Genomic DNA, 121896 nt, shown 5'->3' on the forward strand with positions numbered 1-121896 from the left:
GTGCTGAGTTACATCAGTGAAGTTGTACGAGATGAACCCTAACAGCAGATATGAATATTTTCTAATAAGAATGTAAGGTGCTGCCTTTTTATTCCTCTCCACCCCTGTTGTCTTTCAGCTGCCTTAGTCTCAAACAGCTGATACATAAGGTAGTTTTGACATAAAGAAGAAAAAAAAAGAAAATAACCCAAAAACAACAGATTTGGAGAGACAGCGAAACAGTTTGGGGGAAGTGAACTTCCCCAGCTGACACTCTTGTTCCACGGTGAGAATCCCCCAGTCGGTAGCCTCAGACATCTGGTTTCAGTTAGCTCTGAGCGCTTTGACGCGTTTCCTGTGCTGCTGCTCCACGCAGCCCCGGCCACGATGTGGCCCTCCCAATGCCACGACAGCCAAATTATGGAGATAATATACTGCAACTTACACACACACACTCACTCACACACACACACACACACACACACAATCAACCACATGTATACTGACTGTTGACACAGCTCAGAGGAAGAACTATAATGTAGTTTAGCGCTGCTAAAAGCTTTCAAGGTCTCAGATGGAGCTTAAAGATGAACATGTGGTGGGACAGTGACATCATAACCAGTTACACTAATAATCTTTGAAACATTTCCTCATAATTATCTGTTTCATACCAATTAATATAACATACATGTGGGTACAATGTCATTCATTCTGAGTAGAGAAGCAACCTTTTATAAATACTGTGGCAAACAGGAAGTGACATGTTTAATTCCAGCAGCTCCAACAGGTTTGGGTCTGGAACAAGAGGATGAGGTGCTGGAAGGAAAGTAGCTGCTATGACTGAAAATAACAAGGACGTAGTAGAGCCTCCTGGAGCATAGAGGAGCACAGAGAACAGACAAATCACAGGAGGGTGAGTGCGCAAAGAACATGAAACACAAGAAGAAGTAGAATGACGGAATAAAAGCTAGTCAAAGATAAAATTAGAGACATTGATTTTGATCAGTTATTAATCAACAAGGACGGTTAAACTGAATTAATAAAAACATGAAAGCTCAGTTCCGTTCATTGCCCCAGTGATCCACATGAGAGCCAACATCGTAGTACCAGAACTGGGTCGACTCAATGAAATGCCATCATTATCTAGGTTTTTAATGACATCTGTGTCCTGCTATGACAAAATATTAAATAAGCTGTTTAACAACTATTTGGGGTCAGTGCCAAAACTGAAATTCAGCTTTTTAGATGGACAACTGATGCGGTTTGTAGCTGTCCCGCTGACCTGATGCAGCGTCTTTAACAGATATGCAGGGCCAACATCAAACATTTTTGGAGTGTTTTACATCTTCAGGTATGTTAAAATGTTAGTCTGCTATTATCTTCACCTGCGTCTATTCGTCCTATATGTTATTGTGCATTTATAACTTCTGCACTGCTTTAGAAGAGGTTTTTTTTACATAACCCGAAACTAAATTAGTTGTTGCTTTGATAAGACCCATGACAACACACTTACCGCTGGTTATATTAAAATAGTTTGGTAACAAGTTTCTTCAGTGATGCTGTTTCTTTGATCATGTGCCTCTTATCTTTCTATCTCTATCCGTCAGATTAAGATTCCACAGGAAATGTGTTTATTTGTAGGGACATCCCTTTTTTCATGGAAAACAAGTGTTGCATGGACTCTACCATGTATTTTAGCAATAAATAGACTCATTATTTATCACTTTTGTTGAAACATTATCATCTTACATAAACTAAAGAGAGGGCAAGTTTTAAGTTTGAGCTTTTCTGAAAAATTGATACAGTAAAAATAAGATCAAAGTAATAAATCAAAAGGGGTTGTCATTATTCATTTAGTCATGAATACAGTGTATAGAAATTCGATAAGATACAATCTACTGCAAGTATCAGTTGTCTACAGCTGCTTCATACCCAAGCTAAACAGAAACCAAATCTGGGTAACAAGACTGGTGTGGATATAAAAGATCTTATTATTTTGAACAAATCTTTTAGTGTCCAAAACATACCAGGTCAATCTTTTGAATGTGGTTACATGAATCAGACGGTCCCATTCTACACAAAACTGCACATGCCCACTCGGCATTGATGTCAACCGTTGGTAGCAGAGGTAGGCAGGATGAATGAACTCTCCTTCCAAACTGAGATCTCAAAATCCTATCACTGCATCTGTAATATCATATTGAGATTTTATATATAACCTAAATATGATGTAGAATCATATTTATAGTGCCCTATTTAGATAAAGTAAAAAAAACTCAAAAGGCTGCAAAAGATTTGATAAATTAAACGTGTCGATTTGCAGGCACCAATACTGTGAGAAGAGTCACTCCGCCCACCATGAAAAGAAGTAAATGACCCGTGATACTCCGTAATCAGGATGCTCTAGCTGGCAGTTACTGAATTTTGGCCGGTAAGTTTTGGGAACCAACAGAACACCATATCCTGTCACTAAGACTGTAACATTTCAGTGCAACCACCCACCAACTCAACCACAACGCTTTTCAATGAGGCGATTCCCTGTGTGGGGGAGTGGAAAAGGGTGACCCCAGAATGGAGATTTGAGTGGTAAAAGAAAAATATGATATATCATGAGCCCACACAGACCTGCTGAGCAGCCTTTGAGGAGCACAGCAACCTCAAAGGCCACACTGGGGATGATGAGTAGTGAAAGCGATAATGAGGGGGTGAAAGGAGAAACACAAAAGTGCAATGAAGAGGAGGTAAAGTGACAGGAAGAAGCTGTTTAAAGGCTTTCCTGCGTTGGAGGGACTCCCTCTCTAGAAACACACAACAAAGAGTATTTTCTGAAATCATAGTGTGACTGGAAATTTACAAAATTCATATTCATCGATGCTGACAAATGCTCACTCACCTTCATATTTTCTTGGGATATGCTAAAGCCCTGGCAGACAAGTCAGTCTCTTCTTATTGTTTCATAACAGTTTTTAAGCATATTTTGTTTTCAGTCTTGAAAAGCCCCACTTCGATTTTCCCCAATCAAGACAGCCGAGCATGAGCAAACACTAACAAATGACAGTTTAAGGAGGCATTATTGATTTGTGGGGAGGTCAGGGGTAGGTCATCCTTATCAGTGCATCAACAAACAGCTGCCAGCACCCTCGGCAGCTAAGCCAATCACCCTATGACCTGGAGCACCGTTACCATGGCAAATGACCCTGAACCACACAGACCATACACTTGGCTCCTTGCTGAGTGCAAGCAGCAAAGTGGAGCTCCGCAAAGATGGTGGTGCTACAACAAAAGCTAAACTTTGTCCTTTTATATTCATCTGCTATGATATTTAATGTAACTCCTTTGAATTGTCATTGCAGTTGTATAACAACAATAACAGTTTATTCAATTATTCTATTCTAAATGTGATTTAATTATCCATTTTATGATATACTGTATAGATCTATCATTAGTAGAAAAGAATTCCTATGATGATACTGATTTCACTTGTATCAACTCAATCACTCTCATGACATGGATGATTAGGCCTCCCAGCCATTTTGCAGGAACAAATCTCAGAGTCTTCTCTTCACCCACTCCTTCCATCATCGCTACTCGCCCCTTCATCCCTTGCTCCCTCTCATCCCCCTCCCTCCCTCCGAGGCAGGCAGGCGGTGGTGGTAATCAAGCCTCTGGCAGTGTGTTCCTATCCTGCAGGAGCCCTCAGGTTCCAACCTGTCAATATCCCGAGAAGAGTCTTGGCTCTGCTGTGGCTCAGTTAACCTCCTCACCCACTGCCACCACACAAGGGGCTCCTGTCCCTCTGCCAACCCAGAGGCAAGTATGACCCCCCTCTGCCTCACTCATCTTCAACCCCCCAAAACTGCTCCAAAATTGCACACAATGCGCCCACATCCGTAAAGGGCAGCATCCTGGCAGCAACAGCAAGCAATATGGCAGCTGACGGCAGTTTTTCTGCTCACTGATGTCTTAGATGTTTTGGATGACGGTCACGTTGGAAGCTCGCGGAGGGTAAAGAGGGCGAAGATGTTAAAGAAAAGTTTAAAGCCTGAAGGAGAGAAAAGCTGGTGACACGGTGACAAAGGTTCTGTCATCTTGTCATCAGTATCAATTTCAGGGAGAGGACGAAACGTTAGAATGATTTAGCTGTGTGTGTGTGTGTGTGTGTGTGTGTGTGTGTGTGTGTGTGTGAAGTTGTGAGAAAGAGTCACAGCAAGGCCTTACCATTAGTGTATTTGTGTGCTTGTACGTACACACACGCCTGATCCTAAGTGTGGTAACAAGCATGTGGCTGCATGTCAACCGTCCTGTCTCACTCACACTCACAGCGCACACACAAACACACACTTCTCCCGGCTTCAATGTGAGGCACCGCGGCCGTCTACTGGGAGCTCAGGTTACTGCCAACCGGCGGGACAGACTTCATGGAAGCCTGTCTCCCACACCCACTCTACCCGTCCACAGGGCTCCGGAGGAGGTATCAAGTTGCCGGTTCAGCGCCGGCCAGGCTTTGCACTGGCGGCAGTTTGTGATCGTGTGTGTGTGTGTGTGTGTGTGTGTGTGTGTGTGTGTGTGTGTGTGTGTGTGTGTGTGCACGTTATCTCCCACTCTTTGAGGGTATTGACACACAATGCTGCTGTCTCCTCCAGGTATGTAGGCGTGATTTACTGTGTAGACGCAACACGCACACTCACAAACTCTGACCTCTTCCTCCGCTCAAAAGCAAGAATATTCTCTGCAGCACATCCCATGTGTAATAAAAACTGATGAGGAGCTTGAAACCCAAATAAGAAGAGTTTTCTCACTTACCTCAAGGTGCGTGCAGCCATGCAGATAGTTTGTTTGTATTTCCATTGTGGAGTCTTTGACATTTCTGCAGCCTTTCCAATAAGAAGCAAGAATAATTTTACTGCATTTGTGGACCATTGCCAGACTTTGCCAACAACAGTTGTTCGAGGAAATACTTTCCACGAAAGACAAAGTCCCCACAAATATCAAATAAGCAGTCCTATGTATCAGTTTGAAGCTTCGACTGCAGTTACAGGTTGCCGTGGTAACAATAACTGCTTAGTTTATACTGAATTAGCCATGTCATTTAACTTTGGAGGGTCATGGATACAGACACATAAATATTTTTGCTTAGATCATAGTGCCAATTTTCTAGTAAATATGTATGTTTGAAGAGTGAAAGTTTTTGAGCTAGTTTGTCTGAGTCATTTCACTGGTTCTCCCACTATAACTTCTAAACAGGCAGTCCATTAAATGTCTAATCCTCCAATGTTCCAAAAGGGAAACTAAAATAGTGTATGTACCCACCAAGTTATGTGAAATCGGCCTGGTAGTTTTTGTGCAACCCTGCTAATTGATAAACTGCACTGAAAACATAATCTCCTTTGTAACCATCTGCATGACTACTGCATATACCACAACAATTAACTGAAAAAAGTCCGTCTTTGGTGAACTCTTAAAAAGAAGTGTATCCCCACAGACAAAAAAGGGTGTCGTTTCACTTTAATAAGAATGGGTGATGTGCAAGAGAATTTTATAAAAGGTCAAAATTGATGCAAGAACAACCAACACATCTCGACTGCGGTCTAAAGTAACGCTACTTCTTTTCAAATTGACAGACCTCCTACAGATCCACAGAAGACGCAACACATTTTACAAACCATAACATTTCCTGTGACTAATATACAAAACCTGTTTCATGAATATCACAGTTGAAGCCAATAAGCAGAAGACCATCACCGCCTTTTGGTGAGATTATGTTGTCTGTCTGCTTCAGAGAGACATGAAATACTCCATCTCTGTAAAGCATGCTGTGGCCCATTTGCTGAAAGGAGTTGCAAGGAAGGTGCACTCACAGGTCAACATAGAAGAGACCCTCTATATGCAAGGGCCTTGTGACGGTTCTGCCGCTGGCTCACTTGCTAGCCCGGCATGGAACGGCACTCATGAATAATGCACAGGGACATCTGCCACCCTTGAATTATAGATTTGTGGAGTCCGAGCATATGGGAACAGCCCAGCAAGTGCTAATGGCCAACTCCTCATGACAAAATATGGGTTAGAGACACGTGAATGATAGTCGGGTCATGCAACCTTTCAGTCATGCGAGTGTGAGGTGGATTGTAAATGTGATTATTTACATGTCTGCCTACGTGTGTATGGGAATGTGTGCCTGCATTGACCTAAGCCAGTCTGATTCAAATGAACAAACAAGCACAGACACAACAAGTGATGGCTGCCGTCTTTTAACCTTTTATGCAAGCTTCTTCCTGCTGCGGTGCAGCCTGCTTGAATATTCTATACTCTCTGGTTATGTCCTGAGCTTTATAGAAGCAGCAACCGGAGAGGGGGTTGGAGTGCATTTTGTTTCGGCCCAGTCAAGCAGGAGGCCCGGTCTACCAGGGACCACTTCGATCTCTGCCTTTCTCTCTAGGATTATCCTCTTATCAGTGCTGCAAAAGCCAGGCTTAGAAGCGGCAGTAATTAGCCTATCTTTAATTAACGAGCACCTCGCTCCAAAGCCACCCACGGTCCATGTAGGCTCCCACTTGGAAGGCAGTCAGCGCTGCGTAAAGATGAGCAAACTTAATCTTGTTTTTGTCTGACTAAGAGAGTGTGAACGTGTAGCAAAGGGCAAAGTTCATCCTCAAGTGGTTGGGGGCGTCGCATCATGCAGAACGTCCCTCATGCGTGCACGCTCACAAACAAGCTTTTTTACACCGCAAGTTTCAAAGGGAATCCTACCACCCACCAATGTTCCACTTTGCTGTGTATGTGTGTTAGTACTGTGTGTATCTTTGTTTGAGTGTAATACTCCAGTGCGTGGATGGATTACACCACGCAAATTATGCTACTCTTCACCATCACTCATTCACTCACTTAAAATTCCAGGCTCATTGAAGCCTCCCTTAAAATCTACAATAGACACACATGTTGAAGATGATGAAGGTCAGAGTTCACCTCCATAAACCTCAATCAAGCTCAGATGGTTTAGAAAGATCACAACCCACCGTTACCTTGGCACCTTCTGGAAAAGTCAGGTATACAGAGACATACATTTGAATATTTGCAATGAAGGGATGTGATAAATACAAACATACTTTAGCATCTGTGGTCCGCTAATTGTCATGCTAATAGAATCAGAAAGGACTGGGTCATCTGAAGGGGAATAAGAGCAACGTGACAGCTCCAGATGAAAAGAGAAAAGGGGAGACAGGGAGCAAGAACACCAAAGGTGCCCCAGCCTGGCCTGGCCCTGGCACAGCCAAGTGCGCGGGGCGGAGGCAGCCCCAGCATGCATACATTAGCAGTGCTTAGGCGCACTAATTGCTTCTCACTTAGACAAATCTCCTGCAAATCACGGCTGCGCCGCCAGCACTGCCCAGGCCCCCCGGGAAGGAGAGACGGCAGGCAGGCGGACGGAGCGAGAGGCAGAGGGGGGGTGGCGAGTGGAGTGTGTGTTGCAGAGGCGCCTCCAAGCAGGATGGAGGAGGAAGGAGAGAAGAAGGAGGAGGAGGAGGAGGATGGGGGCGCTCCCTTGAGAGCAGAGAGAAACGAAGAGAGAGAGGAAAAAGCTCCAACACTTCCAAGAGTGCGTCTCTCTCTCTCTCTCTCTCTCTCTCTCTGTGCTCATCCATAGTCCAGGCTGAGCCCCCCCCAACCTCAACACCCCTACCCTCAGATGCCCCACCGCTGCTCCACTCCTCCATCTCTTCACCCCCAAACCCCTACCAGCTCTCAGATCTCTGCCCCTTGCTCGCCCCTCTTTTCTCTCTCATACTCACTCTCTCTCTCCATCGCTCTACAGAAAAGTGGAGGAAAGATGAAACTCTACAGAGAGGGAAAAAAAAATCAATAACACAGATGGATAGCTGGATAACAGGGTCCGGCATGCTTCGGCAGTGAGGCAATCCAGAGGGTGCCCACACAACTTCCACACAGGCGGAGAGACAGGCAAAAACAAGACACTGGGAAAAGCATGGTGATTAGCCTTAGGAAGCCAACATCACCCACAACACACTTGTTCACAAACACTACAACGTATGGCTGCATGCGTACAATGGCATGAAAGCAGCCGAATAATACAAAAAAAGCTCTCGTTAGCTAAAACACCCACACATAGAAGCTTCAGCCCCATGTGGTTAATTGGGGAAACACTACAAAACAATAACAGTGATCAGGTAACCTGAGGTGAGAGAAAGTAGTAACAATAACATAGATATAAAAAAAGATCAATATTATTGCATCGGGTCTGCGTTATTCCTCAAGAGTCATTTGAGATATTGGGTGGCTAAAGGCAATATTTCTCCTGATATCAGTGGTTTAAGTTACTTGGAGACCCCTCCAGAGAATTCTATACAATAAGTTACAAAACCAACTGTTCCGGCATTTTAGCATCCATTGTAAAGATAGTTAAATTCACTATGGCATGTTTTAATTTGGGTTTTTTTGCATTTTAAATCACAAGTTTGAGCAGTTCTTCCTTCCTGTCTTTCTGAACTTTTGCGTTTTTCTCAAAGAAAGCACATGGCTATGACATCACTGATGGCTGGTCGGTCACTCACAGTAAAGGAGATCACCACTTCTACCCTGTCCCGATCTCAGAGGTTAGAGGGTACAAAAGTGCACACAGACACAGCAGGCCATTGACATTCTTCAAAACAACAAATATGCTCAGGAAAGACACTGGTCACCACCAGAAAGAAGAAACTCAAACTGAAAATTGAGACGCAATTTCCAGGAATTTTTACACTGACACCAAATTACTGCCTCAAGTTCTCCAAAGCTTTAGTTCCCAAAGCTAACTCCAGTCAATCCAGATGGATTAAAGAACACACAGGCCCTTTTTGAAACCCTCTCCCTTTCCAGTGCCACTGGGTTTGTGGGTCCGCCTCATTAATACCATCCCAAACCGATTAACAGGCACTGGAAATGGGTTGTAAAACCCTCCAACAGCAAATTTACATCAATGCTGACTTATTAAAAAACTGCAAGATTGTATATAGGATCATTTTCTAGTCTTGAAAAACACAACTGTGTTCATTCAATTGATAACTAATATATTTACCAAGACTAAAATAAAATGTTCACAACACACTGAATGACACCAAATAACCATGGCATAAAACCATGGTTACGAAAAGTGACCACAAACTAGAATCAGTGGGAGTGGGGAGGGTTTTTGAGCAGGTCCTCACACCTGACGGCACAGGCCTGGCTCAGGCAAGCTGCTCAACCCCCTACTGAGAAATGCAGGTGTGGTTTTTTCTGGTAACCGTCCTCAAACTAGTCAGGATATGAGGCATCAAGTTTTGACTGGTAAATATTTTTGCAACACAAAGCCCCATTACACGTCCTAACTGAACGAATCCCCTAGCGGTTGTATCATAAATCTATGTAAGGATTTATATGTGATTTATGTTTTTTTGTGTGTGTAATGAAGTATTGGTCTAATTTTGTGCAATCTTGCCTTTATTGGCACTCATGCGCTCATAACAAGCAATGAGAAAGGCCAAGCAAAGGGAAAAATAAAGATACAGTAGAGGGGAAATGAGTTGCTGCTCTGGAGTCATAAATGTTCTACATGTCTATAACCAACAATGAGCTATCACACCCAGGTTAATGAAGACTGGCAGCAGCATCATTGCAGCCTCATATCAGCAAATTAACAGGCCAGCTGACAATAAAGTCGGTTATCAAGTTCTCCTAGTGACACAAATATATTATATGATATGCTACATGGGGGACGAATGCACCACAAGTCTGATATATATAATCAGACTAATGTGACTAAGTATAAATTATTAATAGCAATTGTAAACACCTCCCACCACCACACACACCAAAAAAAAAAAACCCAAAAAAACATAAAATATAGAGAAGGCATACCTCATGAGAGTCATCTACATTGTGAAGCTTGTCTGGGGATTCAGGTCAAATGTGACGGTCTTTCCTCCCACTGGAACCAGCACATGTTGACTGTGCTGCTTATATCAACTGTGGGAGAGGTGATACAGCGAGGACTTCATTATAAATAATTACCAATGACACCCCCCTTCTCCCACTTCACATATAGAAACATGTAAAACACACTCACACAGTCCAGCCTAATCTCATGAACCCCCTACATGTTTGAGGAAATTACTATAATCCTCTGGTAATGATGGTGACCTGAGGTGGTGGGCATGTTGAAATTCACCTCTAAATGCCAGTTAACTTTTGCATGAGACAAATATAAGATTCATTTTCCTGTGTGGAGAAATAATTTCTTCACTTTCACAAATTATATGGTTTGATCTTTGAGCTTAAATTCATTAAAATCACTTTTAATGTGGGTGTAGCTGCTATAACTAACTGCTTTCAATACACTTAAAACTCTCAACAAGCTTGATTTTGTCTAGTTTACCTATCAAGGTAGGTCCGATAAATCATGGTGTCAGATGGAGGTGATAATATAAATATTTTAAGTGAAAAACAGGAAACCCTCAAGTAGATTTCAACTAGAATCAAGACTTGTTTTGTTTATTCATAACTAAAACTTCTACTCATGCAGTTACTAGTTTTTATTGGAAACTGACAAATCACTAGCACCACCTAGTGGCTGCAATATTCCTGCCTTCAGTGTCTCCTGGTTTTTTAATACAGACTGCCACAAACCTCAGCTCAACTTCGACAAAAACATTTGATTACAGCTCCATCTAGTGAGGAGACAGAGACATCTCATTTCCCCTCAAAATACAAGAAGTTCCCTCTTCTATTCTTTAAGAGTAACTGTCACTAATTCCTTTTTAGGGAACTTTGATATTATTAGAAGACACAGACTAGAGCACTTCTTTAAATCATAGATTAATTAGGGGTATTGGCCTACAAAAGAAATAAAACAAACCTACAATCTGGTAAATTTACTCTTTACTTTGGTTTTTATGTATTCTATTTCTCACCTTAAATCAAAACAAGCTGAGCAACATCGTAATTTCCTTTGTTTTATAAACTGGAACCTACAAGTTGTTTTTTTTTTTTTAACACTGATGTGTTAAATCGTGCAGAAAATAAGAAACCAAGAAACCACAGTGATAATTGACCTCTGACCGCTCCAATCTAACCAGTTCATCAGTCGCCACCAACTGGGTCCCTCCACAAGTTACCACTTTTTCATGGTTGTATCACTTAGCATTCCATCCATGAGTTTCAATGACATCCTGCTAACAAACACAGGCCCAGAGGCTGAGTTCCAATTAACGGAATCACACAGCAAAGCTAATGCTAGTATGCTAATAGTGCTACGCTAACCCAGCTAAAGCTAGCACTCCATAGCCTGGCTCGTTGTTAGTAGTGTTTGAAAAAAACATTCCAATAGAGGCTTAAGAACAAAAACAGCAGGCTGGCGTCACTGCAGCCAGATTTTACGGTGGCACGGGTGAAGAGAGAGGACCTGACTCCTCGGTACCTTGGTGGCCTCTGCCGGCGACACTCGCTGGCGCCGCTTCCTGATAGCACGCCCCGCCCCAGGCCACGGTCACGAGCTCAGCAGTTAATGGACGAAGTACACGGCTCCTTTGCGCAAGATAAACTAGTGCTAAAAACAATTAAGTAATATGCTGTTTGAGTGAGTTTACTACTGCTAACACTGAATTCCACTGTTTGGGCGTGTTCAGGAATAGAACCACTGACCTGCAAATGTTGGCAACTGTGAAACTTATCTTAATCAGGTTTTGCCACCTTTTCGAAGCAAGGGGGGGGGGGGGGAATTAAATTCCATCAAAGTAACTGATGGTGTTTTAGTGGAGTCAATGCGTAAAGTCCCCTAAAATGCAAATATTCAATTAAAGTACAGATGCCTCAACATTCCACATAGGTTCAGTACTTGAGTAAAAATAAATCAACAAAAACGTCCATCACACTAATTAAGCAGCGGGAAATCAGAAACCGTTGTCTTCCTCTTAACAGAGACCAGGCCAAAGGATGTTTATGTGTTCCAAGCAACAGACCACCAGTTAAACGGGGGATTGTTTCACTTACACTTGGAACTTACTCAAAATAGACGGGAAATATTTACCAGATGTCGAGTTTTTAATGTTAAGATGCCGACCGTATCGTTTCACCAGAGAACGCACTCGTGTGTTGCGGTTTACAATCCCCTGGATGCTAAGCAGGAAGAAAAAAAAGTACTACAGGAATTGGATGATGTCATCAGAAGTCACATGACTTCTGCAACCAGATGGTATTCATGTTGTAGCTGGTGATTTTAGTCAAACTCGAGAGCTGTTTACCTAAATTTCACCATAATCCACATCCCTGCCAGGGGAGGACCATCCCCCCCCCCCCCCTTTGATCAGAGGACATTTCCCGGTTTTTCTCACCAACTTACTTCCTGTGGAGTTTTAATCACGAGTTGAAAATGTTGATGTGCGGACAGATGAGGCTTCAGTGGCTCTACAGGACTGTTCAGAGAGCTGTTCAAAAAATGCCACCACCCGGCAGGAACCACATCAACCTTGAGGAATATGAGTCAACGATGACATCATACATCGGCGAATGCGTAATGATGAGGCGGTGATCACAAAGTCGATAAAATCATTGCCCTCCCAGCATGCCTGGATGAATAGAGCGGTTCAAAACCTGTGGCGCCCTATCACGTACGAGGCCATGTGGCCTGGTGAGCTCATTTTATGTTCACTTTGATCTCCTCCACAGAGAGTCAGCTGTATAAAGCCTCCTTTACCAGTTCCAGAGGGCCGGCGACTGGAACATCCACAAAAATCCTGCCAGGGGTGAATGAGTCAAGCTCCTGGGCCTGATAACATCTCTACTGGTGTGTTAAAATCAGCTTGTTGATGATGTTCGAGGCATTTTTTTTTTTTTTTTATGTGGCCACCATTGTCCCTTGCTGCACCCTGTCTGACGTAAATGACCACGCTGATACCGGACCCAGAGTTTAGGATGTCCCTTGGTCCCCACACACCTTGAAAGTAGCACCTGCTGTTTCAGTTCAGCATTTAACAAACCCCATGAAACCAAATACAAACTTGGGCATAGATAACCTGTATCGGCTTGACACCATACAGGCGTTATTACGGCCTCCAGGACCAACAGCTCCCCCGCGACCTGCACTCACACTGATATCATTTTTACCTAACTTGAAAAAACTGTATGAAATTAAAAGCCAGACGCAGCCAAAATGTTGCAAAATGCGGTGTCCGCCTGGTCCTATCTCTTGGCAGGAGCTGCCTAGAAAATATGTGCTTTGTAATATTTCAATCAGAGTCGATCCAATAAGTAGATTCAGAGGTGTCTCTGTGGACAGGATCATCGCCATCGTGCTGCCATCAAATGCCTAATCGAGAAAAGGCTGAAAAATGAGCTTCTATCTTTGGCTTCATCACAAATGACTCAGACACGGTAACAGCGTCAGTGACACTGGGAGTTGACTCCCCGAGGTCTTTCCCAGGCCTCTGTTGTTACATAGATTTAGATCTCAAGGAGACTTGACTAGGTAAATAAATGAGTGCGTACTGGAGCCTGTACCGCCAACAAATGTTTTCTCCGTGCCAAACAAATTCCCTCAGAATACGTGCAGATGTTGCAGGGAGTCGCCAAAGCAAGACCCAAATAACAAACTGGCAAGAAAGAGCTGAATGTTGCTCAACGTCCGAGTCGACGTGAGTGTTCTTAGTTTGCTGCGCTGACGGAGCGGAGCTGCTCAGAGCTTCCAGCAGACACGGGATGGAGGTTATTGATGAGTCCTTAATTAAGATGGGAGCTTGAAAAGAAAACTTTCTGTGTGTATTAAACACTGAATTTTATCTTCCCACCAATTTGCCTGATGATGTTTTGGCTATGGCTCCTCCTGCTGGGTAATTCTTTCTCACAACAGGCAACATCTTAGAACTTCTGTAACGTCTTTATTTATTATTTGCAGATTGAAGTGATCTAAATGTCTGCTGCAAATACAGCTTGAACAATACATCTTAAATATCTGCGTTACATGAATGGACTCAAAAAGAGGCGTGATATTATAAAACTCAAACTAAGAAAAAAAATTCAACGCTAAAAAAGTAGTGTTTGGTTGTAAAACCTTTGTGCAATTGCAACAACACTTTGACCATGTTGACAAGAGAATGTGCTGAACTTTAAAATCGTGTCTTTGCAGACTCAATTTAAGCGTTAACATAGTTTCCTGTCTGTTTGTCTTTAGCAGCATGAACTTCAAGCCGTTTTTCATTAAACTTGGCGGAGGGGTGGAGTCCAGGCCAAGCAGGAATCCAGCAAATCTTGGAGCAGATCGGAATCATGGGGCGGATACACAAATTAGTCCCGACTCTCTCTGTCACTGGGAGATAAGGCATTGAACCGATGTTCTGTTTAAATCAAGGCAACAGTTTTCAATTTTTTTAAACTTTTTTTTTTTTTTGCTGGAATGTAAATAAATATGTCGTCTTTCAATAAAAAAATTCGGAGCCAAAAGCATGCATTTTTTTCTCCACAACCCTCCAAGTTGACAAGAGTGGCCTTTACCCGCTCCACAGACACCAGTCAAGAGGATCGTTAAACTCAGGGGATGTTAATCAGCTCATTAGACCCCTTCTAATTGGTGTTCACCAAACCCGTGATCAATGCTTCTGTCAGTCAAGCTTTTTTTAAAAAAAAAATAAAATAAAAATGTGTTGCTGTTAAAACACACCCTTCTCTAAATATGTTCTTGAACACAGAAGGATTTATTCAGCCCTGAAATTTCATCCCACAAAGAAGAAGAAAAGCCTGATTTCTGTCAGACTTCTTCTGCAGTGCACCTCATAGTCAGGAGCAGGGATTCACCAATACCTGCCAATATTTGCTTCCTGCCTGTAGGACAAAGTGAAGGGCTAAATTATCCCTCAGTATACAAGAGCCCATCTGAGCATGAGACCATTTTATGAATGGAGCCTGATGACGAGATGAGTTGACTCTGTGTGTATGTGCACAGGACTGCTGCAGATGTGTCAGTCGGTGTGCAGGTCATGAGAATTTCATTGTCATTTGAAGAATATCAAACATGCCGTGGCTCTTGTTTCTGGATATTTTCATAAATTTCTCAGGAAATGTGACATACACAAGTGGCAGTCCGCACTATCCCTCTTACCACCTCCAGACACACACACACACACACACACACACACACACACACGCACACGCACACGCAGAAAATGATGATACTCCAACAGCTTCTCTACTAAGTGGCTCATTTGTGGGTTTGATTATGTGTTAAACGGCGCTGCAGCAGGTGATCATCCTGCAAGACAGATCTTGCAAGCTATTTCTCTTCAGCTTGCAGTTCATGTTGCTACACAGTGAAGGAAGTGAGGTGCACACGGAGGCCGCTGCGCTGGTTGGTCTGTGCGGGGGCGAGAGGTTTACAGGCAAACAGAGTGTGACGGCTCTGCTCAGCCAAGCCGGGACAGAGGGTCACGCTTCTAGCGGAGCTGCAGACAAGGTCAGGCATGATGAGAATGACAAGCAACTCTGGTGAGAGAGATTACACATGATAGGCCTTCGTTCACCCAGAACCTCCCACTTGCTCTCATTTCCACTTCCTCTTCTTGCACAAGTCTGCCTGCTCATGTGTCTCCTTCACAGTGTCAAGTGGTGACCATTTTATTTTGCCACATGAAAAGCAAATTTGGTTTGTTTAAACATTCTTGAGCCGAGCAAAGACAGTTTGTCCTTTAACGAAGGCAAGCAGGCAATGCAGGAGTCAGCTTCTTTTAATCATACACACCCACCCACCCCCCCCCCCCACACACACACACACACACAGAGCAGCTTCTTTCATTTAGAGCCTTTTTACTGTACTGTTACAAGCACAGACAGTCAGCAAACCTGCCACACTTCACTCCCACACAGTCACCGAGCTGTTTCTGTCAACAGTGAGTGGGAGAACATGGCACCAGTGAGTGTTTGCTAACAGTTAGGAAACCCAGAAAAACACACACATGCACACACAATGCGCAAACCTTATCAATGTTTACACACACTCTCTGCTGAAGCTCATATATGCACAGGGCAACTGTGCAAACGGCAATAAAATGTTCATCAGCCTCTGTGTGTGTGTGTGTGTGTGTGTCCGTGGTAAGGTAGGACCTGAGCTGTATGGAAAAGCTCTATATGCAGGTGAACTTCGGTTAGAAGAACAGGAAGTAGCGTAGGAAGAACAACAACCTCACTTCCTCTTGGTGCAACAAAGCAACTGTGATTAGGTCTCATATTTACGTCAGTGAATTAGGATGCAGTTAAAGTGACGCTTCACACTAAAAGTGTGTCAGCCTTTTAAGTACTCACTAATCGGAAACATTTGTCCCTCCTGCATCACTTCTTCATGATTGCAGAGTGCAGGAAAGGCCAGCCATGTGTATTTAGTTTGTTGCTAATGGTGATGGAAAGCTAACAACCGTAAATCAGTTCTTAAAAATCTGTTAACAAACGATCACACACATAATCCAGTATTATCCACGTTTTCTTCGTCCAGCCCTTTGCTCAGTAATCCATGAATGCTTAGAAGTAAGCAACAACAAACTCCATCGGTGGTTGGACCAGCAACCAGTTAGAGCACTCTCTCTCATGCTAGTCACCAAATCCGAAAGGTTATAGTTTGTTTTCAGCTCAAATCAAAGTGTTTGTAGATTCCTGAGCATCCAGCTGGATAAAGAAGACATGGATTAGAATGGATGAGATGCCTGAGAGTTTATAAATGGATGTGTTTGGACAGTTTTGCTGTTGTTAGCCAACAGTATCCATTAGCTTCAAGCTTAATATTCATGGCTGGTTCAGCCTGTATTCTGGAGACACAAAGAAGACATGCAGGAGAGAAAAACATCTTTGTGAGCACAAGACCAATATTTGAAAGTTAAAATGCACATTTAGGGTTTGGGGTCACTTTATTAGTGTTTGCAGGTGCCAGTGGAGCGCCAGCCATCCATTTTCTTCCACTTATCCTGGTAAGGGTCATGGGGGGCTGGAGCCTATCCCCACAGCTTTCGGGCATGAGGTGGGGTTCACCAGTCCATCGCAGGGCCAACACGTATAGACAGACAAACATTCACACTCACTTCCATTAACCTCATCCTCTCTTGATGTCTTTGGACTGTGGGAGGAAGCTGGAGTACTGGAGAGAACCCACGCAGGAACAGGGAGAACATGGAGACTCACACAGAAAGATCCTGTGCTCAAACCGAGGCTCGAACCCCTTCTTGCTGTGAGGCGACAGTGCTGACCACTGCACCACCGTGCCGCCCAAAGTGGAGCTCTAAGCAAATAAAAACGCTCCTGGAGGAAAATGTGAAATAGTTCATTCAGGATATACAGCTCTCTCTTGTTTAAAACCTTAAATTTGTCCATGTCAAATGTCAGTCAAGGCCTGTGTTTCTGTGTCTAAGTGTTATATAGAATTTAAAAATGAACAACCTCAGTCCAATAAATTTCTGTCCATCTCAACTATTTCCACTAGAGGACTCCCAGCACCGCTCTCCAGCCAAACAGCATCAGGCAGCACATTGAAAGCAGATGTGTTGGAGAGGTTACAGCTCTCCCTGAAGAGGGCGGCCTTGACAACCGCCTTGAAAGAACCTTTGAAATACACCATCCTCTGCTCTCATCTTATGAATTACACTCTAACCTTGCACAGTAACCAGCAAAGACATGCAAGCCTGCTGCAGCCATTTGCATAAAATGTTCTTGTGAGACTTTTGTAAACCAGAATGAGTAAACCAAAAAGATCAAAATAGCACGCAAAACCCAAACCAGCTCACGGACAAAAAAAAAAAAAAAATCAAATAAAGTGAATGAACACAAATTGTTTAAGAGTTTAATGGCGGATTGCAGCCTTTGTGGCAGCGCTGCATTCTGCTCAGGCTGTTGCAGTTTGTGCGGCATGTTCACTGCTCTTTGTTCTAACCAGAGCATATGCCACAAGCCCTCACTGCTTTTCCTCAACAGCTGCTAAACCCATTAAATCTGCAGCCAGCCACCGGAGTGGAGGGCTTACAGGGAGGAGGAGGAAGAGGAGGAAGAGGAGGGGGAGGAGGGCTCGACTAAACCATACACTGTTCCACCATAACCCCAGGGGCGGCTCCAGAGAAATGTTCAACATGAACATAGATAATCAGGATCAGCCTTCCTTGCTCTCTTTGCAGTGTCACTATCGATAGACTTAGAAATTATTCATATGATACAATTCAAAACCGAAATTTACACACAAGATGATTTTTCTGGACGATCCAGTGATGTTCCAGTGGTTCTACAGGGGGCCTCTAAAGGAGAATTTATGAGCAGCGTGGTTATTATCCAGTATCCATTCTGCATCATTAGTGAACTAAAACTCGACTGTTTGCTCGGCAGTCCTGCACCTCAGGCTTCGGCCTGAGTGGCTCCCAGTGCCTCTATTTATTGTGCCGCAGGATATCACAACACTATTCATTTCCAGGCTTCACCTCACCTCATTAAACAGACCCGTCCCTCAGCACTGTATTTATGGGGACTTTCCTCCCTTTAAAAATGTATACAGTATGCATCTACTTCATCTGTGTTTGGCTCATTTTGAGGCTCAGTGGTTTGCTTCACACCTCAACCTCGAGGGGGCTTCAGCTCGTCCATAACCTCGCTGCTCTCAGCTGGTGGAAAGCTCCGCAGCCGGGGGATTAACCGCTGCCTCTGATTAGCAGCCCACTGCCGCATCCGAAGGAGGGATTTGTACTCAAATCACAAACGCTGCCTCCAAACCTCTGGATCACAAAGCTCACAGGATGCAATTTGTAATATTACATATCGAATGCCCCCAGACGTAACATCAATTAATTATGAATATCTGTGTGGTGGTCCTGCGTGTGTTATCAATTCAGATATTAAGATCTGAATCTTTCATGTTCTCAATAAAGTACTGTAGTATTCCAAAATAAACAAACAAATAACTGCCCTAGAACAGAAATGATGATCAATATTTCCTGTATTTTTGTTTTTATTTGCGAAAAAATGCTTTTGTGTAGCGATTTGGTAATCTAGTTTCAAGGTTTTAGAAAGCTGGACTACCACTTTTTAAATATATGATTCAATGCTTTCGTTCCTTTATTTGGCCATAAAAAGCAGCATTAAGGGTCTTAACTGTGCAGCCTTTGTTGAATCAATCTTTATCCATGTAACGTGTCCAATTTGCAGGTCTCATTCAGTTATATTCAGTCAGGATATATAAAAAAAAAAAAAAAAACAGCAGTGCAGATATGTTAATATGCTTTAAGCTATTTTGGCTTCCAGCCTTATTATCTTGAGAAATGGAGCAGAAAACATGGCGCTTGGCGGTGTAAAATATGTGATAGCAGTGGCGACGGAGAGGTCTGTTTCTCCGGAGCAGGGATAAGTATTGTGCTCTACGTGTCTTCTTTTGATAACCAGGCTGAGCGAGGGAGAAGCAGCATGCATTTAAACATCTTCTTTTGCCATCTCGGAGGTGGTGCTTGTCCTCAGGGCTTTGAAAGCGGCCTCTATCCGCCCGCTGGTGAGTTTATCGGCCGGCAGCCCACAGCCGCACAACACTCTCTTCCATGGACTCACACTGAAGATTAATTACACAGTGGAGGTGAGAGGAAAAAACAATGGCCAATCCATCTGCGTCAGGGCAAGTGGACAACCCCACGGTGCAGCCAGTAAATGCTTTGGCAACGCCATCTATCACAGGGACGGCCATTACACAAACACAAGGTCAGGGGGGCTTTGTGTGTCTGCTGGCCCCCAAACCGCAGCCCAGCGGCCCCCAGTTGCACCTCTAAACCCTTGGCTGGCCCTCAGACCACCTTCCTCTCTGCTGTCCTCGACTAGAAGAACAGAAGGTGAGGTTACAGCGTCACCACTCTGCAGAGAAAGCCAATAGTGGGTTGCTTCAAAGTAGCGGGCGACTGGCAGCAAGCTATCAGCCCCCAGATGGATGATAGCTGGGGAGAAGCTAAGGAGGAGAAGCCATTTACAGGCTGTGATTGATCTGGCTTCGCTGTGGTTGTTACCGTGTGACAGGCTTGATGAAGCTACCACAGCAGGTATGACGGGTTGGTCTTGAACCTGGTTATCTCCATGATGGGGGACAGCGACACTGATGACCTCCAGCCAAAAGTTCAGTCAGATAATTGACGTCCAATCACATCTGTGGTGCTCATCAGTGAGACGAGGCTATCAGAGTGTGTGACGTTTAGGAAAAGAGATCGTTCAGGCATCAGTAGCAGTGAAATGAATCAACATTGGCTTCATGGTAAACTAGTAACATAGCAATTGAGCCTCAGACATTTTCAGTTTGTCAGTGCTGAAATGTGTTTTGTGGAGTGCTTTGGGTTTTTAATCAGAGGATGTAGAATTGCTTTTGTCTGGGGCTTAGTCCTGAAATATACACTCCATTTATTCAACAGTTTTGTTTCTCAGTTTGAGAAAACTGAAGTCATCTATTGAGAAAAGATTTGCTTGTGCATTCGTTGGCAAAGATTTGCAGCTTTGCTCTCACCGGAAGCTGAAGATCCACCGAGGAGACGTAGACACAGGGGACTAGCCAGCCAGCTGCCTCAGACCAGAGTGAGTCCAGAGACACCCTCCTCATTCGCAGCAGCAGGTCACGCACCATATCGTGAAGTACCTGTTCAGAGCTTGTGTGGGTATATTTGGGGCTATGACGTCCCTACCAACACACACACACAATGAAACAAGAGATCTGAGTCACTTTGATAAGAGCTAGCTTGGTTTGTAGTCTTGTGATTTGATGCCCCTCAACGCATCACAAGGGGCTTTGACCCTTGCATCTTTCCGTATGTATGCTCCACTTTTTCTTTCCTTATCAGACCACCTTCAGGTAACTCTGGTTGCGATAAAGCAGGTCATTAATTACAGCATACTGGGTATTTCAGAGGGGCAGGGGCAGGAGCCTGTTTCTGTTGGGGGGGGGGGGGTGGCTGGAGTCTTGGCCTGTCCAGCTGTAACTCAGGTTTTGTTTTTTTACCATGAATGCATGCTCATACACCACCAAAATGAAAATATGAAATGGGATGGGGCTAAAATGGCCTCTTTAAACATGATAGGGGAAGAATCCATTTTTGGAGAAGAAGTGGGCCTTTTTATTTTGTGCCAACAGATTTTATGTGTCATCATGAAACTCCCAACTGCATGTGACAATTGTGTGCCTGGAACAAGCCATGTTTAGGGTTTTTTTCCTGAAAGGAAAAAAAAAAATTAAAAATCTTGTTTTCCACAATAAAACAACATACTTTCTTCCTCTTGACATCAGAGTTTGTATGCTAACGTTCCCGTTTCATCACGGTATAAAAGCATGTGCTACCACGCTCATGCAACGCAACCTGGGGACCAAACTAGCAGCCAGACACTGAGATGCTGCAGATAGTTTGGCAAAGCCACATTTGGTTAAGCGAGGTTATTTTCTACAAAGTCAATGCATGAATTTGAAAAATGTAAATACGGAGGGCTGCGTCTGCTGTGGTAGCAGGAAGCAAACAACGCAAATAAACCTGACAGAAATTCTGACCCATCTTAGTGTTTCTGAAAATGACATTTACCTTTGTTCCAGATTAAATTGTGCTGTAAGGGCAAATAAACTATCTTCCATTTCCTTTTTTTTTTTTTTTTTTTTTCTCAACCTATCTTGGGTGCAGCTTTAGTAGAAAAGTTGTAATATATTAAAATGATACCTGCAGAGGAGAAATACCAGATGAAACACAGCCCATAATGACCACTTGGTGGGTGATGAGGACAAACGGTTTGAATCATTTCTTGCTAAACTGCATTGGGGAAAAAAAAAAAAAGTGCAGAAGAATTGACGGAGTGAATCGCGGCGGTTGAACACTGAGTAATGATCAGTGGTGGTGACATTAGAGTCAGGCGTCGCTACAAGGAGCAGTAACTGAGGATTCAGGCACAGCTGAGCTAACCGGAGAAGGTCAACATGGTCACCAGTCACATGGAACATAGGGGAGCTCTGTTGTGGAGCTGCTGCGGTGATATGACAGTACTGCATAATGAAGCTCATTATATATAACTGACTCCTGGATTGTAGTATCACCTCCTTGTATGAGCAGGTTTACAATTTCTTTCATGGGTTGCGGGTTACTCACATTTCAGTGTGTAATGTGTTTCTTAAATTAATTCTGTCTCTTCTCTTTAAAGGTGATATGTGTAATTACATTCACAGGCCTGCTCCACGCTGCACATTATCATTTTTATCATCGTTCCACCTCTGAGTCTTTACGATCGTCTACATAGCCGACTAGCTAACGGAAGAGCAAAAATCTGCAAACCCCTATCAACTCGAGCTGCTCACGATATCATGCAGCTTCCCCGTGTTCTTTGTATTATTATTACTATTAGCTTACCATTTAACAAGAGCACAGTAGCTATAAAAAACCACATACTGATGCCATTTGAAATGTATTTCAGTAAAAATTGTGTTGTTAAGGTGTCCACGCTACTTCAGTTAGTTGTCAGACATTTACATCCTCTCCTGTTGAACTGCGGTCAGGCTCAGCTAGCAGGTTAGCATGCTAACGTCACTATCACTGCAACACACAATGTCAAAAGTCTTCAACTACTTGGAAAGGGTGAAACCTAATACCCTGCATCATGATGAAACATGGCGTCAAGGCTACAGTGAAAAGTGAGGCCGACATCATGGCATCAGTTGCTTTTTTTTCTGCTTTTTTTTTTTCTTTTTTCGAAACAACTTGCCATGTTGAGGCTGGATGCTTTGATTATTGCGGATGAGCAGCATGGAGGCATTTTATGGTTTTAGTTGCTGGTTTTTATTCTTTGACATTTGAAAATTGGCTGCCATTATTTTTATACTTTTCCTGTTAAACTCCCAGCAGTGTTTTGTGGGCTGAAAAACTTGACCTGAACTTCCATTGGCACGAGTAGATAATGACTGAAGTTTCATGTTTTTGGGTTAACTATCCCTTGAATTCTTCTTCTTCTTTTTAGAAAATGGAGAGGCTCATTCCAGGGAGTGTACGACCAGAAGCACCAACATCATCCCAAGTCCTGGTGCTTCGCGATGACAGGGTAGGACATTTTTACAGACTGCAGCAGTCTATCTACTGTTCATATTTTCCACTGGCTTACTGGAGAATTGAAGTGCTGTGCTGGGAAGGAGCTGAAATGTCAGGTCTGTGTGGCGGTGACAGTGCGCAGACGCTGCAATAAGAACCATGGACGGGGACAGCTGGAAGGGCAATACCCAGGGCTGCAGCAGCACGCAGCCCCGCTGAACGTTACATCTCTGCCAGCTGCATGTTTTATGACAACGCATTAAAGAGGAGCCTGGAAGTCTAGCGAGTGAGCCTTGCATTGTCTGTCCTCTGCCAGCAAGGAACCGAACCTGGCATGGTTTACTGAACAAAGAGTTCCTGCGACTCCGGCTACAGGCCCTTCCCTTGAAATTCAACTCAAGACAATAGAAGCAGACGGGACAGGGAGTGTGGGAGAGTGTATGAGGTTTGCAGTAGGCGTCAGCCTGAGGCCTCCTGAGGGCATGTGTGTGTGTGTGTGTGTGTGTGTGTGTGTGTGTGTGTGTGTGTGTGTGTGTGTTAGGAGAGGGTGAGGAATGCATGGGCCGGGCCAGTGGTCGCATTGAGTTGATCTACTGGTGCAGACAAGGGGGAATCCAGATCAGCTACGACAGGAATGTGGGAGCAGGATATCATTAGAGAGCTGCAGCCGAGGCTCCAAACACACAGCAGGAAACAACGCAAACACATACACTGAGATTAACAGACACACACACACACACACACGCAGGAATTAAACCTACAGTAATGGTGGGTCCAAATGGCAGCCAACTCCTGGACATACGGCTTGAAATATTTGCAATTTCCTCCTCCTTTATTTCATAAGTCATGATAAGATACTCAATCCGGAAGGGATCAATGTACTGCAAAACAACACAAACACATTACGATATCTCTGTGACTGAGGAACAACAACAAAAAAACCTTACAAAGGCAAGAACAGTTATTCTGTATCCATGCACATCATTGTGATGTCAGCTCACAGAACTGGAAAATGAGATGAAACCAGAAGGGTCCCAGTGACCTCAGCGACTGGGTCAGAGGGCGGACATGGTCGGTCTTGTACCGGGCGATTTGTTGTGACCGCATGCGCTTGTTGGTTTTACACGAGCAGCAACCGTGTGAGTAGTAATGAACCAAAATGGACGCCAGCTTATTTCTTTTTTTTGTTCCTATAATCGTTGAGTGCTTTTCCTGAAATAAAGTCAGCGAAATCATGAAAGGTCCTGCAAATGTTGGAGCGTAAATATACATCACACAGAATGGCAGGTCTGCATGTTTATTGTTATTATAGAAAAATAAAATATCGTGGGTGTAATAAAATGGGTCGGCTAGAGGCAGCGGTGGGAGGAATACTCAGGTCATTAAACAACGTAGTAGCAACTTCAGTGCAAAAATAGCGTAGCGACAAAATCCATTGATAGCATCACGACTAAAACTACAATGCTTGTCACGTAGACTCATGAGTGTCATGGATTAATGTGAAAACTTAAACGTGCACCTGCTTCGCCCACTTTAGAGCCTTTCAGATGTCGTCTTCCTATCAAACACAAAAAACTGGAGACAAAACACCGTAAGGAGTCGATTTAGGCCAAACTAAAAAGGCTTAGGGAATTATTTTAAGGTGACATTTAAAATGTAACATATTTATTTATATTTGTAAAATGCAGCAGTAAAAAAAAAAAGAAAGAGTACAACTGAAGTAATTTAGAGCCGCACAGAATTGCTGCACTTGATTAAATGGACTTCCTGCACTGACAAATAGAATAAACTGTGTATTCTCTCACATAAATCAGTGCATATTTAAGGACATAATTGCAAAAAAAGACCATCACAAAGTCAAATGAAGTTAGGCTGTGACTAATCCAGCAGCTGAAGTGTTCCCACTAAATTAATCTTTTCATCTCGTGTGAAAGCTCAAGAAGCATTTCAGAAGTGACCGTCTAGAATTTCCTGCTTCGTCCAGAGCCAAGAAAACCCCGTTTCCTGGTTTTAAAATGTTCCAAGAGGAGATGTTGGAACTTCCAGACTTGTAAGGTACCTCTCGCCGCCCCGACTCGAGTCCGGGCCGTGAGCTGTTCGTGGGAGAGATGTGATTAGAGGAGCACGAGAGGGTCGATTATCTGGAGAACTGAAGGATGTTTGTCTTTCATGAGGCAGCAGGTTCACTGGTGACAGATGCAGAAACGATCTTCCCCAGGATCTCAACTGGCGAAGTCCCCAATAGTCGACGATCTAAGTATTCTACCATCCCGCAAGTTCACCCTCCCAGGTGGAGCAGACAGGAAACCTTGGCTCCAACCTTCCCTTGGAAAGATGAAGACCTGTACTAATATAAACGTTGCTGAGATGCAGAGCCTAACCTTGTTTTAGAGAAAATGCAGGTCTGCGTACTTGAAAACGTTCAATTTGCATTTTTAGACGCGTTTAATTACCTTTATTTGCATGTATCAAACTCCTCCAGCTGCACTCATTTACTGAGAAGTTCCTTTGCTTCCCAGATCTGAGGGAGATTTCAGAGAGAAAACACAAGGCTGGTGATTTATCATCTTTCCCAGGCAAATCTACAGAGTCTGGAAGCAACCCAGACATGTTAAATATCTCCTATCATGTGTCTTGTATATCTAATTCAGCGGACGAGGGATGGATTTGCTCCTCTGAGTCTACACAGCTCATTTCTAGATAAACAAGGACCAGGCTCAGGCTGCAGAGCTAGCCGCCGAAAGAACACAGCGACCTTCCGACTGAACGCACTAATGGCGTGTAGCTCCGCCGCCACTGAGCCTCAGACTCTGCAGCAGGCAGGCCCAGTGGAGCGAGAGGAGAGAGACAGGAGGATGAAGGAGATGAGGAGGCTCCGTGTCTGAGACCTGCTGCAACAGACACAAAAACACAGTGAGAACAGCACAAATCATATTGCTATTCAGACAGAGGAAGCAGGGTTTTTTGAGCCTGTGTGGCTGCCTGAGGGGTACACACAGCATTATGAGAAGAATTTGAGTTGACACAAGTCACAGTCGCTCCATCGCTGGTGAGGAGGAAGAGGAGGGGGAGGAGGGGGGGGGATGAATTATTCAACCAGCTCGGCTCTGACGTCTTGTTGGGAGGTGAGGGGAGTCGGCAACAACAAGCAGCAGCACCTCCTCACAAGGCAGCCGTCACATGACAGCAGCCCCGGGATAGAGCATCCAAGGAACCGAGATTTTCCCGAGGACAGGGCATCATTTCAGAGAGCAGCAGTAGAATAATAGCTCCCTCTCAAAATGACAGCCGTCGCTGCGGCACAGCATCACAGATTGCTGGTCTATCACTCCCCACACACAGGATGAAATGACAGCCCTGCCCCGCTGATAGCGAGGCGGCGCAGCCTGAGTAGGTGTTCTTCTGGCTTAGCCTGGCTTTCATGTCATTACACACCAGCGCTGTAATATTCACCGACTGCGGCTGGGGCCTGTTCTTAAAGCTCAGGGTTTGGGGAGCAAGAAATAAAATAAAATAATAATAAAAAAAAACAAGACACAGGAACGTTTGATCAATTCTGTATACCCCCCCCCCCCCGTCAAGCAGGAAAAAAAAATCTATTATTCAAGAGCAAATGTAGGACATGAATATTATCGAAAGAGGCCCAGTGATGGTCTCAGCCGGAGAATCCCATCCCTCAAATGTAACGAGTGTTTCTGATCTTCAGTGAGCGAGCCAGCCACTGATCTAAATAGTTTACCCTTAAAACAGGATTATTGTGTCTCAAAGCTGCTGGGATCAGCAGCTGCGCGGCCGCCGGCCCGGAGACGACGTATCAGGAGACGCAGGACACATGTTGTGGTGTAACTTAGTCGTTTATTTTAATTCCACAAATTTTTCAAAAAAATTACAAAATACTCAAATGGAGAGAACACAGGACTCACAATTTTTCTTATTATTTCTACTTTTTGTTTACATTGTGTCATCCCATGGCGACTACTCATATATACAATAAGCTTCAAGATACCAGTATATATATAAATCTTAGCAGTCAGAATTTACATTCTGCTATTGCCGCTTTGAAACAAGAAGCTAAACCATTGACAACACTTAACATCAAAGGTTTGGAGACACAAAAAAGAGAGGGAGTAAAAGGCAAGGGAATCGTCAGGAAACGAGGATGATGATGATGATGATGAAGATGAGGAGGAGGAGGCGGAGACGGTGAGACGCCATGATGGATTCTTGTACGAAAGACATTAAAAAAAAAAGGAAAAAAAAAAGAAAGACGGGGCATGAATTTGATGTTTGCAAGCATAAAAAAAAAAAAAAAATAGTGCTCCGTAAAGACCACATGGTCACTTTTAGATGCGAGTACAGTTTCTTCATTTGGTTAAAAGAAAACAAAAGTAGCCACAGTTTTGAAACCTCTCCATGATAGCTGACAGTCTTGAACATCGAAAACGTGTGTGTGTGTGTGTGTGTGTGTCGTGGCTTGAAGAAGAAGAAGATTTGAGCTCATGTGCACTGATGTGACAGGTCAACACTACTTGTAACAGTCAGTGGCGCGCACACACAAACACATACATACATACAAACACACACTTCTAGGAGCCCAGGAGTGTGTGTGTCCCCTAAGGAACTGAGGCACACAAAAACATTGAGGAAAAACACACACACACACACACACTTCCCACACTACTTCCTGGTTGGTCAGGTGACGGCAGACCTCTCCCCTCTAGTGTCACAGTGAACATCATTACAGCTGGAGGGTGACTGAGCCCCGCCCACAAACATGGCTGACCGGACCAGGAGAGCGAGGGGCACCACGACACAACCGCTGACACAGTAAAACACAGTCTGGAGTCCTGGCGGCTCCTGCTGGGTGGTAAAAATCAGGTCCGGCATTTCACAGAATCCAGAGCTAAAAATCTTCCTGGTGTCCAAATTTCTTTAAAATCATTCCCTTTAGAAAACAACCTAAGAAAGTAACGTGGCATTACTTTCTTTGGTTGACTTAAATACTGAAGGATAAAACCAATTCTGTGGAGCTCAGGGATTCTCTTTCAGTGCAAACTTGTAAAAAACAACAACCAAACCCCCCCCCCCCCCAAAAAAAAACAAAAAACAAAACTTCTTTTAAAATTTTTTTTTAAAATCCATGGCTTCACTCCACGAAAGCCTCGGTGAGGAGAGCGCCGCCTTCTTCAAGTGTTTCAAATCATTAAACTCGACATGGTGAGTTGACACATTTGGACCAAAGGTGTGTGATGAAGGGACGCGCGCGCACGCGTGTGCGTGTGTGTAAAACGTGGTGAACGTGGGACTAAATCTAACACAGTGATGATGTCAGAGCAACGTCACAAGTGAACTGCAACTCTCTCAGAAACTGCTCAGATAATAATGCCATGGTGCTCCCCTAGAAACCAGGGATAACGCTTCAAAACAATTATATTGGAGGCTGAAACGACTTGGTTTGTCCACACCTAGTAATAATAATTATAATAATAATTATATGTTTATATATACTATTTACAGATTCAAAAATGCCATGCGGTAGCTTTTCTTAAAATTATGAAAAACCTCCAACAATGTATTAAAATAAACGTTGAATTTAAGATAGCACTTGTTATTTTTCCATAAATGGCCTGACCGGTCTCGTCTTTTTTTCGTTTTTGTTTTTTTGTTTTTTTTTTTTGATAAGCACAGTGTCTTTTTTTTCTAGCACCTACAAAAAAAAATGTCAGGGAAGCTTGTCATGCAGGAGTCTTCAGGATGTTGTCACTACTGGCTATATACCAAAGAAAGTCAATGTCTGGAAAAATAATGATAATAAAAAAACAGTCCTTGACTGGAAAAAAAACAAAAAAACAAAACAAAACAAAGATGAGAAGAAATCTCAGACGATCCACTTGGCCTTTTCCGTTCTTTAAAACTGAGTGTGTTCAGAGGACCCCGAGAGCCTCTGCAAGACCGTTCTGTAACAACTTCCTGCATCCTGCACCTGCTGGTCGCAGCTTCCCTCGGCTGGTTACAGCTGCTTGTCACTCTCTTTCTTCAGCCGGCTGCAAAACAAACAACAAGCGTTGGTATTTGATCAGAAACCAGATCCTGCAGTGGTGCTGGTGATGCTCTGCTGCTCGTCGGACCTGTAGTAGTCCTCCTGGCCCGGCAGCGGCCCTCCGTGCATGTGATGGTGTCCGTGGAGCCACTGCTGCTCCATGGCCAGCCGCTGCAGCTCCGCTGACTGGGCGTGCATGGCCTGCAGCTGGTGGGCCGCGGACATGGGTGGTGGCAGACCTCCCGGGAGGTCCCGCGGGTATGGAGTACCTGGAGCAGACACAAACCAAAGATTTGATCAGGCCGTCTGGCGGGGCTGCGATTGATAAATTGGATGTGATTTTGCTGTTAATCAGAGATGATGCTGGCGGGGAGCCTACCGAAGACTGGGTGGCGCAGCATCTCGTGTTCGTGCGGCGGCTGGCCAAGGAGAGGGTTAGGGATGGCGCCGGGCGGGTAAGGGAAGCGGGCCAGGTGAGGTCCAGCTGCCAGGGGATCTACTGCCAGTGGATGGGCTCCCGAACCTGGAGGACACACAAGACATTCACCACCACCTTCTGGGCGTCAGAGTCTTAGGTTCAGGGTACAGACAAGGCAAGTTACACACATTCAAAACACACAGTCTAATATCATGTTCCTGCTGGCAGAGCGCTGCAGCATCAGCTGGCTCACGCACAAACTCGCCTAATGAGGACATAATAGGCTCTGTTTAACCTCGTAAGTCCCCGCGCAGACGTCGACAGAGACGACACGACACATGTGAAAGAGTTTCAACGTTCCTACAGAAGAATTTTCATTTTGAAAATCTGGAAGCCATTAATTCCACGTCCAAATGTCAGTTGCTGTAAGATATTAGCCTGGATTATGCTGCCCCTATTAAAGATGCTCAAAACAAATTACGCCACTTTAAGACTGTTTTTTCTTTTTTCTTTTGAGGGTTCTTCAAAGGAAATTCTCCATATAAAACTCGGAACCTCCGAGCTCAGAACTGGAGTTGAGGGGGAGGTTCAGCCTCAATGTTCTCACCCCAACTTTGTAAGTCTTCAGTTTTTAATTGATTGAGCTCTTTCAAGACGTTACTGACGATCGTTGCGCTGATGATGCAGATCTCTTTCAATCTCAGGTTTTATCATTAAGTCACATTTCATAAAACATCCATAAAAAAGTTAAAATATACATGCAGGCAGATTTACAGTTACTGATGTACAATCTTCAACAGTGTGTCAGCAAAAGTTGTATAAAATATACTGTATGTTCCCAGGTAGATTTAACGTTCATCCTGGGTGAAGAGCCTATGACAGGAAAATGGCTGACGCATGAATTTAAATTTCAGTCGCACATCAAATACTGGGAATATTTTTAAAAACACCAACATGATATTCCAATGAGATCAGACATGTGATTACGTTTATTCATTTTCAAATGTGTTGACGTGGTGAATTTAACAGGCTCTGTATTTGTGAGTGTGTGTGTGTGTGTGTGCGCAGGGCTTTCGTTTACCTTGGTGTAGGGGGTCTTGCTGGTGGAGGTGGAGATGCGAGTGAATATGCGAATGCTGGTGGTGGTGTGGCGTAACGTTGAACATCTGTAGACGGGCGATGGGGTCGTTGGCGACAGTGGCCATCCTCTCGGCGTGGAGTCTTTCTGCCGCTAACCTCTCTGGGTAGCTCATATCTGGCCGCAGCTGAGGCCCAGCGAGGGCCAGCCGCTCACGCTCTAACGGGTTCAAACCCGGGTGGAAAGAGGCGAAGGGGTGAGGACCGGCCATGGGGGGCAACGTGATGGCGCCGTGGCGGGCAAAGTGCTCCATTGGGTTTGTGGAAGGGTGGAGTGTGTCCATTTCCGGAGGCTTCACCTCGAAACCAGGCTTCATCCTTTCCCTAAGCTCCCGCTCACGAATCTCCCTCTCACGCATCTCACGCTCTCGCAGTTCCCGCTCCCGCATGGCGGGGTCGGCGTTGTACAGGCTGGGCATGTGATACGCCAACAGTGGGTCCGCAGGGTTGAGGGACACAAAGAAGGGGTGGTTTCTGTTGGTGGGGGACATGACGTGGGGGCGGGCATATTCGCTGAGAGTGCGCAGCGCAGGGGTGTCGGGGCCGATGTACGGAGGCACAGCTGCAATAGTGGTGGGGGGGCCATCGAAGGGCGGACGCATGTGGGCGGGGCCAGCCATCTGAGGTTCGCTCATCCTGCCCTCATGAGAGGAACTGGAGGCTTTCTGTGAGGGGACAGACGCCATATGTTTAGTACCATTGGAAGAGAATATTTATCAAGTCCTAAACAAAAGTAAACAAATCAACGACTCACCGCGGCTCGCTCCGCTTCCTTTTCTCGTTCCCGCTCTCGCTCCCGCTCTTTTTCCCTCTCCCTCTCTCTCTCCTTCTCTTCCCTGGCTTTCTGCTCTGCTTCTCTCTTGGCTTTCTCCAGAGCTTCCTCTCGTTTCTTGGCCAGTTTGGACGAGGCGAGAGGCGTGAAGTAGAAATCCGTCCTAGCACACGAGTTGTAACCGCGGTCCAGGTGCTTGTAGAACCTGAGGACAAGAAACATTTCATACATTTAAGACTTTTTAAAAAATGAATGAAACCGTGTCACAAATAGAGAGATGAGGCACGATAACCCCGCTTCATATTTCATGTTGAATGGCACGCTAATGTAAGTGACAGAGGCTTGCATTAGCATTAGCATAAAGCCGTTCATTATTCAGAAGGAAACAAAGTCCCTCGGTGTTCAGTCTTGCTGCTACGTTGCTCCTCACTGGCAGCCTGAGAGCTACTTAAGCACCAGGCAACTTCACGATGCTTCACTTCTCTCACTGTAATTAATCTCTCTGCTCTTCATGATAATTTCTCGCCATCAGGCAGCCAGAGCTCAAGGCTAATTGGATGCCTGTTTTGCTGAGGACATTCAATTTGTTGCGAACACCAAAGTCTCAGAACCTGAAGGCAGAGACGCTTTGTTGTCCGATGTGTTTGAGGTCCTCAGCTTCACAGCTAAATGATGCGTTTTTCTCTACTACGCGTGTAAATAGCCGGTAAAGCTCGTACCGCGCTGATTGGCTGGCATGGCTTGGTGTGTTGACGACCGTAGGTTCGGGGGACGGGCTTCTCTGTGGAGGTGGGGGGCTCTCTGGCTCTTCGGTCTCGTCCAGCGGCTCCTCTTTGATGTGTACAGGCGGGAGCGCCGGACCCAAGCCAGCACAGGTGACAGAGGCAGGGAGCGGCATGGAGATAGAAGATGGTGGAGCGGCGGAAGATGGAGGCTGTAATCCCGGCATAGAGTTTGATGAAGACGGGGGCGGTCCGGTCGGAGGTAGAACTGTATTGAAAGGATGAGATGAGAACGGCTGCTGCGGTGGGCCGCTGGGGTGCGAGGCTGCTGCCGAGGGCGGCAAAGGAGGAGCTGGTGGAGGCTGGTGACTGGCTGATGGAGGAAGGCTCTGTGACTGTGTGAGAACCGGAGGTTGAGCTGGGGGGGGCTGGAGCTGCTGCCCCTGGGGCATGAGCTGGAGGGGGGGCGGGTGCGCTGACGGAGGGTGGTGGGTGGATAAAGAGCTGAGGGGTTTGAGGGCAGGAGGTGGTGGCAGGTTTGAAGGCATCTGAGGGAATGGCGGCGCTGACACGTGGGGTGGGTGTTTGTGGGACTGTGGGTTGGGTATCTGAGGGATGGGTGTGGTTGGCGGGGGCTTGATGTGAGGCATGGACATGGGTGCAGGGGGGAGGGGCTGCTCTCTGGGAGGCTGGCATCCACCCTGAGAGGATGACTGGGAAGGAGGTGTGTGTGGCCTCTGTTGTGACTGGCCCGATATTGGCGGTGGTGGGACCTGAGACTGACCCACAGGGAAGCCCTGGGGGGGCATGGGGTGAGGGTGAGGCATGTGTGAGGTGCCGGGCTGCAGCGGATGTGGCATGGGGGGCATGGGCCCGTGATGTGGACTGGGTAATATCTGAGGTGGAACTGGAGCACCTGGAGGTGGAGCCTGAGTCATGGGTGAGTGTGGAGAGGGAAGCCTTTGAGGGTGGAGGGACGCTCCTGACTGAATCAGAGCCATGGGGCTGGACTGGGGTAGAGGCTGTGGCGGTAGAGAGGTGGAGGCTGCTGAAGGGGAGACTTGTGGGGGCAGCGAGGCTGCTGAGGTTGTAGGCGGAGGAGGTGCCGAGGATGCGGCCGAGGTGCCTGGCTGACACTGGATGACGGGAGGATGCTGGCTCTGAAGGAGTTGCTGCTGCTGAGCAGAGGAGTCCGAGTCGCTCTCATTGTCGCGGGGGCTGGGGATGCTGGGGGAGGAGCTCCGGTTGTCCTGGTCAATGTCCTTAGGATCACTACTGAGCTCCTCATTGATGCTGCGCCCGTCTGAGCTCTCGCCCTCACCCTCGCACTCTGAGGGTGAGTCTGGCCGACTCAGCTCCTGAGGAGAACACACACACACACACAACCATGAGCATCATAACACCACGTCTATGACTGACACACACGGACCACAGACTCACTTGTGTCTTGGACTTTTTGGCACTGGCCCTCTCAGGCTCCTCTGTGTCTGATGCTCCCTTCTCTCGCTGCCGCTTGGCGCTCTTCATCGGCGAAGGAGCCTCCTCTTTAATCTTCTGTGGAGCCGCAGCAGCAGAGTCATTATAGAACTCTCTTTTATTTTTATTATTTTACCCAGAGGAAGATAAATGGTGGAGGGGCGACTGCTGTGTTTACCTTGCTGGGCTTCTTCATGGAGTCCGTCTTGCTGTCGGTGCTGTCGGTACTCGCTGCACTGGGTGAAGTTCGTCCGCTGGAGCGCAAATCCTCATTGGTGGGCGAGGCTCGGCCATCAGGACTGGCTGTCTGCTTCTTACGACCACTACGTAGCGTCGACATCTAGTAACAACAAACAGAACTTCATCAGATCAATTCCAAAACTATATATCTTTTCAAAAAAATAGAGGTAATAATAACGATGCTTGTTTATGGAGCAACAATTTGCTTTAGTTATCTCTGTGTTACTCGAGGGAAAAACGATTCCTGAAGGTGAAAATGAAGCGATAGCTGGCAAGCGGGTGCGCGCGTGCTCACCGAGCCTCGGTTCCGTCTGGTCCTCATGCTATGCTTCCCGCTGAGTCCATCCTCTTCCTCTTTGACAGGTTTGAACATAAATGGCGGCGGGTCCACAGGCTTCTCGATGGGGGGCAGCTCACCGTACTTCTTGAAGTGAATGCGGCAGTCTGTGCACAGCAAGATGTTCTCCCTGCCCCCGTGGTGCCAGTCTTTGGAGGCTGAGGAAAGCCATTTACAGTAGTGAAAAAACAGGTGACAGCAAGCACAGACAATGGAAATTATCTCACGACGACCACAATATTGACAAACACAGAGAATAGCCTCAACTCATAATCTCCATAGATTAATGACATCTTCTAACACGGCGCTCGGCTTTATCATATTCTCCGTAATGAGAAGACGTGCGAGGGTAAACACTTGAGTCGGAGTTATTAGGCACCCTGGTTGTGATGGTGGTAATCTAAGAGCGATCAAATGGGAGCCCGGCATTGGCAGCCAGCTGTGTGGGACAAGGGGAAGGATAATGAGGGGGGGAGAGAACGAGCAGTGGGCTCATGTCTGATTTGATCAAATTAGTCCTGACATCATCTGATGCCCATCTGTCACAGAGCGCTGTGTTGAGAAGGCTCACACTGATCCCCATCAGGCTGGGAAGAGCCGAGCAAGACTGAAATAACCGGCGCAAGCGTCTAGAAATGAAACTGCGCGTCTTACTGGTGGTGAAACAGTGGCGGCAGGCGTAGCCCTTCAGCTCCTGCTCGCTGTCTTCACTGTCAAAGTCATCTTCACTGGCTGAGCTGAGGTCCACTGGAAGACAGTGAGAGAGAAACGGTCAGACATCACGCACACATCAGGTCACGGGCCGCCTTCACGAGGGCCAAGAGAACACGTACAGAATTCACTGGAGGGGGGGCGTGAGGGAGTGTTGACAGGAGTCGAAGCGGTTCTTGTCTTGATGCGGCGGAAGACAGGTTGGCGGCGGTGTCTGCGGTGGGCTCGACAACTGGCGGCCTCGGGGGTCTTCTTCCAATAGTAGTAGAAGGTAATTAGCTCCCCCTGAAATAAAACATGAAACAAGTGGTGTAAAAAAAAAAAAAAAAAGTACTTGAAACAAGGACTCGCGTTTGATGGAAACCAGGAAGCAGAGTTAGCATTTAAGTTGACTAGAACAAATGGGAAATGCACTTCAGCAGTCAGCACAGCACTGCACAGTGAGGCCACGGAGCGGGTGAGTCCGTGCCAGGATTTGGAGCTGCCCGGGCATGTTTATGCTGTGGCCCTGTCTGTCCCAGGATTAGGCGAGAAGGCTCACTGAATGCAGGGATATTAGGATCAGTGCACTGGTGGCTGCCTGGGTGGCAGGAGCTTGAATGGGAACAAAAGAACATGTCAGGCAGAGCTTTGGCGCTACAAATAGGGAGTGAAATGGCTCCTCGCCCCTTCACTGGAAGAGTCAATTGAACTTTAATCAAACATTCGCAGGGGCGCTCTCGCCAGCGAGCCAGGCGAATAAATCCTGTGTAAAAAAGGTCGCCAGGAAATCAATACGCAACTGAAACATTAACACATGCAATCATGGATCAGAAAGCACTTTGCCGAGGTGGCCTGCGCATATTAACTGCAGCTTTCCGGCCACCACACTCGTAATACGCAAGCTTTGGGAGGTGGCGACAAGACTAAGGGGCAATTATGTCGGGTCGTGTTGGTCTTGCCCCCCACCCCGTCATGAACTCTGGCTTGTTAGCGGACCTCCGGTGGATCTATAACGAATTCATGCAAGTGTGGTGGGATTGTTTGGGTGAGCAGTAAGTCACCTGTAATCTTTAAAGCCCAGAGGGCGCCCATCTACTATCTGAGGTCTGTTAAACTGCTGTTCAACAAAGCTCCCGGGCTTTAATGGCTATTGATTGTTTTCCTTCTCTGCTTCAGCTCAGAAACGTGACATAAATTGATCTGTAAAATGCATTAACAGCTTTTCAGGCACGGGATTAACATCTTCTATCATTAATACATCGACAACGATGAATTTATTGAGCTTTAGTGTAACAAGAAAGGAAAGGAAAACAACAACAACAACAACAAAAGAACAACAAATAAAAAATACTAAAAGTTGGTGTATGAATGCTGCCACTCTGTGGATTGCGTGGCTGGTTTATTAGCAACCACATGTTGTACCTGTAAGAGTGCAGGTGTTGGTCTGCAGATCGCTGCCGGTCATCACTCGTACTTGAGTACATTTTTACTTGTCTCTGTCTCACACAAAACAGGACCCTGACTCAAAGTCAAGTCCAGGCCAAACTACCACGGATTTATTTGTCCACATCATTACTTTAATTGGACGGAAAATTTCACTCACTAAATGCAACAAATAACTTAAAGTCATTTGCCGTTTTAATTTGAATTATTTTTCCCTTTGACGGCCACGTGGGCGGCATGGCTCAGGGGTAGAGTGGCCGTCTAGCAACCAAAGGGTCGCTGGTTCGATCCTCGACCCCGGTGACCATGTCAAAGTGTCCTTGAGCAAGATACTGAACCCATAATTGCTCTTGATGAGTAGGTTGGCACCTTGCATGGTAGCCTCCACCATCAGTGTGTGAATGTGTGTGTGAACGGGTGAATGAGATGACACTGTAAAGCGCTTTGAGTACCGCTAAGGTAGAAAAGCGCTATATAAAATTGAGTCCATTTACCACAACCCTTCACACAAGCGGGTCGGTTCCACCTTGACTTGGTCTCGATCCCGTCAAGTTTTGGTTTCGGTCGTCATCATCGAGGCTATTAGTTTGGTTCTCTACTACAAGCAAGAGAAGAGCTGATGGGAAAAGGCCCATATTCAGCCTGAGTGCAGGTGAACGATTTATACCGTCTGTGGGAAAAGCACCACAAAGTGCTCTCACCCTTTAACTTCTAACTCCTACGTTCTATCAAGCGTCGAACTAAAACCACATCCAACGGGACGAAGGAGCAGCTGATCCAAAAGCGCAACACCACGGGCTCATCGGACCACCAGACGGTCTGAAGCACCGCTGGGACACGAGTGTGTATCGGGGGCAGGATGTTGAAATAACAGTCACCAGTCTGGAAGCTGAGCCACGCTAAAATTAGCCTTCAAGCTAATAAAATACGGGCATCCGCGCCAGGTCTGAAGCAGAGATCCGTAAGAGCGGTGGTAGGACAGCAGTCTGGTGTTCGTCACCATATTAAAGCACCTGTAGCTTTAAGTTCTCATGTTGTGAGATGTCAGACTACTTGAAAGCTGGTTGATTTGTTTGCTGTGAAAACACACAGGTCAAGGATTGGCCAGCGGTTTCTCCTTCACTGCCTTAAGAAGCTGTTTGAGTATTTGACATTAAGGAACAAGTTAATTCTTTCTCAATCCCTGCTTTGATTGGCAGAAACGCTCTGCTCAGTAGACTTAGACCGGTTTAATAAGATATCCCTTCATGGAGCTCTTGGGGGAAATTCCTATCTACCAATGCCTGCAGGACTTCATCTTATCGGGCCAAGCAGTGCTGGGAACACTTATTGAAAGTGCCTGAGCTCAGTGAATTCTTCTCACATTTCAGGGCAAATTAAGGTGCTGCACTTTGTTCGAGCAGAACTTCAGTGCTGTAAAACTGCCTCATCCCCGCAACGTGAGCCGTTCAGACCTCAATACCGCCGATGAGCACATCTGGGGCGGCGGGATGGATTCCATGTGTCGTGGCTCAGCAGAGACAAACCAGCGGGACTCTTTAAAATTCCAAAAACCAGTAGGGTAAAGAAGGGAAGACGTAGCTTTTACTTATAGCGCACTCACAGACCTTTAAATAACCCTGAAAACATTTTAGGTTCCTGTTCCAGGCAAGAACTGAGCTGCCAGTTGTTATTATACGTGCTAAAAGCTCTGGGCTGCTGCCATGTTCGTGTGTATCTGCGGGTAAGCGGACTTCCTCCTTGCTTCCTGCGCGCCTCCCTCTTCAGCCTGGCTGGCCAGTTGGGGAGGCAGGGCGCAGGTGCTAACTGAGGGAAGGCAGGCGTCCTGATGCGAAATCTAATTGAAATGTGCAGATCAAAAGTGTCGAGTGGTGCCGAGCGCCGGCTTTGCTATGTGCTTAATGACTGTTCTCAGCAGTGCCTTTCTGCCTCCTCGCTGCAGGCTGACAACTACGCGGCTTCAACAACAGCTTGGCAGACACGGGGCAAGGTCACCCTGCCTCTCCATCACTTACACTGTGTCAAGTACCATTGCATTAGGCGAGGGCTAATGAAAACATTAACTTGGGCTTTTGAATGGGAATTAACAGGTGCACTGATGAGCGGATGCAGCTGGAGGAGGAAAACAAAAGAAGCAGCTTGGAAAAAAATCAGAGTAAATCTGTCCAACTGACAGTTATTTCAGATAAAAGCCCAGAGAAAAACTACTCTGTGGCCTTGATTAAAAAAAAAAAGAAATACTGCCCAAAAATCAGTTGATAAAGGAATGATAGAGACGAGAATTTCAACATGCAGATGTGTGTGAGAGAGCTGAGATGAACTTGGCATTCCTGTGGCTCAGAGAGTCTTCGTGCTGTAAATTACTGACAAAGACAGATTGACAGATTAGCTCTCCAAACCCTCCTGCACATCAAATTTGGTTTGTCTGACGCCACGCGTGTCTGATCTCTCACACTGGCTCAGTACTTTCCTCCATCGGAGCCTCTCTGCCAACACTCTGACTTCCCCGACCTTCCGGGGCCTCTCCGGGAACAGCGAGCAGGTTCGCATCCAAGCTTCCAAGTCGAGAAGCCGTTTCCCCGTAACGGCATTAGAGAAACTACTTCACAATCCTGCCTCCCTAACAGTTAACTAGTCTACAGTCAAAATGCAGAAATAGAACTCTAGATTGGCCCTGGCCTCCTGCACCAATAATTCCCCCCCACCCCCCACTCCCATCTCCTAAATCAGTGTGGAGCGGTACAGAGTGTGCTGCCGCTCTGCAGAAACATGAAATAGTGACAACATAAGCTCCGTATTATGAGGCCTTTTAGAGTGCTTCCATCTGCAGGAGCTTTCTGGTCGGTGGATTATCCGACAAGGAAAGGGCTTACCCTCCTATCACGACACTCAAGGGCTTCCATTCCAGTTACTGCCACTTAAAATGGTCGTCTGCATGCGGGCGCTCAGTGAGAGTGTGAGAAATGGTCACAGAGTTCAAGACCGCAACGTTTCCGTTACACCACGTTGGAGAAACAGAGGAAGATTCTCCATCAAATCAGTGAATTATAGCGATGCGTTATTGACTGTCACTGTACTGTGACAACACATGTACACACAGCGGTCGCGTCCTTATATTGGGACTATTAATCCACCCAAATGTATTTGTTTGTAGGAGCTGGACTTGGTAAGTGTCGCTGGGAAACTGCGGTCGACTACTGTCTGGTTGGGGGAGCAGGTTGAGGCTGAGCTCGGATCCTCTGGTGGGCTCGGCGGCCCTGTGTGTGCGGGCAGGGCTGAGGGCGAGGGCTAAACTCGTGTATTTACGCCCTCATCCCCTCTCAGGCCCAGGCCTGAACAGATGGTTTCTGTTTTTCCTGGCAGATTTGTGACAGAGCCACAAAAGGCCCCTGCTTTGACATGAAGCCAAACGGTTAAGGCCGTTACTGGCAAGAGCAGAGGAAGAAAGAGAGAACAGGAGAGAGCTGAAGAGGGGGAGGGCCAAGTGTGGAGGAGAGCCGAGGAGGAGGAGGAGGACGAATAAAGAGCCAGCAGAGGATAACAATGGACAATCGGCACCGAGTCCAACCACGACTCTCACCCCCCCAAAACCCATCTCTCGACAAATAGAAATTCTGCAGAAACTTGCGGCAGTTTGGCTGCAGCAGGAGGCCGAGAGCTCATGTGATTCTGGGTTCTGCTGCTTGATCGTGAGTTGTGTAAACATCCATTAGTGCTGTGTGAACCTGAGCTGCTCCCGCTTCCTCCACAATCAGCAGGCGCACCACAGACGATTGCTTCCTGATTCATTTAAGTAAGGCAGCGGCGGTGTGTGTGTGTGTGTGTGAGTATTTGAGCCAAATCGAACCCAGGTTTAATTATGAATGTGCTTGACCCTCACACTCATACTCCACATGGGCTGAGAGCGGTTGGATGGGATCATTTCAGCACTGCTCGACATTTCTGAGCTCACTTTAACTCTTTAGTAACTTTGTCGACAGTTGAGTGGTGACACAGACATGAAGCATATTTGTGGGTAATAATGTTTTATTTGGTTTAACAGTATTTTTTTTTTTAAAAAGATCTTTATAGGTCACAGACGATCACTGGGAACTTGCTGAAGAGGCAGATAATTTAGTTGACCTCTAGAAACTGGGTTTACAGACAATTTTTTTTAATAAATTAAAATTTGCAAATATGGGGGGGGAAAAAAACGCCTTCGATGAGAAAAGCTACTGAGAATTAATGTAAAAATCATTGTTCATCATTGACAGAACAAAAATCAAACGTAGCTTTTTAATTCATCTTTTATTCTGCAGATCCTCCATTCACCTGCAACCTTTGATGAGATATAATTCAGAGGTCGAACACTGGAGGTGCCGCTCCATGTATGCAGCAGAATCTAAAATAGACCTACAGCAGCGATGCCTGGAAGCCCATCGGCAGACGACAGCAGCTGAATAGTGAAAGGACCTTGGCTGGTGGTGGAGCAGAGCGTGTGTGAAAGGCGGTTAAATAGACAGCCGTTCCCTGCTGTGCAGAGGCTTTCTGCTGGAGAATGACTGAATAAGCTCTGCTTTCACAGGTCAGGGATGCACATGCTGAAGAATCAGCACTCGTGTTTTTTCCTGCTGTAAGCGCTTTCCTTAATGAAAGCAGTTTGGATGGCAACAGTGCTTTTTTTTTTTTTTGCTGGAGGGTCGATCCTGCGTGTTCTGCTGATAAGCCGGTACCCAAAAACCACAACATGAAGCCTGGAGAAGAACTCAATTACACAGGGAGCTCCAGTTCTCTGAGCTGCATCTATTAGGCTGAAAAAAGATTTTGACTACACTCAGCCGCGCTAAATTGCCTCTGGTCTGCTAAAAGAACATCAATACATGCTGGTTGAGCCTCCATCAGCCGACAGCGATTCCACTGCCTAAACAACTTATGTCATGTACCCAACACAGAAGCTGTTCTGTCACACTTCTGACAGCTGCTTCAACTTGACCAGGCTTCTGTAGTTTGTAGCTGGTTTAATTAGCGCTTGAACCAAAGTATTTATAATCACACTCATGCCCAAGGTTCTGGCTGCTGATCTGAGGACATGGCAGCGAATTCAATTTGACGTTTGCACCGATTGTACCAGGGCAAACATCTGCTTTGAGGTTGTGTTGAGAACGCCAGTCTCCTGTTGGCCATCCTGTAAATGACAGGGCCCGGGGGGCCGGAGTGCTCTCTTTTCTCCGACAGAACCGGAATACTGCAACAGCCGCTTAGTACAACGGCTCCTGGTTGATCCGAGACGATCAGGAAACATCATAAAAAAAATAAATCAGATACACGCTTTCAATCACTTCTGCTCTGAGAACTGGGACCTGCTCAACCGTCAGAATGGCTTTGGTGTCCATCACCGCTCCATGAAACAATGACTCCAGGCTGTTTGAGCAAAACACGAGTCAGTAATGATGGTTGTATCATTTCCAAATTATTACTTCTCTTTGAATCTGAGAAAATTTGTTTGACAGGAACACAGATTTGTTGCTCCAGCTGTTTGTTTGTTTTTTTGTACCAGCGCTGCTGCGTCTTTGTCTTCTTCACCTTTGCATCAAAGTAAAAGCAGAACACAGCGACAAGACGTGTCCGCATGAATCAGTTAGTGTTTACATCTTTTTTTTTTTTTTGTGCCATTGCTAAGTTTGCACGCCTTGTGGCCAATGTTTTACCGTGCAAGTACCAGCTGCAAGCAAGAAAAATGAAAGTACCCTTACATTTTCCTCACGATCTTGACAAAATCTAATTAGTCAGCAAAGTTGCTGACCGAAACTGCTCCCAAAAATATGAAGCTTCATAATTGAAAAGCAGAGCAGTTATGAGAGTAAACAGGATGCAGAGATGGAAGCTCCAAGGAAAACACTGATTTTACAAGACAATCTGGGTGTTTTTTTTAAAAACTTTTTTCTATAAATATATAACTGTGCATGTGCATATCGAGTAAATAAATTGGGGGAATTTCCATGACAACTCCAATGCTCCTCATAAAACACAAGGACATTAATTAGAGTGCAAATAATTTCACACGTGAGTTAATTTGACTTTTGGTGCACATTCCCAGCACAAGGAAGAGGCTGTCCAGATATGTTAATGAGTACATCTTTCCACCGTCGAAATGATGCGGCACAGCATGGAAGTCAGTCAAAGCGCGAGTGCACTAATTTGCTCTAATGTTCAACTGTCAAGTTCTCTGTTGGGCCGTAGAGCAAACAGAGCTCAGGCTGATCCAGATCTCTTCAGCAAATACTGTCTGTTGATATCCCCTAAAACCACATTTTTATGAGAACCCCCTCCAATGAAAATATCAGGCACCGAGTTATCTTTGATCTGCCATTTCAGCATATTTAGTTGTTTAAACACTGGCAGCGGCGAGCTCATGTTCCATGACGTCCTCCTCTGGAGTGAAGGAAATGGTGGCAGCAAGGCCAGTTGCAGGCGGTCAGACGACACACCCACTTCCCCCTCAGGGCCTTTATGTGACTTTATATAAAGCATTCCTGAGTGTTAGTCAGGCCCGGTGTGTTTACATAGCGCTGGGTGCTTACCCTCGGCGCTGGCTGCTCGAGCCGCGCTGGCGCTTCAGGGGCAGCGCGGCTAATAGGGTCTAGCAGGAGGAACAGTGAGAGGCAGACATACTGTACCGGACCTCAGGAGCCCTGGATATCAACCCCAGGGCTTAGCGCTGGCATCTACAGCTCAGTAACAATTGTTCAAACAGTGCTTCAGGCTGAGCATGCTGCAGGAAAACATGCCTTTTTGCAAAAAAGCCCCCCCCCCCCCACAGTGTCTTAGCATGCAAGTGGAAGGATATGTTTGTGACGGTGGATAATGGGGAAAAATCTCAGACCTAGAATATCCTCAGACATTGTTGTGCTCATGTTCCACAGACAGGATTTGCCAATGAGCAGGTAGAAAATAAACAGCTTTCCCGAGGTTACTGACTGGCACTCGCTCAGATCAGTCTTACAGCACAAAGGCAAGTTCAATCATAAGCAAAGAGTTTTTTCTTTGCTGTGCGACACGCCAGGCTTTTCAGTGTCTATATTGAGTGAATGCCCCACCTTCCTAGCCTTCTCTTCCACCCCTTCGCGCGCTCAGTCATTTTCTCCTCTTTTCATATGTTTAAAGGGCAGTTTATTTTCCATTTGCAGGGGGAAAATTAATCTTTCTCTGCTCTGTGGCGGTGGCAGACCTAGATCCTGGAGGAGGTCTATTACCTCTCCTGCCAAGTCGACTCCCCCTCCAGGTTGAATTGCATTAATACCTACTTTATAGCCAATCAACTGGACCAGTCATATATTTCAAAAAAGCAGTAAAAATAATTGAAGGAACCTCTGTGAGGAAACTGTATTCACACGCTTTAATCTCTTATTCAAGAGGCTCAAATGGGTTCGGAGGACTAAAAATGCAGCACAAAGGAGGTGACACTGAAGTAAAAAACAACAAAAAAAAAACCCAACAACAAACCAAAGGTACATGAGATGTAGGTGGGTTGGAGACGGCGGGCTGACATGTCACCGGCTCGCAGCAGACGAGGAAATGAAGCAGCGGAGCTCTGACAAACACCTCTGATTTGCCTTTGATGTCTGTGTCAGCACTGTGTCGGCACACTCTCAGCAGCAGGAACAGCAAGGTCGGCACTGTTTTATGAATCCAAATGCATATCTGAGAATAATTCAACAGCCAAGTCAAAGGTGTGGGAGACTTTGACACAACACGTACAAGGTGTTCCATTTATTGCCACTTGAAGATGAGGTTCCAAAAAAAAAAAAAAAAAAAAAAAGGGAGAAGAAGAACAACAACTTGCTGAGAGATTACAGCAAAACATCTTGAAGGAGACGAAGTGAGATGAGCAGGTTTTCCTTTGATCAAACTGAATATTGTTAATCATTACTAAGCCTGGTTTTGACCCATTTGTGGCTTCGCAGTCACCCAGCGATGATTAACATGACGACTGACGTGTGCACCAGAGAAACACCTTCAGCTATAAACAGCACAACGATAATTACAATAATAATACTTGATTAAATCTTGGCAGATGTTCACTTCTTGTATCTTGCATCACTGGCTAACCATCAAGGAGCAGCAATTATAATTGTACAACCAGAGCAACTGTCGTTCATTTCACCAACTAAAAACATCACAGCGTTCCAAATGTAAGCTGAAGTACCAGTCACTGCTAAATATCGGGTTTAGGACCAGCGCCAACTTTTAAACCGGCTCAACTTGGGACAATCCACGCAAACTTATTACAAACTGCTGCTGCCGATAGTTGTTTGTCTGATTTGGTAATCTATAAAAACACTGGAGTAAAAAAATATGCCTCCATTTTAAGCCATGGTCACAACAAAAGCAATAACTGTGACGAAATCTCATAATATATGAGCAGGACTGAACCTTCAGAGCCGTTCTCTTCACTGCAGTCGTACCTCTGCCACTATTAAATATTAAATGCACTTTTATTTCCTCACAACCGCTGGAGAATCCATCAGGATTGTTCCTGCTCCGATTGCTCCGTGTCCGCTTCTCCAGCCCTGGTGGGAGCCTCCATCAACTCCTCTCACAGGTGAAAAATGACACAAACAAGTGCAACTGTTCAGGCTGCGACATAAACGCCAGATATCAGCCTACCTGCTCGTCACACCTGAGAGACGCCGTAAACACAGCGGCTGCCTTCACATCTGCCCTTCATGTTTACTACTTGCTAACAGAGGGTGCTAATTCATCTTCACTGTTTCCCTTGTAATGTTCCACTGGCTGCCTGTGAGCTGCGTTTCGTCTCTTCTCGGGTATAAAAAGTGTTGTTTCCAGTGAGCTTTAAGGAAGAGCTGATAATATCATAGCACAGTTGGTGGCAGGCCTCTGGTTCTGAAGCAGCTGCACTCAAAATATCTCACTAAACTCTTCCACTGCTCAGTTTCTGTTAGTTAACAGGGACACAAACACACGTTCAGTGAGACAAAACAAATCAAACTCGCTGTGCAGAGAGAGAAAGAAATAATCGTACCGTTTCTTTGTTGGGCAGCAGCTCTTTCCGGATCCTGAAGAAGTTTTTGCCAAACTGTCTCAACCCTTTAATGAAGCGCTTCTGCAGTTGTTGGTTTTTTTGTTGAGAGGAAGAAAGAGAGAGAGAGAGAGAGAGAGAGAGAGAGAGAGAGAGGGAGAAAAGAACAGTTAGTATCTCTGAAGTCAGCTAAACTGTGACCACATAAAGTTACTGGCTAGCACCACGACAAAAAGCTTTGTTTTCATTTCACTTGAGAGTGGTTGGCGAGGTTTGATGTGTATCTAGAAGCCTCTGTAGCCGTTTAAAGAGGAGCAAACACAGCCGTGTCAGGCTAGGACCGGAGAGGAAATGACAAGTAAAGGCGAGGAGAGACGCTGAGATTAAAATGGTCTTCTCATGTGGAGACAAAACACGCAGTCAGACAAACACAATTAAATTCAAACAAACACCTCAGACCTACGATGTGGGGGGGGGGGGGGATGTTGGTTATCACACAAGTGAAAAGTTCAAAGTCAAAACCCAAACTTGAGAGTCGAGAGGAAAAAAAAAATGCCTGACTGTGCATGACGGCAGCTTCTACATTTTTGTTGATCTGATCTGGCATTTAAAAAAAAAAAAAAAAAAAAAAAAAAGCACGTTGAATTTTAAAATCAACAGATACACGATGATGATGAGATTAACAGCTCAGTGACAGAAACGACTTCAACGCCGGATTTGACCATGACAAGAGAAACTAAGACCTCACCTCAGCGGGCAAACAAACAAAGATGAACTCCACATTCTAAACACATTTCTTCTCCTTTAAGAGGCACAGACAGCCAGCCGTAAAAAAGCGGAGGCTGAAAACATTCATAACCAGCGAAGCAGACAACCAGCAGATTTACTTTCTTGTTCCAGAGGCGAGCCCCGTTCCTCAGTGGTCTCAGCCAACCGTTTCCACCAAGTAACTCCAGCAAAAAGCAGGCAAAAGTCCTCCGGGAGCACGGCACAGATCTCTACATCCAGCCACAGGTAAAGGAGAAATTAGGGGGCAAATCCACATCGTATCCGATGGTACATTTGCTGTTTTTCTTCTTCTTTTTTTACAAGCAAGAAATAGCTTGTCACTCTCTGCTCTTCCACTACAAAGGGGAAGGCTTTACATGTGATCTTTCTGCAAGAGAGCCTCTGGTTCGCAGCAGGATGGAAAACCTGGAGTGGAGTCCCGTGCTTCATGTTTGTGGCGGTTCTGGTCTCCTCTAACACAGCGCGAGCAGGTTTCACACGGCTCTACCCCCACACAGGAAAATCAGGGCCATTATCTGTTATTAACAACTACAACAAAACTGTCTGCTTGCTCGGCGGAGAACTTGAGCCTCCATCCTGCAGCCAGTCCCGGCGCTCAGAGATGGTGTGTGAGCGCACGCACACACACACACACACACACAAGATGAAACCAGCTACCAGCCTGAGAACGGAGGCAGGCTGATACATTTTGTGTGGAGAAAGGTCTTGGACATGGCGGAAGGAAACAAGTGAGAGGGAAAACCAGACACGGAGTGTTTCCTGTGGGTGTCAGGAGTTCATTTTCCATGCCATGTACAGTATGTTATGTAACCAAAGATTGTTTACATACTCAAATTTGGTGGGAAACAGAGAACTAATCGACCCAAGTCGTACAGGCAACAACTTACAGGCAAGAGAGAAAAGCGCGTCTCGGCAGCGGCACTGATTTATATCTACAGACCCTCCAGTGTCAAGTTTAAGGCTTTAATTGTAAGTCTAACTTTAAACCAGACTTAACAAACGAGCATTAAAGCCCTGCTTAAACAGCAGATGTAAATAAGTTGTTCACTGCTGAGCCGAACAGAACGGCGTGCTGCCAGAGTGACACGGAACAGCAGTTAATTTGCATTTAACAGGCTGAAGGTGTAGCGGTTGATTAGCCAGTAGATGGAGCCGTCTCCAACTGAAGCGCTCCCCCACATGTGACACCCGTCTCCAACCACTCCAGGGGTTAAGTGCAGCTTACCATTTGGACTGTCAGTCAAACTTTGACAGGTCTACATAAAACCAGTGGAACATCACCGTGGAGATTTAGAGGCTCAACGTTTGTGAGGCTTGTTTGACAGGCGATGACAAAACACAGAGGATTCTGAAATAGAATATTAGCTCTGACACAGAGTAGAATATGCACGAATACTTGAAACATCAGGAAGAAGAGTTGGGTGCAGACACATGTTGTGTTTAATGGACCCACTATGATCAATCTGCGTCCTAATCATGTTGTCTTAATTATGTTACCAACTGTACTACTTACACAGTCTGTCCATCCGTTTCCAAAGGAGCGGAATACACACTCCCTCTCTCCTGTCCCCCTTCCCTCCTCCCTCACATTTTCTTTCTCTCCCTGCCTCCCTCCTCCCTCTCTACATGTCGGCTCCAGTTTAAGGCTCCATTTCAGCTGCCTGGGCTCACTGCTCTCCAGCCCAGCTAATAAATCATCCGCCAATCTGCTCCCTGAATCGCTATGCCCCTGCTCCTATTGCTCCAGCCCACCGTTGCTAGGCAACACAGCGGCAGAGGAGGGGTTGAAAGAGCCAGTGCAAGCAAGCAAGTGAGAGAGCGAGAGAGAGAGAGAGAGAGAGAGAGAGAGGAGGAGGAGGAGGAGGAGGAGGGGGAGGTTAGGGTGGAAGCGCTACCAAATGGCCATCCGCTGTGCAGAAACAGGCTTCTCTCTCTGAGTGAGTTCCAGAGAGCTGGCGCTTCTCACCCGCCCCGACTTTCCCCTCCGAGCCTAACAGTGCACCATTGTGAGGCTGGAGAGGACACACATAAAGGGAGGAGGAGAAAAGGGGAGGGGGGAAATGATTCAATAGCGCATTGTTGTACGTGCGCACTTCCTGTGCGAGCGCCGATTGTTGGAAGTTGTAAAACTGGTTAAGATAATGTGAACTTCTGCATCATGATGGTATCAAAATGACAAACGAAGGGCAGGCCCACACACAGCACATCGTCGCTGCTAAATGTCACTCCCAAAGAAGAACAGTGATGCAAGCGAAACCTTCAGTAAACAAAGCCACTTCACTCAATATGGAGCCATTATACTTGACTCGGTGTAAAAAGCTGACCTTTCCGAGGCGGCTGTGTACAAACCCAGAGCGCCTGAGGACAATCAGCCAGCTATCCAAAACCAAGAGGGAAAAAACCACTGCTGTCTGTAATGAAATATCAGCTAGTAATAAGATTGGCCATGGTGCGCAGAGAGGAAATCACGGAATGCTAGAGGAGAAGGGGAGACTGCACCGACTGACACCAGCCAAGCTGTATCCTCTTCACACTGACACCATCCTGAGTCTAAATCTGTAAAACACTTCGCAGCAGTTGACAGGGCCGTTTTTATATGATATTTATTTACCCGGTGATGTACACGGAGCTGTTCTGCCAGCCTCAGCCAGGCAGAGTAACATCCTGTGCTTCCTTTGGCTCGTGAGGATACAAAAGGTGACAGGAAATTCCAGCACACACTCATCCTGCCTGCTATTTAGATACCAAACACTCCTAAAAAGCATTGCTGGCACTGTAGCCTAACGGTGAGAAAACAGGCTGTCAACGCTGACGCTTCGTTGCCCCTGCAGACGAGCGCCACCGATGTAAAGCATCTCATTTAACTTTAAAATAATCTACAGCCTCCAAGTAGGGGATTCAGGGCAACATGTTGAGTTTAATCTGCCTGTGGTGCTTGTGGTTGGCCAGCGTGTCTCAGTTCTGCAGGCTTGTATTCAACCACTGGGGGGGCCACTGCCCTCCCCTCTCCCCTGCCTCCTCTGTGTTGTTGGCAGCCAGCTCCAGCCATCCATCAGCTGAAGACACAGCCGGAGATAAGCCTTGGCACGGTGCAGCTGGCTGAGGAATATAGACCTCCTGCCCCACAGCAGTCATAGATCATCGTCTCCGTCACTGACATGGCGACACGCAGCACTGCTGTGTTTCATTGTTTATATGGCACCTCCTGTTGGCCGCCGCGGTCGTAGCAACACTCCTTACCACCATGTACATCAGCCGTTTCAGGTGAGGAGACGACCAGGGTGATCCCTCGATGACCTTCAATCAGGCTGCAGACCTAATTATTAGAATTAATTTCATTTTTTTTCATAGTTTTTTTTTTTTGGAAAATAAAAATCTAATTTGTCAGTTAAACTGACAGTAATCAAAATGTAACCAAATATTTGCATAAAACAGACATTTCAGAATCCAGTAATAAAGGAAACTCATTTGGGACAGTGTCGGTATCGCTTCTAGTGTTCGTAGTCCTGTGTTGTTACCTGCCAACCTCTGTCTTTTAGGCGTGGATTTGACACTCTAAGCGTTCTATAATCTGAAAGCCACAATCTCAATGAGCATGTGTGAACATTCTGATTACAGATATGAAGCCGTTATTTTGCGGGAAGGCCAGTTTCAGTCACCCGTCATCTGTAACCTTCTGTGTTTTTCTGATCTGAAAGCAGAGGTTGCTGGCACCGCTGATCACCATATCCTGTGGGGTGGTTTTTTTTTTCTTCTGCTCAACAGAAAGAGGCCATTTAGATAAGAGAAATAATACTCTGGGCTGCAACATTATTTCTGTTTCACCACCCATCATCAGTGGAGAAACATTAAACAGCAAAGGAACGCTTTTTTTAACATGCAAGTGCTTTCTGTTCCTCCGGAGTGAGTTTATTTGTAGATGAGACGAGCGAGAAATCAAGAGAAGAGATTTCTTTGTGGGCAGTAAGTAGTGAGTTGGCATCTGATAAAACACTCAGAGAAACAGTGCTGTGGTGGGATTTCCTCTCTTAGTTACACTTTAGAAAGAGCGGAGGACTGTTGCATGTCTGACTGTCTGCGACTGTTCATCCGCCCATGATAACAGATTACATTGTGATGCAGGTGTTCCTGCTGCAATACTTATAGCTTTGTTTTGTATTTATTCCATTATCATCGAGGTTTCTCGGTGCAGTAAACGGTAGTTATTGCCGTAGTGATGCATGACACTGCTCCAGAGGCGTTCACATTGAGGAGATGGATCGCCCATCTGTGAGAGTTGCACTAATAATCTCCTGGTGAACGATCGTGGCTGCTCAGAGAACATCAGGCTGTCACATCGTCCAAGAGTGACGCCATTTTTTTTTGGTGTGTGGGACGGGACAATAAAAAGGCAACACTACTTTGCGGCGCGGTAATGAAATGGTTTTACAAATGACCGTGGTGGTGGAGTTGTCTCTCGGCAAGATGAGCGTGCGGACAGATTATAGATATTTTTTTGAGAGTTGACAGGAGGTCCAGGATTATTTGGAGCAGCTGCAGGCTGTGAGGCAGGAGAGTTGGGGCGGGGGCCAGGAGAAGTCAAAGGGGTGTGTGTGTGTGTGTGTGTGTGTGTGTGTGTGTGTGTGTGAGAGAGAGACAAGTGACCCTGCAGACAGGCCATTTCTGTCATTTCAGCGGCCCCCACTGTCTCTTTTATTCACATCTCTAAAAGAACAGAGGGCTGGTGAGAAGGAGCAGGCAGGAATAATGAAGCTGGTCCTGGCGGGGAGGAGATGGAGGAGACGCAGAGCGAACGCTGATAAATAAATGAAGAGTTTCTGGGAGCGTGTCAAGGATGAAGCTGCAGCTACACCTGTCCGTCAAGGCCGCGGGGCTGCAAAGGCACGACTGGTGGTGAGATCACCGGGAGTGCGTAAACCTATTGCTTCTCCAGGATTTAAACACTGCGGGCAGGTGCAGCACTGCTGAACGCCCGCCCACACACACGCGCACACACACACAGAACTTTCACCAGATTCTATTGTCCAAGTCCAAGCTACCCCTTTGGTATTTTTAGTTTCAACTTCGTGACAGTGATGTAGCATATAATAGTGGAACAAGGGTCAAAAAGCCCGAGGTGAGCAACAGAGGGGCTCAGTTATTTACAGCTCTGGCCGTTCAGCTCCCGCTGAGCGTCTCTGACAAGTGGTCTGTGTGTGAAATATGGCAATAAAGCCTCCCATCAACAAGCCTGTCCTCCCTCTCAGATCGGCTTCACACAGCAGTTTAACTTGGCGCCGGCAAGCGTGCAGAAACAACCCATGAATCGTCCACTAAAGGAAGCAGACTTCATTTGTTGTGATTCACTGTGGTCTCGCCGTGGGAGTGGGCGACATTCAAATGGGCCCACCATGTTCAATCACTGGTACAAATACGCTCCTTCACTTTCATTACATCTGAGCTGCTTCAACAAAAGGCTGCCAAGATTCAGAATTAACCATAATAAACAATATCAGAGTGGAAAAAGCATGATTCACCCAGGAGGAAGAAAAAGAGTGTGGCGCCTTGTTTTCCAAACATCTACACTCCCATGAGTCGGTAGCGTGATCTTTTAAAGAGAGGGAATATACAAACACAGAGTGCTGTGTGTCATAAAGCATCAACGCCAGGGCTGCAGCTGTTAGTCATTTTGACATGGCGTTATACGGCTTTCACTCCCCTCCTACTCGCTCATGTTGTGGTGTTTGATCAGGGAGAAGGGCTGCCATTTTCTGATTCCTTCCCTTCAACAGCTGCGGTGAAATTCACATCTAAATTCAAATGGAGGCCAGTGTTACCAGCCCTCAATCTCTTCCCTCTCCAGACTTCCATGCTAAAGATTTATTCTGCGGGTGATAAACAGGATGCAGCTGCTCTTAAGCCTCGGAGGAGCTGGATACTGAGTGTTTTTACTGATGTCTTGTGAGAGCGGGCCAAGAGCCTCAGTTTAATTCCCTCTCAACAGCTCCCTCTAAAGTCACAAACCTGCCTGCCACACAGACCTCTACAGCTACAGACATGCAGTATCAAGGGCTGCTCCACATGCCAACATAACCATGCCTGCTCTAAATCGTGTCTGAAGCAGAGTTATCAGGAGGAATTCTCTCTTACCACTTCATCCTCAGACCAGCACTTCTCTATCAGTTTGGGGACAGGTTTCTTCACGAGTCGCTGGAGAGCCTTGCCTGCGTCGTAGCTGCTCTCGTGAAGCTGCAGACCATCACAGACACAAAATTACGACCACAGAACAACACAACAACATTCTAACCAAGTCATCAACTTCCTACAGTAGCACAAGAGGGACATTCTGACCTGTACTGACACATTCGACTGAGCTGATAACAGATTGATGACACATTCAGGAGTGACCGGGTCTTTAATCAAATATCTCAGTCCCAGCAACTGATGGGATTCCAGGCAAAGATACAAGCACCAGAGTGATAAAGGCGGTGGCAGCGTAGCTTTAAGCCTGGTGTCACATTAAATTGTATGAAACAGGCATTGCTGGAGCTGAGAATAAACAAGCATTACTCATTGGAATTGCAAATAGAGAGGAAGGTCGAGAGACAATGACCAGCCTGCTATGTTAATTTTCCAGCGTATAGAGTTGGAATATAAATGCTCTGTTTATGACGCTTCTGAGCTCCTTCTTGTGCTCGATTCCTCGGTTTTTACTGTCAAAGCGCCGGACAAATCTCTCATTATGTCTAATATATTGTAGCGCCAAGGCTGGATTCATTACGGGAGGCTGCTCTAGTGGCTCAGGAGGCTCATCAGACCCGTCGCTGCAGAGATGCATCACAGCTTACAGCCATAAAACTCGGAATCGTTGCGTGGCTCCTTACAGTGTTAAGTGCATTTAATGTAGTGTCATCTCGAGAGGCTGCGAGACATCCGTCTTCCGTCGAGCCTCCGTCACACATCCCTGCAAAGGCAGCCATGCTCCTGTGAACACAACACAGTTACAGTCGGCATTAGCGACGATACGGAGCGACACAGCTGTTCTCATGTCGCCCGACTGCTTTGAATGTTTATAGAGGGACATTTTTCAAAGCTGTGTCAGTGTCAACCTCTATTAAAGACACCTGAGTGGGAATTAAACACACACCTGCGCTCTTCGGGTGCCGCCTGACTGAACAAACTAGAAAAACTACGTGCTGAAAGGTTGGTGGCTGCGGTGAACTGCTGCATTGGAGCTCGAGTGATGGGCAACATTCTGATGAGGGGTCGACTTACCAGAGAAACTTTGTTAATTAAACTTTAAAAGCATTTTAAAAATGACCTCCTTGATTCACACACAGGCAGTGGAGACAGAGATCAGCAGTTCTTAGTTTTCAGTTTCATTGAGTCGGAAGATTTCAGTCCCATCGATTTCTCCGTGGTGAACAAGACTGCGCCTCCTCAGGTTTTCTGAGCAGCTAATTTTTCCTTTTGTATTTTTAATTAAAAGTGTTTTCATTTTAATCCCACTTTTGTCATTTAATTATTTATAATTTTAGTCTTGTTTGAATCAGTTTGACTATTTTTGTTCCGTTTTACACTCTGAAATCTGGAAAAAAGAAAAAAAAGAGAAGTTGTTCAACAAACAGGTTTAGCAAAACCTGAACATGGAACCGGCCACCAATCGCAACCACCAGCTATTACCAACAGTGCTGCTTAGGCTGCGAAACACTATGAATTAAACACACTTCCTCCTACCTCCGAAATACCTCTGCACCAGATCTTATTACTCATAAGTGTACGCTGCAACAGGAATTGATCAATATTGTTACAGCATAGCTGCTGAAGTGAGACTTTCTTGCTGTTGTTTAAAAAGGTTCACAAGGGACATTGAACAGGCTCTTAACGTCTCAGTGGATCTTCCTGGTTGTTCAAACACGTTCCAAACTCAGAGGAGAGTTCTGGTATCAAGTCAATCCACTGGACAAGTGTTTTTTTTTTGTGTGCTTTAGGTGTTACACTGCAAGTTTAAAATGCTTCTTTAATGTCACCGATGCTGAGAATGTATCTGGGTGTGTTGCAGACTTTATTCACGCAGCTCCGCTCTGAAGGGACATCACTCCGTTGAAGGCGGGGGGGACGGTCTTAAAATAATTTGTCTCTACTTAACTGGTGTTAAACTTGATAATTCCCTCTTAAACTGGGCCGGAGGACTTCAAAGCCCCGCCGAGTGTGAATTCCTGCATTTCTCCTGGCTCACCTTGCGGCTCTGAGGTACATGAGAAGGTCACAGTCGTTGACCCCTGGCATCCAGACCAGCTCCTCATTCTCGGTCACTGCCTGCCCACCGGAAGAGGGGAAAGGCTGCAGCTCTGGGAGCTTGGCCTAATTAGGTCCAGAGAGAAGAGGAGAGCGACAGATGGTGTCACACTACAAATAGAATACAAGCTTGAAGAAAATATCAGCTTTCAAGGGTCTGTCATCGACATTTCAGCGAGGGTCTGAGTGAGTGGCGGCGGTGGCGAATGAGGACGAGTTACAGCCACCAACAGTCCTGCTGAGGACTGAGCCGCTGCACAGGGGCTGCTAACAGTCCACTGTCCAGCGAACGCTTGATGACGTCATAGTATTTTGCTTGTTCACTGCCATGTTGCCGTGACTTACTGGGACACTTGAACACTACAAAGCATCAATTTTTTATTATACGAGGGCAAGTGCTACTGTGTTTCCTCTCACTTGTAGAGTGAGTTTTGAAGCCAGATGTGGACAATTTACACCAAAAAAAAAAAAAAAAAAGGAAATGCACATTTGGTGTGTTTCAATTAAAGAGCTTCAGGTGAATAAAATAAATAAAATAAGCTACATGATACCACCAGAAGATGGTGGTGTAGGCACCCTGATGCATGGCTTCTGAAACCGAGCGGGAGAGGAAGTCTTCCAGCCGAAGACAGAGAGGTGTTGGAAAGTTTACCGTCAGCTGGACGCAGCAGCGACTACCGGACATGTTGCTGCTGTCCAGGGACCAAGACTAACAGGTTTGCTTCATCTGAGCTTCATAGCTGTTGCTTCGAAACATGCATGGAAGTATGTTGATGGAACCTGACTATAGTCACGCAAGTCATTGTGTCTACGGAGTCCTACTTAGACGCCACGCGGGTTCAGACGCTGCAGTAGAAACACAGGAAGTTGCTGTTGTCTATTTATTCGTTTACAAGTGGATATAATGCACTGCATTTTAAATGTTGTTGTATTTTGAGATAAAAATAAGCATAAAAAGACCCAATTATCTTGCTGTTTGCAGCAGCTTCCAAGTATTTGGAGATACTGCGGCGGCGGCGGTGCTTGTTTGGGATTGATTATCGGGTGAGATGCCATGAGTTAGACCGACCGGTGCTGGTGAAGTCACGCATGACTCATCCAAATTTAGCCAAACACACACAGACAGACAGAAGGATTTGGTCGGAAAGAATCTGTTTCCAAAGCAGGATAGAAACACCACGGGTGTGTTTGTCCGTGCTGGCCTGTGTGATGACTTACTTGGTGACTTGGGCCCACTCGGATTTCCCCTTGAGTGCTGTTTAATCGTCTGAGAAGAGACAAAGAGAGAGGATTCAAACACCAGATTTACTTTGTGCAGCGTTTCAGAGTTGGATGAAAGAAACACGAGAGCATTCAGGCATGTTGAGTCAGCACAACAAGTAGAAAGCTGATCCAGGACATTAAAAATTGACAAAAGGAAGAAAGAAAAAAGAAAGAAAGAAAGAAAGAAACAAACAAGTCATGCCCAGGACGAGATCATGTGACCAAGTCTGGACTTTCTACTGTGGAACTCCTCATGCACACGTCAGACACTGTGATTGATTCTGAAGAGCAAATAAAGACGAGCAGCGACTGCTCCTGCTCGGCTTCTCTCCACAGCAGCCGGGTTTGTAGGCTTGATATTGTGGATGCAGCAATAAAAGAGATACTAAAGGGGAGAAGAGGGGCTGAGGTGGGGGTGGGCTCTGAAACGGCTGCTGGTACAAATGTTGGTCACCATGGCAACTGCAATTTAATAATACTGTTCCGAATCTCCAGCTGCAGTGGATTAAAGAAAATGACAAGATGTTCCTTTTGAAAAGCCTTTCCCTCCGTTGCCTAGGTAACAGCGCTGATTTTCATAGAGCCGAGTGCAGGGCGGCCCAGAATCTGTCAGTGTGATTTGCACCCAGAGAAGCTCGCACTCCATCATGGAGACCTGGCTGAAACTTGAGAGGCCGAGGCCCTCCGGTCTCTTAACAGTCCTCCAACCACACAACCCAAACTTCTCCGTCTCAGCAGATGTCCTCCTCCTCCTCACCAGACGGGTTGGAGTGGATAGAGGGGTAGTAGTGTTGTGGTTGTTCGACAGCTCTGACTCAGGATCAGCTCAGGCCACAGACTGAGTTTCAGCTGCAGTAAACGAACCAAGACCGGTCAGGAGGACAGTGTCCTGCTCCCGCGCGTGTACTTTGTTTTATTACAAACAATTATAGCAAATCACTGAAAATGTAAAGCAGTTTGGCAGCAGAGGTGAGCAGAGTGGATAAGAATCAAATCATGAACCACCACCAGCACCTCCGGGAAGGTAAAGATACGGAACAATGATTCCCCAGCTATTCCGCTGAGATTGTTGAACTGAAACTTTTTATTTTATTTTATTGTTTTAGGTGTCGAGTTGCTGATAACGCGACTCGGAAGGAATAAACGAAGCATGAAACAAAGACAAACGTTATCCTGCCTTTCACAAACAAACCCACATCGGGCACTGGCTCGGGAAAAAAACAGACCAACAGTGACGTTTAAGAGAGCGTGAGCGAGGATCTGGTCGGTGTTACCGCGGGGCGAAACTTTTACAAACGTGTTCCTGACAGTGTGCAGTCAGCCAGGTCGGCGGTACGTTTGGCAGGAGGCCGTAAGGATGACAAATGAGAGGCTGCGCACCAGAATATGAACAGCGTCTGAGGACAAGCGTGTTTTACTGAGAGCAGACGGACGACGCTCCGATGGAATGCTGCACGGATCCCGGGAGAGAAGGTGGAATACAGATGGATGCACGAAGGCTGCAAGTCCATTTGGACAGAAACCGCCCGCTGACCCGGCACAGCGCTGAGCCATGTGATAAAATTCGGCCAATTAGTGCAGTTTTCATGCAAATTGTTTGACTAAATAATTTTCAGTTCCTTTTCCATGTCTGAGGAAGTTCTTCATGAGAGTTCCGTCACCTGAAATGTTTGTTTACACATTGGGGGGGGGGGGGGGGGGGGGTCCAGGTCAAAATTCACCAGTGTGAATCTTCAGGCTGCAACAAACAATCATTTCAGTTTCTGATTAATGTACGGATTATTTTCACAATGTACTGTTTTCCTGTGTCGCATAAAAAAATCTGAAAAAACCAAAACACACTCGCTGCAATTACCCAGCGCTGAAAAACGCTGTATTCAAAACGCTTTTTTTGTTCATGTGACAGTCCAGAACCCAAGCACTTTCATTTGCTGTCATAAACGGAAAACAACAACAACAACAAATTAATATTTAAGAATCTGGAACAAGAAGATTTTGGACAATGTTGCTTGATTCACAAAGAAGACTTGAAACAATGAATTGTCAATAAAGTTGGTGACTAATCTCTCGTATGTTTAACCAAAATGACACACAATGTGGTTTAATACATCGTGTATTCAGGTAAATATGAACAGAGATTTCTCTCCGACTATTTTATGCTCTAATATGCAGGTTTTTTTGTTTTGTTTTTTTTTTTTTTAAGGTCTGGAAGCAAATTTCTAAAACTTTCTCAAATTTCTAGATTTTATGCCGTTTTCAAAAACTTTTCCAGGCATGAAAACGGTCATTTCCACATTCCGTGTCTTTGCCCGGACTTTCCTAACCATCTAAACCAAATGATTATTAAAAATTGTGTAAAAAATCTATAAAAAAAACACTTTCTCACAGAGGTTGCATTGACTTTTTTTTTTTTTTGCCTGTAAATTAGGAATCAACGCTTTGATAAATAAAAGCATGTAGCTGAAATTATTTTGTGATGATCTGCAGCAGCAGAGGGAATATTAGTCTTGTGTCATAATTCACATTTTAATTAAAAACACACTGAAATGATGATGGGATATTTGGGGGGGGGGGCGATTCTTCATCTAGAATGATATTTATCAAATATCGCGAGAGGCCATGTTGCGATTTTGATGAGATGTTTTTTAGCCCTTTAATGTGAGATTCAGTGACTCGGGCCTTGTATCAAGTACCGTCTTAGTCCCGCTACTCAGAACTGGTCATGATATTGCAGTTTTCTCTCTTACAAGCTACACTGAGCCAATTTTCTGGCTTCGGAACCTCTGAGAAACGGCTGTTGAAGACTGGTTCAGATCTACTGCAGCATTAGCAAACCATCCAGGCTGCTAATTACCGGCTTACTCATTAAACCCAAACAACAACCATGACAGTCTGGTCAACTTTGTGTGAACGTTTGTGTGTGTGTGTGTGTGTGTGCGCGCAATCTAGCAGAGCCCCGCCCCCCCATCAATTCCAACCAATGGCATCGCGAGTCTCTGGCCCACTGACATAATTGCAGCCCAGCCATAACAGAGCCAACTTCATGGGGTTTTACCTAGCGGGACAGACGGTTGGACTTAAAAAGTGTGTGAGACGGTAAGATATATGTGTGTGTGTGTGTGTGTGTCTGCGCGTACGTGCGCGTGCAGTTAGGCTTAGCTCCTAGCGCCATGTAACCTGGAGTGTAAACAGGAGCTGCAAAATGGAGCCAGGTGTGGGTCTCCTGAGCGTCATACACCCACACTGACACTAGCCGGAGCCTTGTAAACACACACACACACAGACACACACGCGGGTTTTGCCGCTATTGTGTACGGGGTGATGCTAGGGAACGACGGAAGCACACAGCGGTGTGATCTGCATCATGCTCGGCAGCACGCTGACATCACACACACACACACACACACACACACAAAACACGAGCGTTGGACACAATGACAGCGACACGGACAGCTTGCAAACGTCACACAGGTTGGTCAGACAGCCGGAGAGAGTAAATTAAAAGAAATAGAAAATAAATAAAAATGAAAATAACAACAACAACAACAACAACAAAAATTTAAAAAAAAAAAAAAAAGGTCGCGCGCGCAGCGGCTACGAACGGGCTCCGGAGAGCAGCAGAAGAGGATCGCACACCTACCTCCGGGGACTGAACAAATCGTCCATTTCTGACATCGAGCCCTTAAGGTTGGGTGGTGACAGTGTGTGTGTAATGCTCGGTGGGATTAACTCCCTCTCCCACCTTTCTCTAGGTGCTCAAAATGGAGAAGCACGCATTCGCTCCGGAGAGGCTTTCACTGAGCTTGTGCTGTGACCTCAGCCTCGCAACGTACGTACGGCGTCGCAGGCTCGCCTCGCTCCCACACAGACGCTACTGAGCATGTGCTACGACCTCACACACACACACACACACACACACACACACACACACAGGGACGGAGCTACGCACGCACGCACGCACACACACACACGCAGGCTACAGAATTCATCTCTCCTCGTATGTCTGCGCCATGATAAACAGGAGTGAAATTGCAAGGCTGCAGACACGCCGCTCTGAATACCAAACGAGCGCAGCAGAGGAGGAGGAGGAGGAGGAAGGAGGGAGGGAGGGAGCAGAAGACTGAGCGGGGCTCCCAGCGAGGGGGTTCCCGACTGGCAACCCAGTCAGAGCCAGCAACGAGGACAGCTGTCAGAGCTGCTCCACGTGAGGGGGGACCACCAGTGGGCAACAACAACAACAACAACAACAACAACAACAACACACACACCAAAAACAAAAACAAGAGTTGGATTCAATTTAGTGGAAGAACAACTCCAAAAGCAAAGAAGATATCCAGGACGTGAGTGTGTGTGAGGATGTGTGTGTCAGCGTCGGCCATCTTTTTGTTTTGTTTCTTAACAATAAATAACACACAATGACGTGGAGGGTTCAGCCCTGCCCACGGGTGGAGGAGTTCCTGACCCAACAGTTTCAACATCGTCCCCATGATCGGTGAGGCTGGTTGTCGTCATTTGTTCAGGATGAGGAAACAACGCAGTAAATATATTCTTTACTGGATCTGAACATGTTTTGCTTTAAACGAAAATGCTACTTTATTCAAATGTTTCGATGCAACAAAAGTTCATGTAAATTACGGTGTAAATATATTGTTTAACAGAGTCGAACACCAAGAATCATTTACGCTAAAACGCTCTAATAATCATGAACCCGTCGACGTCTTTTCTGACTGTCCATCGCTCCTACTTTCACATTCTGATTTGTGAACACTTGACACTTTTGCATTTCCTCCAGTTTATTTTGTTTCTATGTTTGTGTTTCCCCACATCGATCCTGCCAATATTTATAAAGTTGTAACATTTTGTCCTGCGGGCGTACCAAGTTCTGACGCTCTACATTAACCTTCCCTTTAAGCTGTGGGACGAATAAAGGATTATTTTGGGGAAATATGAGGTATCGGCCAAATTAATGGTAGAAATACTTGCATATAAAATATCTACATTTTTATTTTTTTGTTTCTTATTTCATGAGTATTTTCCTTTCTTCTTCCCTCTGTAAATGCTTCTGAAACTATTTAAATTTCCCCTGTGTGGGATTAATAAAGTATTCTTCTTATTGAACAATCCAATATCCTGGATCCGTGCAGGCGACAACATTCTGAGGAGGAAATAAAACCAACGTGAACGGCCTGATGGGGAGAAGCTCAGTGGGTTTGGTTTCGTCACCAAACTCCCTGAATAACGAGGAAGGAAGACGACGTCCATAGAGGGCTGTGCTAAATAAAATGATGAAAATATTTAGTTATTTAAAAAAAAAAAAAAAAAAAAGATATAAGAAACAGGACAGAACCACAGCAGCTAAATGGAATTCAGCCCCACTTTATTAATGACACCTTTTTCAGTCCTGATACTGAGTTTAGACCATCAGCTGATACCAGATTCTAATCCCACGTCCATGTTTAACTCACATGCCTCACAGTGTGTGTGTGTGTGTGTGTGTGTGTGTATGGGGGGGGGGGGGAGACTGGGATCTGCCTTTAACTGGCCCGCTGGACTTAAACATACTACAACAAACTATAACAAATAACTACACACGTAGAAATGTTCTGTATTGGTAGTGTTATCTCAAGAAACCATTACAAGTGCACAGGAAAAACACATTTCCAGACTGATGCGCTCCCTCGGTGCTGTTGGAGCTCCTTCAAGCTCAAAATGCGGTTAACGGGTTTGTTTTGAAATTCGTCGTAACGGATTTCACTGACACATGACCCAGCCGCCAGGGCGACGTCACGCCTGATCAGTGGATCTCCAACAATAACACCAGAGGTGAGCTGCTTGGAGATACTCCGCCCAAATCTTAACCACCAAGACAAAATAAGTGATTTGAAATTTGACCAAAAAAAAACAAGAAACAAAAAACAACAATTGTGCAGTCGGCGGCGACGGTGCATCGGGACCGATCGCAGCATCGCCATCATTCACAGAACCGCTGAGCGAGCGACACCAAGAAAAAGAAAGAAGAAGAAAAACATTCTCCAGTGTCAATCACATTTATGCTCCTGCTGGGTGACTTCATACCAGTGTCACATTACTACCAGGCCATTTCAAGGGCACAAACAAGGGGCCATCATCATCATCATCATCATCATCATCATCAGTGTAATTGACATGAAGCTCCTCACCTGGTCTCGGGGTTGTATCCCAGGATATAGAAAAAGGAGTCAATGCGGGCTTTGAACTCCCTGGCAGCAAATATGTCGGAGAAATGGGAAATGTTGCACTTCCCCCTGTGAGGGAGGAGACGGGCGTGATTAGACAAAAGCAAGAGGTGTGTATACGACAAAGTGATTGCCTAGCAGGAGACACACACATCCTAATTAGAGGCTCTTCATCTACTGGAGGTGACAACTACAGCAGCGTACGTCTCGTGGCTGTCAGAGCCTGCTGGCTTTACCGAGGGAAAACCAGGCTCAGGGCGAGTGAACCCGTAAACACCAGCCCGACATGTCAGCCCTTTCTTGCCTGCTGCAGCGGCGGCGTGGAAGTCAGATGCTGCAGAGATCTCCATCCCCACATCATTACCCCCCCAATGAGCTGAGAAGGCAGAGGCTATGACCACATCTTGATACAATTTCCTGTTTCCAGCACCCCGGTGTCTGGCTCTATCAAAATAACAGGCATCACAGGCATATGAAGCTCGGCTGCCTCGAAGAGAAGCAGCACCCCCCCCCCCCCCCGAAAGATTAAAGGGTGCTAAGGAGGGCTGTCTTCGGAGAGCTGCAGCATTACAGCATCCCCCTGGAATTCCCTTCCATTTATCTAAAGCCTGGAGAATGAGTCAAATCAAAGGGTGCACTGTGTAGGAGAAGTTGCAGCTAATTTGCCCTAAAATCAGTGGTTTCTGGGAGACATGGCTCTGACTGCTCGCCGCTCTGCTGCTCACAGATGGTTTCGGTTAAGAGAAAGGGGAAGTGGGAGGGGTGGTCAGCCTGGAACGGATGATGAGAGGGAGGCAGGATCAGAGGGGGAACACAGAATATCTGATATCAGACCAAGAGAATGATATTGCACGTCCTCTGGTCATTAAGCCCAGAGAGAGCGAGGAGCTGTCAGGTTTTAATCTCGAGGCTCCTGTTGCGACTCGTGTGTGACTCGACGACAAGAAGACTAGAAATCTTTCACCACTGGCGGCTGGCCAATAGAGGGCGCTAGGAACACTTGAGTCTCAGCAGGACCTTAACACTTAGAACTTTGCTAAAATGAGCATTTTAAGACAAATAATACATGAAATTCTGCCTGTTTCACTGACATCCTGCATTTTGTGTTGAATTGTGTTGGGATGGTGACTGAATATGGAACAAGAGGCTCCAAGTAGTTCATCTGTCAACAGCCGTCTCTGTCTTTAACAGTATTGTGTTGACAACACAAACAAAGATAAATACAGATCAATGCTGATCCTCCGGGGCAAATAAGACACTTTGCAGACATTGGCTGTCAATCAAAACCGTGTTAGAAAACTTTCCCTACAGCATCACAACTGCAGTCCAGGCACCAGAGAGAAGTGATGATGATGTCAAAAACGTAGCAGCCTTGGGTTTGTATCTTTAGTAGCCACAGTAAGAGCAGCATGGAAGACAGCGGCAGTGTTTCTGTTGCATCTTTTGCCCCGGACTGTTTTTCAAACTCAGCCCCGACAAAACTATGTCAGAGCATCCCTGCTTGAACACTGACGGGTTGGATTTATGGCTGAGATGACATGAAGCCACAGAAGTTAGAGGCTACGAGCTTTCGTCGCCTCCATGTATAATGTACATAGTGGAACGCTGACTGCCTGATGTATGCGTCCGAGATTAGAAGCGCTGGAAACCGGCCATAAATTACTGCGTTCGCTCAGGTTTTGTGTTCCCATCAATGGCACTGAAGTCAGCAAAGTGCCATTCCAATGTTCTGAGACTGAACACTGATTAAAGGTGTTCCCACTGCAGAAAATCCTGTTTTTTTAAACAAGTTCTCTGGCCAGAAGGAAGAGGGCATCACTCTATAAATGGACTGAGTAAATAAGAACCTGCTGGAGGGATGAAAGACAGGCTGCACATTTTCTTGAAATAGATTTATAAACCTTTTTTGTTCGATAGTTGCTATGGCTCATGTCCAACCTGACAGACATTTTTCAAACCTCACGACAGGAAAAGAAGCGTCATTAAAGTGCCTGAGTGTTTCTTAGGGTCATAAAATTAAAATAAATCTTTAAAACAATGTCTACATGGAGACTGTTTTCACTGTTAACAGGGAAATGAAACAGAAAAGAAGCTGATTGCGACAAGTGTTCCTGTGCTTTACATGTGGGTTTGACATTGTGTGCTTTTATGTTTCTTGTGTGTGTGGGAGTGTGTGTCTGTGGATGTGCACGTGTTTACCTGAGAGCAGCAGCATGATAAGTGTCCACATAGTCGGAGATGAAGAGTTCTCGACTCCTGACCACAGGGTCGGTGATCACCAGCTCCCGGCCAGAGTCTGCGAGGGAAAAAATAAGTTTGATTGAATACACATCTTCATTACATTCTCTTGCTCTCTCTCTCACACACACACACACACACACACGCACTCACAGCTAAAGATCGCCTAGCTCATCCATCTATGACTACAAGAGGAACGGAGACGAAGCAGCTCAGGTATGTGAAGACTGTGGGCTCAGTTCTGCATACTCCTGAAGTGAGGAGCACAGCCGCAGAGGTCAATATAACGGCAGATAATTCCATAAAGCCATAAACCGGGTTCCCCTGAGAGGAGGACATAAAGTTCAGTCCTCCAGTTAAATGACACTCGTGTGGGCTGAGATGCATCAGCGGCACCGAGGATGAGCTGGGGCTCTTTGATGACAAATGGCCCGGGCTGTGCCATGCTGTGGCCACTGCTCTCCGGCCTTGTGACATCAATTCTAATAACGCAGAGACCCTGCTGCAAGGACAGACGGCAGAGAGCACACACGGCGTTCTGTTGATAACCTGAATGACATACCTGAACTACAGCGACACTCTGTTGTAACTATGTCTGAATATGCATGTGACCTCCAGTTAGGAGATGTTTTTACAGAGTATATATTTAGAGTGGCCTGCATTCTGTGAAGCAAACTGAGACGAGCTCAGTCATTAGGGGCGCGATAGCTTCTGAGAGCTGCCAGCTGCTAACAGGATGTGTCAACAGGTGAGAGTGTTGTGAATATGTGTACACACTGACACTTTATCCTCAAAATGGAGTTTGAATAGAAGCTTTCAAAAGGGGAAACGCTCTCAAGAATCCGGAAAAATAAAACGAAAATTAATGTGTGCTTTTAAGATAGACGAGGAGATCAAATTGTTTCAAAATATTGATTCAGTAGTCAAAACCAGGTGATCCGGGTCAAGTGTCAATGACATGCTTGTTTAATGTGCACCTTTTCCACAAGAGATGTACTCTGTGGGTTTTATGTATAAAGAAGTTGATTGAAAATTGTTTAGGAAAGAAAGACACTCAGACAAAATGTGGAGAAACAAAAAAACATGTTGATCAGCTGATCTTTGCAATTAAAGCTCAGAAATAGATCTGATGTTCCTCCATGATGGATTCAAAATTATATTGCTGAAAAATAGCGCCAGCTTTTATGCTACTGTAGATGCAAGTGTGTTAAGAGGGTGATGATTCCCTCTGGCACTGTTGGTGTGTGTGTGTGTGTGTGTGTGTGCGCGCTCAAGGGTCACATGGCATTGCAGGTTATTAACACTTGACAACACTTCTGTCTGGCCCGAAGGAGGGTTACCCGGGGAACAGCTCCGAGCTGCGGGATTGGCTCAGGTGCCTGGGACACTGTCTCCTGCTGTCTGTTTGAAATGTGCAGCTCACTCTTAAATCCCTCAAACTTCTAGAGAACAGTGGAAGGACAGTGTGTGTGTGTGTGTGTCACACAGAATCACAGTACAGTGTGTCACTTCCTGTGTAAGAGTAATAAATACAATGCAGCCTCACCGTTCTCATTGTTGCGATCCTGCACCAGGTGCTGGTAGACGGAGTCGGGCACCTCTGACTGGCGGTAGTACCATTTCACATTCATCAGCAGATGGTCCCGTTTACTCTGCAACACAGAGAGACACGGAGTGTGTGAGTGAGTGAGCGGGGAGGGGGAGAACAGATATCATTCTGCCTGATAACGACGTCACAAACTGGCCTCCTGGCAAACGGGATGCTGTGCAGATGCGTTGTTTACGACTCATGCAGGCTGAAGCCAAAAAGGCATGCTGGGAGACTAAGTCAATTAAAAAGGGATTGCAGAGCATTTAGAGCTTTAATAAAGCAAACAGTGGGACGGCCGCTTCTGCTGGAGGAGTGGAGGGAGGAACATGAGCAGGGTGCTGAGTTTTGTCTTCTGCAAATCTGTCCTCTGCCCAAGTTGCTCTTCACTTTCATACAATAATCAAATCAGCTATTAAAGGATTCTTAATCTCACTCATACAGAGAGGTACAGTGCACTCCCTTTCAGACCTCAAGACTTTACACTCCCAGTGCTGCCACCTACTGGCTTTCTCATGAAGTACAGTTGAGCAGAGGACTGTCATTCCTGAGATGGCCAGCAAGTGGAAGCACTGAGGTGAGGAGAGAGCTCTTCAAGGGCCAGTCAGTGAAAAAAAGAGAAGGTAAAAGAGGGTGGGAAATGGTTGAAAGAGAGGCCAGCGCTGAGGTGAGGGATGAAAAGGGCAAAATACTGTTTTCATTTCATGTTATAAAATATTTATTGTGCCCTCACATGAGCGCAGCTGACCGTCACAGTGGTTTGAAAGAACATTTGAGAGGCTGCTGGGCTAGGGGCTGAACTGCGACACAATCCTATTGGCCCCGGCCGACTACACTCGAGAGTACTGCACTGCAAAATTCTACACTGAGACTGGGACACCTGCACCACGGCTGACACCACCCATTAAGTAAAGAGATGAGAATATGGAAGAAATGAGAGAGAAAACAAATCTGTGGCAATCCAAGTCAGACAGTTTTACACCCTCTCTTTCCAGGATTGTGTGTGTGTGTGTGTGTGTGTACAGGAACATGAGGTCAGAGTTAAGATATTTAAAGCCTTTAGAGTACATTGTTCTGTTATGTCACAGGGGAGGAGGCTGAGCATACACACAGCCCAGCAAATCACCTCCCTAAACGCCCAAAGCCCACCGCTGGTTTTCTCATTCTCTCCATTCCTGTCCCCTCCTTCTCATTCCAAACACCACTCTCCATTTTCTTCTCTCCATTCCTCCCTTTCTCCAACCTTGAGCATGGAGGAGGAATGAGTGAGTGAGCCTGGACGTGTTAAATAGCAGCTGGCACACAGTCAGTCAGCTGCATGAACTGCTCTGGACGATTGTTGCTCGCACGCACACGCACACACACACACACACACACACACACACACACACACACACACACACACACACAGAGCTTGTGATTCAACAGAGCCACACTGATGGACTGAGACACAGACCCCCGAGCAAAGTAGTCACACTGTATTTTAAATCTGTGCAATGACGTCAAGTCCCTCCTCCTCCTCCTCCTCCTCCTCCTCCTGGCAGTCAGCCCACCCATCCCAGTCTCTTGTCTGTCCAGTGTACAGACACTGTTGCCTTCTAGACTAACAGGCAGCCTGCCACAGCAAAACAAGCAGTTATTCATAATTAATACTTTAAGGAGACTGTAAATGCTGCTAGTGTGCTACCTGAACATTTCATTTTCTGCTTGTAAAACAGAAAATCTGCGGGATTTCGGAGAGCTGGAACACAGAGAGTTTGGTGCAAACAGAAAAGCGGGTGTGTGCACGCACACACACGCACAATAAGAGTGTATTATGTTAAATCAACCAAACAGTTAGAAGAAAAGAGAAAATGTTACTTCAGCTATCATCAGCGTCCTCATCATCACTACCAAATAGCTGCTGCTCTCCCACAGCACAATGCTGCTCAGAAGCTCAGTGGTGTTAAGCCCTCTCAGGCAAAAGTGGGAGGGAGATGGAGAGGAAAGACTGAGTGCGCAACATATGGAGCGTGTAGTGGGAGTGAAGCATAGCTTTCAATTATCACAACCCTATAAACATGTGGGGTGGAAAAATGAGTAGATAAAGCGAGGAGAAAATGAAGGGTGGATGATAGACGGCGCAAGAGTCGCCATACCAACCACTAGTTGTATTGTCTGGCTTTTGCTGAGCCTGCCTCAGAAAACGACAGAGACAGGGAACCACAATGCTGAATTGATTAGAGGCATTCCTCGCTGCCTGTAGTGAACTGAGCCCAGCACAGTGTCGGCCATCTTTTTCTGTCCTGCCAGAGGCTAAACATGGCCCTGCCCTCCCTCCTCCTGAGCCCTAAACCCTGGGAATGCTGCTCACTACTGAGAAGTAAAAAGACTTACTAACCTACTACTGAGGAAAAAAAAGAAGAGAGAGTAATAAGAGGAGAGTGCGCAAAGATGCAGAGTGAAGTAGATAGAGGAGAAAATGAGGAGGGGCTGGATTAAGGTAGGAGGAGCAGGACCTTCTCATTTCCTCAGGTTCACAATGACATCTATCCTCACGCTACTGTGAGACCCCCGAGGGCACAAGGACTGCCCTTCATTCAGTGAGCAGATATAAATCAGAAACTCATGCTTCAGGCCTGAACACAGTGGTCCTCCTCTCACTGCCTGGGCTGTGGCATTCTCAGGGGCACTAACCAGACCAGAGGGCCCACCACTCAGCAGGCCCTATCAGGGTTTGGACCAGAACAAAGTTTATCTCTATTAATAAACAAAGTGAATGCATTCAGTACTCCTCTAAAAGTGGCGAAGACAAGCCCGGCATTATGCGAGTAAGTTAACTCGCCCTCTGACTAGCTTCAGGCGCCTGGCCCCTTGGATCCATTATGGCTGTGCAGTTTTCTTTGTGTGGTTGCATGTGTGTGCAGTCAGCTCTAAAGCTGGGGCCCCTGTGTACCACCACGCCACAACAAAGAAAGGAGAGAAAGAGGGAAATACAGAGGTCAGACTCTCCCTCTTTCCAAGGAAATGCTTAAAATTTTGTAAAAAGGTACACCTTGAACACCTACTGACTGTGGGATTAATTCCAAGTTTTCAAACAAGCGTGTGAAATCAATACGGTGCCAAACCACCGACAAGGCAAATACTTTGTCCTGTGTGTTATTCAGTGATTAGGAGACCCAACATTTATAATGTGCAGCCTCGGCTGTGACAAAACTAATGAAACCTTGTGACAACCTGTAACCCACAAACCTAATGCCCTACTCCTCCTCTTCCTCCTCTTCTTCCTCCTTCTCCCCTCCCTGCACTGTAACACTAGAGCTTTGCTTTAAACAAAACCAGACCCTCCTGCTCCCACACGACAGGCCCCCAGCGCACCTCGTTAACAGGAAACCTCTGTTTATTTTCTCTGCTTTTCAAACACTCTCTTCTTCCTCTGCTAACCCTGTTAGTGCCCCCCCCTTCACTGGTGACATCAGCAAGCAGGATCTATGACTTCCTTCAGGAGGTGGCAGCCAGAAGTAAAGGAAGGAAAGACAGATCCCAAACACACAGACAAAGGAGACGGCGGAGAGCGAGGGAGGGAGGGAGGGAGGGAGGAGGTCAAACAGACAGGAGCAGCAGCAACAGCGGCAGCTCAGTGTTAGCGAGGAATGTCAAGCAGTTCAGCTAGGCTAGCAGGCTGCTGCGCTAACAGCTTAGTTAGCTAACGCCCCCGGGGCAGGGGAGGCTCAGGCATAGTAGATCAGGGCTGGTATCCTTGTGACATTGACAGGCGAAGGCTCAAAATGGCACAGAGGGCCAACACGGGGGGTGGGGGTGTGTGTGAGACTGTTCACCTCTCCCACCACAAGGGGAGAGTAAGCACAACCAAAGAACAAAAGGCTGATTGTGGCATTCGGAGGCAAAGATGGGATCTGGGAGGACTAATCTTCTCCTGCGACATGATAAGATTAGAGAGGGGAGGCAGGAAGAGCTGGCTGGGAAGATCATACATACACTTGCATAAACACACACACACACACACACACACACACACGCACACTCACACACACACACAAAGATGATGGATCTGATTGGAAGGGTTTTCCACTCAGATTTCGGTCTTCATTTTCCTTCGTTCTCTCCCTTATTTTCTCTGAGACAGAGAGATCTGCCAGCACACCAACACTAAATAAGCACTTCCATCTGGACGACAGAACACACACTCAAAAACTGGATGTGTGTGTGTGTGTGTGCACGTGTGTGTGTGTGTATACACACACCAGTGAGGTAGAAGTATCTGCTGTGCTCATGGAATCTTCAACATCTCAGTGACTGACAAAGTAGATTGTTAAAAAGAAATGCCAGCATGCTGTGTGAAAACACACAAGCGAGTGCACTCTCACTCTCTCTCTCACACACACACACACACACACACACACACACACACACAAATAACAGGCTATCAGGAATAAGCATCACTATTCTTCTCCCAGAGCTTCAGTGGGCAGGCTGGGACTGTGTGTCAGAGGGAAGAGAAGGCACCTCTAAATCAGGCTGTCACAGCAGCAGCAGGACCTCACTCCCCTCCTCACATGCACACTTGGCCTCTCCGAGGAAGGAAGAATAACCTGGCCATCAAGCCTTCTTCTCTTCGGCACATATAATAACACTAAACAAATGCTGATTATACTGTTAGTGAAGAGTAAAAGCCTGCTTCCCCGCCTGGCAACAAGAACAAACGGAGAGAGTGTGTGAAGCAGAGGAGAGGAGGGGCCGAGGTGAGTCCCAGCTGTGGTGGCGGTGGCGCTAGCAGGACCTTTGTGCCGTGCCTACACAGGGGTGTCTCTCCCTCTGCCTCTCTTTGGCTTGACCTGTTTAGATATTAAATCGGCGCCCTCTGCTTTGAACACACTGGGCCCATCTGTCAGCCCGGCTCCATATTGGATTGGATGAGCATTAGTCGTTTCAAAGTGGGCAGATTTGCTCGTGTTGCTCTGTTGTGTTTGTGTGCGCCTTTGAACATGAGCACCCATGCCTGCTTTAAATTCGAAACCGCTTTTTAAGGAAACCATCAGGCATGCATGAGTGAATTTGAGACAGATTCTCAAGTTGTTTCATTTGACGAATTGACACAAAAATGTCATCTGGGCAAAAGACAGAAGGATGGTGGCAGAAGAAAGAAATGGAGGACAGGGGTTGAGTCATGTGGAGCCTACAGATGATACTAATTTAGACTTGAGGGCTCAAGGCCTCTGCTGGTGGATCATACTGCCAACCACAGGCGCGCTTTACACTCTGGAGAGTCACAAGCACCACACATGACTGCAACATTGGAGGTCGAGCTCATCACGCTGATAACAAACTTTTGTGTTAGTTCTTCTGACATTAGTGCAGCCAGTGTTCGTCTGCAGAAGTACACACAAACGTCAAACTCGGGTGGATCGTGGGTCAAAGAACAACACATTCCATTTGGGCTGGATCCATTTAACATTTTGGTGTGAGCTCCCCTGAGTGCACTTCTCTTTTCATACGAGTCCCAGTGGGAGAAGGTAAATCAATAGTAGAAGTAATAAGAAAACTGATGATTTTGACCACATTAGCCTCTCCTAAGACAGAGAGGCAGTTTAGAATCAAGCACACCAACCTTGACTGCTCGCTCCATAAAATAGCCAGCCGGTGTCCAAATTCAATATTTGTCTTTGCCTTGTACCTCACTTCTGCTGCACAGTGATTTTAGCCAAGACATTTAATATTAGTACTCATAGAGAGAGAGAGAGAGAGAGAGAGAAAGAAAGAGAATTCAAAGAGTCCGTTCACCACTAATGACAATAATCTGCAGAGTACAGAGCACCAAGGACCCAACCACTTCTGTTCACCGATTTAAACTTCACACAAACACACTACACAGGTCTGTCTTCCATCTTTTTGAGGCTACAGACAGAATTCCTCCCAGCACTAGCAGGGTATAGACTAGAATGCAGATCCAAGTGAGACTTCAAACGCAGGCTGTGCGAGGACAGATGGAGGCGGTTAGGAAGAGCTCATATCTGGGTGTTCACATCATAATACTGACTTTATTTCTCTCCCTCTCAGCCAGACATACAGTTATAGCCTGCCAGAAAACATTGTCATTTCTGCCTTCAGCCTTTCATTTGGGAGCTCCAAAGCCATCGCGCTTTGATACTAGGTTTCCTCTGCGTGTGTGTGTGTGTGTGTTCGCCAGCGAGTGTGTGCGTACAGCTCAGGATGTTCACTTGAGAGTGGAGACTTGTCTGGTCTCAAGGTAATACCCATGAGTCAGGATTCAGAGCAAGACACACACACACACACACACACACACACACACACACGAATGGAGTTGTTTTGGACGACACAGGCTCCCTTTGTGTAGTGCAAAGTGTTGAACCTGCCTGGTGTTTTGTTTGGAAGGCCATTTGCCTGTGATCCATTGTGTTAGCTTTTCCTTGTTAGCATAGCCCGGGGAGCTAATGAGACCTCTTACCAACACTGACTGGACTACTGTGACGGGGGGGGGGGGCTGCTCACAGACAGAGAGGGGCGTGTATTACGGATATGAATATCAGCCTCTTTGTATGTGTGCGGACTTGTCATATTGGATGTCTGCCTAGCTGGTTAATCCGGACCCTTTGTGTGTGTGTGTGTGTGTGGGGGGGGGGGGGGCTGTCGGCTGAGGGAAGCTTGCGTAAGTTAATGCTAATCGATCTCCCCACTGGTTTAAGCACATCCGCGCGTGCATGCATACGCATATATATATATATATATATACACACACACACACACACACACACACACACACACACACACACACACACACACACGCACGCCTGTATTCACATATACATTAAAATTTCAAGCTAAAGTGTAGGTGAATGTATTAGTGATAACTGTGCAAATTAAAGATGATTTGCTGCAGGAAATGTGTGGGAAGACTGGACACGATGCATGTGTAGTATATTATCAGCATCTCACCAGGGAGTCAGAAAGATGTTATGTACATATGAGGTGTGTGGTTCAAAGACTGACAGTATGTGTGTGTGTGTGTGTGTCTGTGTTCAGGAAGATAGAGCGTTAGTAAAAAAGGGAAAGAGTGTGTGTGCGTATGTGTGTGTGAATGCTTTGGAGGTTTTCTCCTTGTAAGAGCAGCTGTCAGGCCATCAGAGGAGTGTCTACAAGGAGTTTGTGTGTGAGTGACAGATACTGAGAAACTGTGAGGCTTCTTGGGTGTGTGTTGCTCTCTCTAGTCAGCAAATATCACCATACACAGCGAAAAGGAATATTCCTGATCCTTCTCATACACGGTGGTCAGGGTCTGAAATTAACACCTGCCAAGCACCAAATACAGGTAGATTTTCTCTTTTTGGGGAGTAAATCTTAGAAGGCTATCCCCCTCAAACAGAACGGAGGTTTGGAAATGAAACAGAGAGAAGAAAGAAGTGGAAGAGAACGAGACAGGCAGAGAGAGGGAGGTTTGGAGACAAAGGGCTGGCGGCAATATGATGCTGCCGTGATAAGTTGTTTGTTGCCAGTGTGACAGAAAAGAAGTTACCTGAACATAACTCCAGCTCGATGAGTGCTTTGCTATTGGTGGAGCCTCGCAAAGAGGGCGGCACACACACGACATGGAACTTTTTGAGCCGTTTACAGACTTGAACTGGTTAACCAGTGCTCCACATATTGAAGTCATTTTGCTTCATTAGAAAACATTAATACCTCTACAGAATGTTCAGAATGAAATGTGTTACTCAAGACGGAAATTGTTATTTTGGCCAGTAAAAAAACAAAACAAAAACTGGGTGGGTCAAAAAGTTGATTTCAGACACCGACTGCAATGCCCATTTCAGCATAAAAAGAAAAAGGAAGAACACACACGCGCACATACACACACACAAACGAGAGAGAGGTGATACAAAGCTGGAAGTGGAGGCATACAAGCCAGCAGGAGGGAAGCTCAGAAACACACAAACAGATCTTAACGCTGCGTGTAAAACCAGACAGGCAGCATTGCACGCGGCCTTGAGGAGCTCCTATCGCCACGAGCTCAAGCAGTTGTGATTGTATTGTTTTATCTGGCCACTGCTTCTGAAGATATCCATCTCAGTCCACCCCCACCACTATCTGTTTGTCTGAAGGTGACCTTGCCTGTCAGTCTCTAGTGATGACACTGGCACTATCTGTGTGTGTGTGTGTGTGTGTGTGTTAGCCAGACATGAACCCAGCAGTGGGTGGTCTGTCCAACACACTTTCTTTGTACAACATGCAAATAATCACATGCAAATTACCCACCCATGTGTGATGATGTATCAGTGCGGATGCAAATACAGTCACAGCAGATGCTTATGGTTACAAAAAAATGTACAGGTCAGTTACAGCTCACACGAAAATCAAGCAGCTACTTGCAGCAACTGTCAACTGAATAGTTGAGAAGAATGTGATCGCGTACACACACACACACACACACACACACACACACACACACACACACACACACACACAGGCCAGAAGCTGTGAGCAGCCTCCTACTGTGCTGCAACAAGAGATGTATTGTAGACAACACAGCTGCAATAACAAGGCTGGCCCAGTGCTAGAAGGAGCTGGACATGATTCTCAGTCTAGACTGACAACAACAACAGCAGCCATATTGTAACACAACTATAGTAGGAGGCGGTTTCTGAGCATCTGTTCTCTTAAATTTGATCTATTTCACATTACGAGAGGAAACTAGGGGCTGGACTTGCTGATTTCCTGAGTAATTGAGCTCAAAAGTGACCGGCCATCTTTGCTTCTAGAAGTGAAAACAAGTGAGCAGGAAAGGATGGTGTCTGGTCCTAGTTAGTAGAATACCAACCTCGCTTTAAGCAAAACAGGATATTTTCCATCTCATGGGGAATTACTACACTACCCACAATCCTAATGCGTGTCAGCAACCTCTCTGATTGGTGTTACAGTGAAAATGTTGATTGAACTGGTCACAGTAGGCCATTTTGAGTTTGAGTTGGGTTTCTTGTTAAATTTTTGTGCAGTATCAAACATCTTGCGGTCAGGTTTCATCTGCTTGCTGGCTTAGTTCCTGGTTAAAAGCTTTTATAAACAGCATTTGCTGAACTATCAATGGAGGAACTGAATGTAGGCGGTCACGGTTGAGCTCTATATATGATACTTGTTTTCAGATAAGTGAAGCTGGGGGTGTAAAACTTGTTTTAGCAAAACAAATATACTTCTATGAACTGTTGTGTGGTAAGTCAGTAATACAGAGGAACGCTTAGTAGTAGTTGCTAATAATGGAAATGACATTACATTGTTTAAAATGTGCTAATTTCACAAGTCTAACACATTAAAATTGGTTGTTAATGGAGAACAAGAAAAAAAAAGAAAGAGCGGAAGTCATGATGAGCACCCCGCGTTATCGTTCACACACAAACGCACTGAGAGAGCGCCTGCCGAGAAAGACAGTGAGACAAACAGGTTGAACAACACCCCAACATCTCTACTCTCCGCAACCGCGGCACATCAAAGCCCTCTCCGCCCATTTATCTGTGTGTGTGCCTGTAAATCAAAAGGCATAGTTTGAACATGCACACAGGCTCAGACTGCATTTGCTTTGTGCGGCAGCGTCCAGAGCTGGGAATGGGAGGTAAAGGATTTTACCATAGACAGGGGGGAATTACTCGCCTCAGCTCACTCTGTCAGGGAGGAGAGGGGGGACGACTGTTTATCCGCAGTGAGTGAAGGAGAGAAAAAGAGAGGAGGATAGAAAAGACAGAGAGGTCAGTGCTGTTGCTGAGACGGTGCTTTCTTCTCCCCAAGTCGCCAATCTCCTCACTTTCACCCCTCACTTGGCCCTGCCACCATCATTGAAAAGTGACACGTACATAACCACGTTGTGTAAAAAAAAAAAAAAAAAAAAGCTACGCCGTGTGTTCGATAAGAGGCCAGGTCAGTGTAATTAGTTGTAACAGCACACTGAGGCCAAGAGACTCTACAACAGAGGAGGAACACATGCACAAACACTTTCAGCAATCCACAGAGAGAAAAACACACACACCCCAATGATGTGTGCATCCCAGTGTGACCATATGGTTTGGCGGGGACTTCCTACCCACCACAGAGGAAGCATCCATTTACAGTGCTCAGTTCGGTTGTCCGCCATCATATCCTGTCTCCCAGGTCTAAATGGCCATGCAAAGTCTGCTCGGTTCAGCCCAGTCATGGCTTTGAAGTTAAATCAAGCAGAGAGGAGACATGGTTCACCATACCATACAATCAGCATTAGCATGAGATCTAGCAGGAAGCAGCAACCTCCGCTGACTAAACACCGGCAGCATGAAGCGAGAGCTCGATGTGTTGTGGCTTGTGTGTGACACTTGTCAGCTTATAGCCTGTTTTGATAGCAAATTCTTGCCTTTTCTGTTGCTTTATTACAGCAGCAGTGTGACTGACATCCACCTGCCCTTGGGTGAAGGCTGATTAGGTGTTCTTACAGCTGCCTCTCTGTAACAGAGTGCATGCTTGTAATGGATTGTGTGTGGAGAGAGATATGATAGGCTGATGATTGAATGATCCAGCAGACATTGACTAACAGTCTGTGGAATACAACAGGGCGGGGTTACTGATGACTCCCTCTAAACGGCAGCTATCATTGCCACAGCAGCCCATACATTATTGCGGTGCAGCAACGCCCCGTCAGCGGGCCGGACCAATGGGCAGACGGCTGCCAAGCAAACAATCAGCAGCAGTGTTGGAATGGGTGCGGGAGAGAGGAGAATGCTAAACGTGCCACTTCATCTGCTGATTGACACAAAGCGTCTTGTTTACCGGCGCTACAGAGATTTGCATCTTTTTACCGTTGCCCCTCCCTCTCCTCTCCAGTCATTTCTGTTCCTCTCATCTACGCCGCTCCCCCCTCCTTCACTCCCACAATCCTCCCTGTTTGTGGCAGCCCTGCATGAAGTGGATATTACCCCACCCTGCTGCTATGATATTGATCAACCTCCTCCCCTTCCTCCTTTCTCTGTCCTCTCTTCATAACCCACTGCATTGATTCCACCGCTCCCTCTGAGGCCGCCAGCTAGGAGTGATTACACACGCTGCTCTCACACAGGGAAGCAAGCACACACACAAACACAGTCTTTGGTAGGGATGTGGGAATGTGTAGCCTCGCTTTACTTTAAAGGCTATAAAGCTCAGTGGCTGATGCAGCAGCCCTGTGAAAACACTTTCTTTTCCTTCAAGGCAACCAATGACGGCAAGCCCAGCATGACATATTACCATAATAAATATCGTTGTTATAGCACGTTAGCATAGCACATCAACAGCCTGGCATGGAGCCAGCTGTGCTCTTGTGGTTTTTGTAAGGCTGCTGTTTAAGATGGCTGTGGTGGGGCTTGACAGGTGGGCTCCAGACACTTTGTGATTCTGTGCAGAACCACACATGGCTGATACACTCTCCTTATATGGGCCTGCGGTTCTGCACTCACCAGTAAAAGTCTTGCGCTTACCTAGCCTGCTACAGTCAAGGCAGTTAAATGGAACAACAAAGAGTGGGTGTCACAGATGCAAAGACAAAAGACTCGAACAAAGAGCCAGAATCGGCTGTGTAGAGCTGAAGGAAATGCGAGGTTGAGAGTGACAAAAAACAAAAACAAAAAACTCCTGTCCGAGCTGAAAACTGCCTGAGTGACTTTCCACACCAAAATATGACCTTGCTTCCCTGCCAAAAATTCTACCATCTTCTGTTTACCAGATAGAGACGAGTGACAGATTAAAGGACAACGCGATATCCACTATCACTGTCAGGTTTGGCACCTTTGAATAGATTCTACCAACCTCTGGAGCTCACTATTCTAACAATCACTATTCTTCCCCAAGATATTCCCTTATTTGTCGATGATGGTACAATGCAATCACTCATAAGTTTTAAACTGGGTTACGACTACCACGTATGATATCATGTCCTGAATAAAACAACCAATATTCATAATGTTAGGGCGTCGCTAACACGAGCTTGTGTGGGGAGTCTTTGCTGATGAGCAGTTGGCTGATGCAGCACGAACAACCACTTATCTCTTTGTAACCTCTCTCTGGCAGCAGAAACACTCCAGCAGAGAGTCTCCAGTAACAGGCCAGAGATCCCACATATTGTCTATACACACACACACTCGCTGCCATTTGGCATTTAAATGGCATTTTAGCAGGGCAGCAAACAGTTTGCACCTAATTATGACCTGTTGCTGCTGCGTTCAGAGTTGAGCGGGAGTCTCGTTCAGCCGTCCACACACGAGCCCGGATGGTAATTCTATTCTTGTAACGATAGCGAACGCTGAGAAAGGGGCTCAACACTGTGTTCACAGGTAAGGACAGAGCAAGCAGACACAAAGACAAGAGGGGTGGGAGCAAGGTCGATGTGAGTGTAATCAATAGCAATAATCAATACTCTCCTCCTGTACCTTTAGCTGTTGAATTAACATTTGTACAGCGCAGCATAATACTCCATTAGGCCGGCTCAAAGTGACTTTATTTTAATTGTGTGGTTGGACAAACAAAGTCTTAAATTAACCTACATGAAAGACTTAATTAAGAGCACACAAAAGCCAAAGCAGCACTTTGACAAATAAATAACAATGTCTATCATTATCATGCAATATGGGCTCATCTCAAAGCCTTTATTGATCCAGCGAAGGGTCTTTAGAGACGGGCCATAAAGTAATCTAGGAGACGGTCGGCCATCTGATAACGGCCAGCTCCATCAGCCCCCTACAGGTGCTGTCACATGCCGACAGCGAGATAAGTGCAAGTACAAGTTCCACTACTGTACGCAAACTGAGGAAATGAGGTGTGCACTTTTTGTGAATGGGTGTACCTTGACTCTGCGGGAAGGCAGGAATGAGAGGGCGCCACCTACGTAAGGGGCGGCCCCTCCCCAAAACACACAAACCCCTCTTTGATGATGGAGAGCGCCCCTCACGCTCAACCACCAACTACATTAGCCACTCCGACAGAGCTGCATATTAAATCATTCCATTTGGCCTGGAGAGGAGGGTGAAGGTAGGAGACGGAGGTGGTTTTCCCGACTCCGTCCTCTGTTACGTTTGTGTTGGCTGATTCAGAAACGCTCACGTGCTAAGCCGCCATCAGTAATGGCCCAAATCAGCCACCCCCACCCCCACCCCCATTGCCTTGAAGCAAAAGATTCATCACATAGAGTAGACAGTAAAGGAGAAGAAGATGGAGTAAATAAGTAATGTAGAATAAGGTCAGAAATGCCTTAAGATATGAAAAGTGCAAATGATGTGAACCTTCTCAAATGGAAAAACATTATGGTGATCTATAAAAGGGTTGTTTAGCTCAATAGCCCAAGGTTAGCTTGTAAAGATGCAGCAGTGAAAGGCTAACAGACTATATCAGTGCAGCCATGTAGTCGGCCCCCTTTGGATTAAAAAAAATGCATGATTACGCTGATTAATCAATAGAGAGCGAGTAAAAGCAGCAGATGAGGAAAAATAACAGCTCTATGATGACAGTGACGTCACTGGATAACAAATAAAGCACGAGGATGTGACAGCTGTACAAAAATGTCTTTCCGTTTCATTAAGATGGGCTAATTTAACAGTAGGAACAATAACACAGGCTTTGCTGCCTCTGCTCTGTACACAAGTGTTAACTGCCTGCTGGAACAAAGGCAGCTCTGTTCACAAACAACACTGCCAAACTGTTAAGTACATTCCTATAAAGAGATGAACAAAGAGCGTTTGAGCGTGGCGGGAGCAGAAATGAATACAGCTACTGAGGGGATAGCACAGTTCAGCCCTTTGATGCCAGGAAACGTCTTTACCATCGCGGATAGTGTTTATACTGCTTCATAGCATGCTGTTTAAGATCAAGGCAACAAGAAAAATCAACTGGTTGTTGGGTGTGAAATCTCGGCAGAGTGAGTGTTTTGAGAGAGAATATGAGTCATGGAACAGCAGGAAAAGTAGAGGAGACTTTACAGGTTTGGACATGGGGTGGGATTTTTAAGAAATCAACAAAGGCCTTGCTGTTAAGAATGATGATGTGTGTGCAAGGATGCGAGCTGTAAAAATAAATAAATAACAGACAAACACATATATGCTGAATACATGAAATGCGTGTTCATGTGTGGTGAAGCGTCTCCGAAGCCCTTCAGCTGTGGTTCCCTCCTACCATGTGATCCATTGGCAGTGACAGACAGGCAAATACAATTTAGACTCAGCCATAAAAGCACATGCAACATCAGTCACAACTGCTGTGGGTGGAAACGTGACGCCCTGAACGCAGAGCCTACAATCCTCCTCCTGTATCAACATTAAAACCAGACTACATTCGGTGAATCAAAAACAAGGGTCACCCCCCCGCTCCCCTCCCCCCTTTGCTCCGCTTTTATGAGCCCAAATGAACGATGGTTGTAGTTTTTACAACACACAAGCAAGGTTAAACATCTTTTTTTGTGGTGCAGAAAACGAGTGTGTGCTCACTGAGATATTGGTGCATTTTACGGTCCAAAAGTCCTCATTTGTGTATAAAACTGAGCCCTTGAAGTCTCCTCTACATTGTTCATGGAGCAGCACCAGCAACTAAATCTTGGGATGACAAGACCGATAAGACTCTTGGTTCTGTTTCTGTGTTCGGAAAGTGTTGCTCTTGTTCACATGCGCTGCCTGAAGTGAGCCTGACTTGACAAACAGCCTTTTAGAGTTCTTGAACAGAGTGTGATTCCCCCTTTCATGATCAAAGCACAAGCATATGTGGTTGCGTTAGATCAACAAGGCGTGGAGAAGCGCTGGAGCTACACTGAGCCGAGCTCGAGCACATGTACAGGATGTCGTAGGGCCTGTGTGAGAGCTGCTGGAGATGGCGGCCTGCGGTGATGTTGCTGTTGTTTTAACGGTTTGTGAGGCAGTGGGTTCTCAGGTACAAAGTGTAGACATTCCTCAGACCTCACAGCAATCCCTGAAATTTCCTCTTCTCGTGTCTGCTCCGCTCTCTGACCGATACCTTTGCCCTTCTTCTCTCTTTCCTTCCTCCCTTTGCTCTCTCTCTCTCTCTCTGCTAGCGAGTTAATTTGCACCATGTGTTCTTAAATGGAGGAAGAGAGAGAAAAAACATAAAGCCCTCGTGGAAGCGTGTGAACCTGATACCACTATAAATCTCCACTTCCACAACGTTACCCTCCCCCCTCTCTCTTGTTCTCTCATTCTTTTTTTTATTGGCATGCCACACATTGGACAAGCTGGAAATTATGCCGAGTTGAGCTGAGAACCCACGGTGAAGCACACCCACTTTGGCTAAAAAAATAAATAAATAAAAGGGGGGGGGGGTCAGGTGACTAGAGGGAAGAGGAAGTTGGAGAGGATGAGGAGGACGTGGTGTAAAATTAGCTGGCCATTTTTAGAGCAGAGGCAAATTCCAATTACAGCTTGACCAATCCACACAAATGTGTTTAGTGTCTGGTTACTACGCTCGGGACTGGGTGGCCAGGAAAAGATGAGAGATGCTCCACTCAATAAAATATTACTGCTACTAATAGATATTACCTGAGACGGTTGGAAAAAACAAAAAAACAACCAAACAGGAAGACTTATCCATAATTCTATCACAGCAACCATGAAACCCATCAAACCCCAGTGACGCTGAGAACACTGGCCTACTTTAGATGACCTTTCACCCTCTAATTGAGTGTGTAACCCTGAATGGAGGGGTCCTGCGTTTTCAGTTGTTGTTTTTGTTTTTACATGAGGACACTGAACCTGATAGCTTCGTATAAAACGACCAGGTGAGAACCGGTCTGCCTTGGTACCATCTTTGTTACATTTGTTCCCCGTCTTTCCCACCAAAGACGGTAGCGCTTCACAGATAAATTCCTTCACGTCGGAACTCACTGAATTTGCTTTCAGAGTTAGTGAAGACATCAGGAGAATCTTTTTTCTTGTGATGTGGCAGGAAAAAAAAAACCCCAACCAAAAACAAGGTGTTTGAGGCACAGCTGAATATTTAGAAGATCAGCAGTGATTTACTAGATTTATGTAAGAGTCAAATGACAACTGTCACTGGAAAATGACAAATTTGCATTCCAAGGCAGAGAAAGTAAATGCAATACAAGTCCAAGAGGGGGAGTGAGCAAGAGGCGTCTCTACTGAATAATTTAGCAGTGGTGGGTCAAAGAGGGGGCTATTGATTTAGCTTTTTAAGACCCTTATGAAAATGGCCGCTGGCAGACCAGCCACCCCCACTGCCCAGAAGCAGCACTCTCTCCATCTGGGAAGGTAATCACCACCCATAAAAAACAAACACAAAGACCCATTTTGATTTCATCCCTTCTCTACCTCCTTCCCCTCCCACCCTCTATCCTAAAGAAAGAGATAATCCCATTGGCTGAACCACTAGTTTCCATAGCAGCATTTAGCTAACGCGCGGGGTGAAGGAAAAAGTGTTATCTGTCCAAAAAGATAAAAAGAGGGGAATATGAAGGAGAGGGTTGCTAGGTTTTAGTTTCTAGCCACAAGGTAGCTGAAGACAGCCTCCTTCGCTCGCTGGGTCTGATCTGTATTGTTATCTCAAGCTTGCCATTTGTATTGCTTTATTTATTCATCACTGTGCTCATGTGGACAATCAATCTAACCTTCCTCCCCGAGGAGACTGAGCTCTGTATCTGTCTGAGAGATGTATGCCTGACTCCATCTGATCTGAGAAATGCCCCGTGTTTGAAAACCGACACCAGAGAAAGACTAGCACTTGTCAGTGTAGCAGACTGCTTGAGAACATGGCTGCGCAGAAACATCGGCTGCTGCAGCCAGGAACTCCAGCACCTCAGCCCAGTGACCTCATGGTAGAACAAAGAGCAGCATTAATGGCTTCAGTTCAATGAAATTCCAAATGTGTGAAGCCACAAACAGAGGAGAAGTTGGGGTGGGGGTGGGGGGGGTGTTTTGCGTATCTTACTGAGGAGCATTAATCAAAATGGTCATAATGTGGAAAGTCACCTGATACTGCCTAAGCAGCGGTTAAAAAAAAAAAGAAAACCCTGCGCGCTCAGGGGCTCCACTCACAGGCAACAGAGAGGGAAGGAGAAGTAGGAGGAGGAGGAGGAGGTGGGGGCTATTTGTCAAATAAAGGCATGTCATCTGAGCAGATTCATTTGTTCAACTGCGTTAACCTGCTGCAGCCCACCTCAGTGAAGAAGTGTGATGTCAGCAGCAATTTCTGCAGTTTTCTTTTTGTAGGTAAGTAACAGTGATTGGCCATTGAGTGGTTAGGAGCTGCCGCGTGGCAGCTCTATTGCTTTAAAGCTGCTGCTACTCAATAGGGAACATTAAAGGCAGAATGCTTCAATCAAACAGCTTGCAGCAGGCTGGGCTGGCCAGCCATGTCTACAGACGGCTAGATGCCCTTGTCAAAGCTACTTCCTCACAGAGGCACACAGGGATGAGCAGACTCTTAAGGCAGCACCACACACAACTGTGAAAGCCAGCACCTCCACATGTTCATGCCTGTGAAATGTACCAGCTCGCTTACAGCAGCTGAGTGGACTGACGAATGAAAGGAAGAGCTGAGCGACTCTCTCTCTCTCTCTCTCTCCCTCCCTCCCACACGCACACACACACTGAAAATTGTCCCTAATGACTGTAGCGCCCCTCTCTCAAGAGATGGCAGCGGCTGCTGCTCCACTCGATAAATATTAACAAGAAGTGCGACTGATGGTGGTGCTCACTGATCCATAATTGCATTTCAAAATGTTCGATGGGGGTGGGGTGGAGGGTGGTCTCAAAGGGAGAAATTGGAAGATAAAAAGAGGGAACTCAGCCCTCTAGGCAGTGACAAGAGACAAGTGATGCCTGTCTAGTCAAACTCCAACCATCATCTCAATGGCTCAGCACAAATGGGAGACTTTTGGGCGAAAGAAATGTTCAGATTGTCCATTACTGTGTGACGTGGTGCCTTTCATGGACTCACTGCTGTGTGGGTCGCAGGGAACTCTGACACACACTGCAGCCTCACATAAAGGGAGGCGTGAGGCTGGATCAGAGCGATGGCAGAGATTCCACTCGGCGATGCCACATTGTACATTAAGTGATACCTTTGCATGGATCTGACTGGATGTGCAAGCAACCTAATTACCTCGAGGATCTCATTGTTAGGCTAATTCTCAGCACTTTGGATTCCATTAGGGCTGCACTCAGGGTCCACAGAAAACCTAATAACCGCCTGGCGTTAAACACACGCATTTATGCACATATATTTGCATCTTTATCAACCATTTTTAATTATGGGCTTTGAATCGGTGGCATTATCCAAGGCTGTATGATAAGCACCAGCTAAGTCTGACAGGAAACAGTTGTGTGAGATACCATCAACATCTGATGGGTGTGTGCGCCTCTTTGTGTGTGTGGTGGAGATGCTGTATACATGGCAACTGGGAAAGCTATGACGTTCCATCAATCCAACGCAAACATGCCTTTGAATACACATACAACTGCCCAAGGACAGTGCACAAGTCCTGGTTACACAAAAACAACTGTGGAGGTTGATGAATACAGTACACTCGCGTTAACACGCAATTTATCAACACGGTCACTGTATTACAATAGTAGAATGCTGTCAGACAGCAGGAGCGTAATTTGCCACAATGTTAACATCAAAATAGTAAGATATGGATCGCTGAAACAACTCGTCTGGGTGTTGTAATATTTTCCTAAAAACAATCAAGTCAAGATGCAAAAAAAACTACATGCTATATTATACAGTGTTGCAATGATATACTCTGACAGAAAACCATATTCTGAACATTGAGGGTTACGATAATACTATATAAAAACAAAGGAGGAGGAGATTGCAGTTGCAGAGTTATACTCTAGGACAACGCATTATTTTAAAAAAAACATCCAAGCAGTGAGCCTTGTTAGTGATCAGGTATCACCAGGTCATGTGAACAAGCGCAAATTGATGCAAACTGATGTATACGAGTTTTAAAGATACTTTCCAGATGCACTTTAGCTCTAAAACCTCTAATCAATGAGATTGATACGCATCAATAAGCTCAAATAGCACACACATGTTCAGCATGCATGTGGACGGTGTCCAGGACAAACATGCTCCGTCTGTGTGTTTTCACCGGACACGCATTTAAATGTAGCATTATGTTACATAGCACAAACAGAGCCAGCTCAACCCTGACATGACGACGACCTTATACTGCGTTTTTTTGTGTGTTTTTTTTAAACTGACGGCAAAATGTAGCGCACAAAATGAAGAGCTATGAATCCAGTACACAAACACCGGCATTACTGGTTAAACTGGATGACAGAGAAAATCTCATCCTTTTAAGCTTATCAGGGCTACAACATATGAGCTGGACTCCTGGCAAGATAATTGCATTGTACATGGCATCTAATTAAATGTCCATAAGCAGAGAGATCCAAGAGTAGAGATGTGCGTGTGTGTGTGTCTAACAGTCAAAGAGGCTGTGTGTGGGTGTGTGTTGGCATACTGGGCTCCTCAATCCCCCATTCCCCGAGGGAGAAATGCTGCAATCACTCCATTAGCAAAAGAGGGAGGGAGACAAGGATGCTGGGGGGTGGGGGGGGGACGGACAGAAGAGGATGTGGGGAAGGCAGGGAGGGGCGACGGAACACAGCTGACTGGGCCAATAACAGCAAATGAGGTTAGATACAAGCAGAGAAAGGGGTAGGGGGTCAATGAGCGTCGAGGACACGGACACAATGACTAGAACACGGAATGGGAAGAGGGGTGAGTGACAGCAGATAAAGAGGAGTAGGGATGAGGGGGGAATGAGGTGTAGAAACAGACAGATGAGGGAGAGGGGGAGAGACAGAGAGAGAGAGAAATGGAGACAGAGGAGACAATTGAGGTAAGAAAGAGGGATGGCTTGTTGAAACCAGGGTCAGTGGATAGATTCGGCTACAGATTGTTCTGAGGGCCATCATCTTATTGTCTTCGCCTTTCTTCACACACACACACACACACACACACACACACACTCAGGCCACTCGTGTAGGTGTGAGTGTGTGTGCATAGCATACGTAGCACTACACTGAACAAATACAGATCATACAATATAAATAACATGTCCAGAGAATCAACATGACATATTTGGATATGTACACACACACACACACACACACACACACACACACACACACACACACACACACACACACACACACACACACGTCGACAGTTAGCAGGGCTCGCTGCATTACGCTCATCAAATATAGATTGTAAACACATTACAAGGTCATGGCAGCTGTAAACTGAAACGAGGTCTTTTGGGACAACACACTTGAGGATGTTTGGCCCTTAATTGACCTCCCCGATCAGTGAGAGGGAATCAGATTTCCCCCCAGAAATACGTCACTCCTACGTCCTGAGTGTCTCATATGCTGATTTGTGTGTGAGGCTTCTTCACAGGTTTCTAAAATCATTCCGGTCGTGTTTGACTGTATTACGATAACATTTTTGCTTGAGGTGACATCGCCTCAAATTTTCCTCTTGTAATGGTTTCAGAAAATGGAACAATTTGTCATTAAAATAATCTTTACATGGACGGGGAATAAAAGAAGACTGGCATTTTGATTTCCTGCTTCCCCTCCCAATTTTATTGAATACCACTAACCGTTAAAATGGCCACCTTTGTATCTAGGCAGACATTTTAGGAGGAGCAGGAGACTTAATTCTATACAGCTGGATCAATATGTCACAGAGGTTACAGTGAGCACTGCAGCTGCCACTGTTGAGCAAACAAACCGGGGGAAAACGGATTGTCCTCCAGGTCCAGAATGACCCAAATGATTTTTGCATGCGTTATTGTTTTTGTGTGTGTGTGTGTGTGTGTGTGTGTGTGTGTGTGTGTGTGTGAGAACAGATGCCACCAGGACACACACAGACATGTAACAGGACGAGTCTTCATACAGAGAGAAAGATGTAGCGATGGAGAGGTGGGCTTCAATCCTTCCCCACGTAGGAAAGATTGATGGCTGCATTCAGGATTCCTACAGACCACTAATTGGATTCACAGGTCATTAGATAAAGTACACGAGTGAGACTGTTACAGCCTAAAGACTGAGGGAGGAGAGAAAGATGAGGAAGAGGAGAAGGGTGTGAGCAGGGCAATATTGATGAGGTTGTTTGCTTCAGGACCAATAAAATTTCCTCCCCCTCTGCTGCGCCTCCAAAGCCCTGATCCCCCACACAGCGGGGGGATGTGATCGATAATTCGTGCAGCAAGAAAAAGTGGGGGTCTGAGAGAGAGAGAGAGAGAGAGAGAGAGACAGGGGGATGAGAGGATAGCAAAGAGAATGAGTAGATGTCTAATGTGTGGCTCACTTACATGGATCCCAAATAGCCTCCTTTTCAATATATTGTGGTGAGAGAAGGAAATGAGATTACTGTGACCATTAAGTTGGACAAAAGAGCACAATAAGTGGAAGAAGATTTTTGCTCTCCCAGAGGCTAGATTGTGTGCCCTAGATTTGAGTGTAGGGTGACGGGGTAGATTTGAGGTTTGCTAGCGAGCTGATACTTTAGACCAGCATGTGCAATTACAAGCCCCATCTTCTATCATCTGATGTTATCCTGCAGGAGGATTTTGTTCAGTCAAGCAAACAGAGACGGTGGGTTTATAGTGTAGCCAGCGTGGTGCCAATCTAGCCTGGCGACAAAGTCAGCTCATTGAAAAACACACTTGTTTGAGAGCCAGGGGGGCTTGTTGTTTTAACACAGGAGGACAAGGGTACAGTCTGCTCAAACACATACAAGCATGCAGATGGCTGTTCATTAATTACAGGTGGATGGGGGTGGGGGAGAGAGAGAGCGAGAGAAAGAGAGAAAATGTATAAGCGAGAGAGAGAGAGAGAGAGGTCAGTTAAAGGAGCTGGTCCTCTCTCACTCCCTGGACAATTACCTCCGTCTACCCCAGCCCTCCTCTGTCACTCTTAATCAAGGTGCAGGTGTGTGGGTTGTTGTATGTGGGAGTGTGTTTTTGCGTAAGTGTGTGCATGAGGAGGGGTTCCTGCCGTCCTCAGCACTCTCCGCAGCAATCCGATTAAAGTCCTGCTGTTGTGGGACCTGGCTGTCCTCCCTTGTGTGAGGCCTGCAGCTCACCTTAAAGCCCCGTCTACTCGCAAGTGCCCTTCACACCCTAAAGTATTCACACGTGGTGCTTAAGTGCCAACATACTTAACTTAAACACAAACACATATACAGTATAAATATATGTATGTATGTGTGTGTGTGTGTGCATTTAAGTTAAGTATGTTGGCACTTATATATATATATATATACACACACACACACACACACACACACACACACACACACATACATAATTCCACATTTTCCAAGGGTGGGGTGTGTGGCCTCTATGCTGACCTCCCATCATCACCCTGCCTATTGGCAGCCATTACTACGGGCCCCCTGAGGCCTGGCTGCCCCTGACCGAGCCTCCTGTGCTCTGCTTAGACCACCACTGCGTTAAAAGATAGTCAAAGCTCCATCCAGTAGGCTTGAATGCTGCTTCCTTTAGCAACACACACACCCATTGATTATATATTCCAGTCGACTGTGCCCAATAAACAGCAGTCACTTCACCACAAACCGGCACTAAAACGCTCTGTTTTCTCTTCATGGCAGATGGAAACCATACAAAAGACCAATTACAATCACTTCCAGTTGCATTATTCATTTCAGGCTTCCCCTGATAAGTTTGCATTTAGTGAACCCTGACCTGCAAATATCCTGAGCCAATAGGAACCCCTGTTTGGGTGCATTCACCTCTGACAACCCGCTTGCTCGCCCACATACACACACACACACACGAAGGCAACCATTATTACTGAATGAGTAAACAAAAAGTTAGGTAACACAGCTTTTATATGATATATATTTATTTTGTGTGACTTCCACTTTACAAACACAAAAAAGGCAAAGTGAGAAAATCAATTTTGTGTGTGTGTGTGTGTGTGTGTGTGTGTGTGTGTGTGAGTGAGAGTGTTTGTGATACATTTTGTGTCTGTGATTTTTAGGGAGCCTCCAGACTGACGGAGCCTGATGAATCAGCCATTCTCACCAGCAAATTAAAAACTACTTCTACGTCTTGATTCAGGAAAAGAGGCAATTTGGCCACATCGGGCTGTGGAGAAAATCTGCTGAAAACTGTTGAGGGTCTCCTTCATTAAATCAATTAAGTGCATCAACAAACATCTTTATTTCTATTTCAAGCATCATTACGCTGCCACTGGATCGCTACCTTGGTTAATATTCAAGCCCAATTCTCAAAAGGATTTTTTTTTCCAATTTTTCCTGTGACCCTTTAAAAAGGATATTTACTTATAGTTGCATTTAATCCTAATCTCGCTTTAAAGATCCAACAGAAACATACAAATCTGCAGCTGTTAATTATAATGTCCCAGTCATTTTCTCTAGCATCTTTCCTCAGAATAACAGCGATTTGTTTTCCAGCTCAGGACAGAGTAATCGGTGTGAGCTTCAACCCCCACCCCTGGAGCTTCAGCGCGAGGACAAACAGGACACATAGGAGGCGAACAACAACTCACCAGCTTGAAATCCTGAATGCTACAAATGAAGTAGGGAGTGTTGGGCCGGCGACTCTCAATGTACACACAATCTGCAAGGGAGAGAAAAGGAAACGGAGAAAAAAAAGAAAAAAGAAAAAAAGAAGGGAGTTAGAGAGAAGATGTTCACATTTCCCAAGGCATTTATGTTTTTATGCAGCCAGACTCAATAATAAATTATTTTGTGTGCTGTTACCTCTGCTGAAAAGAGATTTTTCTCCTTGAGTCAAATTCAATTGGAATGCAAGTAATAGGATTAAGGACTTTTGGAGTGCTACAAGGTTGCCTTTCCAAAGCAAACATTACGCCCAAGGGGAATTATGTTATTGTTCCACTCCATTAATACACCAGTGAGCAATACTGGCTTTAACCCCCCAGCCCCCATCCCCTCACCCCCACATCCCCCTAGCCATCAACATAACCTGCACCAACAAAATACAAGTTTTGTCACTGCACCACATATTCTTGCTCCATCCTTCTCATTCATGTTTTAAAATGCTGCCAAATGACATAACGCTCACAAGTGTTAAAAGCAGCCCTCTCGCCATGTGTGTGAGGAGGTGGCCGGGGGTCCGGCTGTGCTGTTAAATCGAATGTGACTGGTGGTATGGCCAGGTCATGAACTCCCATCTCCTTAACAAAAACATTCACGCTGCAGTGGACAAAAAAACACTCGGCCACTTCTGCGGAGAAGAAAAGGAGGAGTGGGTGGGTGGTTGGGTGGGGCAAATGGTTACTCCTCTGCTACTGGCATGGTGGGAACCAACTTACAGATGTAAAAAAAAAAAAAAAAAAAAAAAAAAGATTTAAGCAGACGAAATTAGCATCAGTCTCTCTTTCACCTTTGTGGTGTGATCAAACCGATGGAAACATTTATCTGATAAACTGTGAACGAGAGTTCTTGCTGGCTCAACAGAAAGAAAGAAGAAAATCGATGGAAAGCCACTGACATTAATTGATGTTAAAAAAAAAACAACAACAACAAGACAAACAGATCAAACATAATGAAGGTTGACACTCCGTTCTGATGAAGGCGATGTAACTCACAATCGGACCGAACCCGGGGCTGCTTTCGCCAACCTCACCCTGGCTGCTCTCAATCTAGCAGCTCTGATATAAAAAAAAATCACTGTAGGTACACTGACAATACGGAGAGAGAGTGAGAGTGTGTGTGTAAAAAAAAGAGAAAAAAAGAAAAAGATGTGTGGCTAGCTATTCCCGGTGACTGACGGTGTCATCATCTGTTATTTATTTGTTTGTGTCAACACAGTTATTGATCTGGCTGCGGTTTATCTTACCGCTTGCAAAGCAAAAGAAGGTTGGCGGAGATACTAAATGGCTCTGACACCCAAGATACCATTTGTAGAGGGGTTGGTGTGTGTGTGTGTATGAGTGTGACATCATGGGCTTTGTGTTTTTTTTTTGAGAGAGAGTGTGTGTGAGTGTGTGTGTGTGTGTGTGTGTGTGTGTGTGTGTGTGTGTGTCACCCCAGGGTGGGCTTGTTATCTGCTGTGGACTGAATGAGCTGTTCGGGGTGGGGGGGGGGGGTGGGGGTGGGGGTGGGCGGGTATCGCCCTTGCTGGCGCTGAGTGACGCATTATATCTCTCTCTCAGTACTGCCCTCCTCTCTCACTTTCCCCCTCTCCCACTGTCTCTCCCTCCTCTACACCATCCCTGGAAGTCATTTACAAGATAACATGAATGAAAATATCCATCAGTGCTATTGTGTGATCTGTGAGCGACACAGAGAGTGTGTGTGTGTGTGTGTGTTTAGAGAGACACAGCAGCAAATAGAGGAGGAGGGAGGAGTGAGTGGAGGGAGGGAGTGAGCGAGGGGAGGGCCGAGAACAAAAGAGAATAATCTGAATGAGATGACATGTTATGGAGGAGTCAAATCGAGGGAATTAGGGTTTAGTGTCCCTTCACCTCGCTGGCACATTCATTTAGAGAGGCCAGATCTCCTCCTCGTCACCTCCCAGCACATCAACAGGCATTAAGAACAGCGAGAGTGAAAAGGATTGGCGGTGAAGAAAAAAAGGACAGGGATCTAGTTTAATCATTCACAGACAGCATGTGAGTCTATTCTTCGAACGTCAAAAAGCACATTTTGAATTCATCCTGGGCGCTCGAATTCTGCTACCTCAAGGGCATTTCTCTCCGAGTGCGACTCCAACACGAATCTCAATGAATGTCAAAGTTAAAACCAAGTTAATGCCTCACACTCGGCTGTTTGAGCGTCGCCGCATTTGGAAGTGGGTCTCCTCACTCAAGTGGAGTAGTGGGAAAAGGGAGGGACGAAAAAGGGTTTAGCCATAGCGGGGGTCTATGTGGGGGGATGGGCAGGGATGAAGTGTATTCTGGTTTGGTGGATGTGGCCTTCGCTGTAGGAGGGAGAACCACAGCAGGGCCTCTGTAGCTAAGTGCTTTCTGTCCCTGGGCAGCCGTAAGTTTAACTTCTCTTGCCTGCCCCCACCCTGATGGCCGTGCCACTCAAACAGACACAGAGCGGGAGAGAGAGAGAGAGTTCAATACCTTTGACACAGGCAGATAATCATGAAGCTCCTCAGACCCGAGCACTTCGCTGAAACCTGATCCTGACGGTCATCATTTCTCCAATTACACTGTCACTGCTGCGGTCTGGCGACAGAATATTCATTGGTGTTACCTCGCGACACACACACACACACACACACACACACACACACACACACACACACACACACACACACACTCACTCACTCACATATCCACACTGCAATTTCCTCATTGTTCAGCCAGCCATTCTACTATGGCTGCCAAGCATGTCTAATCTAAACCACACCTAGCCTCAGCAAAAGAGCCGTGTCCTCGTCTCTCTGTAGCAGGCAAATAAGATGCTGTTTAATTTGCTGCAACATTCCGGGAGGGGGGGAGGGGAGGGTGCGGGGTTCTTAGATAATATCGGCTTGGGTTTCTTTTTGCGAGCTGGCAACAAAGGAGAAATCACATTGTGAACATAGTCGTATATGCCAGTGTTTTGTAAACAGCAGTTCAGAGAGGTGTGTGTGTGTGTGTGTGTGGGGGGGGGATTATGGAATGAGATCAGCAAAACACAGCTTGGATATGAACATATTTATACAAGACATGTTTATTAAATCAAGAGGAGCGTTTGTTAAGAGTCATATTTGCAGGTGGTGAGCGAGCCGTGGGGCAGGATGCACCTGCATTGTTAAAAGCAGCACTTGGCTCAAACTGACAGCTAACACATTCATGAACGCACACACAGGGCAACACACACTTGCACACAGGCGAGCAGTGCAAGGCTTGAGCAGACCTACCCCCCTTGAGTGCACTGATCCCAAAATTAAATAGCACAAGGAATGCAATAATGGAACCGCAGGGGTGTGAGGGGACTAGTGGGCCAAGAACGACAAAGAGCAGCAGAGGAAGAGGGACACTGGCGTTATTACTGACCCACCACAGACCAGAGCCACAGATGATGACCAAGGCTTCTGTCTACCCCAAGCTGCCTAGTTTTTAAAAACAAAACTACAAATATCTGGGAAGGAGTAAAAGAGCCAAGCTAATTAAGTCACTTTTCTGAGAAGGCTGCTCACTGCAGCACCAGCGGGTGGAGATTTAACTCGTTCAGCTCCTCTCAAACTCCCTCATTCAATATTTTTTTTACTGAAAGCGCCATCTCCACCACCCAGTAACCCCATCCTAGACAGGAGTGGCGGCCGCAGCCAAGCCAACCACAGCGAGGATTCCTCCTGGCACAACACACGAGTTGTTTCAGACATTACAGCTACAAGCCAGAACATGCTAACTTTGTACCGCGGATAATTAGCTCACTTGCTAGAAAAGGCTTCACAAAGTCCAGAGTACTAATCACCTGCGCCCACTTAGCTCTGCAGAAAGCATCACTTGCTGTTTTATGTCCACAAAATCCACACAAACACAGGACGACGACGATAAATCCGCTGTATTGGCATTTCAAATGAGTGATCACCGTTGAAGAGACGACAGGAACTCGTCATCTTTGGTGCCACAGACAACCGAGGTGGCGAGGACAATGAGCCATCATTCAATCTCCAGCTGCAAAATTACACAATATAGTTTTTGCCTCATTTACACATTTTTCTGTCTGTTTTGATAGCAGACAGTGTTGGTTAGTCAGCTTTCGTGACAAAGCAGCTGCTCACTGCTCATAAAACCACCTGACAATCACGTTATCACCATGAACCCTGGTTAATGCCAGCGGCTCTGTGTAAAATAAACCATCGTCACTGTGCAACTTGGAGGCATCGTAAGGTTGTTTTCAATTTCCAGCCACACAGGCCGACTCCCACTGCCAACCTCAGGGCCGTCATTTATCAAAACCTCCATTTACCCCAAACACACTGAGGGGGTTTTGGGGGTTTACACACTCTGGAGGTGGTTTCAGAAAGTCTCAGTTTGTGTGTGTGTGTGTGTGTGTGTGTGTGAAAAGGGCAGTTTTAACCTGCATGACACGCAGAAATACAGAGGTGCGTTTACAAACTCCAAACTCTAGTGCCATTTCTTGCTGGGCTGGTCCCAGTGGGGCGGTGTAACTGGCAGTCGAGGCCTGGAAGCACACGGACACTTGATTCTTCCTCAACTCTCCTTCCTCTCTCCCTTCTCCTCCCTGGAACAGCAGTGGGAAATACCTGGCAAGCGATACTATCAGCTCTCTGCAATGGGGCAGGCCTACAGCTGACTGAGCTCCTAAGGGAGAACAGAGGCTCTTTTGCTCCCCACCCCCTCCCTCACGGCTAACCCACGCTTTCTCATTTAGCAGTCGGCAGGTGGTTGAATTTCACTAAAAAGCCCTTTTCCCAGAGTCTCTAGCGTGGGGAGAGATGGGAGAGCAGAGAGGCCTTTTTTAAAAATAGATCTGTGTGGTTAGCGACAGGCTACAGATTCACACTGTTATGTTTCAACAGGAGACGACTCCAAGGGCCTGCCCCGCGTGTTAGCTTGAAACTGCTAACTGACCAACAACACACTGTAGCAAAGGTGATGTGCTGTGCTAGCCTACATCGTCCTGGTTCTGGAGTAAGAATAATATATATATTTTTTTAAATATTCATCTCACTGAATCCCATGGTATTGACTTCTCAAGAGGATTCATCCTGACAGCAGAATTCATGTTCGTATGACATAGGAAATCAATCAAGTAGAATCTATTAAAGGAGCAACTTTGTTCAGGGCAAGTTATTCATCTTAGATTTAATCAACTAACAACATGATTCAAAAGGTACTGAATGAAGTTCAGGTCATGAACTTGACTCTAAATGAGAGGATTTAACACGATCCTGAATTATATTTTATGGTTGGGAAAATTCCCTTGTGTTATTAAGTTCAATGTGTGTCGTCAAGATATTTAACTGAGTGACACAACGCACGCTCAAACAGATACTCTGTTATTATTAGTGGTGACAACACATTTCCACATCTATCGCTTCCACAATGAAGAGAATTTCAGCTGGTATGTTTGAGAAAGAAAATCCTTGCAGGTTTTTTTTTTCTTTTTTAAAAAAACAGTTGGTGCCTATTTTGAAGAAGGGCTGGTTATAGCAGACTAACTTACTGTGTGTGCCCATGACACGCACAGTGACACACACATTCCCCTGGGTTCTGTGGTGACTGTGGCAAAGACCGCCAGCTGTCCACATATACAACCCCCCCCCCCCCCAACACTCGTACACACAAGGTGTTTTTCTCAGGCAAGCCTGCAATCTCTTTTATTTCACTGCTCTTGCCACACTATTCTGTCACTCTCCAAGGGAAATTACTAAATTAAATCAACTCAGTTGCCACAGCCCGCCCACTGAAACTGTGGCAGCCATGTTGTGTGACATGTACCAAGGTAGAAGGGCAGAAAGGGGGGGCTTCCATTAGCTCTCTCCATTTTAAACAGACCAGTCAGCCATTCAGTCAGTTAGGAAGGAAGGAGGCATGCTATGGCAGCCTGCCACCTGCAGCGACAAGCAGAGTTCTGCTGCAGTCGAGAGAAGAGATGAGCAATGTGGATAGAACCAAGTGTGTATGACACAAAGCTTGTGTGTGTGTGTGTGTGTGTGTGTGTGCCTGTCATAGATAAGGACTTTTAGAAACACGCTTTGTATGCAGGATGTGTCAGTGTGCATGTATAGGTGTTACCATAAACTTGTGAATGTGATGTGCATGAGTACTGGTTATCAGCATAGTGTGTGTTCACGAGAGTTTATGCATCTAGGGTATCTCCTATTGATCCTCCCCATGGCAGTGTGTATAATCTCTAGAGGGAAGATCTATAATCTGAGGTGGTGGTGGGGTGGACGAGTGAAGAGAACAGGCTCTGGAGGTGTCTGACCGAGCCTGAGGAAGTGGAGAGAGCTCAGCCACAGGGCACAGATCGATTTGGCATGTCTGCTTGCACTGCATCAGTCTGTTCACTCCAGCAGCCAACCAAATAAACGGCCCGGGACACAGTCCCCCGGCCACCGTCACTACACACTCCATCCCTTTTAAACAGCAGCAAAGCTAGAATTAGCTGCAGGCCTACCTACTGGCTGATTGCACTTCTTCTTCCACCCTTCTCCAGCCGATCGATGAGCTCTAAGCCTCCCAAACCCATCTCGAAGGGATACAAAGGCTAAGCAGAGAAACTGGAGGGTGGCTGGAAGTTGGCAGCGTGCAGAAGGTTTCAGTTGCTCGCTCACCTGCTATTTCTTATGTGATGACACAGAACCGCATGTTTGTAAAGCCCCCTGTGACAGAAGCAATCAAACACAATTTCAGTTCACGGTTTCTCTACTGCTCTCCATCACAGTCATCTTTCCCTCTCCCCATGTCTGGGGCTCAGCAAATCCCTCACCCAGGGTGGTCAGTTTTACATATTGTGTGTCACTAGACGGCTATAAAGGGATTTAACATTTAGTAAAGCATAATCCATTGCAGGCTTTGTGCCTGCCTAAGCTGCACACATCAAATCTGATTGCAAGAAGGCTGCTACCAATGACCAAGCAGGAGGAGGGAAACACGCACTGCACGCACACACATGCACACACTCACACGCACGCACACACGGCTTATCACTGAACAATAAGTGGGGGAGACGGCAGGTCAGTTACTGAGGTGGAGGATCGTCCGTGTTGACAATAGGAGGTAAATTGCAAGCTAGTGTACCGACATTGGGGCCCCCACTACCAAATCCTCGCAGCTCATTCCTGATCTAAAACAATCTAACAACTCCAGTCTTGGAGGTGGAAGCAGGTTGTGACACTCCAGCAGCTCCAGACCTGTCAAACTAATTGAAGGAGAAGACAGGAAACATAAATATTCCCCATCAACCAGACACCGGCTCTGCTGTTCGCTCGGATGTGGAAATATAAATATTCGGCAGGGCTAATCCACTGAGACGCCTGACTTTGTTTATGTGCCTTTTGAATGTTTCATTGATGTGACTGACTGCTTCCGTTTCTTTCCTAACCACCCCCCCCTCCCTCCCTCCCTCCCTCCACCCTTCGCATGGTTGGATTCTGAGACAAAGCGCCGGTGCTCTCTCTATTAAACATGAAAAAAAAGGGCTTCAATGGAGTCCGCAGCAGCGCATTAGAAAGACAGAAATAGAGAGTGAGCAACAACAAGGCTTTGTTTCAGTGTGACAGCATGTGCGAAGACCTCTGCTGATACCAGTGCAGAGATAATTTAGCCAACAAGATTAGGCAGTTAGACAGAAAAGAGAAGTGTGGAGAGGTCGTCATCTGCGGTATCTGAGGAGTAAAGAGGAGAGTTAGTGGAGGGGTGTGTGTGTGTGTGTGTATGGGGGAGTTGGAGCAGATTACCCAACACGCTGGCTGTAATTTGCTACATGTTCCCATTAAATACCAAGTAACGTACCCCCCCCCCCTTCACTACTTGACCTTTTGCTGGCTGCTAGATAAATGAAAAGACATGGCAGCAATAATTTAGGTGCAATGGGGATAGCACTGAGCCGCAGGAGACTGTACACACACGCACTAAACCAGCTAGCCTGGCTTCCTTCAGACAATGAGAGTTGACATTCCTTCCCCTCGTACAACCAATTTTCAAACAGTAGGTGAAAGAGAGGCCATGTTTACAGCTGAGGAAAAGGTTGCTTCTCTTTTTTTTTCTCCAAGCTTTATTCATCTGACAAAATAAAGACACTGTACAGCTGCTCAAATGTCTGGAGCACCTTTTCAGCCTCAGAGGAGAAAGCATTCTTTCAGTGAGTCGGATGGTGTTGGGATGAAATCATTACCGTGGTTGTCGTCCCTATCGCATCATCTAGTGAAGCACCACTTTGCTTTATTGACTTAGCCCAAGACAAAGCACAGAGTGGGTCAACTTGGAATTGATTGTGTGATGTATTGGCCTCTAGCCTGAGGGACTACTTCTGCTCTTAGAGATTCGCTACTTTGGAGAGTCTGCAATCCCGCAGCAGCTTATTCTATTATATAACACGTGTGACTTTTGTTAAAATGGTGTCATCATTTGTAAGAACAATGGGGGGTAAAAGGTAAATAAGGGTTATTGAGGTGGATTAAGATCAACCAACTGGGGAATTTGATGAATGGAGATTGAGTGTGCTCTACTTAGCGACCGTGCCAATATGCCGCCTTCCTATTGATAATTAGATTAGTCAGGATGAGGACTTACCTCCTGGTCTGTAAACAACATCATCTTCAGTGATGAAGGACGTGATTTCTCCGTTCTCTGTGCGCTCGTAGCGTGACTTCTTCTTGGGCGTCTTCTTCTTGCCCTTCTTGCCAGCCTCCTCCGCTGTGCCGCTGCCTCCACCCGTGCTGCCATTATCGTTGTCCTCATCTTCGCTGTGCTCGCTCTCTGCATAGTTCTTTGCACCGCCCTCCAGCGTGCAACTGCGTCTGGGCCTGGAGCTCTCGCTCTCACGGTCGCCCCGGTCCCCATCTTGCCGGCGTGACTTTCCGGCTTCTCTCTTGTCCCTGTCCCTATCTCTGTCCCTGTCCCGCTCTTTCTCCCTCTCCTTCTCTTTGTCGGCCGTCATGATCCGCCACGTGCCTTCCTCAGTCCTCTCACGGCTGGGCCTCCGTGAAAGGTAGACTGTGAGCCTGGGCTTCAGTCTTCTGAATTTACCAGTCAAATCCAGGGAAAATTTGGCCACACCAACAACCCCAGTGTTTCAAAAAAGCTGTGGACAAGAAAAAGAGGAAAATTAGCGTTACAATACATCAATGACCATTAACTCCACCTTACAGAAGCTGAGTTCTCTACAATGCTCTGGTAGAGATCCTGGGTGAGAAATACAAGAGTGGTTCTTAGATAACAGGCAGCTGTGCAGACTCTTATGAGTAACACAGTAATTGTTGGCACCCCCTCCACAGCCATGTAGACTCTGGAGAGCACTGAGGAGCTTTATCAAAAGAACAGAATCTTCTTGCTTGCTGCTATTATTTCCAATCTTTCAGCAAGGCAGTAAAAAAAAAAAAAAAAAAAGACGAGAAAAGCTGCATTTTGAATTTTCTGAACACAATAAAGCTGAAGGGAAGTCATAACTGAATAAGGAGGATCAGGTTTACAGTCAATATGCGTCCTCCAGGCAAAAAAGGTGTCCAGGGGTTTTCCCGCGTAAGACACTGCGTGATGTTTGCAAAGCCACTGTAAAGCACAGCGTTAAGCTCAATGACAGAGTTAACTGGCTAGCTTCTCTGCAGACCATCTGTGATGACACTGGGCTCAATTCTACTCGTGCTAAGTGTGTGTGTGTTTGAGCGCACACACTATGGTTTACTGGACTGCACCCCACCCCAGCCCTTTGCCACAGTCACCACTGTGTTAATGTGAAGTGACAGCTCTGGAGGGAAGAACACAGCAATCCAGTGGGTAAGAAAAGGGAGAGCAGAGAGGCTGAGCCAGTCATTTGCCATGCCCAGTCCCACTGCCATTTTCAGCTATCATGCTTCACTCCAAAGAGCCCAGCCACCACTTTCTCAACCAATAATGAAATCCTCCATAAAAAAGTGAAGTGGTCTGAGCTGAAGCAGCATGCTGTCTGCACTACACTGCCCCGACACTACAAAGGAGGCTTCTCATTTACCACTGCCAGTGTTTGCCCCCTCCACCCCCGCTGCAACAAATTAACAAGGAATAGTTATTACAGCCCTCACAGGGATAAGATCAGGCAATCAGCACCCGTGTTACCATGGTTGTGATAGTAGGGTGGTGGAAGAAAAATGAAAAAAAAAAAAAAAAAAAAAAGGAGGGGGGGTGGAATTTGAGCCAGGTAAAGCAAAAGTGGTTTAGTGTGCAGATTACACAGCGTGTCTGCATGGAAATGTGCCATTTATTGGGGGAGGTGGAAAAGAATGAAATGAGAAGAATAGAGGGAAAGCGAAAGGAAGTCTGTGAGAAAATGTGTTGAGGAAGTATGTTTGAAGCTCCTTAGCAGGGAACGCTGTCATCTCGCGAACACACACCAACTGACAGGGCAGCTGCTCTTGTTGTCGGCTTCAACATAAACACCGGGCCTGATTAAACCGCAGCCTCGTCACACCCCCATTAATCACCCAATGATGAGTTACCACGGCGACCACCGGGCTGCCAGTCTATACACACAGGGACACATTAGTGAGCTCACGAAACGCTGTGGCTGAGGAGAGAGTTCTAAACACGCATGATTCTGCTGTGCCAAAATACACTCCGACCCCCCCCTCCCCACCACCACCACCACCACCACACACACACACACACACACACCACCCCCTCCTGATGTGTCCATATCCAGCAGCATGTCTTGGAGGTGTGCGACATGAAAACACTGATGACGGTAGCATTTGATAGCATGGCTCTAATCCTCGGGGCTGCCAGAATCAGTGTATGAGCTAAGCACCTCTTCTCTCCTCTAATCAGTAACATAAGCCTCTTCCACTGAAACCAACGAGGACTCCGAACTGTTGCAAATGGTGGGCTGGTCCATTCTCCTTTGATGTTGTGGGCTGCTATAAACCTCAATAAGTATCTTTACAATCTAGGTGCTATTAGTTTGCATCTGGATACACTTTGAACAAATGCCTGGTCCCCAAATTCTGCATCTCCTCTTACACTGCTTGCGTTAACATATTTGTGTTTATTAACCCTCAGAGCAACGGAAAATTCTTCGTGTTTATAGCGTAAAAACTTTTCTCTGGTCAATTAGCAAGATGTGCAAATGTCTTTGTTGCTCATCAGAAGCCGTCGTCTGATGCAGATAAAAAGAGCAATTTGAAGCTGAGCAAAGTACGTGAAAAGAAATGAGTCAGTATGTGGTAGTAACACTGTGGCAATGAAAAGTCATAATGCACTAATGGCTGAGAGGAGAGAGAGAGACAGACAGACAGAGAGAGAAAGCAAGGGGAGAAGGCTCTCCACCCACTACATGGAAAACAAAGTGCTTAGTAGAAAGCAGCGAGGGCTGGCCGGCCGATGAATAACACTGTGAGGGGGCAGGTGAGGCTTGGAGCTATTACACATCAATCACTGGGCCAAGACCCTTTGAAAGATACCAGCTGTCTTAATGGAAAAGGGGGTGGGGGGGGGGCAGTGGCTAGAGAGGAGTTGAGGGGGTCCCAGCCAACGGCACCTAATCCACCATTTACATTACTGCAATGGAGTCAGGGGCTAGCAGCCAGCAGGGCCCCCGCTCAAATACATTTCTCTTTTCCGCGCCTGTTTAAATGAGACCTCTGGCCTGAAAAACCACACAGTTTGTGGCTCGATTAACACATCATCCCCCACAATAGCCACACAGCAGGTTTCTGTTACAAAACCCAGCTTTTTCCCCCGTTTCTCTCGAAGGGGCTTTGGAAAAAGCCATGTTTTATTCATTCCAATCCCTCCCACATTTACCCAAATCCACACTCATCTCTCTAGGTCTAATCAAACCTGTCTTTAGGATAAACATCCAAATTATCATGCTTTGCTGGAGTACCTATACTGGGTGACATAGATGGGAATATTTCTTTTTTTTTCTCCACCAAATTTTAGTAATTGATTATCTTGGATTATACATTTGCAAAAAGAGAATCCATTCAGATGACGTTCTATGAAACAAATAATAGAGAAACTAGAAATTTCTCCATTTAAATGCAAAATAGAATCTAATGACAATATCACCAGCACAGTGATCCACTCAGTTTCGGGAGTGAAACTGAAAAGTCATTCACGGCATATTGAATTGGAGAATTATGAAGTAGCAAAATGTGATTGGCATGGATTTAGGGCCGGCTTTGCAAAGGGATTGAATGAAATACTCGCATGAATACAGATAAGAGGAGAACAATGTAAGCATGAATATACTCAGAGTTATTAACAATGAGGGCAACTCAAATTAATCTGAATAAACCAGCAAGATCCTCAGCAGTGCATGGATCCTAGTGGTGGTGTTGTTGAGCTGCAGCGGGTTTTCGTCAGCTCCAATACATTACTGCGCGCAATCTAATCTACACTGCCATCCGAGCCCCTCAGAAACAACAGCACAATGAAAAGGCTCAGCTGGAGGCAAGGAGCAGGCCACTTCATAAGGGATACTCGGCGGTCTCGGCACCCCGCCTGCTTAGTCTTACCTGCCGCAATCACTGCCTGCTTTATTCTCGACAGCCCTCTGTTTTAGCGCACGCGAGCAGGGCAAAGACACTTGCTCCACTTGGTTTTCAATTCACTGATGAGCAGCCACATCATCCACCCTCCATCCCCTCCCCCCCCCCACCCCCCTAAAGCCGCACTAACAAAGGCTCTATTTTTAGCTGGCACCCAGGGTTACTTTAGGAGGTAAAAGCCACACTCACTAAAAGATAGAGTGGGGCTTTCCAACGTCAGCATTAGAATCTACGACGGTAGGCAGTGTCAAGCGCAATGCCAGTGTGCAGCCATGAAATATCACCATCCAAAACAAAATCTACAACAGCATCTGGGAGCAACACACTGCCTGTTCAACAGTCTACAGGTTTCCACAACAGACATACGGATCAGACTGTGTGCACCACAGGGTCTAAGCCTCTACTCCATCTCTCAAAGAGGGCTAAATCCGTCTCTGGTTCCTGTTTGTGTGCTAACCACCAGAGCTTCCAAACAGCCAAGACGGGGACGCCGCTCAGACCAAGATGTCCATTATCTACAGCGAATGTGAGCGCAGGACTTCATTTCACAGCCTAATACCAGCAGCTTCAAGACACAGTTTCAACCTTTGTGTGGATCGAGCAAAGCTGAAGGCCATTTGAGCAGCTCTGCCGGTTTCATGAGGCATCATGTTTTGACACGGCTCCTGAGGGAAATGCCAAGGTTGTCCACTGTCACCTTTCCTCCTCTCCTCTAAATGAGGCACTTGGTGAGAATTGTAATGGTGAGCAGGAGTGTAAAGGACCTCACCCATCGTGTCATTGACAAAAGGAGGGGGGAGAACGTGAGGTATGTGGCAGCATTAACATGAATGTGGCTCTTAATTGAGTTCCCCTGTAGATCTGATTCCCCTTTCTAGTGATGTGAATAAAGTGGATGATTCAAAAGGATTGGGAGAGTCGTTCACCTCCAGAGACGCACGGAGGATTCAATTTTTTGGTAAATTATTCGTTTTAATGGGAATTTTTCTAAAGGGTAAAGATGAGGGCAGAGGAAGCACAAATACGCTCGTGGGACTCATTCAAGGGCTGTTAAAAAATATCTTTATCATGTGTATGTTCAAACATTTGTCTTTATAAAATGGAACAGCGCTCAAGCAGGGTGAGAGGGAAATGAGTTACATGACATTTTCTCAAAAGGATTAATGTAGTACAAAGATTTACTGAAAGCTTTTTCTTTTTTTTATTATTTTGTTGTCTGTTCGGGTGTGAGGACTCTGGAGATTTTAATCTTTGAAACCTCAATCATGAGCCACTTCTGCTGATATTCCACAATCAAATATCTCCGCTCTTCCTCCCAGATCTGCCTATCAGATGAACCAACGTATCCATCAGTTCGACTCCGACTGGTAGTCTAAACGAAGTGTGCGAGAGGAGGAAATGTATTCATACGGCTGCCCTACATCCTACTCTAATCACTATGCCACACAGAGTGATGTGACAGATGAGACAGCTCGGAGGTTTACAGACTGACAGCACGGGCCAGCGGGGGCACTGGAGGATGTCTTCAAGAGCAGCTCCTAAAAACAAAGCCATTAGGGTCAGTCCGCAAAAACATTTTCCCACCTAAATTAATAAGCTGTGGAGTAAATTCTGCACCATCCTTGAGCAGATGGCTGGGGGGGGGGGGGGATCCCCTCCCATTCTTATAATGAGCCGAGCCAAAAACCACCTCTACATTATTACAGGATGGTATTACCACTAATTAGGAAGGGCAATTATTTCTCCGACAAACACCGACCGACACACAAAAAGCCTCATCATAAGATGGGGGGGGGGGGGGGGGACACAACACAAAAAAGGATTTGTAGGGTGTGTTTGACACCCTCCGTGATAATGCCACGGCAGTGTTGCAACTACAAATATAACTCACAAGTTGATGCTGCAAATAGACACTGACAGTGAAGGTTCTCCGTGCGGAGATGTGTTTGTTCAGTGCTTTAGAAAGCAGACAGCAGCGGTGGTGACAAGGAGGGTGGAATATTCTTCGCATTCAGCCTTGACACCCGCTGCCACAGTTGCGCCAGCCAGTGATCCAAGTCAGAGGGGAAGGCACCCCGTGTTAACGTGCATGAGGAGAATAATATGAATCACCTCTGTACAGATAGCTTTTTTTTTTTTTTTTTTTTAAACTATAGCTGTTGACAAGACAAGGTAATAAATATTGCCTACGTCTGGATGCGTTTTCTATCCCTCATCCCACAAAAAAAGAAAAAAAATAACAGCCTGGGGGAAGTGGCTGGGAGTGATGAAAACACCGCTGGAACAAGCAGGATCTGAGCTCAGAGCTCCCATATCCTCTGAGGACAGCTCATAAAACATGCAGCGGCTGGGACTGGGCCTCTTACAGCAGTGGCATTTTAGTGCACGCTGCCAAAAAGACACAGGCCACACACACACACACACACACACACACACACACACAGATATAGGTAGGCTACAGACACACAGTTAATTTTAAAGGCATCTGAAGGAGGTAGACATACACGCTTTACTACAGGGCCACAAGCAACTGCTTGGGTCTTCACTTAACACTACACATAAAGCAACAAAAGGCAATTATTCGACGGGGGCCTAAAACAATCAGCTCTTGGGAAAACAGCGCAGGGTACAGTAGCGATCTACAGATTACCTCTGCTTCTTCAAGTGTGAAATTGAGATTTGATCTCTAACTGATCCCATCATGTGTTGTGCCTCCAGCGAAGACAAGCTGCCTATTTTTCATCTTTCCAAACACCTAACAACAGCGAAATACCGGATTACTCATTGCCTCTTTCAACAATGGTACATTACATACAGTCCCTGATACAACACAGCTCCGGCTGACTCCAGGCCTGCTGGCTCTTTTTAAACCGAAAGGTGAAGTGAGTGGGCTGTGCAGCTGAAGCACTGTGAATAAGCCTCAGATATTCTTGGAATGTTAATGTTAGGCTTTGACCATGGCAGTCTCAATGAGCTCTTTTCCTCTCGTCACTGGGCCATTAATGACAATGAAAATACTACTTAGGCCTGCCTATTCCAATAACACACTCCTTCAGTTGAAGAAAATTAAACCATTATGATTAGCTTTCTTAATATTTAGCACAATTAAATAAGTACATCAGGCATAGTCAGTCATAGCGGAGGTGTAACCCTTACCACAACGTCAGGATGGCCCAGGGCAAGTGAATGCCACGTCAGGTTAGTAAAAACAGACACTCGCTTGTCTGATCGCACAAACGAGGAAAACGAGACGAAGCAGGCAAAAACTCCAATGTGTTAAAGCTCCGGTTGATTGTCGGACTAGGTGCTCTTTTGCTTTTTATCGTGTTTATTTTATTCATCTAAGATTAGTTTTAAATATTTGTTTTAGTTCATTATTGATGGAAGAAAAGAAAAAAAAGATGCTTCCAACTCTTTCAACGGAATTAAGATAGAATTTACCGGAAATTTACATTCCATTAGAACTCTGTTACAAGGGGTCAAACATCCTGAGGTGATTTGGTTATGGTCTCAAGCAAAATAAGCTCAGGAATGAAAATACTTTATGAAAGATTTATAAAGTGCCAGCTCGACACTAGGGTCACTTCCAGACAACCAGCTGATGAACCACCAAGGAAGTCCAACAGTATGAACTTGTTCTACTACTACCAGGTGAAAAAATCTACGCATTTGCGAATGGAAACAATGCACGCACCGCATTCCACACAGCGCTTACATCCGTCCACACTAAAACAGACACGGGTGAACAAGCCCCATGCTTGTTTGTGTTTAAACACACCTTACGGGATCAGCTCAAGTGCAGCTGCCATCTCGGTTGCTTCAGAGAAATCCAGGAAAGCAGGTTTTCCAAGCTAGCGTCGTGTTAAAATAGCTTCCCACTGCATCTGCAAGCCTATAAATAAAGCCAGTGAGAGTAAATTCACCACAGTAGTGCATTCATCTTTGTGTGTGTACGCGCATGTCAATCTAAAATGAGTAGACCATTGACACACATGTATGTGTGTACATATATAAACAACAACAACAACAACAAAAAAAGATGCTGCTGCTGCTGCTGCTGTGTAACTGAATTTGCAGTCCAGGTCAAACTACGTGCTCAGCCAATAAATGGCTGGAGTGTAATGTGCCTTGACCTTCTATCCTTCTTTCAGCAGCACCTAACATATATTGCTGTCTCTCCTCATATATCAGGGCATCGGGGCAAATGGCGCCCTTCACCCTGCTCCCTTCTGTCCCCTTCCTTAAAAAGCTGAGGGGACATCTTTGCCTGCTGTACTCAACTGACAGGCCTGGCAGCTTCCTTACAAAGAACAAGAAGAAGAGGAGGGGGGGGGGGGGCTGGTCTCATTGAAGGGAAATGCTGCAATGAATAATTATGTTTCATAACATGCTCCATCCCCCCTCCTTTATTACATCAAACAATAATTAATGGGGGATAAGGGGCACTGAAGAGTCTGCTTTTCACTTTCCAGAACAAGGGGGTCCATACGCCCTTTAACCCGTCCTTTCTGCTCTGCGTCAAAGCCGAAGACACCTCATCCCTCTAAAAACATGCTCTTAGTTTATTTATGATGCCAGTTGCTCTGCTGGTCTTGCTACAGTCAGCACAACTGGCTGGATCACTTTACACAGCAGTTCACTAGCCCCATCTCCACACCTCTTCTCAGCACGCCAACACAATGATTCAATAATGAATATGAAATGCCTCCTAATTGATGTCTATGGGAGTCGGGGCGGTTGAAAATACGGGCTATCGGACATGGACTTGACTTGATTACGTATTTGTTTCACGTGAAAGAAAATAATCATCTCTGATCAGCAGTAGCAAAGCCGGTCCTGATCGAATTAGTTTTGCACTAAGAGCTCCATTGATCTTGGCACTCATCTGTGCAGATGAGGCCCGGAAAGGCAGCTGGTAATCCAATAGCAGGGATGGGAAGTGCTTCAAGGACTCGGTGCTGTGTTTACCCACCTATTTCCTGCACAGAGAGGCAAGATGTGAGTGCACGCCACTCACTGGTCTGATTGGACGCCACAGGGAGTTGGGAGCTCGGGTGAAATGAGTAAAAGCTGCAGTGTGACCATAACCGGGGTACTTGAAAGGTGAAGGTAATTGCTTTCACCACGGCTATCATGTAATGAGTAAACAGGATGAATAAAGTTGAACCCAGGTCAGCGTAAAAATGAGCGGTAAAGTGAAATTCAAATGCTCATACAGCCTTTGCGTCAGAACCTGAGACAGAAAGGTTCAATTCACTCAAGTGTCAAAATGTAAGGTTAGCAAAATCAATGTGGACAAATCTGTCTTTACGTCGTGATAACTTCATTGCAGCGAGCATTGATGCAAGCCTTTGCAATCAATTTTGCATGACGGGAAAGACATCAAACAAGAACCCAGAGGGCAGGGAGCATCGCGGAATGAAACGGAGCAAAACAAAGGTAGCAGAGGGCAAAAAATACATGCAGCTGTTTTGCTCGTGGAAATATTCAAGTGAAGTGTGCCTTAATAGTATCGTTGTTGGGCATTAACTAGAGTGCTGCCAGGACGCCGCTCTTTTCTCACACATGCATGCAATCCATCAAGCATTCATGAGTGAATGCTCAATAACAGACTGAGTGCATTTCTCTCCTTATAGCACTGAAGCAAGAAAAGAGTGAGAAGTCTTCAGCAACCCACAGACGCACCGCTAATACATACTACTCTCATACCACACTAATAACCTTGGGCTGTCGACCAATGCCCCGTCTTTATGGAACAGTATGGGCTCTAAATAGAAGGTCCATTTCTCACCAGCAGTCTGCAACAGCTCTATTTCAGCCACCTTGTCATTAAATATTTATCTTGAGTGGCAGATCGTACCAAGGTGATTTCAAAATCCTAATCCGAGGGCTGTTTTTTTTTTTTTTTTTTACCCCCACCCACCTCTGCCACAACAAAGACTTATTTTTTTTAAAGGGATTATCTACAAGTGTTCCTTTAATCAGCACATGGAAGAAGTGTAGAAATCCCTCAACGACGGTCCCAGAGGAATACCTTCCTGTGAAGCCTTATCGGGCAGAGGATCTCCTCCACCAACAGCAGCGGCGGCAGCAGACTGAGTGAGTGGGAGTGTTTGAGGATGAAAGGATGTGTTGCTACCTTTGCTATGATGTCCTCTCCAAAAAAAAAAAAAAAATCTCAGAACAAAGGCCTCCATTTTGAAGTGGAGTTATGATGGCACAGGGCTGTTAAGGTTGCAGCGTGCCCTACTGGTTTCAATCCCCTTTTGTTAGCTTTGTTATGCTAGCGAGATAAACCACTGTTGTGTGTGGCTGGGAGTCTTACAGCACCGTGTGCCAAAGCCGACAGTCTGTGGGAGGGATTGTGAGCCTTACAGATGACCAGGAGACAGATGTCCAGTCTTGCTCTGACACCGACTCAGGGGCTCACGCTAAAAAAGCATGTTTGTAAACTGCTTCTGAGTGGGTTGACCTTTATGGGACCGAGGGCCACTCTATCGTTCCATCTCTTTACAGAGCGAGCGGCTTTATTTCCAAAACATCAAGACGTGAAAGTCCATGAAACATTAAAGGCTTTTTCCAGGAGGAAAATAAGGAAATGTTTGGGGGAATGCACAATGGTAACTACAAAAGGCTCTGAAGAACAGATCAGACACCGCATCATTGTGTACAATGAACATGTTGACTCTTCACTGCACTACATAAAAAAAATAAAAATAAAAAAAAAAACCCGTGTCATGCTCCAATAAGCAGAATCAAACCCTTTGAGCATCTGTTGTCTTCAACCCTCCCTCATTCTCTGTTTTTTTTTAACGGTGCGCCTCCAAGCTCTCCATTTTTTTTCACATACATTTACATGTTTGAAATGCTTAGTTGAGCAGACGCAGGTTTGTAAAGTAGCTATTACCGCCGAGCTGAATCCAAAGAATGTTTGGGCAGAGCTTAAGTCGTTTTATTCCAAAAGCGAGGTTGATGAAGAGGAAACACAGCCGACAAGGTATCAGCATATTGCCTTTCAGTTTCTTCTTGTTTACATATCTGGATTGTGCAGTCATCCCTTCCAGAGAGAATCACCGCCAGCAAAAACAATTACAACCCCCCCCCCCCCGCCCCCACCAGTGCACACAAGCCTGTCGCTGACTGCCTTGACTCAGCTTGACAATCAAGCCAATTAGATCTTTCTGTGAATTAACACCAGTTAACTTAAAGCACTCACACACATCAAGAATAGTCATTAGCCTGTCTTTTTAGCATAAAAAACAGGAATGATTTGCTGGTTCAAAGAGATCATCTCCCTACATGCAGCCTGGGGCAGCCCTTATCGTCTACCTCATTATTTTTGGAAGAACAAGGCCACTGATGAATCCTGTTGGATTAAATATAAGGTGCTCTCATTATGACCTGGCTTACACACAGAAAGTAGACCGCTTCAAGCGGCTCTTCTTTTCAGACAAAAGAGAAGAGAGCGACTCACAGCACAGTAAATACAGATACATCTCACTCAACTAAGCTGTAAAATCAGAGTGGAATTGCTCCCACGCAGCTGCGCATCCTGCCATGAGAAAAGCTATCGTGTGTTTGCTTTTTTGGTGGATACAAGCTGACAATGATGCACCATGAGTGACAAAGACATTCAATCCTGCTTAGAGAGGTTTCCCAGATGTGAGTCTGTAATGCTCCAATGCTTCATTACTGAATAGAAAGACAACACTGCTACCGCCGCCGCTGTGTTTTCCAATTTACGTTGCCAGGGTGACAAATGAAAGGCAAAATCACCTGCACACCTAATCAAATGAGTGAGTGACAATAAGTCAATATTTTCTCATTGTGTGGACAAGCAATATATCTGTGCAGTAACGGGCTGCACGTCAAGGCTTAGGCAATGTTACACTCCCAGCTTTATACGGATAATGTGCCAATAATCTGGCTCGGTGCAGCTGTTAAGACCAGCGCCAATAAAGACGCAGTATCAAAAGACAACCTTTACCAAGCACGGACTAAATTACCCACTCACCAGACATAGTCTAGACGCTGCTCCTCAAACAAACATACTCCGACCTGTGATGGCTACATGCCGAAAAAGAAAACTGTAATTGGACATTGATCTGTTGAGGTCTAAGGATAAATAACTCATCCTAAGAGCAGCTGGGAGGAGAGCAGTATGTAAACACAGCAACCCTGCCGAGGTGTTCAGAGAAAATGAGAAAGGATTCAGATCCACGTGCACCCATTTTGTTTTAATTCCTTAGCTCTCACTTGTCATCTTACATAATAAAAAAAAAAGAAACCTAGAAATTACTTAGCTTTCGATTACATCCGTGACAACAACAACAACTAAAACGCGTCCCTCCCTTAACACAAAATGGAGCGAACATAATTTCAACAAGGCTGGTTAAACACAAGCAAGATCAATGCGTAAATTTATCAACAAATATTACCGTTCGCTGGCTGACAAGTAATCATTAAGGAACGGCACTGATGCATTATTCATCGGCTAATGTATAATTCAAACTTAACAGCAGATTCTATGCATAAATAAAGCTGTGATACATTAAAACACATTAAATGTTTACTTGTTAAAATGGGATATGAAGGCACATCATGCCTACTTCCTGCTCGCGCCGGTGATTTTTTTCTGTAATTCCTCGGAAAGGTAAGTCAGGTGGATACGGGAACGGGGGTCTATAACTGGCTGCTCTTATCCAGCATCTGATAGAAAAACAAGCTGTTTGAGTGTTTGATAAAATCCCACAGGGTGTCTTTGCTTCTTTGTTGGATTGAATAAATGAAAAGTAAGATTGGTCATAAAAGCATAACAGCCTTACAGTACATGCTTTTACCTTCTGGCGCGTAAAGATTTATGCACTATGTCACTTTATCTCCCTCAGACATTTACACCTGTGTTAAAATATCATGGCTGATGGCCTGGCCGGCGTGCTGAAGCATCAGAGCTGGTGTCACAGGGACAGTCAACGGGGAGGACAAGGAGGCTCCATCTGACGGTGTTCAGAGCGGGCGGGCCTGTGGGGACCGCCATTCCACTTTATGACCACGCACTGACTTAACAAGGCCAGATGTCCCTCCACTTAACATGTGTGAAAGTGCCCTCCGATGGGCTCAGCTGCTTTAAGGATGTACATAGACAGAGATGGGGGGGTGGAGATCGGACCTGTTTTCAATTATTCCAATTTCTCACTCATCGGAAGCTCCCGAGGTTTATGTTAATTAAAGATATCAGCCCTTCCTCTGTGCACACAACAAATTAGATGGAATTTTTTCGAGGAACAAAGCACCTCTTTGGTCCTTCATCATTCTGTCTGACTGGTCGCCCACCAGAGGGTACTGCCTCCGTAGCAGTACCACCACTGTTTCACGTCAATCTGTGGCTAATATATTCAAAATGACTCAGTGGTGCTCTACTTATCTCCAAGGACGATAGGTCAGGAAGTGCCAGGGCGGCTCCATCCATTTAAAGATGAGCCCCCCACCCCCCCGTCAAAAACAACAACAAAATCGTCAAGACCTGGAGAGATTTATCATCCCTCATCAAAACCCTGAATCTGGCTCCGTGCAGGGGGATGGAAGTGATCCTGACGACGGCGTGGAAGCCATGACTTCTCATTGATTTCCTGCTTCGCTTTATGACAAGGAGCCTCTTGTATTTCTGCACTGTTGAGGTGAAAAGTAGGAGCCGTTCACAGTTGAGCCACGTTCAGATGGCCCGAGGTGTAATTCACCCACTTTTATCTAATCAGCATCTTGCAAACAGTTTGTTTTTCTAATAGGTCAAATATCACATCTGTTTTCATTCATATAGCCATAATAAGTGGGTCGTTTCTTTGTAATTTCAATGGAATACAGTTGAGTCATTCAGGCTATTACTCAAATGGAAAGATATCCAGACCCCAGCAGACTAACTCGTTAGAAAGAAAATAATAGGCCTGCCAACATTGCATCAATTACAACTCGCCTTTCTTTGATTCTTTATGAATTACATCATATTGTAAGGAGAGCAAGAGAGAGAGGGGGGGGGGGAACAAAACAAACAACAACAACATGCAGACAAGCTCGGTGTGTTCTTTTACCAGCCAGCCACTGCCATTATCCTCCTGACACAGGGAGGGAAAAGGGCGCAGGGACGCAGTGTGGTGCAATCCCGGAGAGGGCCATCAAGCGAGCAGATTAAATAACGTTTTTCCAATGCAGTGTCAAACATTCAGTCAGCCCTAAGCAGCGAGACAGCAGTGGCACTCAGCCTCACTCTATGAGCATATCTCTGTCTCTCTCTCTCTCTGTCTCTCTCTCTCACTGGTCAGAAGCAGCCTCTTTGATCCAGATATCAGATTCCTCAGAGGTGACACTCATACACAGGCCTGGATGTGAGCTGAATGTTTACTAGCTTGTCATGGAGAGACTTGGGTGATTGTGTGTGTGTGTGTGTGTGGGGTGGGGGGTGGGGGGGTGGGGTTTCACACCACCACTATGCTTCCCTAGTTTACATGAATCAACATCCACAGACAGTGGATTCAGACCCAGATTCAACAGCACGTCGGATTTAATCTCCCACCAGCTTTGGCGGGACGAGCAACAAATAGAGAGGAAGTGAAATGATACAGACAGCAGTACAGTACTGTGTACATAATTAAGATTTCAGCTGCTATGTTTTCATTGGGTTGCATTCTCGCCATGATACACTCGACGCTTTCCCTCCCATGCAAACGCCACAATGCAGTACGACTCCAGCACGGTAGCACAACTCCATTAAGAGGGCTGGCTGACCACTTCCCCTTCCATTCCATCCACAAATGCTGTCTGAAATAAATGGATACGCTAACCTCCTGGTGAAGGGAGGGAGACGTGTCCTGAGAGACATCCGAGAATGTTTACAGGATGTGGGACAAACTTAGTCTGACTAAAACTCAGCAGTTAAGGACATACTAAATCAGTCTTGTAGCAGTCAGGCAGGCACACCTCCATCGATCTCTACTCAACCGAGCGTTCTACCCGTGTCCTGTAGGTGCCGCCGTGATACGCGACGCAACGCTGGGGCAAAACAAACCTGGAGAAACGCACAACTCATATTTCTTCAATCTCTAAATTTATGTTTGGTACATAACGCAAAAAGTGGACCATCAAAGTCCAACTCCAACAAGCGGTGAACAAGCAGAGGTGGACACACTTCGATAAATCGATTCCTACTCAGTCACTTTATAAAAAGGACTGCTAGTAATTGTACGTTCAGACCTTCAATAAAGCCTCAGGCTCGCCTACATGTGACGATATGTGAAAAACACCAATAAACAGTCTTGTCATCTGCAATCCAAATCAATTATATCATTTTTCTAATTACAGAGCGCCAATGAGCAGCGGCTCTATATTGAGTAACGGGAAGAGTAATAAAGACGACCATTGTTATGTTTTTAACCATAATTGCGCCTCCTGATTTGACCAACGCCGCACTCGCATTCCTCTGCGACTTTACAACAGTGCTTCAACTGCTCGCACAATTTTTACGGGTGCAAATGTCCTTTATGTTCCAACAATCCTTCATTATCTGCTGCGCCTCGCGCCGCACGTTAGCGGCCCCCGACGCGTCTTCCCACTCAAGTGAAGAAATCATGTCGGAGTCATTAAGCTGGAGGTCAGTTCTTAAAGAGGAGGACAAAAAAAAAATGGCACAGGAAGTTGAGCGTGTATGAGATTAGCTCCTTACAATTAGCAATGCAACATCTGAGTAATAGCTGCAGCAGAAGGTGGGGTGTGTGTGTGTGTGTGTGTGTGTGTGTGTGTGTGTGTGTGTGTGTGTTGGGGGGACAGGAAGGGACTGTTTTTTGACAGTGTATAACAGCATGATGTGAATCTGTCTTTGTGCTTGTGTGGATTCAGCTTCTGACTGATGTCACGTGAATACTCACGATGGCTAATTTTGCAGTGACTCAAGTAAACAAGCCCCCCCCCCCCACTATAACTGGAAAACATTAGATAAGCCGCCTTTCAGACAAATAACTGTAGTCTGCTTTCAAATCCTGAACTGCCCCCTCTTAATCACACAGACACACATCCCACAAACCAACACCCCCCCCCCCTTTTCAGCAACAGGCACAGATACAACCCCCCGCCCCCACCACCACCACCACACACACACACACACACACACACACACACCAGTGAGGGCTGCATGCGCTTGGGCCAGAGTTCGTAGCCTCTGGGGTGCTGAAGGGGGGGAAGTCAAGTTAATTTGGTGGTCCTTCAACAGTTTTCCTCTAGTTCAGTCACCCCCCCCCCCCCACTCCCACTACCCCCCCCCCACACACACACACCACCATTCAAAAATCACTCAACTATCACAATCCAATAATCAATTGATGACACAAAAAAGGCTGTGAATCCCAAACGTGTGAGGAAACTCATTAAAAATTCAAGACAAAATTAAAAGTTTTTGTTTCTCCTCCCTCCTTTTAAAGTTGCTTGATTACACACGCAGAGATAGTTCAGACATCTTTGGCGTGTGTGTGCGTGTGTGTGTGTGTGTGTGTGTGTGTGTGTGTGTCAAGCTGCCATGGGAGAACTTCATTTATTTATTTCAGTATTCCTAAAAAGCTGTGCTTAGATGCCAGCCAGGTCTAGGATGAGCTGGGGGGGGGGGGGTGGTGGTGGTTTGGTAGGGGGGGGTTGCGCTGCTCCACACAATCCAAGTTTTACAACAATGCAGCCAACTTGGAGCTCGCTGAAAACACTCCACACGTTTGACTGGAGGTCACAACACTCGGTTAGTAGAACAGCATCAGGAGGTGCCACCTGGCTTTAGTCATCACTATCTCCCAAATTCACTTTTTTCTCCCTTTCCCTACACACACGCGCTCGCGCGCGCGCACACAGCTCTCCACCTCCTCCAACCATCCTGCAATCTTTTTTTTTTTTTCCACTTTCTATTCAACTACTCACCCGCCAGTCTGCTAATTCTTGGAGTCCCGGAGACCGCTGCAAACAAGTTCAAAATCCTCGCCCGGGATGACCCACCGAACTTCTGCACGAGGCGAGCCAGCTGGACCAAATCCAAAACCGGGACGTTTTTGTTACAGATATATCCTCCGTCTGTCTGTGTGCTTTTTTGTTTGTTTGCTTTTTAACAAACCTGCCGAGAGGCGGAGAGGCTCGGGCGAGCACTTGCTTCAACAAAAGACACTTTACTGAGAATCTGTTCGCGTCCGGAATCACCGAGTGGAACGTTAGCGATTCCCCCCCTCGAAACTGCTCCGGTCCCCCTTTCGCCGTGTCGGTGGAACTACCGAGGATCCTCCTGAAAAGTACCACGGCGCTGGTGGTTGTTTCGAGGGGTAGGAAACCAGTGCCGTTTACAGGCTCCGCTTCCTTTTTCCACACACACACACACATACACACACACACTCACACTCTCACACACATACACACGCTCTCCCCACTCTTCTCTTGTCTCTCTTTTCCTCTGCTACACACACTCACTCACACACACACACTCAAACACACTCACATACACACACACACACACACACTCCGTATCGCTCCCCCTCCCCCTCCTCCTCCTCTTCAGCTGTTCAACAGACGCATCCACATGGCTGACCTAGTCTTTCTTTATCCAGACACTAGTGAAGGAGAATTACCCCCGAACACACTCTAGAAACGACAAGAAGAGAGGAGGAAAAAAAATCCGAACGAAACAAAAACATGGACTGGATTCAAAAAAAAAAAAATAGTCAGGGGGGACAAAATGGTGGAAGTGGTGTGCGGGTGTGTGTGTTTGAGGAGGGGAGGTGGGTGAGGACGCCAATGGGGTTGTTGATTGATGGCGTGGGGAAGGGCTTTGTATATACACCGTGTGCGTGTGTGTGTGTGTGTGTGCGCGTGCGCGCATCAACAATATACGGGAGCCGACGTGGCCCCGATCAGCGGTCCATAACGTTTATGAAACAATGACCATACAAATGTATGTTAATGTCGCAGTACTGGTTCTAAACGCAGGATTTATACTGGAGGAAGATACATGTGGTGGAGAAATCCACCAGGGGGAGGAGACTGAATGCAGCTCAGGCTTATAGCAGCTCATTTGCATTTTTGGATAATGAATTAATTAGTTACCCCACCCATTTAAAACAAAAAAAAGGGGGGGGGGGACAAGCAGGGATGATGATGTTAAGAGTCCATTAGCAATATTTGGGAGGTTAATTTTAATGAATAGCCAGTACACCGCCATCAGAGGTGATCCTGCTTATTTCAGGTTTTTTTTTTGTGTTTTTTTTTTGGTGCTGACAACTTCATCACAATCAGATTTCTCTTTATATGTAAATTAGTTTTTTTTTTAAATACACCAAATTGATATGGGTGACAATATTAGAAGGAATTATGACTCTTGTGTAATATTTTAATTGAAAAAAAAAAAAAGATCTGCACCAAATAAAGATGTTTTAATGAGTCTTTAGAATAGAATTCACAGGCGGATCATCATTACAGCACCACAATACCTCATGGAGAATTGTGTTTTAAGGCACTTTTGGCCCTCTGGAAAGACGCTACGCCTCCTGGGATGGCCATATTTAGTTGAGGCGCGACGTTTAGAGCAGCAGGAAAACGAGCGAGCGCTGCGTTGAGTTTTGAATTAATAGGATGATTTCCATCTCACTGAGCGAGCAGCTTGACACATTTTCATTGTCTTAAACATGATATCGGATCACTGTCAAAATCTAATTAACCAAAGCAAATAGTCAGCGCATCGGGCTCTTTTTGCACTAAAGCCAAACACATGCAGGAGAGACGGGCAGTGAGGATCAATAGAAATCGAGTTGAGGGTGGTGCACAGGGGGTCCTTCATTGTCCTACAAACCATGTTGGCCGTCTTCTTTTCAATAGCAGAGGGAAGGGGGTTAGGGGGTGGGGGTTCTCATGTGCAACAAAGTGCTAGCAAATCTCTTCCAGCTCCTGAGGCAACTAACTGTCCCGAGAAGTCGTACTTCCCCTCCGAGCCGTAACCCAACACCCCAGCAGCCTCGGCTCCTCCCTTATCACCGTATGTATACATTTCACAAGGTCACTGTTTATGATATTTACACACACAGTCTGACTCCTTTCCGGAGTTATACTCCAACATACACAGATCAGTGACAGATAAAGAGACACAAACGTTTCTGAACATGGCTGCAGAAAAAAAGAAAAGAAAACTGACTCCAGGTTCCGCGCGCGTCCTACATGAAAACTAGTCAAACGGAAACATTTTCCGGCAGGTCTGTGAGAGCTTAAGGTGGCCCGAGACGGCAGCGGTGAGGGGAAAGAGCGGTGAATCCTCTGTGAAGGCTGTGCAGTGCAGAGCAAAGCTGGATTGGCTGGCGGGGCAGGCTCCCCGCCCTGGCAGATGAGATCCCATTATCAGGCCAACGAGAACTCCACCTCCAGGATTTCACAGCTCCTCTGTTTATCACACGGCTCTGTCAAGTTGGGCACCATTAACCGATAATGAAAGGAGACAACCGGTGCAGTTACAAGCAAAGCACTCCACATTCTACAGGCCTAAGCATGTATCTGGGAAGCTGACTGTGTCTATTCAATTCTGCTCAGCATTCAAACAGCCCATCACAATACCTTTTCCCTGAGCGCCCCCCCTCTTTCCAGCAACTACAGTGCCTTCAATCCCCACAGAACAAAAACTTGTTACTTGGTGCCTCGTTCGCCATTCAGGGGAAATGAAATCTAACAGCGAGCTGCTCAAAAAAGGAGAAAAATTGCACTTTTTTTTTTTTGGCAGATTATTGAAGAGGAACAATTCTTGGTAAGAGCTGACAAAACCAGAGCAGGCGCGGGACATGAAGCAAAAACACAACCGTTCTGATGTGTTTTCTTCATCCCCATCAAACATAATTAGTGCAAGTGTTACTAAACATACGAGATTGCCAGACTGCCACTGAATCAAAGGCCGGAACCCCCCCCCCCCAACATCAACCCCCCCACCCCTGTCCTCCCACCCTCCTCTCCTCCGTTTATGGTTTGTAGGATTCTGTAGCCACTTACGCTCATTAAAAATGAATACTTAACAAAAGCTGCGGCTGACACGCACTGTTTGCTTTTGCCCGGTTTCCCCACACTGGAGAAAAACAAGCCACTCAGAGGCAGCAAACACAGAGGCCAGGCGAAAAGAGAGAGAGAGAAGAGAGAGAGAGAAAGAGAGAGCTCAGCAACACAAAGTGAGCCAGTGGCTGAAACAACAGAAAAGAAAAAAAAAAATGACATGGCTGACTGAGCCAAGGCTGTGAGAGACTTGGCAAGCCTCAGAGGCCCTGGCCTCTTAAGCACTCATATCTAGTAACTTCATTTAATACATTCACCAGGGATGAGCAGACAAGTTGAATGAAGAAGGGATTGAGAGAAGGAAACAGATTTGTAAAGTGAGAGAAATGTTAGTTCACGGAGGAGGTGGCGGTGGAGGGTGGGGTACTTCAGAGGACTTTAACACATGACTAAATCTCTGCCGCGGAACCATGATGCCAAAACATTTATATGAAGAGGGATGTGCCGGATTGACCCGTGAGACTACCTCATCGTTCTAAAGTTGGGCAGGTATTATCTGTGGACGCGCCTCTGCTCATAGCAGACGCGCGAACAGCGCTTTTCCAGATGGAGCCTTAAAGCGACGACTATCTCCGCCACACGTTCTATATCCATAAAGAACAAAGACTGTGTTACTGCCACTTGAAGTTCCTCACTCTGACTGTGAGAGCTGATACCCCCACCGCCCCCCCCCCCTCCTCCCCTTCCCTTCTCTGCTGGCAGGCAAGCAAAAAAAAAAAAAAAAAAAAAGCTGACTTCAAATCATTCATTGGCCCTTTTAGTCTTCATGGATTCTTAAGAGAGTACTTTACAAGTTGGGGAAATCCAAAGGGAAAATAGGGTCTTACACGACTAATTAAAACAGAGACTGCCTGGAGGGGGTTGAGAAAAGGGGAAGCAATAAAACAATCCCCTCCTATCTCCAAACTAAGTAACTCAAGGAAATTACTCAACCAAATACGGTTAACTTGTGGATGTGATAGGATCTGGGATTTTCAAGGATTTTGCTGAAAGTACTCGCAGTAACAACAGAAGTTACACTTCTTTTTTTTTTCCTGTCCCATCCGGACGACGAAAAAAACAAAGCGAAAATCATCAAATGTTCTTTGGAAACCATCCAGGCAGCGTGTAATTACAACGCTACCAAGCAAGCCTTTATTTGCGATCATTAACACGGTTGTAAAAATGCGAGTAAAGTCGAGGAATGTTATTTGACTTAAGGGCAATCAGCGCGAGGTCTAGCCTCACATAGCTATCTTGTTTACAAAGCTATTCACAATCCCATTTGGCAGCCCTGCAACACTCCTGAAAACCAAGATACTTGTAGGCTACATATGTCGAATGTCTCTGCCAAGCTACACACAAGCTTCTCAGGAGAGAGTCAAACTTGCTCGCAGCAGCCATTTGGTAAAACCATTGCATATTAAGAAAATGAAAGTGGGTCTCCCAGATGGACGGAGCTGCCACCTGGTGAACGAATTGATCAAAGTTTAAAGGAAGGAAATGAGCTATTTATTCTCTTTACTAAATAGAAAAGCCTTGCTGAAAACGAGCAACAACAAACAACAAGAACCAAAAACAAAAGCAGCAATTAGAATACATAAAGACAAGCAAGGTTTATGATATCCTTATGAACTATAATGTGAATCACGAGTGTGATACCTTCAGTGTTATTTGACTGAGTCCTTGATTTTCCACAGACATTCTTGGAGCTCTCACATGGACCGTCTGTGTCTGTCTGATTCTCAGGGCAACACAGGGCCTCATTCATCTGAATAAAAGAGCAGTTCAGCCTGCCGCGGCTGCACACTGAACAGACTCCGAGGAATGAGACCGTATTTCCAGGAGGGCAGCAGCAAAGAAGAAGAAGAAGAAGAAAAAAAAGGAAAAAAAAAAAAAAGGAGTACAGGCTGTGGTGTAAATGAGGAAGTTTACATTTCTGGCAAATCCTTTTGTGAGCAAAGACGGCGAGATAAACAAACAGTACATGTGTCTGATGCCTAGCTCTGGATCCAGTTAGGAGGAGCGAAGCCTGTTCCAGTGGGACGAAAGCAAAAGTGATCATGACAGCAACAAAGAAAGAGACTGACGGTTGGGGTGTGTGATTCCTGTGTGTGGTTACTGTCTCTGTGCTAATCTGCTCAGATAGCCACTGACTGCTCCATTTCACACAGAGCACACAGCTGTCTCACCTCCACACGCTGCCACCTCATGGGCAAAGAGTGGAGGTGCAGCTGCATGCTGTTGCTGTGCTACAAAGGGAAGTGTAAAACAAAAAATAATTAATTCCACACACTTTAATTCAGGGCGTGCACAGCAATACGCTCAACATACTGCAAAGCCCCGCAAAGCTGTATCGTTTTTCCTGCTGGAGCAGAGCTTCTTCAAAAATCAATTACTCTCTGCTGGTCACACTCGGCTGCTCATAGTGTGTAAGCTAATGATTCAGCCATCTAGTTTACAGATAGTGATAACTAGAATAAGCACATCCATTATAGGTCAGCGAGACAAGATTCTCAAATCAATCCAGATAATTTTTCACATCTGGGATTTTCCACCTCACTTTCCTCACATGCTTACGGTTCTTTTCTTCTTTTTTTTTGTCCATTTGGCATGAATAACAGCAGATGGAAAGTAATCTGAAAGGCAAATGTACAGTACGGTCAGCATGTCAGCGTCAGGTGCAGCGAGAAAGCGGTGTGTTATTCAAAGAGACAGCGCGCAGAGGGTGTCGAGGCTGTGTTATGAGATTAGGCTGTTTTGGTGGGAGCGAACGGGTAAAATGTGTCCGCATGCAGTCGGAGCAGACAGTTTGGAGATCAGTCCTGAGGTCAAGAGGAGCTACTTAGCTGTGCTTTGGCCTTCCAACCCCTGCAGCGGACAGATTCAACCGCTCCGCTGTGGGAGTAGATAAAATGCTTGGCAGCAGCTTTGCAACTAGAGTCGGCTACATTTACTCACGCATGCTTTATTCAAAAGGTACAAAATGGAAGCTAATGTGAAGAGGTAGGAAGCTGCTCGATCATTAGCCACATTAGGACCACCTGACTGCTGCAGATCCTGCTAAGTCTAAGGCCTCCCTATAAAACAAAGCAATAAAATGTCTAGTTGAAAACATATTTCTCTTAATTATACATAAAAAATGAAGGCAATTTGAGGATTTTTTTCCCCTCTCACTATTACCGCTGTAATTTAATGTTAATGAGATTTACACACAAACAGCAACAAGCTCTCATTTCTTTGTCTGTTCTGAAGACGTGAGGCTACGAAATCTGAGATTATGATGTTTGGTGTCATTTATGATTACGTGACAATCCTGCTACCGTGATCTTTATTGTTCGGACATGTAAAGAAACTGAGCAGTACACACACCCTCACGCGCACACACACACACACACACACACAGATTCCCCGCAGGTGTGTTTCTCATTATGTTGCTCTGAAGTGGTGAACTGGAAACTGCAAATTGCTTGTGCGGATGAACATATTCTGCATAATGCATGAAGAATCTAAACAGATGTGTGTTTTGAGAGAGAGAGTGTGCGTGTGTATGTGTGCGGTAGGAAAAGGGCATGCATGTAAGAGATAGGAGCAGCAGCAGCAAAGAGAGAGATAGAGTAACAGTGTTGATATAGGATATGAAGCAGAGCGCTAGCCCAACATGCAGCATGCTAAGGTCTGAATAACAGGAGCGGTGGGGAATAGACAGAAGAGGCTTGGTGCAGCAGGAGCTACTTAAACCAGCTCATGCAAGAGGGATGGATTTAGGCAAAGATGGATGGGGCGAGTGAAGGAAGGAAAGCAAAGGAGGCAGCCGCCGCTCCCTCTGTTCCTGCAAACATCAGCAGCAGGAGGGCAGGGATGCGCGGAGGCCACAGCAAGCCAATTACCAAACTCATTAAGTAACCCGCTAGTCG

General features: G+C 45.9%; 1 protein-coding gene and 1 long non-coding RNA gene across 6 annotated transcripts; both read right to left on the reverse strand.

The window, feature by feature from the left end:
* Nucleotides 1-20626: 20626 nt before the first annotated feature.
* LOC147256506 (uncharacterized) lies at nt 20627-23860 on the reverse strand. The gene is made up of 3 exons (XR_015117776.1): nt 23798-23860; nt 21684-21773; nt 20627-20662 (listed from the first exon to the last, which is right to left on the reverse strand). It is a non-coding gene; the product is annotated as an uncharacterized LOC147256506 (long non-coding RNA).
* A 3354-nt stretch (nt 23861-27214) lies between these two features.
* On the reverse strand, nt 27215-115809 carry rerea (arginine-glutamic acid dipeptide (RE) repeats a). Of its 5 annotated transcripts, none has more exons than XM_086214584.1 (22): nt 114854-115809; nt 97956-98466; nt 89271-89341; nt 65662-65767; nt 64077-64173; nt 61842-61946; nt 55618-55666; nt 54341-54465; nt 52986-53085; nt 52252-52350; nt 45337-45417; nt 35012-35174; nt 34833-34925; nt 34137-34336; nt 33780-33941; nt 33566-33679; nt 32123-33483; nt 31386-31608; nt 30576-31296; nt 29456-29599; nt 29165-29345; nt 27215-29080 (listed from the first exon to the last, which is right to left on the reverse strand). In XM_086214584.1, the coding sequence occupies exons 2-22, from the start codon at nt 98320-98322 to the stop codon at nt 29047-29049; spliced, it is 4596 nt and encodes a 1531-aa protein (XP_086070710.1). In that variant the 5' UTR covers nt 98323-98466; nt 114854-115809; the 3' UTR covers nt 27215-29046. The 5 variants fall into 5 exon arrangements, with proteins under 5 accessions (XP_086070710.1, XP_086070709.1, XP_086070711.1 ...); XM_086214583.1 differs by having other exon boundaries at nt 29456-29629; XM_086214585.1 differs by lacking the exon at nt 114854-115809 and adding an exon at nt 91821-91925 and having other exon boundaries at nt 29456-29629; nt 97956-98026.
* Between the last annotated feature and the right edge of the window lie 6087 nt (nt 115810-121896).

The sequence above is a fragment of the Aulostomus chinensis genome, chromosome 9 (assembly GCF_037954235.1).
Source record: "Aulostomus chinensis isolate RoL2024-O1b breed Wild chromosome 9, RoL_Achi_v1.0, whole genome shotgun sequence".
Classification (NCBI taxonomy): domain Eukaryota; kingdom Metazoa; phylum Chordata; class Actinopteri; order Syngnathiformes; family Aulostomidae; genus Aulostomus; species Aulostomus chinensis.

What these genes read in the sequence shown, in the direction of transcription:
- rerea (XM_086214583.1), bottom strand. Translation starts at nt 98,322, where the DNA reads ATGACGGCCGACAAAGAGAAGGAGAGGGAGAAAGAGCGGGACAGGGAC. An exon ending in CCAAAAAGTCCAAGACACAA is followed by an intron (nt 33,484 to 33,565) that starts GTGAGTCTGTGG and finishes TGTTCTCCTCAG; the next exon opens with GAGCTGAGTCGGCCAGACTC. An exon ending in CATGCCAGCCAATCAGCGCG is followed by an intron (nt 31,609 to 32,122) that starts GTACGAGCTTTA and finishes TCTTGTCCTCAG; the next exon opens with GTTCTACAAGCACCTGGACC.